This window comes from Petaurus breviceps, unplaced genomic scaffold (assembly GCF_028583685.1).
Source record: "Petaurus breviceps papuanus isolate PSGF00001 unplaced genomic scaffold, PetGlider_PUasm1.0 90822, whole genome shotgun sequence".
Lineage (NCBI taxonomy): Eukaryota > Metazoa > Chordata > Mammalia > Diprotodontia > Petauridae > Petaurus > Petaurus breviceps.
The window spans coordinates 5463521-5587823 of NW_027187351.1; the positions used below are offsets into that span (position 1 = coordinate 5463521).

General features: G+C 38.7%; 1 protein-coding gene across 2 annotated transcripts; it reads right to left on the reverse strand.

Annotated features, from left to right (window-relative positions):
* Positions 1–16487: 16487 nt before the first annotated feature.
* On the reverse strand, positions 16488–107045 carry ELOVL5 (ELOVL fatty acid elongase 5). Of its 2 annotated transcripts, none has more exons than XM_069070625.1 (8): positions 106887–107045; positions 45617–45682; positions 43070–43257; positions 29750–29827; positions 25620–25791; positions 23093–23217; positions 20061–20195; positions 16488–18518 (listed from the first exon to the last, which is right to left on the reverse strand). In XM_069070625.1, exons 2-8 carry the CDS (start codon positions 45672–45674, stop codon positions 18387–18389), a joined length of 888 nt encoding a protein of 295 aa, XP_068926726.1. In that variant the 5' UTR covers positions 45675–45682; positions 106887–107045; the 3' UTR covers positions 16488–18386. The 2 variants fall into 2 exon arrangements, with proteins under 2 accessions (XP_068926726.1, XP_068926727.1); XM_069070626.1 differs by lacking the exon at positions 106887–107045 and adding an exon at positions 105365–105387.
* Between the last annotated feature and the right edge of the window lie 17258 nt (positions 107046–124303).

Genomic DNA, 124303 nt, shown 5'->3' on the forward strand with positions numbered 1-124303 from the left:
CTGGGCCTTGAGTCAAGAAGACTCATCTTTGAGTTCAAATCCGGCCTCAGACATTTACTAGCTATGTGAACCTGGGCAAGTCATTTAACCCTGTTTGCCTCAGTTTCCTCATCTGTAAAATGAACAGGAGAAGGAAATGGAAAGCCACTCCCATATCTTTGCCAAGAAGCCCCCAAATGGGGGTCACAAACAGTTGGACATGACTGAAAAGACAACAACAAATTATAAACTAGGCTTCGTCCTCTGGAGACCTTAAAGGCAGAGTTTACTTCATCCATCAATGATTGGATGGAGGGCAAACTTCATTCCTGAAGTCCTGGGGTTCCCATACATAACCAAAATGTTCATAGATATTCACTTATGGGGTGAATTCACAATTGGAACCTTTGATGTCCTTGTAAATGACAGGCAGAGCTGGGTTGGTGGGAAGAAAGAAGGGTCAGATGTCTTTGGAATTGAGCGGGAAAGAGCTGGAGGGCCAGATGTCTTTGTAGCTGTTGTGAGTGGTGAGATTGGAGGGGGAAAGCAGGAATTAGGGCTTGGATAACTGCATTCTCCCAGAGATGTTGTCAGAGTCTCAGTATGCAATCTGGAGAGACATCTCAAATATTGCAACATTTTAGGATGTGCATGTTCTAGAACATGCAGATAAGAAGAGTTAGCATTGTGTGGTCATCATGAACTGCATTGCGATGCATTGCATTCATTTTGGGGCAACATTTTAGGAAGAGGTTATTAGTAGGTTATTGAATGTCCAGATAAAAGCAGACAGAATGGCCAAGGATGTTCAAATTACACCATATGATTAGTTATCAGTGAAAAGGAATTAAGAATATCTAACCTGGAGAAAATAAGACTTTGAGGGTGGAGCAAAGAATGATAGCTGTCTTCAAGTGTTTGATGGATTGTACTATGGAAGAAGGACCAGATTTATTCTCCTTGGGCCAGAGGGCAGAACTAGGAGCCATGCTTTGCAGAGATAAATTTAGGTTTAATGCAAGGGAAAAAAATTTAACAGTAAGAGATATTCAGAAGTGGAATGGGGTTGCCTTTTGAGGCATTGGGTGCCTCATCACTAGACCTCTTCAAGCAAAGGCTGGATGACAACTAGTCAGGTGTGTGGTAGAAGAGATTCTCATTTAGGTATAGCTTGGATTAGATGCCCTCAGAGGTCTCATTCAAATCTGGTATAATGTATTTCCATCTTCTGATTCCAAATTCAGTCCTCTTTTAATTGTATCACACTATATCTCTCCATCACTACCTACTGAAAATATATCCTTCCTTCAAGGTCAAGGTGAAATGGCATCTTCTCTTTCTTGATAATAATAGCTGTAGCACTTGCCTTTGAAGTCTTTTTTTTAAAATCCATCCATCCATCCATCCATCCATCCATCCATCCATCCATCCATCCATCCATCCATCCAGCCAGCCAGCCAGCCAGCCAGCCAGCTGGCACAATGAATATAGCATTGGTCCTGAAGAGTACCTGAGTTCAAATCTGGCTTCAGACACTTAATAGCTGTGTGACTCTTTTCAAGTCACTTAACCCTGTGTGCCTCAGTTTCTTCATCTATAAAATGAGCTGGAGAAGGACATGGCAAACTACTCCAGTATCTTTGTCAAGAAAACCCCAAGTGGGGTCACAGAGTCAAGAAATAATTGAAATGACCAAACAACAAAATTATGTTATTTCTTTGTCCTCCTTTTCACACTGTTGACTTATACTGAATTTACACTCCAATCAATTCCATAAGCAATTAATAAACATCTACCTCCCAGGGTTGCTGTGGGCATCAAAATGAGGTGATATTTGTAAAGTGCTTAGAATAGGTGTTAGGTTAATGCTCATTGTTGTCCTCACTGACAACCCTGGAAGCAGGTGCCAATAAATCCCCATTTTATAGGTGAAGAAACTGAAGCTGAGATTAAATGACTCACCGAGAGCCACACAGCTAGGAAAGGTCTGAAGCTGGATTTAAACTCAAGTCTTCCTACTTCCACTGTCAGTGCTCTATCTACTTAATCACCTAACTGCCAAAATAAAATATTTTTTTCTGAGGAATTCAGGGTTAAGTGACTTGCCCAGGGTCACACAGCGAGTCAGTGTCTAAAGCCTGCATTTGAACTCAGGTCCTCCTGACTTCAGGGCCAGTGCTCTAGCTATTGCACCACTTAGATGCCCCCCTAATTTTTTAAACTGTGCCATATATCATATTTCTCTCCAAAAGTATCCCCATTTAATAGATGAGAAAAATGGAAGCCCAGAGAGAGGAAATGATTTGTCCAACAACATTGGTTTAGTAAAGGGTAGAACAATGATTTGAATCCAAGTCTTCTGACTACCAGTATGATGCTCTTGCTATTACTTATTCTAATAGATTCACAATAAATATTTGTTAAATGAATGGATGGTTGTCATTAGCCTTCATAATAACAATGATAATAAATAGCACTTTCAAGCTTTGTTTGCAAAGGGTTTTACATCTGTTAGCTCACTTAGAAACTTATTAATAGACTTTCCAATTTCCCGTTTCCAGGACAAACATCACCAGGAAATTCATTCATAGAAATTGCTTCTGTTTTTGTACTCATACCTAATCAGTAGGCTCAGTTGCCTCTGCCTGATTGGATCGGAGAACTGAAGAGTGGAGCACAAAATTTCTCCCACACCCTCTTCTTTAATGAAGGTTCAGAAGCGCAGCCAGCTCTTCATTTCTGAACAGCTTTACTGCCTGGTTTTGACTCCACCTTCATCATGCCCCCAAGCCATGTACTTTCTGTTCTTCTCTCCCCTCCCCTCATTTCAGCTTTCTTTTCTGTGTTTTCTTCCTCCATTACACTGTAAGCTCCTTGTGGCCAAGGACTTTCTTTTTCTTATTTTTATCCCCAGTCTACTTAGCATAGGGCTAGGCACATAGTAAACACTTAGGAAATGTTTATCGTATTCTATTATTTCATTCTCACTTCCTTACAAAGTCATGAAACACCACTGCAGTGTCATTTGATTATCCATTTATGAAATTTTTACTGTTACTCCAATTGAACTGTCCCTTGCAATGCTGTTTCATCAAATATCATGTATTCCTGGCACCAACTAAGGATTTTATGTTCAGAATGAATGCTCTGATATATAACCAGCCAAGCCCCATTCTTCAATGTTTGCTGTCTTACACTAGTTTTTGAATTGCTATTTTCTAGTTTTCTCTAAAATGCTTGAAAAAAAATTAGAAATGAAATTATCAAATTAGGCTTATTTATCTACCATTGTGGGTAAGGACTTTCATTCAGGTATTCAACAATTCAATTCAACACACATTTCTTACATTAAGTATTATGTACAAGACACTGAAGATACAAAGGTAAAAAATGAAAATAAATAAAAAGTTCCTGCCCTCAAAGAGCTTATATTCTAGTGGTTTTGCTAGTTGATGTGCCAGTTTCTCAACTGATAGCTCAACCAACAGTAAAATGTTTATAGTCTCTGACATTGGAAGTGGTGAACCTTTTATGAGCTTGTGGATTTAAAAAAATTTTCAACATTAGAGATCAAGTTAATGTTTCTTGAGTTTACTCCCCACCAAGGACCATTACTCTACTACTCTTAAAAGTTGTCATTTATCATTCCAATACTATACATAAGAGTTTGAGATGCTGGAAGGTGATTAAGTCCCATAAAACCCAATCTGGAAGCCTTCTTGTTACCCTAGGCTTCTAAAAATATTAATTTTCCTAGTACTGTCCTTCACCTTAAATTATTTTAGTCCTCCCTTTGAAGTCAGCGTGTTATGGCATAGCAGCATTGATAAATTAGGCATAGAGGAGGATGGAAAGCTCATTAATTTTTGAACAATGTTTGTTTGGTGTTGACTCTTCACTGTGGTGTGTGTGTGTGTGTGTGTGTGTGTGTGTGTGTGTGTGTGTTCAGCAGAGCTGGGCCTAAGGGTAGGTAGGGCAGGCAGTTGCTAAGGGTAGAGGCAGGTGATGACTAAAATTTTTAACATTACTCTTATTTTTTATTTTTATTTTTAATTAATTAATTTTTAGTTTTCAACATTCATTTTCACAAGATTTTGAGTTCCAAATTTTCTCCCCATCTCTCCTCTCCCCTCCCCCCCCCAGATAGCATACATTCTGATTACCTCTTCCTACAGTTTGCCCTCCCTTCATCCCTTTCTCCCTTACTTTCTTGTAGGGCAAGATAGATTTCTATACCCCATTGCCTGTGTATCTTATTTCCCAGGTACATGTAAAAACAATTTTTAACATTTGCTTTTAAAATTTTGAGTTCCAAATTCTCTCTCTTCTTCCCTTGCCACCTAGCCTCATTGAGAAGACAAGCAATTCAATATAGGTTATACAAGTGTAGTTATGCAAAACACTTCCATAATGGTCATGTTGTGAAAGATTAACTATATTTCCCTCCATTCTATCCCGCCCCTCCTTATTCTATCTTCTCCTTTGACCCTGTCCCTTTTCAAAAGTGTTTGCTTCTGACTACCCCCTCCCCCAATTTGCCCTCCCTGTCATCTCCCCCCTCTTATTCCCTCACCCATTACCTTCCTATAGGGTAAGATACCCAACTGAGTGGGTATGTTATTCCCTCCTTAAGTCAAATCCGATGAGAGTAAGGTTCACTCATTCCCTCTCACCACCCCCCTCTTCTTCTCAGTTATGAAACCTTTTTCTTGCCTCTTTTATATGAGATAATTTACCCCATTCTAGGTCTCCCTTTCTCCTCCCAATATATTCCTCTCTCACCCTTTAATTTTACTTTTAGGTATCATCCCTTCATATTCAACTCACTATGTGACCTCTATCTATCTATCTATCTATCTATCTATCTATCTATCTATCTATCTATCTATCTATCTATCTATCTAATCTATGTATCTCCTCCAACTACCCTAATACTGAGAAAAGTCTCATGATTTACAAATATCATCTTACGTGTAGGAATGTAAACAATTCAACTTTAATAAGTCCCTTATGATTTCTCTTTCCTGTTTACCTTTTCATGCTTCTCTTGATTCTTGTATCCGAAAGTCAAATTTTCTATTCAGCTCTGGTCTTTTCATAAAAAATGCTTGAAAGTCCTCTATTTCATTGAATACCAATTTTCTTCCCCTGAAGTATTATACTCAGTTTTGCTGGGTAGGTGATTCTTGGTTTTAATCCTAGCTCCTCTGACCTCTGGAATATCATATTCCAAGCCCTTTGTATTTTTTATTTTTTTGTTTAAGACTATGACTTCAGCTATGTAACAGGAGATCTGATTTTGGGAACGTATAGTTCCAAAGGCAGCTATGTAGCAGAGCAGATAGAACACTAGGCCTGGAGTCAGGAAGAGATGAGTTCAAATCCAGCTTCAGGCATTTACTAGTTCTGTGACAATGGGCAATTCACTCAACTCATCTGCTTCAATTTCCTCAATTGTAAAATGAGCATAATAGCAGCATCTACTTCACAGAGTAAAGTGAGAATTGAGATATTTGTAAAGAGCAGAAGGAGAGAGTGAGGCTGATGACTTTGTGGGAGCTCTGCCTCAGTTAAATACAATTCACAGGCAAGTCAAGGCATTGCCCTTATGATGTCATTAATCTTCTTAAGAAGAAAAGATGAACAATAACAACAAAAACAACAACAATAGTGCTTAATGAAGGTTTGTTCCCTCCTTCACTGAATTAAAGGATTGTCAGAGATCCTCAGAGCCTAACCCAACGTGTCAAAGGCAGAACTTTTTATGTCTATCCATATTTTAATGTCATAGAATTTTGTGATTCATGGCATGCAGGTATTTGTTAGTCCATGTGGTGTTCTGGATAGAGAACCCTCTCCAGAATTTGTAAGACCTAGGAACAGTAGTCAAGTCTATATTAACATTCCTGGGAAGGACTTGTCAGTCAATCACCCCATGGCTTCAATCACCATCCCCTTGGCTTCCCAGCCCTGAAAATCTCTCCTTGCCAACTACTCTCCTGTCCTCAGGTCTTCTACCTGAGAATGGAAACTCTTTGAGGACAGGAACTGACCCTCTGGCTGGTATTTGTTATCCCAGCATTTAACACAGTACTTCCCTTTGGAGAGGTATTAAGGGCTTAATAAACGTTTGTTTGCTTGTTTTTTCCATTTTCTTCAATTCATTAAAATAATGAGAATTTTGTCTATGTCTCTGGAAATGTCACATTGCTAGAATCCTGGCTCTGCCACTTACTACCTGCATGATCTTGGGGAAATCATTTCCTCTTTGTCAGCTTCTGTTTTGATCTCTACAAAATTAATGAATTGGACCCTTCAGCAAGGTCCTTTAAGGCCCTCTCTAGTTCACAGACTTTGATCCTCTTTCTTCCTGAATTTTCAGCTACTAAAGTTTCACTTTCACCTTTATCTCACACCTTGAACTTCTTTCACTCTTTCCCTACTCCCAGACCCTCAGCAAACACCTCTAAAGGGTCCCAAAAGCTTTTGTGTCTACATGCATGTATATATGTGTGCATGCATGCATGCATGTGCAAGAGATATACGTGTACACAGGGCCACGTGCATACATTTATCATATTTACATGCACACATGGATGCGTATGTGTGTGCATGCGTGTTCTGTGTATACATGTGTATATACACGCGCAGGTATATGTTTACATATATGCATGCATGTGTATATATGAATCGGGTGTCCACATATGTGTGTATAATATATGTAAATACAAAGTTATCCATAAACATTCAGCATTTGCCATATATAAATGTGTGTGTATACATGTATGTATATGTATGTATATGCCAGGCACTATGCTAACTAAGCATTGGGGATACAAAGAAAGGAAAAAGACAGTACCTCATCTCAAGCTGCTCATAGTCTAATGGTGGAGACAACACGCAAACAACTATGGGCAAGCAGTATACAGGCTAGATAAGGAATAACCAACAGAGGGAAGGCAGCTAGAATTAAGAATTAATTACCTCCTGGAGAGAGGAGGATATTAGCGTGGACTTGAAGGAAGCCAGGGAAGCCAAGAGGCAGAGATGAGGAGGGAGGACATTCTAGGCATGGGGCACAGCCAATGCAAAGGCCTGGAGTCTGGAGATGGAGTATTTGGTAGGAGTAACAGTAACAGTCAGCCAGTGGATCACAGTATAAGATTTAAGAAGACTAGGAAGGTACAGAGAAGGCCAGGTTATAAAAGACTTAAAATGACAGGATTTTATTTTTGGTGCTGAAGGTGATACACACAGATATACAAATACATGTGTGTACATAAAATTTTAGTAGCTAGGGGCAGCTAGGTGACACAGTGAGTAGAGCACCGGCCCTGGAGTCAGGGGGACCTGAGTTCAAATCCGGCCTCAGACACTTAACACAAAAACTAGCTATGTGACCTTGGGCAAGTTACTTAACCCCAATTGCCCTCCAAAAAAGCAAAAAAAAAATTTAGTAGCTAAAATTTAATGAAGACTTTAAGGACATAATATACATGTACACAATACATGCAGATATATACATACATGCATGTTCACACATATATATACACATATACATACATACAAATACACATACATGTTCCTGTTGTTGTTGAGTAATTTCAGTCATGCCCAACACTTCATGAGCTCAGTTGGGGTTTCTTGGCAAAAATGATGAAGTGGTTTGCCATTTCCTTCTCCAGCTCATTTTACAGATGAGGAAACTGAGGCAAACAGGGTTAAGTGACTTGTCCAGGGTCACACAGCTAGGAAGTGTCTGAAGCCAGATCTGAACCAAGAAGATGAGTCTTCCTGACTCCAGGCCCAGAGCTCTATCCACTGTACCACCTAGCTGTTCCTATACACAAACATACATACATACATACATATGTACACACAGTTATATATACACATTACACATTACATACTAGTTTTATGTCTGATGCCTAGGGTATGTTAGAGACCTTGAGGTTATTTTTAGTCTTCTGTTCTAATTTAGATCAGGACCATATTTCAACCACTCCAGACCTAATCAATCTATCCTATTTTTAAAAATAAAGTGAAATCGATATGGACTGTGAAAATCAAGAAGTAGACTACTTAAAATCCATCTCCCCACTTCCACCTCCAAAGCAAAGGGCTAATCTTGATCCAGTTTAATTCTATTGTGGCTTAGAAAATATTAATGATTTATAGTAAAAAACAAAAAACAACTCACATTTCTATAGTGCTTTTATGTTTCTGGAGTACTTTACAGCTGATAACCTCAGGAGATGACATTGGTAATTATTATTCCCATTTGACAGATGTGAACATTGAGACTTGGGTTAAAAGATTTGCCCTAGTCACAGAGTAAATAGATGTTAGAATAAGAATTTGAACTCAGGTGTCCTTCATTCAGGTCTAGGGATCTTCCCACAATACTACAGATTCACAGCTTGGTCAGGCTCCCATCTAAACTGCTAGTTTACCTCTTTCCAAGCACTGGTATTAGATACATCCTTATAAAAAAAGTAATTTAATAAAATCAAAATGAACATTTGGGTTTTCCCCCAAGGGTACTATTTGTGTACCAGTCTTTCCAAGACGTTTCTAAAGGAGGTGGTGGTATGGTTGTTATCCTTTGTTTTTGAAGAGTACCAAAATGACATCACCATGTTAGATTCTAGTTTCAGTGTGGCTGACTGTGGCCAATCAGACCAATTTGAGCTCAGAATGCTCTACCAAAGGTAAGGCACAAACAGTCCATGTAAACATGTGGGGTGGGTTCTCTAAATTTGCACATCTCGTGTTTCTTTTGAGCTACCTTCAACGCTACTTTGTTCATGAACACAGCCCCTTCTCTGATACGGACACACCATGCTGAGCGTTCTTGTGCCAGTGTCTCCCATGTCACACAATCAATTCCAAAGTTCTTGAGACAGACTTGAGAGTGTCTTTGTATCACTTCTGATCACCATGTGAAGGCTTGCCCTATGTGAGTTCTCCATAAAATAGTCTTTTAGAGGCAAGCATGCGTTTTGCATTCAAATCACATGGCCAGCCCATCGGAATTGCACTCTCTGCTCAATGCAACCTCTGAAGCTGAGATGCAACAAAGGATGGATCGTTTCTCTTTTGCTTGTGCTAATTTTGGCCTAACAATTAACACCAAGAAAACACAAGTGCTCCATCAGCCAGCGCCACACCATTCATGTGTGGAACCAACAGATACAGCAAATGGAGAGGTTTTGAAAGTGGTGGATAAGATCCTTACCTTGGCGGTGTACTTTCCAGAGATGTACACATTGGCGACAAGGTTAATGCATGAATCGTCAGAGCTAGCTCAGTGTTTGAGAGAGAGTGGGAGAGAAGAGGTATTAGACTGACTACCAAACTGAAGGTCTACAAAGCTGTTGTGCTGACTTCATTGTTGTATGCCCATGCAATCTGGATAATATACCAGCACTATGACAGGAAACTGAATTGTTTCCATTTGCATTGTCTTAGAAAGATTCTGAAAATCACCTGGCAGGATGAGATACCAGACATGGAGGTCTTTGCTAGAACTAAACTGCCAAGCATTCAAACTCTAAAGGAGGGAGTGCTTTCAGATGTACTCTATGATAGGATTCTTGAAATAAATAAGAAAGAGAATAAAAAAAATGAGATGACTCATAGAGGCCTTTTTTTTGTGGTAGTAACAGAATAGAAGAAAAAGTAGTGGAAAAGTAGTCAAAACCAGAAGTTTGAAAAATTTGTTGAAATCCAATGCTTGGCTCACAGTAAACATCTAATAAATGCTTGCTGATGATAAATAAGCATAGTATGTGTATGCTAAAACATGTCAGCATGCAGAGTATTATTATTTAGCTTCGGGAGAACGTCCCTAAAGGGGAATGGCTAAGATTAGCCAATGGAGGCTGTTTCCAGTGCCGAGTGTGATCATGGACTCCAATGGAGGCTGTTTCCAGTGCCGAGTGTAATCATGGACTCCAATGGAGGCTGTTTCCAGTGCCGAGTGTAATCATGGACTCCAATGGAGGCTGTTTCCAGTGCCGAGTGTAATCATGGACTCCAAAAGTTAAAAGAGACCTTGAAAAATAAACCCGAACCTGGAGAGGTTAGGCAAGAAAGAACTATTTATTAATATAAGACTTTGAGATAGGATAACTTTTGTTAGGATTTATTTGTGAACCATCATATAAAAATCCTGGGGTGAGGCTAGTCCTCAGTTGCCAAGTTTAAAAGGTGCATAGATAGATCCCGGCGTGTTTGAGTTACACAAGGAAGGTCTCTATTGCTAACAGTTGGTAAGTATAATAAACCTCAGTTTAAACAAGCGATAACAACTGTCAATACAAGTCTCAACACAACCTAAGATTAATGAATTTGCTAACAGTTATTTCCTGATAACTGACTCCTGCTGGATCTTAGAGGCAATATATAAATATATAAAAGCATATTTATATGCAAAGAAGATATTGTGTGGGTGTGTATCTATGTGGATATATATATATATACTTAGTATGTATACATACACACATACAATATATACATACTCTGTGTATACATACATCTATTATGTATATATTATGTATTATATACATATATATATATATATGGAGAAGTGAAAAAAAGGAAGGAAAGAGAAAGGAAGGCAGGAAGAAACAGAGGAAGAAACAGAGGAAACAAGGTGGGGGAGAGAGCAAGCACATGCACATAAATATATATTCCATGTTAGAAACAATATATAAACATTTTACCTGTTTCATGGCCCATAGTTTCTAAAGGCAAGTATTTCCATGTAATAATAGTAACTAGCATTTAAACATTGCTTTATGGTTTGCAAAGTACTTTACAAATTTGCTATTCAGTTGTTTTTGCCATATCTGACTCTCTGTGACTCCATTTAGGGGGCATTCTTGGCAAACATACTGGGGTGGTCTGCCATTTCCTCCTCCAGTTCATTTTACAGATGAGGAAACTGAGGCAAACAGGATTACATTCAGAACCACACAGCTATTAAGTGTCTCAGGCCAGGTTTGAACTCAAATCAGCACTCTTATCTGCTGACCACCTAGCTGCCCACTTTACAAACACTATCTCATTTGATCCTCACAAAAGCCCTGGAAGGTAGGGGCTATTATTATCCCCATACAGAAAAGGAAACTTAGACATAGATTAAGTGACTCTCCCAGGGTCATCCAGCTAATATCTGAGGCTTAATTTGAACACTGGTCTTCCTGACTCTAGGCCTACTGTTCTTGAGTGATCTAGCTACCTATCTTGGCCCTAAAGTATAAGTATTCTAAATGTATGTAATTGTGAAAATAATATGTAATCATGTTAGCATTTATTTTTGTTGTTGTTTAATCATTTTTCAGTTGTGTCTGACTCTGTGACCCCTTTTGTGGTTTTCTTGGCAAAGATATTGGAGTGGGTTACCATTTCCTTCTCCAGTTCATTTTACAGATGAGGAAACTGAGGCAAATAGGGTCAAGTGACTCACACACTGAGGCCAGATTTGAACTGAGGAAGATGAGACTTCCTGACTCCAGGACCAGTCCTCTAGCCTCTGCACCACCTAGATGTCCTGTTAGCATTTATATAAAGCTTTAAAGTTCACAAAGTGCTTTATGAATATCATCTCATTTTATTTTAACAACCTTGGGAGGTAGGTGATATCATTATCTTTACTTTACAAATGAGGAAACTGAGGCCCAAGTCAGAGTCATATAGCTAGTGTCTGAGGGTGGATTTGAACTCAGGTCTTCTTGACTCCAATGCTCCATCCCCTGTATCACCTAGCTGCCACAGGAATATGAAGACCAATATGCAGGCTTTAGAGATTTATGTGGGGAGCCTTGAACTAATAAAGTACATGCCATTTCAGGTACACGCCATTTCAGTTTCTATCCAGTTCTTCAAGGGAAAGGTGTAATGTGGAGGTTTGCTTAAAGATCACATCCTTGACCTATTCCCTCATGGCAGGAATAAGCTCTGTGCTTGGGGCCCAGCTTCTGGATATTTGCTTTGAATCTGGCAAGGGAAGGGTCTGACTTTTGACCTTGACTTGTTTTGTAGATTTGACCCAAACTTATCGAGCCCCTGGCCTGGTGTGCTGTATAACAAGACCCTGAGTAGCTTGAATTGGGACCTCTGAGCCAAGCAGCATGCACCATCAATGTCTCTTGCCAAGGGTCTGTGATATGTGTCAGAGGTTCTCTGTGTGGACATCTTCACCATCGAGGCTATCAGAAGAATACGGTAGCTGCTTGTGAGCACGGAAGACTTCATTCTTTGCATCTTGTTCTCCCAGTGCCTGGCACCTAGTAAACAATTAATATTTAACTGATAGAAATAGGCACCTATTTCAATAAACTCCAGGGCTCCCTATTACTTCCAAGATTGAATATAAAATCCTGTATGGCTTTGAAAGCCTTTCATAACTTGGTACCTGCATACTTTCCCAGTCTTTTATACCTTATTCACCCCCACATTCTCTGCAATCTAGTAACACTGGCCTCCTTCCTGTTCCTCACATAAGATACTTTATCTCCCACTCTGCCGTTTCACTGGCAGTTCAGTTCACTGGTCTGGAATCCTGTCCTTCCTCATCTCTGCCTCCTGGCTTTCTTTTAGTTCCAGAGGAAATCCTACTTTCTACCGGAAGCCTTTCCTGTCCTCCCTTAACACTAATACCTTCTTAGTGTTGATTACCTCCAATTTATCATATAAATATATGTGTGTGCATAATTTTTAAAATTTTGGGGGGGCAATTGGGGTTAAGTGACTTGCCCAAGGTCACATGGCTAGTTTTTGTGTTAAGTGTCTGAAGCCAGATTTGAACTCGGGTCCTCCTGACTCCAAGGCCGGTGCTCTGTTCACTGTACCACCTACCTGCCCCCATGTGTGTGCATATTATATACATATAAAGTATGTGTTTATGTATATGTGTTTGTATGTATGTATGTATATGTACACTCACATATAGTATGTATATATATACACATATGGAGAGAGACAACAGAGACAAAAACAGAGAGTAGTTTGCATTTTTATCTTTCTTTGTACCCTCAGAATTTAGTACAGTACTTGACACATACTATATAAAGTAGGCATTCTCATTGACCGAGTAGAGGGTTATCAATCTGAAATGGGAAAATCATCTTAGGCAAACGGCACACCTCAAAATTTCAGGGCTCCAGGCCTTTGACAGAATTGGGTGCTTGTCCTTGTGAAGGACTGAATACATTAGCTGCTGCTATTCTTGTATGCAATAATTTGTCAGTTTTAAGACAGCAAATGAAATCAATCTGGACAGTTACATGGTATAATTAAGAATGGTGCAAAACCTTACTATCATTCATAGGTTAATAGAACTTATAAGCTGGAAAGGAGCTTAGAGGCCATCTATCAATCCATGTAAAATCCTGTATTTTTACAAAACACAGGGATTTTCTTAAATCCCTCACTTTGCAGATGAACAAAATGAAGCCCAGGGAGGTTAAAGTGATCTGTCCAATGTCACACAGATGGTAAACATCAGGTGGGATTTAAGCCCAGGTTCTCTAACTTCAGGCAAAGCTAGCATTCTATCCAATGCATTCTCTCTTATTCCAAAGTAAGGCAGGGAGATAGAGTAAGAAAATGAGATAGATAGATAGGAAGAGACAGATATGGATGGATAGGAAGCAACAGGCAGATACAGCTAGATGGATAGACAGTAAGAGATGGACAGATGAATAGATGGATAAGTGATAGAACATTTATTAAGTGCTTACTATATACTAGGCACACAAGTTTACATTCTAACACAAATTTATATTCTTAATATAAAGGGGAGCTGGAAATGGTGAAGGGTATACAGTTATCATGACCAGGAAGGAGTATAAAGACCAGGATCTGGGTAAAACAAGGCAAAATGCCACCTATTGGAAGCCTGTCAATCCAAGCTCCAAAGGGTGCATATGGAGGTGCTGGGCAGGGAGCCTGCAACACAGTGTGCAGATGGCTAGCTATGTCTTTCGGTGAAGGACACTGCCATTTGTGATGCCCCAAACAAAACATCATGTCAGAGGGGAAACTCTGGTCAAAAGACGTGGAGTATCCAGAAAGTTTACATGAAAAATGGAAAAAAATGGAGAATAGAATTTATTCCAGAAGATGCTCTGATAATGGTCTGATAGGTTCCACTGATTTTGGAAATGTTTCACTATCATTATTTATTCCAAGGCTTTTTTTTTTCTTTCCAATGCAAGGGGGGAAGGAGAGAAAATAGATTTTTCTTAAACTGAAAAGAACAAGAAATAAAAAATTACAGGGCTACTTTGATATCAAGCTTGCATTTAGCTTGATTCTCCAGAATGCCACAAAACAACCATATTCCCTTTAAAACTGCAATCCAGCCCAATTAGCCTTCTTTCTGTTTCTCACATGTATTTCGCATCCTGTCTCCCAGGTTTTTTCACTGGCCACTTCCCATGCCTAGAATGTACTCCCTCTTATGCTTATCTGTGCCTCACAGCATCTCTCTTTCCCTTCAAGACAGCTCAATCAGAAGCCTTTCCCAGTCTCCTAAGCTGCTAAGCCTCTCCCTCTCCAATACCCTATATTTAACTACTAAATATGTATTGCTTATTCTGCATAAATTCTTCTATGTGCTTGTTTCTCTCATTAGACTATAAGTTCATTGTGAATAGGGACTACTTTATTATTTATATATACTTGTATCGTCAGAACAAATCCTTCACCTCGTTCCACATTCTTGGCTACAAGTGCAAATCACTTTCCCAAAGGTCTCTAAGGCTTCGTTCAGTTGGCACAGCTCTGTTTTCTCCAGACATTGCACGTGTTATGCTTTTGGGACTGGAACAAGAATAGGGCCACAGGGCTTCAGGGGATGTTGAGTAGCTATTCAATAGTCATGTAATTCTAGATGGTGCAGTAGATGATGAAAAGTACTGGGCCTAGAGTCAAGGACACCTAAGCTCAAATCCAGCCTCACGCACCAAGTTCTGTGACCCTGGGCAAATCACTTACTTAACCTGTTAGACTCAGTTTCCTCATCTGTAGAATGAGGATACTAATAGCACCTACTTCTCAGAGTTGTTGTGAGGGTCAAATGACATAACTGTAGCATGGTATCTGGCCCATATAAGCACTATATAAATGTTAGCAATTATGCTAGATCAAGGGTTGGGAAAGGCGTTGTTATTGCCTGTTCTGTTCCACTTAAACAGGAAGGCCAGGTGTACAGATGTCCACTCTTACCTTAGCATTCGGAAGCAAGCATAGCATTTTCTCTAGTATAGCCCTCTAGTTACCTAAAGAAAACCTCTGGATCGTAGGTCATTTTTCTCCCAAGTCTTGGTTTAAGGATTTTCACTTTCTTACATGAGGGGACCTACCCTCTACCAGCTATTACATAAGATATATGGTTTTCTTTGATTGGGTGGTAGCTGATTTTAGTCAGAACCACAAACTTCAGAATAGATGGGGTCTCTAGAAGTTACCCGACTTGGGTCTTGGCCTGATCAGGAATATTCTTTCTCTCTCTGACAAATGGCCATCCAGCTTCTACCAGAAGACCTCCATGGAATAAGGAACTCACTACCTACTGTGTTATAACTGGTCATTTTGGCTCCTAGGGCATGTGGCCAAAAAAGCTTTCTCTATAGTAAATTTTGCAATTCATGATGTGAAATTAATACAAACTAATTTGAATGGGAAGGGAGAGCCTAGAGCAGCAGACCAACTTGAGGTCACCAAGCAGCACTTTCTGAGGAGGCTGCTTCCTGGGAAAGGACTCACCAGGTTGGAGTCAAGGTACAGCACAACAGGTGCAAAAGGAGGAAGTATCCCCTTTGGAGGCTTCCTATTTTGAATAATTCTTGCTATATGAGGGGCTAAACTCAGTTGTTTCTATGTTGTTGAAAACGTACACATACAGCTAACATATGAATGTAGCCAATTTTAAAATTGTGTAATTTATTAAATTACAAAAAAGCCAATTTTAAAATTGCATAAATTTATTAAATTGCAAAAACAAAACCAACAACTTTTCATACCCTCTAAACTTAGTGCCCTGGGGCCCAGGCTGGGGATTTGTAATTCCTTTGTTTTCCCTGCCTTAGTTATCTCTCTACCCTGAGGCATTCTGTTCTGCCTTTGGACTCTTAATTATGAGGAAGTTTTTTTCTTAGATTGAATCAAAAGCCTGCTTTTTTGTAATTTATACCTACCACAGCTTCACTTATTGTGGATTTCAACACCCCATTAAACCACGTTAGCCTTCCCAGTCCAAAGATCACTCTCCTTGTCAAAGAAAACAGAAGCAAAATAGGAGATACTGAGTAACTATCACTGTAATCGTCCATTGTAATTGACTAACTCTTGTCCTGCTTCCCCCAAAGTGTCTTTTGCATTCCAGGGGTGTCGGCACTTCTTGTGGCCCTGGCACCCACTAACTAGTCCAACTGGTTTGGAAAGATGTGGGACCCCCTCCACCACTCTGAAAGCACACAAACACCAAAGAGCCCAAGCACAGATAATCAAAAATGTTTTAATGATTAACGTTTTGACATTGTTTAACAATGTGGGTATATCCAGATGAGCTAAGGATTTATTTCTAGCACACTTAGCACTATTGAGTATTATAGCTTCTGTACTGAAATATGTAAAGATTTTTGCAAACTGGTACCTAGGAATGAAGACATATACTTACACAAACATACTCTCTAGTTTTGATAAGGTAAATGTAAACAGATGCCATGACTTCTTCAAAACAAGTAAAGAAAACCCACAAGACTAATAAGAGAACTCATTAGTTCTCCTAAGATATGGATGTGCAAAATTAAAGCATGGTAAACTGATATTTACATAAATATCAAACCAACAGTCTATACATTTAGATCAATGATTCTCTAAGATATACTGCATGAGTGGTTAAATGTAATTGCTGCTCAGTGAATAAGGTATTTATTTATAGGCTAAGTTCCAACACTTTAAAGGACATATACAATAGCTCTTGTCTGTTTTTGACACTCAAGAGTGCAAGACAAGATTTTACGGTAAGCAGTATATCATTTTTTTTTAAATAAGCAGTTCTAAACAAATCTTTAGATACCAAGCAGAAAAATTACAGGTGATATATAAGACTTACACGAAACAATCATCTCCAAATTTCCCAGTTCTCTTTTCTACTGTTGCTATCTGATTAAATTTTACCTTTAAAAAAAAAAACAACCCAAAATTTGGGAGTGTTCTCTCTTTTCTTTTCGGTAATCTAGGCACATTAAAAAAAAAAAACAACAACTTTGCATCTGAACAGATAGCAGTACAGAAACCAATCTAAATATGACCCCTGCCAACCAATCATAGATCATCTGTAGGGCTGTGTTACATCAAAAGTACTTAATTGTCTTTTTGGAAAGGGTGTATATCCTACCCGTGACGTGTGGAACAAAACCAGTACTGTTCCCCTGTATAAAAGCCACTTAGCAATTTGGAGTTGAGAAAATAAAAACAGTCGGTCCACCACACATTCTTTTCTAAACCTTAAAGACAAGCTATATATGTATAGACACAGATGTGTGCTATACATATATATATATATGTATAGACACAGACGTGTACTATACATATATATATATATACACACATATATCTATCTCCTGTCATTGTTGCTCTAGCGCACATTTTTTTTCTTACATTAATAGCGGCACGCAAAATAAAAAAATATGATCTGTTAAAAAGTTAAACTGATTGCTCCATTAGAATCTAGGCCTGCTTAAAGAAAGCCAATATTATAAAACCAGAGGTGCCATTGCTGACTTCACTGAAACTTGACAAGCCACTTAAAATTATACTTCAGACATTATTTATCTCATGAATTGCGGTCTTTGATCTTTCTAAATGGAACATATTAGGAAAACCAAATTTGAAAACAAAAAACAAAACTTAAAACTTAACCTTAATTTTAAACTGAAAAGCTTTGGGCCCTGCTTTTTTTTTTTCCTGTTAAACTTTTAAGGCATGTGTGTTTATCTCTACTAAAACAACATACAAATTTACATTTACAATCACATGCATGATCTACATTAAAAAAAATAAGACTGGATTACAGTGTTTGGAAATTGTGAATCACAATTCAGCACCTATCATATTGACTAATAAGGCAACAGCAGTGTCGTTTACTATAATAATACTCCCTTCCACAGTCTAGAGCAGAGTCAGTAAGAGCCCAGAATTGTTAAAAAAGTCTTATGCCTACTTTAATAATCTTTATACAATTTTTCTAGTTTGCACTGGTTAAGTCCTACATAAATCACACTATTGCAGGCAGGAATAGTTACAGTAGCTGTTAGGAGTATCAGTGCACAACTCACATTGTGCTTACAATCAGATGATTTTGTTGTCTGGGGTTTCTAAATGTTTGGTCTTCAATCCTTCCTTTGTTTTCTGGGTTTCACATTGTTTTCCAGAGAAGAAAAGCTGTTTGTGTGCCCGTTCACCGCAGCCATGGACCCATTCTGGTAGTCTTTCCTCCGGGCAGATGCCTTCTTGTTGTAAGTCTGAGGAGTACAAGGGTAAATGGGATTTTAATATGCTGGCCAAAATGACCACAAGGGGGAATAGGAAGGTGGGGAAGGCTACTTCTAGCATAAATCAGATGATGTTAGACACGATATAAAAATCCATTTTTTGAGGGGGGATCCCTAGTTTCTTTTCTTTTTAAATTGTAGTGTGAAATGAACTTTGAGGTCAATAACCAAATTTGAAGTTCTATCTTCCAGCTTTATTCACTTATCCATCTGTTAAGGCTTAATACTGATCTTGATAATAAACCGTGGCGATAATTAGCCAATAAAGAGACCTCTCTTTATGTTCTCCCAAGTGGCAAGATGAGTAATAAAATGAGGCAGGGTGGTGTTGTAGAGAGAGTATGGGGCTTTGGATTACAGAAGACCTGCATTTCAAATTATGTCTCTAATGCCTATAAGATGAGTGACTGGGTAAGTCACCTATCCTCTGAACCTCAGCTTTCCTATTTATAAAATGCTGATGATAATACTATAATTTCTTAGAACAATAAGTAGCTCTCTAAAACTGAGTTACAAAGCAGATGGTGGTTGTTGTTTCAGCCATGACTGACTCTTCGTGATCCCATTTAGTTTCCATGATAAAGATATTGGAGTGGTTTGCCATTTCCTTCTCCAGCACATCTTATAAATGAGGAAACTGAGGCCAACTGGGTGAAGTGACTTGCTAATAAGCATCTGAGGCTGCATTTGAACTCAGGAAGATGAGTCTTCTTGACTTCAGACCAAGTATGCTATCCACTGTGCCACCTAGCTGCCCATATAAAGCAGGGACTGAGCTGCATTGGTCAAAGCTTTTCCTTACTGCAAGTTCCCTGTATCAATGAAATCACAAGTCTGATCCAAAAATACCTGCAGTATCTACATCAAAGGAATCATTTAGTATCAGAGATTTGGTATAAGGAATGGACAATGAGCAAACTCTTCATACCAGGGCTCTACAACTTAAAAGTCTCAGGTGCTGCTGAGGACAGTGAGTGATTTATCCAGCATTCCCACAGCTAGGGTGTCAGAGGCAGGACTTGCACCCACGTTTTCCCGACTATGAGGCTGGCTCTCTATCCTCTGTTCCAGACTGCCTCATTGTCTTTGATTATCTTTAAATGAGAGCACTTCAAAGGCTATATACAGCAAGATTTTGGACTTCATGAGGGTACACATATTAAAGGGTCATTTCCTATTAAATCACTGAGAACATGTGCAAATCTTCCATTAGTAAGCCCTAGAGTGGGAGCACTGAGGATTCTGGGTCATGGGTAGAAATCACTATATATCCTATAAAGGTGAACTTCAGAAAGAAGTGCTCACTTATAAGCCAATCATCACTCAACCTTCACGAAACTGTTTTTTTTAAAGTTTCTAATGTGCATTCTAAGGTGACCTATCTGTAAAGCATCTAGATTCAAATGGCATTGGAGAAATGAGTCTTTAAAATCACCCTGGATATGCTATCAAACCCCAAATTGCACCCAAAAACCCAAATACAAGTTGGTTTGTTTTTTTAAGTGATTTTACCTGAATGTAGAAATTTGTGAAGAGGGTAATCAATGAAATCATGTAGCCAATTTGGAAGTATAACCAGCCCAGAGGGAATGCACAAGGCCACACAACACCACAGCTAGTCTGAACGATTGTCAACACAAACTGGAGCTGTTGGAAAAAGGAAAAAAAATGGGGAGAGGGGAGTGTAGGAAGAGTTAGCATCATAACTCTCCATCATAACAAGATCTAGAACATAACATGAATAGAAACACCTCTACGGGTCTAGATAACCCAATGAAAAGACTTTCTAAGACAGTATATGAGAAATGTATGGAAAATGGAACAAACCCTCTAAGGCTCTGTAACTTGGGAGAGTAAGTAATCTCCTTCAGGGCAGGCAGGGCTATACTTCATTTTGAATCTGTGTATCCCCAGCACCTACTAGTAACAGTAGTAATAAAAGTAATAGTATAGAAATAATAAACTAACATTTATATGGAGGTTTGCAGAGTGGTGTATACATATACCCCTCCACATGTATGTATGATGTGTATATGTGGATACACACAAATGTATAATCATGTTTGATTCTCACAACAACCCTAGGAGGTAGGTACTCTTAGTTTACAGTAGGATAGTAATAAATTCTTGATGAATTAATGAGTACATATTGGTAGGGTTTTGTTTTTTTTTAAGCAATTGGGGTTTAGTAACTTGCTCAAGGTTACATGGCCAGTTATTTTGTGTGGGTGTTAAGTATCTGAGGCTGGAACCAATCCTGGGTCTCCCGACTCCGGGGCCAGCGCTCTTACTGCACCACCTGGCCGCCCCAAGTAGGAAGGAAAGGAGGAAGGGTACAAATGTGATCTGGAAATGGATGATGTATTATAGCAGGAAATGTGAAAAACAGATAACAGAATGTTGCTTATTTCTCACACTTATATATGTCTTTTGGGAAAAGGCACTGTCTGGTTTGAAAATTTTATGGGGAGGAAAGTTAAGCTAAATCTATGTACCACTTCTGATAAATAAGACAAAGGCAAACCACATGAAACAGCTTTCAGAAAAAAGTTAAAATGTTGGAGACAGTGTATTGCTGCTACAGAGAGTTTATATTCTGTCAAATTAATAACAGTGTAGCAGTGTAGTTCACTGCTTGAGACTTGAGAAGAGGATTGTTTTGCTGAAGATTATTTTAAAAAATAATGTACAAGTTAATCTACTAAAAACAGCCCTGAAAATAAAAAAGAGGGAAATTAGGGGCAGGTTGGCTTCCTCCTCTCAAAAATATGGGGTCCTCAAAAACCTGAATTTCCAATAGTCTGTATACTGGAGAGAGCTAGTCCTTCTGATCTTTGTTCTGCTGGATGATGTTGCACAACAAAGTTTATTTTTTCCTCTTCAGGTTATCAAACAACTAAAAAACAGGCATTCATAAAGAACCAACACACTTTATTCCAGGAACAGAGAATACCAAGATAAAAGCAATACAATTCCTGCCCTCAAGTATTCAATCAGAGAAGATAACATGTACATAAGTGTATCTAAAATACAGACAAAATAATCTGGGAGAGGAAGAGGCACTATTGGCTGGGGGCCTTACATCAGAGAAGCTTTCCCCTTAAATATTTTGCATTTACTTAAATACAGATTATTTCCCCCTCAGTCCTTAAGGGCAGGAGCTGTTACCATTTTTTGTCTTTGTATGAGGTGCTATATACTATAGAAAAGAATTGGGGAACTGAGGAGGCCTATGATGAAGGCTTACTCTGAATAAAAATTCTATCTAAGAAGAATCTTTTAATGATGACAAAGATTTATCTGGAAAATCTTTATTAGCTTAGTTTATTTAAAGTACATTGCTATTGTTTTTTTCTTGTTTCACTTCCAGGGCACGTGGGTAATGTTATGAATAGTTATCGATGGTACATATTTTCCTCTTCGGCACTGTTGACTACTTGAGGTCAGGAATACAATTTAAAACAGAACAAAGGAACACGAAGTCTTTCCACCCCACCCTAATAGCTAGAGGGATCAGGAAAGAACTCATGTTAGGAGAGAGGTGGCCCTCAAGTTGAACTCTGAAGGAGGCTGGGGTCCTAATGAAGGAGTACACTCCAGTCATGGGAAAGTGTAGGTAAAGATAAGGAGATACGGAATGTCAGATATGGGAAAGAATGAACAAGTACATCTGGCTGGAATGGAGAGTGCTAGAGGAGTGGAGTCGAGTATGATAAGCCTGAGAAGTCAGATGGGGAACAGGATTGAAGACTATGTGAGAATTCTGACAGGTCACACACCTCTTCTCTTCTGGCTCCTTACATAAAAGCTCAGACACTCAGGTATCTAACCACAACTAACCCCTACTTGGAAGGGATATATCCCCTTGAGAAGGTGATCTTCTCATAAGCCACTGCAATAATATAGTTACAATCAATTTATTAAGGAGTCTAAGGAGACCAGGATAATGGTATCACTAAGAAATTCTTTGGGGAAAGGAAGGGAAGGGAAGGGAAGAGAAGGAAGAAGCAGCAATCAAGCTCAGCCAAGTGTGTGGAGGGTTTTATGATATTATCAACTTTGGCAGCAGGGTCAGCCTTTTGATGAAGGGCTACTATGCCCAACATCACACCCTTGCATATAATGAGGCCCTCCAAAAAAAGTTTGCTGATTGAAGAGCCATTTAGCTCTCCTACTTTTAGGCTGAACAGACAGTTCTCAGCTGTCTGACTCACAAGAAATGTTCTGAAATTTAGGCATTCCTTCATTTTCTGCACAGGCATGGAGCTTAGAGAAGGATCATACATGTAGAGCAAGGAGGGATTTTAAGAGGTCAGAGAGTCCAGATCCCTCACTTTACTGAGGAGGAAGCTGAAGCCCAGAGTCTCCACACCTTGGATTTTGGCATGGAGTGTAAACACACACACACACACACACACACACACACACACACACACACACACAATGGTACAGAAAAGAACAGCAAGACATCTAGCATGACTGCTTCTCAGAGGTAATTAGCTTCCACTTGACAGTCACATCCCAATGAGGCCCGACTCACTCACCAGCTGTCCCTGAGTGATGTACTTCTTCCACCACAAATACGGGCGCATGGATGGAACAGCAGACAGACCATAGTAAGAATACATGAGGACATGGATAAAGCTGTTAAGGGTGGCACCAAAGTAGGCTGTGGAGATTAGAAGGGAGAGAAGAGGAAAGGACATATCATCATGGTTTTTTACAACACAGGTTAAAAAGTTCACAAAGCTTAGAAAACGAACTAAGGTTTTACACATGTGATTGAACTGGTGGAGAGAGCATGAGGCTTTTAGACACCAGGGAACTCGAGCTAAGGTCTAGTCCTACCCACAAACCAACCCTGGGCAGGTCACAAACTCATGCTTCAGTATTCTCATGTGTCCAATGGAAAGAGTCATACATGCCAGACTCTGTACTTCACTGGGTTTCTGAAAGAATCAAATGCAGTAACAGACAGGATTTCTTTGAAAAATCTGCAAGATGGTGCTATTGCTATTAGGAATTTAAAGCAGTTAAATTATGTACAAAAAATCAGCCTTGGTATAGTGGAAACAACAATAAAACTCAAGAATTGAGAGACCTTGATTCTAGTTCCAACCCTGCTACCAACTGGATGGGTGATCTCCAAGCCGTACTATTAAGAGTTAAAGAGTTCTGGGCATGGAGTCAGGTTATAAGTGTGACTATGGGCAAATCATGGTAGCTTCTCAGAGTTTCAGTGTCCTGAACTGAAAAACTCTTCAGTGACCTTCTCCAGGGACTAGCCTTGCCAACCCTGAAATGCTGGAGAAATGTAAGTTGTTATTAATGATCACTGTCTCTCTGAAGTCTCGTAAGCATAGTTAATCAAAGAGTAGCGCTATCGAAGGAACTCTTATGTGGAAAGGAAACAGTGGTATAGTGGGAAAGGCAATTAATTTGGAGTCAGGGGATTCATAGTTCTGGTACTTAGTACCTATGGAACAAATCTTTTAACCTTCTGGGCCTCAGTTTCCTTGTTTGTAAAAAGAGAGGGTGGGTCTGGATGACCTCTAAAGCCCCTTAAAGCTCTAAGGCTAAGGTCCCATGAGAAATGAAGCCTAAAGAAATCAGCCAGGCTGAAGGGCCAGAAAGTACCCATCAAAATTCAGGAGGGTCCATGGGGCAGGAACTTTAATTGAAGTCATTTGTTAAACCTTTTTGCATAATGAGATTCCTATCAAGAAGAATAGCTGTTCTGGGCTAAGAAAACTGGCTGAACTCAAATGTGACATTTTGAATAGTGAAAATTAAAGCCCTCTCAGATAAAGGACAGCAAAAGGCTCCCAAGCCTGCTCCTTTAAAAACAGAGGAGATTCTCCTTAGACATCTCATTTCCAGTTTTCAAGTTTTGTCAGAAACGAAAGCTATACACATGCTAATGGAAAATCAAATGGATTATGCCAATATATGTGAGTAGAATTTTAAAAACTCTATGATAATAATAATAATAATAATAATAAACATCAGCATTCATATATAGTGCTTTAAGGTTTGCACTTAACACATGTTATCTCATTTAATCCCCAAGACAACTCAGCGAGGGAGATCGTATTATTCCATTTTACAGATGAGGAAACAGAGGCTAGTAGAGATTAAGTGACTTGCTTAAGGTTACACTGCATGCTAAGGGCCAGGGACAGGATTTTAACTCATCTTGTCTCCAAGTCCACTGCTCTGCCTTCTATGCTACCAGCTAACCTGTTCTACTCAGGGGTTCACAGATTGAGAGGAAGAAGGGACCTTCGAGGGTATCTAGCCTAACATTCTCATTTGACAGATAGAGAAACTGAGATAGGGAAGTTAGGTGACAAAAGCTCACAGGGGCACAGATTTAGGGAAGAGACCTTAGAGGACATCTAGTACAATTACCTTATTTTACAGATAGAGAAACTGAGGTCCAGTAACTTAAGGCTCATAAGATCTTAGATTTAATGTTAGAAAGTAATAGTTGAGAGAGACAGGATTTGAATCCTAGTGATCAAATCTAGTGATAGAAATTTCCACTGTTTTGCTTGGTCTGCTCCTGTAAGAGTGACCCAAACACAGATTAGGAGAGAAAGAAAATCCATCAAATCACCTTAAAAAAGGTTTGAGGGGCTTAACCAGAAGGGTAAAGAGAAAAAAAATTTGGGAGGAGAGAAGAGGTAAGAAGGTCAGGGGATCCCCAGACAGCAGGTACATAGCTAGTTAGTTGACTTAGGGTAAGACTAGACCTCTCATGAATTCCCACTGTCAATGGTCCCCCAATCTTTTAAAATATCACTGGGGTGCCTTCTCCTATTTATCTCATTAAGTTAATTTGCCAAATTAGCACAGAATAATTATTATGAGAGGGAAAAAAAAAGATTCCAGTATTATTCTCTCTCCCTGGGCTACACAAACCTGCACTACAAATAAGACAACAAAGTCCAAGTTCTTTAGTCACAGCCATTTTAAACAGGCAGAGACAGTAAGCATTCACTCAGGGCCCCAAGATTCAGTCTTTGCACATTTATCTGATAAAGTCATGTCAGTCTGAACAATACTCACAGTGACCACAGGGCACCCAGTTCATGACAAACCACCAGATGTTCAGCATGGAGGCGTGGTGGTACACATGCAGGACAGTGATCTGATGGTTGTTTTTCCGTAAAATAAAGAAGAAGGTGTCCATAAACTCAATGAGTTTAGAGAAGTAGTACCACCAGAGGACCCGGATGATCTAATGGGAATAAAAAAAAAACCAATTATCATAAATAACCTTCATTTACATAGAGCTTTAAGGTTTATAAAGTAAATATTAATTCATTTGATTCTCACAACCACCCTGGAGAAGTAGGTGTTATTATTATCCCCATTTTACAGGTGACGAAACTAAGGCAGGTAGAGATCAAATGACTCACCCATGGTAACACAGCTAGTAACTGTCTAAGGCTGGATTTGAACTCAGGTCTACTTGACACTGATATTCTAGGCAGTGGATAGAGTACTGTACCTCTGGACTCAGGAAGACTCATCTCTCCATCAATTACTAGCTGTGTTACTCTGGGCAAGTCACTTAATCCTGTTCATCTCAGTTTTCTCATCTGTAAAATGGGTTGGAGAAGCAAATGGCAAACAACCCCTGTATCTCTGCCAAGAAAACCCCAATGGGGTCACAAAGTCAAACACAACTGAAAACAACTGAACGCCAACAGAATTTCCTGACTCCAGGTCCAGTGCTCTAATCACTGTATCCCCTAGCTGCTGAAAGGACAGGAAAGGAAGAAAGAGGATTAAAGCCTGTTTATTGGGGTGTCTTTCCAAAGCTGTCTTGTTGTGAACATATAGGTTGTCCCAAAAGTCAAAGTGCAGTTTTAAGCTAGACTTTTGGGATACCCTGAATTTCTTAGTTTTTATTTAGCTAATTTCTTAGCTTAGTTTTAAATAATTTTTTTACTTAAAACCATACTATGACTTTTTTGACATCCTGAATTTCTTTTTAGTCCTCAAAAGAGTCATACAGAATATCTGTTAACATCTAACAAAGACACAAAGGACTCCAATACATTCCACTATAGCCTTAAAGTTCAGGGGAAGGGAACAAGAGAAGAATTACAGGAGCGAGGTGACCAGACTCAATAGATATTCATGTGAAAGGGAGTTAACCATCAACAAAGTGTCATACAGCTGCCAAAACCAAACCAAAACAAAACAAAAACCAAGCAACAAGACCTCCAGTTGGATTATGAGCCCAATGCCCGGAACAAAGAAACTGATGGTTCCAGAGGACAATTCTGCTCTGGGTAAAGATCATAGTCATATACAGAAGGAACCTTAGAGGGCACCCAGACTGACCCCCTCATTCCACAGGAAACTGAAGTGCAGAGAGGAGCAGTGATTGCTTAACCTCACACAGACAATCTACCAATGGCAGATTTAGGATTTGAACCCAGGTCCTCTGATGGCAAATCTGGTGCTCTTTCCATTGCAGCAGTGGTCCTCAAAGGGCAGTCTGCAGATTCCTTGGGGAGGGGTGATAGTGGTTCCTAAGACCCTTTCAGAAAGTCTAGAAGACCAAAATTATTTTCATAATATTAATATTATTTGACTACTAAAATATCCCCCCCCTTTCCAACTATATATCAGTGGGAGGTAAGATTGCCTTCACATACTTGAACCAAAACAATGTTGCAATAGGCCAAATGCAAAAGCTGATGAAAATCCATCTGTTTTCTATTATGCCAGGCATTAAAAACATCTGCAAAAATATGTAAAACAATGCTACTCTTCTCATTACTTTTTCTTTGTCTTAGCAAACAGTTATTTTTCATGTTAAAATGTTGGTTTGTTATTTTAAAATGAATCAATAAATATATTTTAAAATTATGATCCAAATTCTAATATTGCACATATTGATATAACCCATATAAACATAAGCTTTTTGGGATCCTGAATAATTTAAGAGTAGAAAGGCATCCCAAGACTGCATGCAATGTTTGATAACTGCTATCCTCTGCTGGACATAGCAAATCTGAGTATGTCTGGAAGAAAATGAACAAGATATCACAGCAACCCTTGAATCTCCAGGCAGTTAACCTGGAGAAAATTAGACTTAGGGGTTACTAAGATATGAGCACAATCTTCAAATACCTTAGAAAAAAATGCCTATGTAAGAGGTAGTAGAATTAGACTTTCCTTTGTAGCTCTGGAGGACAGGCTGAGGACCGATAGGCAAAAGTTATAAAGAAACAGCTGTGGGCTCAGTAGACAAACAAGAAAAAAAGAAGTTTGAATCATTTGAGCAATCCCCAAAGTACACTATGTTGCTTTATGTAGTAGTGAGTTCCCTGTCTCTCAAAGGGAGGTTGAATAGAATTACTATTCTGCAGGAGAGGAGGGGAATTCCTGCATTGGGTAAGAGGTTGGACCAGATAACCTTCAGGAATTTTAAAGAGGTGAAATCACTCCCTGAGCTTAAGTTCTAGCCACAAAGTAAGTTTTCCAGTGCTTATATCTTTAAGAACACATCAGGAAAATCAAGAAATGACAATGGGGAAGTTATTTAAACGGGGCCATCAACACCCATTAATAATTGAGAGTACAGGCCTTTGGATTCCCTTTGAAAGTACTCATATTAATCAGACAAAAAGAGACTCATTTGATTTCAGTGAATGAAATGATGCTGAGAAAAAAGGAGGCCTGATCTTCTGTTTTAAGAGTTCACAGAATAATAGATATCAAAGAGAGAACAAAGGCACCCACTGACGACTCTGAACTTGGAATGGATTTCTTTTGAGAGGGGAGGGGGTGCACCTCAATGACTACCCAATAAAGTCCAAACTCTGTTGACTAGTGTTTAAAGGCCTCCCACAATTTGATTCCAACTCAACTTTCTAGTAGATTTCTAGTAGTTTTGAATGTCTCCCTCTCCACCTCAAGCTCTGCCAATCTAACTCATCTTTCAATCAATAAGCATTTATTAAATGCCTACTATGTACCAGGGGCTGTGCTAGGCCAAAGAGAGACAAAGAAAGAAATGAAACAGTCCTTGCCCTCTAGGAGCTTATACTCTCTAAAGAGATACAGAATATAAGAAGTAAAATAAAATAAAACCCAAACTCAGTTCAAATGCCATCTCTTCCATAAAGCCTTAGATGACATCTACGGATCATCACATTCTATCTTATATCATAAGGTTATTTCCACGTGTCTTATCCTTACTAAGACTATAAACTCCTTGAGGGCAGGTGATGGATCTTATTCACCTTTATGTCCCTTCCCATAACTCTCTTTGTGCACCTGTGATTTCGCCAGCTAGGGAATTCTTCTCAGGGAAGAAATTTCCTTGGTCAATGCAGATTGGTCCATGACTTAGGTCTTGGAGAGGTGGCCAGGGCACTACAGAGTTTAGGGAATCTCATAGCCTTGGCTCTAAGGTTAGCTCTATCTGCTAGGTAGACAAATGAACATGGAAATCAATCTATCAGCCAGCATTTATTAAACAATCATTCTGTGTCAAACATGGTTCTATGCCTCTGGAGATAAACAGGAGTGAATCAGTCCCTCCATAGCCTCAAGGAGCACAGTACATTCCATTGGAATCTTGGCAGCTTTCACTCACCACATATTAATCACCCCAATTCAATGTCAATCTTGTCCAAAAGCATTTCATAAGTGCTTACAGGCACAGCTGTGGATAGAGTGCCAGGCCTAGAATCGGGAAGATCAGAGTTCAAATTTGACCTCAGACACTTGTGTGACCCTAGGTAAGTCACTTGACCCCTGTTTGCCTCAGTAGCCTCAGCTGTAAAATGAACTGAAGAGGAAATGGCAAATAACTCTAGTATCTTTGAGAAGAAAACCCCAAATGGCGTCATGAGAGAGCTGGAAACGACTTAAAAAAATTCTCAACATCAATAAATGCTTAAGCCCTGGGGGTACAAACAAAGAGAAGAAAACAGCCCCTGAACTAAAAGGTGTTCACATTCTAAAGAGGAGACAATTTTAAAAAATGTATACACAAAATGTTTACAACATAAATGGAGATAATCTCAGAAGGAAGGCACTAGCATAGGAAGAATAGCTGGGAAGGGGAGAGTGGGGCAGATGGGCAAGGACCAGCAAAGGCCTCCTGCTGAAGGAGGGATTTGAATGGAGTTTTGAGGCATCAAAAGGCTAAAAACAAGATGATAAATTACCTTCATATCTGCTTGTCCTCCACTGTGAGTGTCCTGACAGAAGAAATTGTATTCTCCTTCCCATACTCCTGTTACTAACTAAAAAGGGGAAAAAGAACAAGAGATCATCAGTTCATGAATAATAATAATAATAATAATAGCTGATGATTTTATATAAATGCTTTAAGATTTGCTAACACTTTACAAACATGGTCTCAACTGACATCACGACAGATCTTATTATTCCTATTTCATAGATGATGAAACCGAGGCTTGCCAGAGACATTGCACTCCAGAGATCCCAGAAACTAGACACCAACATGAGGGAGTGTACAGGTGCAGGACATGCATCACACAACAGCGCCTGACTCCATCATATTCTGTCTTATGTTATGGTTTTGTTTTTATTTTTTTTGCTGATCTTATTTATTTAGTGACCATTAATTGCGCCAGAAATACAAAGAAGGGCAAAGAATAGTCCTCGCTCTCAAGGAGCTCACAGTCTAAGAGGGAACCATTATGAAAACAACTATGTACAAAAGAAAGATATTTACAGGATAAATTAGAGATAGTCAACAGATGGAAGGCATGGGGTTCTTAGGGAGTTCAGGAAGGGGCAAGATCTTTCTTCCCTCTGTATCTCTGCTTTGGCACAATAGTGCACAGTGATCTATATTTATGATTTCACTAATGTAGGGAGAACTCCCCAGTGAGAAGATTTCCTTTGCTAATGCAGCTTGGTCTGTGACTTAGAGCCTTAGAGTTGCCTAGGGCACTAAGAGGTCAAGGGACTCGCCAAGAGTCACACAGCCAGCAGATGTCAAAGATGGTGTTTGAATGCAAGTTGTCTTAGAAGAACTTAAAATTTTAAGAGACCACCAGGTGACTGATTTTTGCTCTCTGATCTCCTTCTGGCTTGGTATATATACTATAAAGGAATAGCCAGAATAACATGGTTGTATGACCAAAGATTATTATTATATATTTTTTGCTTTTTGGAGGAGCAATTGGGGTTAAGGGACTTGCCCAGGGTCACATGGCTAGTAAGTGTTAAGTGTCTGAGGCTGGATTTGAACTCAGGTCCTCCTGACTCCAGGGCTGGTGCTCTATTCACTGTACCACCTAGCTGCCTTTATTATTTTTTTTAAAGAGGCATTACGGTATACATGGAGGAATACTGAATGGAGAATGAGAAGATAGGAATTCTTGACCCCATTCTGTCCCTAACTAGCCTGGGTCCTTTATTTGGCTTTTCCAGGTCTCAGTTTCCTCCACTATAAAAAGAGTTGGACTAGGTGTCACTGCTAATATTCTAGTAGTGCTGGTGGTAGTGGTAGCAGTAGAAGTGACATTTATACAGTGTTTATGGTTTGCAAGGTGTTTTGTTAATATTATTTCATTTGATCCTCACACAATTTTATAGATAAGTAAAGGCAGAGAGGCAAACAGTTGCTCAGTGACATTGCAAATTAAGTGTCTGAGGCTGAACTGAACTCAGGTCTTCCCAACAGGTTTCACTATTTTTATCCACTGCACTACCTAGATGCCTCTAGGTTCTGTGATAAACCAGAAATGGAGATAAACTGAATACAAAGCTGGGCAACTAGGTGGCAAAGGAGTCAGGAAGACTCATCTTCCTGAGTTCAAATTCATCCTCAGATGCTTACTAGCTATATGACCTTGGGCAAGTCACTTCACCCTGTTTGCCTCAGTTTCCTAAATGGCAAATCACTCCAGTATCTTTGCGAAGAAAACCCCAAATGGGGTCGGGGTCACAAAAAGTGGGACATGACTGAAACAACCCACAACAAAAAGAATACAAACTATATGGAATAGGATTTGGAAGGTTTGCTTGCATTATAAATCAGTTTTTACTAGAAACAAGTTAAAATCCTTAGTGGTACTTCAAAAGGAAAAGAATAGTCATGTTGAAGAGTGGAAGGATGTCTTCTGATAGAGGAAGGTAATAAGGACCACTGTATACTTGAAGGTAAAAACCAAATGTGAATCTCTTCCCAGAGGGGTAGCTGGATGTTCTCAGGATGAAGGTACAGCCACAGGAGCTATCATGTGAGAGATTGTCCAGTAGTGGTTAGAGCAGGAAAATGAGGGCTCTCATCAGGGGTGACTGAAGCCTTTGTTTTCAGACCAGAAAACTACAATAGAGAGGCCTTCTTTTCTTTCTAGGGTGTGTAACCCAAGATGTAAACAGGGAACTTTCCAAGACTTGTCAAAACAGATGACAACTCCCAATTTCTGGTGATACTGCTAGAAAGAGCTTATGAGATCTTGGGTTAGAAACTCAAGATCATGGTATGGGCTGTATCTTCCTCTCTGCTGCTCAATGAAAGCAAAGGATACAGAGCAGAAAATTGCTTTAGGAAGTCAGCAGCTAGCTAAGAAGGTAGGTAGTGTCTGAGAATGTAACTTTTGATCTCTGGACAACAGTTGAAAATTTAGGGAGGACAGGTGGTCTAACAAAGGCTGGTAGGAATAAGCTTGCTTGATGTCTTGCAAACCCAATCAAAAAGAGTTAAAATAAAAATAAAAAAGCTGGGGAATGAGAATAATGCTAATTGCTTTTACATGGTGCTTACTATATGCCAGGCTCTGGGCTAAGAGCTTTACAACTGTAATCTTATTTGATCCTCACAACAACTATGGGAAGTGGATGCTATTATGACCCTCCATTTTATAGATGAAGAATCTGAATCAAACAAAAGTTAAGTGATTTGCTCAGGGTCAGACAGCTAATAAGTATCTGAGTCTGGATCTGAACCCAGGCCTTCCACAGTTCTACCCACTGCTTCAAAAAGAGAAAAACTGCTTATTACCCCCCCACCCCACCCCCAGGAAGCTATATACCATGGAGGATACAATGAAAAAGAACACCATTATGTGAGATACTTATAAGTTCATAAGGGGTAAAATGTGGAAAAAAAGTGGTAATAAAATCTAAAAGCCTCAAAATGTCTATGCTCAGTTTATGCAAGAAGGCCTGAAGACCCTAATGCATGGACATGTATTTTACCTCACAGGTCTCACTGAAAATTGATGGCTCTAGACGGGTATCCACATATTCAGAAGAAACAAGATAGGTTAAAAAAAAAAGACAGGAACACTGTCTGGCCTACTGTGGGTAAGGCACTGAGAAAACAGAGCTGCTCAAGTCTTACTTTTTTTGCTGATGACAAAAACGGCTAACAGGAAGCCCGCTCAACAAGAATTTTATTAAGCACTAATTACTATGTATTATTTAAGATTAAGGGGATAGTAAGAGAATACCTAGCTATCCCTGATGAATTCTAACCATCTGGCCCTGTTGAACTAAAAACACACACATGCATGTATACATGCACACATACTCACATATATACATATATTATAGATATATAAATATATAACAGCCTAGATCATTAGGCAAACCAGTTAAGGAAGTTGCCTCTAAGATATGACTTCTAGCTTCTTCAAGATAGTAGCTGCTTTCTTGTTTGAAAAGTTTATTTTTAACAAGTGTGGAAACCAAGGCCCCCTGAGGAGTTTAAGGGACTTGCCCAAAGTCACATCTCTCTGTGGGTTAGAAGCTTTAGTTTCTCTTTCAGGGAAGGGTAGGGGGACAACCTGTGATAAGAAGGCTTTCCTGATCACTTTGGACTGGCCTTTCTCAGATTACCTAGATTTTACTTTTCTGAGCACTTACCATAGAACGTAAACTACTTAAGGGCAGGCAGGGTTTTGGGAGTTTTGTACCAGGTGTTAGTTGAATGAATGGATTAAGCAAGGGAAGAGGCAGCCGAGGAAGCAGCTAGACTCAGTGGGCTTTGGAGTCAGAAGACCTGAGTTCAAATCCAGACTCAGACAGTTACTAGCTGTGTGACCCTAGCAAGTCACTTAACCTGTTTGCCTTAATCCACAGAAGAAGGAAATGGCAAATCACTCCACTGTCTTTGCCAAAAAGCAAAATAAAAGGAAAAACACCTCAAGGACAATATGGTTCACAGGGTCAGGAAAAGTTGGGCAGGACTCTAACAGCAGCAACAATAGCAGAGTTGAGAGTAAAAGAAATGGCTTTTAGGCACTGTAAGTCTCCATATGCAATAAGGTGGCCAAAATTCATACTGTCTTTTGAGTTTCTTTACAATGAATATAAATACAGCCTTCTGTGCAGGGTGGGTGGTCTGGATTCAGTGGCGTGATTTCTCACCTTCCTCAGAACCCCTCTGACCACACAGAAAATGTGGGAGGATTTTACAGCCTTGGTTTTTCAGGGAATAGGGCTAAAGTATCATCATTGTGCTCCCAAAGCAGGTTGGAACAGCTCCCCCTTATGTCTACATTGTTTCTCAAGGTTGCAGAATTGATTAAAAAAAAAAAACAAATAAATAATTAAATTGTTATTTATTCTGTTCCTTCCAATGAACCAAGATTATCTTCAGCCATATGTCAATAGGTACCAATTTTGTCAGAATAAAGCCTGTTTTAACTGGTACTAGTGGATGTGATGAGCCTATAATGAAACCTGGCACACATCTCTTCTCTTCCAATGTGTCAAGTTAAATCACCAATGACGGTGGATCCTGGTGTTTAGAGGAAAAGTATTGCACCCCTGACAATAGCTGGCCTCTGACCAGTTTGATGAACAGACTCAAACCTTGCCGTTACAAAGTCTGCTATGGTGAGATCTGGGCATTTTAAAGCCAACATTTCATTTCTCCACAAATTAAGTCATTAGGTATTCGGGTATTCATTCTGTCTTAAGACTCTTTGCTTGGCATCTGGACAAATCAAATGGATTTTTCAAGCTTGACAGCTACAGGCACTTAAAAAAAAATACACAGAACTTCTTGGAATGCTACCAGAAACAAAAGTCAAAAAACAAACAAAAAAAATCTTAGGAAGCAAGGTCATTTTCAGAACTCAGAGGGACTGAAAGGGAACAAACACTGTAGGGTAGGACAAAGTCTTTCAGTCCTATCACCACTGCTACCAAGGGCTGAATGAGAAGGCAGGCTTTTGTCTGTGGCCTCTGCATTTCCAGAGACATACACTGTAAGGATGACAAGGCAGGATGTCCTCAAGAGAGCCATGAGTGAGAAGTAGAAATGTGGTGACACGAATACAGCTGACAAACTACTAGGAACTTATCCTTTCCATGACTCCTAGAAGCATGGAGTCAGAAGGGGTCTTAGCTGGTCCATCCCTACTCCCATTTAATAGAGGAGGAAACCAAAAAGTAAAAAGGGGAAGTGATTTGCAAATAAATTAGAAAGGCTATTAATGGCAGGCCAGGAAAGGTAACCCAGGTCAGCTGACTCCCTGGTCTCTAGGTAACCTTGAAATCCGGATCCTCATCACTCTGGCTTGTCCGGACAGCTCTAGAGTTGTCCTCAGCTTTTTCTATGAAACATGCCCTTACAAACATCTTTACCATGCTGCCCAACACCAGTAGGAAGTACCAGTGGCCAATACCTTTAGGAGAAATTTTATTTGGGGCTGCCTATCAGTCCTCTAAAGTAAACTAACTTGAGTGGCATCACTGAAGAATAAGTCCAGGTGGAGTGTGAGGTTTTGAATTACAACTGTAACTTGTGCAAGGTATACAAGGATGCCGATTAATGTCCTTTAGCACCAGTGACCCAAGGGAGTGTTTGTTTCTGTTACCAGGAACCCCTTTGAGCCATAATTGAAAATGATTTCAGCTAAGTCAGGAGACCTAGTTTTGTATCTGAGAAGCCCTTAGAATCAGGCACAGAGAAACAAGAAGTCTTGTAAGCCCAACCTAAATCTGGTATGTGTGGCATTTTGATACCTAACCAGAGTCAGGTTGCAATACTTTGGGTCTTTGAGGGCCTCCTACTTTCCTGAATTTGTTTACCACTAGTGAACAGTTCTCTTTAGAGTTTCCTTGCCTACTGAGGGTGTGAAGTGGTGGTTACTACAGTTACTGTTAAATACATTCCTCTGCAAAAAAACAGAGGGACCCTATCCACCTATTCTTTCTTGTCTTTCAAAGTAACATGGATAAACAAGGGATTGAGAGAGATGCTGCCTACCAATTTTTTCTCATCTTTCAAAGTAAGTGACTGAGTTTGGAGATGCTCCTGAATCTCACAATATATTGATATCAACAAACATTTATTAGATGTCTACTATGTGCCAGGCACTGTGCTAAGCAAATGATACAAAAAGAGGCAAAAGACCGTCAGGGAGCTTGCAGTCTATGGGGGACACAACATGCCAACAAATATATACAAAGTAAGTTATATTCAGGATAAGTAGGAAATGATTAACGGAGAAAAAAAAGGTAAAATTAAGAGGGATTGTAAACGATTTTAGTTAGGACTTAAGAGAAGCCAAAGAAGTCAGTAAGTGAAGCTGAGGAGGGAGCATCTGGGCATGGGGGACAGCCACAGAAAATGCCCAGAGTGGAGAGATGGAGCGACTTGCTTGTGGAACGGCCAGGAGGCCAGGTCACTGGGCTGGAGAATGTTTGATGGAATAAGGTGTAAAAAGATGGGAAAGGTAGTATGGAGAGAGACATTAGATCTCAAATAGTGAAATGTGTATATTTAGTTGCTGACCCCTCTTTCTGATACAAAGTACCTTTTTTCTTTACCCAAACTCACTCAATGCATTTATTTTCCCTTTATCTTTCCTACTTTTCTGCTAAAAATTTCTTAATAAAGAAACTGGGGAAGGGAGAGAACTTTCATTAAACACAATGAGCTATTAAAAAAAAAAAGAAGCTAAGGCAGAATGAACTTGCTGGACTTTCAAGGTAAAGGAAGAGCTAAAGATTAAGGACATGGGTTGGTATTGCAAGGGACAAGAGGAGCCATCTATTTAGAGCTAGGAGGGACCTTAGAGGCCATCTAATCCAACACCTTCATTTTACAAATGAGTAATCTGAGGCCCAAGAGATGTTAAGTGACTGGCCTACGGTCATACATATTGAATGACAGAATTTGAACTCAAGTCCTCTGACTTCAAATCCACTTCTTTTCCCACAGGACTATACCACCTCTGGGGAGACTTTACTAGACATTTATTGACCTTTAAAACCTTTCTGTACCCTTTGTTTCCACGACTGTTAAGTGGGAAATGAGTCAGTCAATATGCATGATAAATACATTTTTCAAAATGCAATTTAAAAAAAAGGAGGTAGCGTAGTGTGGTCAAAGAGTGATGAATCTGGAGTTAGAGGGCCTGAACTGCAATCCCAGCTGTGTCACTATTTCTCTGTGTGACCTTGGGGGAGTCCTTATCCTTCTGTGGGTTTCAGTTCTTTTTCTATGAAAGGATGGGGCTGGACTAGGTAATCTTTAAGGTTCCTTCAATCTCTAAATCTATGTTCCTATGAAATCCAATAATCAAAGAGTTGAGAAAGAGACTTTAGGGGCCACCAGGATCCACCCATTGCTGAACAAGAATCCCTCTACAATACATGCAACTCACAGTCATGCAATCTTTGCAACCAACAAAAATGGGAAAGGCCTGCATATCTGCCTTTCAAGGAGTCAAGAGAACAAAGGGAACTGTGCCAAACCCTGTGTACTTGGTACATACATGTTTCTGCCACGGCAAAGTAGCAATGATATATGCAAGAAATGCATCATATGTCAAATCCTTTAAATACTTAAAAATCTCAATTTCCTAAAATTGCTGCTGCTATTTTAAGAACACCAAAAGGCAAGGCCAGAAAACCAACAAGTCAATTTAGAGAGCAGTGAGCTTCCCAAGCCACTACTGTTCAATTCTATCATGATACCTTTGAAAATGTGCAATAAAAAAGATGGCCTGTCAGCTTGGTCTAAAAGAGCTTTTGTGCAAGTACTAATGGGATGCTATTAATATCCCTGTACGTCCTCAAGAGTTCAGAGAACACAGATAGATTTGACTGGCTAATGAGTCCATTAAATATGTATACCATCAAATGTTCCAATTACTTTCTTGTTTTATAATAAACAAAATCACTTCACAGATCTTAAAAAAAAGCTACAAAAAATGTCCTTTGATACACACACATACAAACATATGCTCAAACCTTTCTATTTAAAATATTAGCATTTGTGATTTTTTTTTTTGACATTCTGAGAGGCAAAACATATTTTTTTTTCTGGAAAAAATACAAATTCCATTTGTTTGGCATTAAAGCCTTCACATCCTCTACTTCCAGCCAAACTGACTTATACTTGCTGTTTCTCATGCAAATGCTTCCATTCCTACTTTTGTGCCTTTGCAAAGGCTGATTCCCTACCTCTACTCATAAACAGTTAAGGGTCTGCTAAAGTCCACTCCCTTAAAGATAGGTTTTCCTAATTCCCCTACTTGATAGTGACCCCTAAAGTAATTTTGTATATATTTTATATTTACCAATCTGAGACACTGCCCCCCTACTCCTCTCCCCTCCACCCCCCCGCCCTGGAAATGTAAGCTCCTTTGTTCCAGGGGCAAATAATTAAGAGAATATATACTTTTTGAGGGCAGGAGCTATCCCAGTTGTATTTGTATCTGCAGGACCTGGCACAAAGAAGGTCATGATGCTATTTAACAATTACTTGACATCTAAGAGTAAAAGAACACACATACTTTGGTGCTTTTAATTCATGAATTCTTTGGAACAACAGTGCCAGATAAGGTAAAAATGGCGTTCAGGTACTAGTGTGTATATCTGTTTTCCACTCCTGGCTACTCCACATACTCCTGATGGAATAATTCAGCTCAGAAACAGTAAGGGGGATGGTTACAGAGGAAATATTCCTAAATACAAACATCTTGCAAACTATACTATATCTTAACCTGAAGTTCCAATTCCCCTTCTTGGTTCAACCAATGACTGACTTCAGGTTAATTTAGTTTAGATTGAATTTTAAGATTTTTTTTTTCTAAATCAGTACAAATGGAAGATTTCATTTTTTTCTCCCAGGAACACACTCTAAAATAACAGTCAATATCCACCTGAAAGCAGTGGCTCTTAAGTTGAGGCAATAGATAACGAAAGAGAAAGAACACCAGATTTTGAATTGACAGGGAGGGCAGGGGGTCCTACCATCTACCATTAACTGTGTGACCAATGCACTAAACCTTCCTTGAGGTTCTTGTTTCCTCATCTATAAAATGGTGGGAATAGATCAGGTGACCTCTAAGGTGCTTTTCTTTTTTTTTTTTTTTAAAGCAATTGGGGTTAAGTAGCTTGCTCAAGGTTACACGGCCAGGTGTTTCTGGGTGGGTGCTAAGTGTTTGAGCCTGGATTCGATCCCAGGTCATCCCAACTCTGGGGCCGGTGCTCTTACTCGCTGTGCTACCTGGCTGCCCCCTCTAAGGTGCTTTTCTAAATTTTAAATTTACTATAACTTCTAAGTTCTTTTCCCTCTTTCTCTTAGTAATAATCGCATTGGCAAAACCACATCTAAATGATGAACCAGATTATAGTCTACATTTTAAAATTTAATTTCATGGTCTTCAAATGTAATTTTAGTATTTTTTCCCATATCTTACCCCCAACTCCTTTCTCTTGGTAACTGAGTCTTAGGTATCCCAAGACCACTTTATCCTTCCTTTCTTTTTCCTTCTATAGCTCTCCCCTATACTGACTGAAAGCTGATTCTTCCAGTTCTTCAAGGCTGGTATGGTTTCTTAACACAGAATTAAGGAAACAAAAATCTTCACAAGCAAGAAGGCAAGACAAGTCTTCCCTGTTCCTTAATGGTCAACAGAAAAATGAAGACCTTAACCCTACAATGCCTAGTACAGCCTGGAAAGTGATTTGGTGACTGCCAAGTCTACCCAGGATCATGTAGAATCAGACATAAATTCACCTGGCACACCAACATCCATTCTAGACGAGGAGTATCAGTCCTTGACACCTCAAATGCACTTATGGAAATCACAGCCTACTGTATTTATTCAAGTATTTTCTCCTTGTTCTGGTCCGTATTGTTTTTTTCCTGAGTGCATCCCTGATCCACCTCCTCCCTCATTCCCTATATAAAACTGAAGAAGACTATAATATAGTGTGGTTTTCTCACTTCAGATAAATACTAACCTTCTACCCTTTCCCCTAATTTTCAAAATGAAGGGTAAGAACAATAAAGGAGGGGTAAATGGTCTTAACTGCCAAAAAGCAAGAAAAATACTTTCAGAAAACTGACAGGAAGAAAATTATGTTGTCCAGGGGACTCTTTTCACCAGTATGGATCAGACTAAAATATGAAGTTCCTCCCAAACTTTTAATCCAAGATACTTAAAAAGTTCTAAGTATTACTTAAGCAGGGCACAGGAGGAAAAATTCACTTCTGATCACATGGGTACTATAATGCCTCAGTTTACCTAGTCAAGCAGCAAGTTTATACACAATTCCCTTTCCTCTTTATAGTAGTAGTATACCTGCTGAAAAGAGGATGAAATAAAAAAAAAACCCAATGACAACAAGGAATATATATAAGCTGTATATTGTCCAGAAGGGCAATCATGATGGTGAACCAGATTCTGATAATACCATATGAGGATCTGTGGAAGGAACTTGAGAGGTCTAGAAGATAAAACTTGAACCAAAGGTTCTTAAGCTTTTTGTATCATGGACCTCCCCTGGGCAATCTGATGAAACTTATGGACCCCTTCTGAGAATAATTTTGTTGACTAGGCTCATAACTGAAGGAAATGTTGAATTTCAGTTAGAGGTGAGTAAAAATACAAATACATATTTTTTCCCCATTCATGGATTCCCTGAAGTTTGTCCACAGACTCCATCTTGGGAGGTCCATGGATAGACAGGAGAGCTGTCTTCAAGTATTTGAAGGCCAGTCAAGTGGAAAAAGGATCAGACTTGTTCTTCTTGCCTTCTGAGGCCAAGAGCTAGTATCAATAGGGGAAAGTTGCAGAAACAAATTTTGGCTGATGTTAAGGAAAAACTTCCTCATATTGACAGGCACCCAAATGCAGAATGGGCTGCTCTGGAAGACAGTGGCTTGACTAACCAAAGCTACAAGCAAAGCTGGATGGATAAACACTTGTTGGGTGTATTACAAAGGGACCCCTTTACAGGTATGGGTTGGACTAGTTGCTCTCTGGAGTCTCTTCCAACTTTGAAATTCTGTAGTAAGAAAAATGCTGGAGAGCTATAAAGTTTTGTCAAATATATTTTTACCTGCCTATCACCTAATATTTATTGTATTAATTTGTTACTGATTTGGAATTAAGATCTGAAGTCTCTTCTAAAATACACTGGCAAAATATAAAAAATGCTCAATTTATAAAAAGGAAGAGAAAAAAAATTTAAATTTTATACTAAGGAAAAAAATAAGTATGCCAAATAACTTCTTGGTTTTTTGTTTCTTAATCTGGAAGTGTATTTTTAAAAGTTGTAGAATGTTGTTGTACAGACAAAGACACTATCTTTTGAATTATATAAACAAAAGTTTCCTTAAGTAGATGGCTCTATCATCTATGAATGTAAATGGGAAAAATAAAGCATTTACTCAAAGGAATCTGACTGTATTGTTGTTAAGTCCCTTGTATACTGATCAATGTTCTGCACACATTGCTGAGGCCAGGAAATCCCTGTGAATAGGCCCTGCCTCCAATCCTCCAACATCCATCACAGAGGCTAATTAAACTTCCTTTGTTCTAGAAGAGGACAAAAAAGGAAAAAAAGGTGAGGGCTTTACATGATATTAACAACTCATGTTAAATTACAATTTAAGGTTATATGGGGTCATAACAAATACCAACAAAATGAGAGTATATAGTAAAATAAAGAAACTTATCTGTCTTTTAATTTAAAATTATCTTTGTCATTTATAATACTTTAATTTAGTAGCTTGTGATTGTAAAGTCAATAACTTTTTTACATTTACTTAGGGTTTGATTAAACTTAGCTGTTTTAGTAAAGAAATCTACTCTACAAAATAATTCTTTTATAAAAAATAAAAGAACATATCTATTCACAATCTAACTACACAGGTTAGACTGGTCTGTAAAAATATCTGTAGAAGAATGTGATTTCTTAATTAAACAGAATCTTTTACAGTGGGGCTTAATAAAAGATCTATTTATATAAGGGAAAGATTTTATCTACCCAACTTGGATGAATTGTAGAAAATTCCATTTTTCCACCAGCATAAATCACATATTAAGCTCTAGCCCTCTCCTTCAAATTCTTCTTTTTTAAATGTTTTGGTCTTTATTAATTTGTTTGTTAAGATTCAGTTCCACAATTCCTTGAGTTTCAAATTTTCTCTCCCTTCCTCCCCTCCCCCCTTCAAATTCTTTACTCTCTCAAGAGTTAATATCATACTTCAATACAAAGAAGATGAAAAAATATAAATGTGAGAAATGGAAGTATTGAATACATTCTCCATTACAAAATGGTGGCTGGAGATCAGTCTTTCCTAAACCTACAGAGGGGAGAGCTCTGCAGCTTTCCTCTAAGAGGGTGGAAGACTATTTTACTCTTGTCCTAGGAGTCACAGAAAGCAAGCTATCTAGCCCCTGGGGCTCAGAGGCAGATAGGTACATTCCAGGGAACAGGAGAAATAAAGTGGGTTTAAGATTGGACTTGTCCTTTTCATTAAGCTATAGCACTTCCTCATAAACAACCTGATCTGATGAGCTCTTGGTGATGTAGGAGAAATAACCAAATCTGAACTGAACTCAGTCTATGTTTCTAGTGAATGCAAAACCTAAAACCAGGCCTTTCTCCAAACTTTAAAAAAGGATATCAATCTTAATATTCAAATCACAAGTTATTTACTTTTATCTGCTCAAGGGAGTGTGCTCACATTTAATCAAACCAAAAAACACCTACTCCCCAGGATCCCTTTACATTCATAAAAAACAAACAACAACAAAAAAAAACCCAACCCCCAAACCCCATCAAAATGAAATCAGAAAGCAACAATAATTTATTTGGTGCTTATTATTGTTAATAATTGTTTAGCTTTCCCCCCCTTTTTCTTAGGTTTGGCCTAAATTTCCCCCGAATGCTTCTGGCGTTGTAAAAACTCTTGGAACAATCCATTGTAAGATTCTAAATGTTAAAAATGTGATATGTTAATCATTAACTAACTAAAAGTCCAAACCCATTTCATTAAAATAATAATAAACAGCAATACTGAAAGCAAAGAACTGCTTTCATATCCTTCTTTCTGTAGGGGATGTTTGTATAATAAAGACACCTTGCGTGTTTGGATAAAACCAGTGAAAATAGGTATTTCATTAGCATGACACCTTCTCTCTGCTTCCTTTTCTTTATCATTTTCAGGTCAGCAACATGTAGTCAGACAAGAAGGGAGTGAAGAGTAACAGTCACAAATAAAAATGAAATCTCAATCCATCTCCTACCTCATAAAACATATATAGAGACAGCAGCGTAAGTCCAAGGTTATAAACCACTAGAATGCCCCTGCAGGAGACTGGCTGTTTATTCTGCATGTATTTTGGTCCTAGCCATACGATTAATAAGTATAAGACAGAGAAGACAAAAGTAGGTATATAATTATCCAGAAGAAACCACCCTTTTACACGGGAATCTGAAATAGAATAAAAAAAAAAGAAAAATATTTAGTGAATGGAAACAAATAGTACAGATATTAAAATAGTGGAAACATGTCAAATATTTCTTCAGAAAGGAATATTTCTCATTTTTTTATACTGGTCCCTTTAGCAGAAGGCCATTTTAATAAAAACACAAACAAAAACACCACCTACAGTATACATTCCCAGGTGAATTTCCAACAAGTTTTATAGACAATAAATTTCCTCAAGGATAGGTTCTGAAACATGTGGGAATGGAGATTTTATTTAAACTTGTTGCTAAGAGAAATAATTCATCCAAAACAAACATTCCTTTCCAAAGAAAATTTTTAAAGTAAATTAAGAGAAGGCCAAATACTACATTTAAACTAGGTCTTTAGAACTGCATGTAGAGAAGGAAGACAAAATCAAAAAGTGGTAGCCTTTGGAATTCGGAAGTTGATCGTGCAGGCCCTGTCTCTGTTTGTGTGGCCAGCAAAGCCAAGCCCAAGAGGAGAACTTCTAAGTTAATGATGTGGTTACCCCTAAGTAGGTGAGGAGCAGCTATTGTGAAAATACTCAGAGAAGAAACTCAAGAGATTTAATAGCAGCAAAATAAGTAGAATATTTTAAATGGGCAGAACTGAATGACTAAAAGCAATAGAAAAAAGGAGAAAATGGATAGAAGAAGAGAGGGCAACAAGGCTCTTCTGATGCCTGAAGACCTGGGTTCTGAGACAGGCTTCCACCCAAGGTGTGGCCTTAACCAAGTCACTTCCCCTTCCGCAGGCCTGTCTTCTTGTCAGCTAAATGAGGATTGCATCATCTCTGTCCCTTCCAACTCTAAAATTCTATAAACCAATGATCTAAACTGGTGAGTTGAACATGTAGATGTAGGAGAGGAGGCAATGGTGCTGTCACAATTCCATTATCAGGAAAACCAATCTTCCTTTCAATTTACCTTAAGATACAAAGTAGTTGCTCTGTTTATTAATGATATCGGAGGTCCTTTCCTGTGTGGAAGCTTGTTTAATCACTTCACAGCTATTCTTTCATTTTCTACAGCTCAAAGAAAGACCTAATTTAAATTTGGGGTGCCAAATTGCAAACTGACAGTTTTTCTCTATTTAACAATGAAATTGTATGGGGCGGCTAGGTGGCGCAGTGAGTAGAGTGCCGGCCCCAGAGTCAGGAGGACCTGAGTTTGGACCCGGCCTCAGACACTTAACACACCCACACACACACAAACCTAGCCATGTGACCTTGGGCAAGTTACTTAACCCCAACTGCCCTCCAAAGAGCAAAAAAAAAAAAAATTGTATTATTTGTCCTCTACTTATTTTGATAAGGTCCTCCAAAAGGTAGGGGAAAGGAGCAAAGTGGATATTCAGTGTGATACAATAGAAGGAATACTAGCTCTGGGGTCAAAACCTGAGTTACAGTTCAGACTCTGACTTCCTCTACTACCTATGTGTTCTTTGGAAAAGTCACTTAATTGCCTTGGCATCCTCCTATGTAAAATGAGGGGGGCTGGATTAGATGATCTTTGAGGTCTTTCCCAGATCTAGAGCTGATGTTATTAAAAATTTCTTTGGAAATTTATTATTAAAAACACTGTCATTCAAAAATCAGGAAAATGCCCCACCAATGGATACTGCTTCTCTTGTTAAAAAAAAAAAGAGGGGGGTGGGGTTGAAATGTAATGTTTATATGAGTAATTGTTGGAAGATATATTTATACACACACATATACATACATGTATATGTATATATACACATCTGAATTCATGTACTCATATATACATACATACATATGGGCAAATAAAACACTAGAGACAGGAAAAGAGTAATAGAAAATGAGAGGTGACATTCTATACATACATTTACCATCTTGCCATGATTTAAAAAAGGAGGGTATTTAAAAAAATAAAATGATGAAAGAAGAAGAAAAATAGGCAAAGGCTTCACTTAAACTCTTGGCCTGCCAGCCTCTGCCTACACAGGACTCCTACCTGGTCAGGGCATTCAGCAATATTAAAAAGAATTCATTGGATTGAACCTGGAACTTACAGTTCCAGTGACAATGGTAAAGTTGTCAAAGTTGTACAGCCACAAGCTTTGGGGGGGCGGGCCCTAACCTTGGTTTTTAGCTAAAGTCAGGAATTGCTGTGGTTTCCTCCCTGCTCTGACAACCATATAACACTATATAACTTGCTAAATTATAGGGATTTCCAAAAGCTCATGACCACAGTTTCATCCAGAATACAGAAATAAACCTGCCTTTTTCAGGCTAGAGCAAGTCCTAGCATCTAAACGGTTCCTTAAACATAGCTATACAAGTGTCTCTAAGAAGGAAAAAAAAATTTTAACACCTTACCTCTTGGTCCAAGCCATGCCTGCATGTAACTATTAAGTGATGCATCAAATGCTTCCATTTTTTACTCTATTAAGAGAAACAAAATAGACATTATTCTTCATTCAAAGTGCCTACCTATTAGGAGAATCATAAAGCATTTATCTGAAAACAAATACATCTCATAGCTTAATTTCTCTTCAATGCATCGAAAAAAATCTACAAAAACAACTTAAATACAGTTCTATCGCAGATGCCAAAAGGATACAATCCTTAATTAAAATGCCAGCTTTCCAAACTTTCTCAGTTCCTCAAGAACTCTTTCCCTGAAGTTGAAATCTCATTGGAGAAAGAGGAATAAGAATAAGTAATCATTCTGAGCCGGAAACATGACTAGCCAAAGAACAGAAAAGAAACAAATGCAAAAAAAAAAAAATGGGACTTTTTTGTAAAGACCAAAACTTTTTTTTAAAAAATGAATTTATTAATGTACTTATCTTTGCAAGGGTTTTATTCACTCCCTCCCACTGCTTCCCCCACTGAACAATTATAAAAATAAAAAAAAAAAAGAATGAAACAAATATGCGTGGTCCAGCAAAACAAATTACCACACTGGCTATGTACAAAAATATATGTCTCATTCTGCATTTTAAGTCAATCACCTCTGTGTCCAGAGGTGGGGGGTGGAGCTGCCTGCTCCCTCTGCAGTGCTCTTAAATTTGTGGCACAGCGTTACATTGATCAGAATTCTAAAGGTTTTCATAGTTGCTTTCTTTTCTCTACAATGTGTTCACAGCATAAATTGTTCTCTTTATTCATTCACTTAACTCTGCATCAGTTCATAAAGGACTTCTCGGTTTTCTTCTCAAACTGTCCATTTTATTTTATTTTTAAAGTAAATCAATCTGGAACACTACAGAGCTGTAAGAAATTATGAGAGATTGGTTTTAGAAAAGACTCGCATGAAATAATGCAGAATGAAACAAGCAGAGTCAAGAGAACATATTTTATATAGTAATAGCAGTACTGTTCAAAGTTACTGTGAATGACAAAGCTACTCTGGGTAATATGATCATTCAGATCAACTATAAAGGACTTACAAAGGAAAATGCTACCCACCTCCAGAGAAACAACTGCTATATGGAAGTACGTTTTGTATGATGTCACACACACACACACACACCCCTTTTTTCATGCAAGGTGGGGTGGGGGAGAGAACCTGGAACTCAAAATGCAACAGAAGAAGTAGGGGAAGGATGGAGGGAGGGAGGGAGAAAGGATAGTAGGAAGGAAGGAATCTTCTCTCCCCCCCACACACACATACACACAACTTCATGATTTTCTAAATATGGTCACACTACCAAAGTTTTTCAGTCTTTCAGGGACTATTGCATTAAACAAAAACTACTGAAAAGGCAGAACTGCCAGAAAGCAAAGATAATAGGGAGACAGCAAGAACAGATAACCCTTCCATAACTAGCTTCAGTACTTGTCATATAACCATCCCACTTGATTAATCTCTTCTTAAAATTTTTAAAAAATATGCTTCACCACTCCGAGAATAAATGAGAATTATTTAATAACTCTGGGGTTCACAATTTATACTAAATCTGACTAGTATATAAGAAAGCGAATAAATTAAGGGTCAGCAACCATGACTCCAGAGAACTAAATGACCCAAAGCATGCTAACTACCTCCCTGATGGAGAGAAGATGCGCTCAAGATACAAAGTGAGATGAATTTGGATACAGACAATGCAGGAGTTTGCCTTATGTTTGATTATGTAACACGTTACAAGGACAGTGGATACTGTTTGTCTTTTGTTTTTCTGATTCATGGGGGGAGATAAGGAGAGTGGGGCTAGGGATAAGGCTGCCCCCTAAAAAAAGGTCAGTGATGCATTTTTAAAAATGCCTTGGGAAAAAAAAAACAACAGAAGAAAGGTCGGAATGAAACAGATAAGCAGGACAACTCTGAAAAGCTACACACACACATACACACAATATATACATACACGTGTATTTTCACACTGCTTGCCTTCTCAAAGAGTGGGGGAGGGGGCAGAAGGGAGCAAGAGAATTTGGAGCTAAAACAATTCTAAATGAATGTTAAAATAAAAAATTAATGGGTTACTATTTAACAAAATAAATTAAAATATATTTAAGAAAAAAAAGAAAACTATATACTATGGGTTTTCCTCACTTGGAGGGTGCTCCTCTCATGGTCTCACCCAGACACTGAGTGGGGGTGTGTGGAATAGGCAGAGGGCTGGTTTATGTGCGAATGTATTTATTATTCCTGCCTTTGTGTCCCCTTTCCTGTTTAAGGAATAAGCCTTATAGGAGGATGTGTGGTTTTACGTACGACCCCTATTTTTCATGTCTTCTCTGTGTATAGAGATGTTGTGTGAGCAGTAATTCATTGCCAGATCAAAGGATGATGCATTCACTGTATTCTCTCAATCTAGTTAAATTCAGCAAGCATCCATTAAAAAACCTATTATGTGCTGTGCACTATTCTTTTGGGTTTACCCCCACCCCCAAATTCAAGACCCTTTAAGGAGCTTATACTTTACTAGGGGATGAACTATTTTTGTTTGCCCTGAATCCTACCTTCTTAATACTACATCTACAATGGATCCCCTTCTTAGCCCTTCCAGCTCCGACTTCTGGTATTCTTGACTTGGGCCTAGCAAACTCTGACTAACCTCTTGAATGTGTTACTTGGCTTCCTGTTTGCTTTGTCTGTTTCTCCTCAGATCCTGATCTGTACTCCCAACTCTCTCTGTTTATAGGATCCTAACTCCAGGTTGCTATGTTTTTCTGGATGACTGATTCTGGATCCACCAAATCATCAAGTTGTATCTGTCTCCCTTGTCCTGAACTTCTGCAGTTGACTTTTTTTTTAAAACTGCTTTGCACTTATTCCAATTATATTACATCTTATGAGTCAGCTTTCTGGTTTAACCTGTCCAATATTTTTAGATTCCAATTCAGTTATCCAGCATGTCAGATGTAGCTCCAATGTTTTATAGCAGCTAAAAATTTGCTGAGTATGCTATTTATGCCTTCAGTCAAGTCAATGGTAAAAATGTTGAACAGAACAAGGTTACAGATGAAGCCTTGGAGTAATCCATTGTGTGACACTGGGCAAGTCACTTAACAATGAAATGCTGCTGTTCTTTCAACTTATAAATTGAGGGCATTTGTCCGGTTAGCTTAAGTTTCCTTTGTGCTCTAAATCTAGGATTTTACTATCTTTTCAAGACATCCCTGCAGGCTGACATCAAGCCCATTTAATATCAATATTTGGTTCTAATCATTTAAAGCCACCAATTCACAACTTATCCACAGAAATGTTGCTAGAGACAACTGAATACAGTGATTTTTTTTTAATCCAGGGATAATGGAAAAATACTGGAAACCAAGGAGATGCCCATCAATTGGAGAATGGCTAAATAAATTATGATGTATGAATTTAATAGAATTCTAATGTTTGCTATAAAAAAATGAAGAAAGTGACTATTTCAGAGAAACCTTGAAAGACCTGTATGAACTGATACAGATTGAAATAAGTAGAACCAGGAAAAAAATTTATACCAAAGCACTCACATAGTAAAAATGAACAATTGTGAAAGGCTTAAGAAATGTGATCAGTGCAATGACAGCCCTAATTCTACAGTACCAATGATGAATGCTCATGACTTGACATAGAGGGGATGGACTAATAAGCAGAATGAATCATGCAGTTTCAGACATGGCCAATATGGGAATTTGCTCCTTTTCTCTCTCTCACTGTGGGGGAAAGGAGCTGTGAAGGAGAAAAAATGATAAAAGCTTGATAACTAAATAAAACAAAATTTTAAAAAAATGCTGTGAAATTAGAACAATCAAATTTGATTCTGAAGAGACATGAGGATACTTCTCCCTCTCTTTGAAGAAGGGGGATTATGGATGTGGAACACTACATATTATTACTGTTGGATGAAGTTGATGTGTTCATTAGTTTTGTTGATTACTTTTCCCCTTTGTTACAAGGGATGGCTATCTAGGTGAGGGAGGGTAGAGAGTACTATTGGAAAATGAAGGTGGTAAAACAAAAATTATCAATTTTCTTTTAAAAAGGAAATTGTTATGCTTGTGCAAGGGAGAGGAAGCCAGGAAGAGTTGGCAGGTCTCTAGTATTCTAACCACCCCATTGCTATCTCTCCTTTAAAAGGGCAATTACTTCTCTTTCAACACTGACATAAAAGCAAGTCATTCTCTTTCTATCTTCTTCAATAATAAGCCCTATACAAAATAGCATCTACCAACCTCTCACACTCATATGGGGTTTCAACAATGATCTTGGTCCATTATGGGGACTGGAAGAGGAGTCAAGTCACACCCCAGTGTTATGGAAATACGGCTCAAACCCTACTGCGCAAAAAGAACACTTGCTCCTTCTTTCAAAGAAGTCTTAGCTCCTCAATAACTGATCCAGTTTTAGAAGACTTACCTACTATATTAGAATACAACTTGAATTTCAAAAATTTAATTTATACAACTTCTCAGAAGCAGACTTATACAATGAAGAAAAAAAAACAGTAGGATTTGGAATCAGATGACCCAAGTTCACATTTCAGCTTGTGTGACTTTGGTGGGCCACTTTAACTGAGACTAGTTTCCTCAGTTGGTAAAAATGAGTAAATTTAACTACATGGCATTTTAGATCCCTAACCTATGATTCTTTAAGATGGGATGCATTTGTATTAGGGAGGCAGTATCCTAGAGTCGAAAAGAGGGATGGGCTTGGTATCAGGAGAATCCTGGGTTAGATATTTGTACTCCCCTCTCATCTAGACCTTTCTAGACAGTAAAGTTCCTGTCAAAGTTTAGCTCAAATTTATTGGGGGAGGAAGGACAGTTGCCAGAGAGAACAATGGTGACTTTTTTTTAATGTGTCATTCAATTCTTTCAGTAACCATTTATAAAACACCTACTAAGTGCCAGGCACTGTGCTACGTGCTGTGTCAATAAAACAGAAAAAATACAAGAGAACAACAGAAGATTCAGAAGGGGATACAAACAAGTAGGGTAGAGATGATATAACCATGTTAAAGTTGACATATACTTTAAAAGATCCAATAAGGTATTCTTGATAGATCATGATTTCATGTATAATTCTTTTTTTTCTGTCCTTTGTACATGAAGATATTAAAAGTAGGTTGACTGCCAAATTCTTATTTTAAAAAATATTAAAACAAAAATTCAGTTCAATTATCTCCTATATGAAACCTTCCCGGATAGTCTTAGCTGCTTGTTTTCACAAAAACCTTGTTGCTATTAGTAGACTCTTTGTGACCCCATTTGGAGTTTTCTTGGCAGGGAGACTGGAGTGGTTTGTCATTTCCTTCTCCAGCTCATTTTACAGATGAGGAAATTGAGGCAAACAGGGTTAAGTGACTTGCCCAGGGTCACACAGTCAGGAAGTGTCTAAGGCTGGGTTTGAACTCAGGAAGATGAGTCTTCCTGACTTCAGGCCTGGCACTCTATCCACTGCACCACCTAGTTGCACACATACCTATACATATGTGTATGTGTGTCTCCCAAGAGGAAATGTAAGATTCCTGAGCTAAGGGACTTTGATTCTCATCCCTCCATTGCCAATACCTAGCAAAGAGTAGGCACTTAATAAATGCTTGAGGAGGTTTGCTAGCTGTGGGACTTGGACAAGTGCCTTACTGTCCCTTCTGTAAAATGGGGAAGCTAATATCTTACTCACCTCAGTAATAATGTCTTACTCACCTCAGGCTTGCTGTGAGGATCAAATAAGATAATGGATATAAAGGGCTTTTCAAATATTCAAATGCTTTATTCTTAGCTTTTAGAATTCAGATAATATTGAGATATTAGTAATATTTTAGATTCTTCAGAAACCACCTTACGCTTCCTCATCAGTCTGAGACTGAAAATGAAAGGAAGATGCAATTATCCTGAAATTACTAGAGCACTTGAGACATGTACGGAAGATTCTGTAAGAGCAAGTGGTAGCCATATTCCATCTAAACAACTTAAGGGAAGAAATTCTGATATTTCCTACTTTGTTCCCACCAAACGAGAACTATACATTCTGTTTTATACCCCTGCTACGACAATAACATGATTGGCTTCTATGTTACAGGCTAATCCTGCTTCAATGGTGCCATGAACCTGGCATGCCAATGGCATAACTAGCATCCATGTTACTGGCTAAAATCATACCCATGAGTTCATGCATGTGGTGGTTACTCTTTTCATAGTGCACTCTTATTCCTGACTTCTCATCCTATGGGATCCTCGCCCATGTCTTTCAAGGCCTCCTGAGGATTTATCCCACATACTGGCATAAGAGATGGATTAGTTCTATCATACTAATTTATATTTTATGTAGTTGTTTTTTTTATATAGACACAGGCCAATGAACATCAATTCGATTCAACAAGCATTTATCAAGCACCTGCTAAGAGCAAGGTAGTGTTATTTCCCCAAGGTCACACAGCTAGTGTTTGAGGTAGGTCAAACCCAGTACCCTATCTACTACACCATACTGCCTCTGCCTCTCAACAGTGGACTCTGTGCGACTCCAGCTGTTTTACCACACTTGGAGTAACTATCCCTTCCTCTCCTCTCCTCCTTTTTCTGGATAAATTCCATCAGAACGCCCAGGAAAACTGGGTTAGAGAATAGTCTCGGCAACATTGGTTTTACTCTCGGGAGCTTTTGTGTCCTCTGCAGAACAGCCTATCCTTTCACTCTGGCACACCCACAAAGAAGAGAGAAAGGCTGGCTCCCAAGGTGTCATCACGTAGGTCCTGCTAACCTTCCAAAAGATCTGATAATTGCCAAACTACTCCACATTCACTGTGTCTAAGACCTTGGGGAGCCTGTAACATCACCTAATACTTAAGGTTTCCCCAGGCATGCATACAACACAGGGGGACTTCAATGCACAGGGAAAGCCTCCTAAAAATAACCTCCCCCCCCATCAAAATAATTCTCTACAAAGAGATTTTACCTGGGGTTCACTCCCACCTTTCAAGAGGATCAGCTGTACAACTTTGGCCCAGATGCTGTTTCTTCCTTCTTTATGGGGGAATCCCAGTATGGCAAAGAGGCTGGTATCCTCCTGAGGGCTACTCGCAACAGATAAAGCTTTCTTGTCTCCACCCTCAGATACTTTAGTTTCTTCTGTCCTCCCACCCCCACCCCATATACCAAACAACTGTGAAAAGACAACTAATAGGGCTTAAGTACTAGCTTGGTTCCTTATCATCATCATTAATTCAAACCATGCTTTGGGGGCTTGCAGTTCATGGGTTTTGCTATATTACCACAGTATTATTTTCGTAGAGCACAGAACCATTTTAGCCAGGGAAACACTGCATGTACAGTGGAAAAAGTACCTGGATCTGGGGTCAGGAAGCCTGCATTCAACTGCTTACCTTACCTCTGGTGTGTCACTCAATCTCTCTGGGCCTCCTGTTTCCTCATCTGTTAAATGAGAGGGCTGTGCTGGGTGACCTCTAGGTCCCTTTTGGCTCTAATGTCTACGATCCTACAAGCTGAATTTATATTGTTATGTTCTGTTATAATAAATGGATTCAACAATAGACCAATAGGTCATACATCAAATGTTACTATAAGTTTAAAGGAAAAAACAGAAAGACTTTAACCATGTCACCATAAAATGCAGAATCATGGGTAATGCCAAGAGAACACAAAATGGCAAAAAAAGGCAGTTCTTCAAAGACAAAGACTGATGTGAGAAAATCCATCCATGTTCAGTATCTCCTGGCATAATGTTGCCAGGTGAGTCATCTCTGTCAAAGATACAAGTGCTTTCACTCTGATCCAACATCAGATAGACCCCTTGTGACATGCCTGAGGAGAGGTAACACAACAAGCCTCTTGTTACTGATATGAGCTCACCTCCTTCCTTCCTTCCATCCAAAATGCCCAATAAGCACAAAAGCCCCTTCCCTCCCCCCCGCAAAAAAACTTAGGAAAACAGGTTAAGAAAGGAGCCAGAAGAAGGCCTCGATTTCATTAAATGATTCTGACACTATTCCCTACATTATAATGACCCTAGCTTAGCCCCAAGAAGTTGAGAAAATGCAACTCTCTCCCTTTATCACTGGAGAGGTAAGAAGGATGAAGAATATTGCATATACTGTTAGACCTGGTTGATAGCATGTCCTGTTTTGCTGGACTGGGTTGTTGGTTTTTTTTTTTTTGCCTCCATTTTTATTTTCTAAAATCATTTTTTCAGGGGCGGCCAGGTAGCACAGTGAGTAAGAGCACCAGTCCCAGAGTTGGGATGACCTGGGATCGAATCTGGGCTCAGACACTTAGCACCCACCCAGAAACACCTGGCCATGTAACCTTGAGCAAGTTACTTAACCCCAACTACTTAAAAAAAAAAAATCTTTTTTTCAAAGGAAGTCTCACTGGAGAGAGGAAAGCCATATTTGAGAATAAAAATGCTATAAAATCAAAAGATTTTATAAGATTTGTTTTTAAATGAGCAAGAAAAAAGGCATAAAAAAGAGTCAGAGTCAGCACATGAAAGGAGACTGCTCTTAAGTCAGTCAACAATCACTCACTAACCATTTTTTTCTGTCACAGACAGACTTTGGCAGTTTGGTAAAGTCCAAGGATCTCTTCTTATAATGCTTTCAAGTGTATAAAACAAAACATATAGAATAACAAAGGAAACCAATTGTGCTAAAATAGTTATCAAAATATTAAAGGCAAAATTTTATGAAGAAACCCTGCAATAGAGTCATTTTTGTGATAGGCGAATAGTTCAAGGAGGAGGATATCTGTTGCTAATTTTACTTCATGTGGTCCTACTTTGCAAACATTAAAGTACTATAGAAATGCTAGTAATTATTATTATTGTTGATAGAGGAGGAAGAGGAGGAACAAACCAGTTAAAGAAATTTTCTGGAGTAATTCTGTTCTTCCTGACAAGACTTTCTTAATAAGTTGTCCTAAGAAGAAACCTCCCCTTCCCAAGAGGCAGGCAGAATCTCATTTGTATTGCTTTAAAAACAGACCAGAAAAGTCCACACTGCCTTCCTTATCATAACCTGCTTTGTTACTTTTGCATCTCACACAGTTAAGTTAAAAATGAGAGACAGAATTGATCCTACAACTAGAGGGGAAGGTGGTATGGGGGAGGAGGGAGAGGTAGGGATGAAATTTCCCTCTGGTTTTCTCTCTTCTCATTCAAATTCATTCCCTTTAAAAACAGTCTGCTTTTGTCTCAAGTAGGCATGGGAACATTCTTTAACTCTGCTGCCAATGATGCCACAAAAATTAAACACTGCGTCGACTCTGTAGTCCCAACACAGGTTCCTGAATTTAAAACAGAGGGTTGTAAGCTGGAAACAGCAGATACTGGGGCAAGATTTGTGTGGGGAAATTAACCACATGTACTCTGATCTCCAAAAATAAAAGGTATCATTTATTTCCAGGGATAGTTAAATGACAGCAGCACAATTCAGTTCAACAAATATTTCTTTACTCCCTACTGTATGCAAGGTACTTGTGCCAAGTACAAGAAGGGATACAAAAAAAGAATCAGGCCTGATACTTAGTCCCCGAGGTTAGGCACCTTGGTCATGGAACTCCAGAGTCTAGGGAAGGAGATGAGACATGTGTGTGTGCATGTGCACACGTAACAATGGCCTAAATAATCTGGAACAAAAGTAGCGTAATGAGATGATCTCTCTAGAAATGGTGACATTCAAAGACATGCGACAATAATGTGGCTACTAGAAAAAAGTCATGGAAAGGTTTCTCCCTTTCACATGGTTTGATAACTCTGATGCACTGTTATAATCCTGCTTTAAACGTCCATAATTTTAACTTCTAGCCCTTAATCCCAGAGGCCAGTTTAGGTCCTCTGTTAGTCTCCAAAAAATAATTAAATATTCTATTGCATGTCTTGTGGACTGCAGAAACTTTAAATTCCAATCAAATATTAAAGACCTTGGGTGAGTATCTGGAAAAAGGGTTGTATTATTATGGCTACATTATGAACCCCTCCCCCTACCTTAGGCTAGAGAATGGTGCAAATAAAGTCAGGGTTAGGTTTGATCATTCTGTGTGCCATTACTATATTCCCAGGCCACAAGCTATACCCGAAGGAGCCATCTTGAAAACATACATATGCTACTGAGCTTGAGAAACAATGAGTGAATGAGCCAGGACAGGTCTGTGCAAGCCCATCTCTGTTACTAGGAAAATAATAATAATTCAGAGTACAACTGCCACTCCTGGTTCTAGGTAAAACTATGAAGTAGGTGAAATATGTTTTCATTTTTCCAGCTTCACAGTTGTCAACTAAGCAACCCAGAAATTTGCTATTTTTTCATTTTTTTTTGGGGGGGGTAAGGAAAGGAGGGAAAGGGGGAGGCTGTGAAACTCATTCACCCTGAAGAGTAAATGGCTAACAGTTAACAAGTACAACCTCTCCTGTTTGAGATTTACATTTTAAACAGGGACTAAACTAAATCCTTAAGGGTGTAATTATGTGGCCAGTGGATAGAATGTTGGACTTGAGGGGTCAAGAAGACTTGAGTTTAAATGTGGTCTCAGATACTTCTTTCGCTGTGAGACCCTGAGCAAGTCACTTCACCTTGTTTGCCTCAATTTCCTCATCTGTAAAATGAGCTGGAGAAGGAAATGGCAAACCCCTCCAGTATCTCTGCCAAAAAAACTCCAAAAGGAGTCACGAAGAGTCAGACACACTTGAAACGACTGAACAAATCTTTACGATAAGGTTTCTGATACCATCGACTTGATCAAGCGAGAAAGATTTGGAGATTGGGAGGTTGGAAAGACTTACTTAAAAAAAAATCAGGCCACTTGGGCCTATTCATAGTCTAATAACAACTCACTTGGGGTCATTTTTATGAATCTATTATCAATTTGTTGTTATTATAGTTAAACAGACCACAGGACAGTTAAATTCTATTAGAAGAACATTTAAAACACCCTTCTACAAAGCAGTACTAAGGCCATGTACTTATAACATCTAAAACGTGGGGGTAGATGATAAGGATGATAAAAGCAGTTCTTGAATTACTACTAAAGATTTATGTTAATTTGCCAGAGTGCATTTTCTCATAAAAACCATGCCCCGTGCTATGTGCTGCTCTCAAACAGGGGTTCTTAACTTGGGGTCAGAACCTTGGATTGAGAAGAGAACAAAAGTGATAGATGGGGGCAGAAACTCTCCAGGAGAAGAGACTCAGGAAGAAGCTGGTGAACTTGTAAAAAAAAGCACCGAGGTAAGTATGGTAAATTGTACTTTTCTTGGTCTAGCACCATATCTTGTGGTGACCCTGATACTGAACCATTTCTCCTTTCCTAAACTTTGAGAATTTCACCTCTGACTATTCTGCTTTGAGTACAGGTTAATTAGAAAGTGTCAGAACCCTGACCCTGGGTCTTTCTCATTTCAAATAGGATCCATCTGGACTAAAGAGAGATAAGAGTGTTCTTATGGTTAAATGAACATTTTGGGCTGGAAAGTGAAGAGGAAGAATGAGAGAGAAAGCTATAAATGTGCACTGCAGCTCAGGGCCTCAGTATAGTTCTTAATCTACTCTAGTTTAGCTCACTTCCATCCATCTCCTTTCCTCCTTTCCCCTCTTCCTCCCCCCCTCCCCCCCAGTCCCAGGCAAATCAATTAACAATTAACTTAGTGTCCCAGGTACCTCTCTGGGCCTAGAATCTGCAAACTTTCTCTGTAGAAATGAAGCTCCCTAAACCATGGAGTGGAAAATGTTTACCAAACTAAACAAAACTACGAGCTAATGTTAATATGTGGTTTTTCAAGTCAATATGTGGCCTATAGGGACCTATTTCTAATTGAATTTGACAAGTGTCTTACACCAATGAAATGACTGATGTGTAATCACGACCCCCCCACCCCCCCGCCTTTTTTGGCTCCATGATTATATCTATGTAGAGCTCTATCTGCTGGGGACCATTTCCTACCAACGGTTGCCTGAGCACTAACGACTTGCCAAGGGTCACGAAGTTTGTTACGTATGGGAGGTGTGGTTGAGCCCAGGCTGTCCAGGTTCTGAGACTGGCTCTCTGAGATACTACTCTACCCAAAACATACCACCAGATATTAAGTGTCTGAATGAATCAAACATATAAGCAAACAAACCAGAAAAGCAGCTCATGATTTTTGTAAGAAAAATCTGTTCTGAGGAAACAAAATAAAGAACTCCATTCATCATAACTGGGACCCCTGTTCCCTCCTTTTGAATAAGTTTAGTTTCATGAATTAAAAAAAAAAGCTCTGCCCCTCTCCCCTGATTAAAACATCAACATGTTTACTTTGCTGTAAAGATTAAAATATAAAGTACAGAACTCCCTGACTGTTGGTTGTTTAAAATAAACAAAACACTTGTTTCCTAAACCCAATTTGGAGCCAAGAGGATATAATCCCAACTCTGTGACTTACTACCTATGTGCCCTCAACTAATCTCTTTCTCTGAAACTCAGTTTCCTCCTCTGTAAAATAAAGGAACTGGATTGGTGGCCTACACATCCCTTCCTGCTCTAAACGTCCTTCCTGCTACTGGATCTCCAGCAGGTGCCCAGTATACCTTCTGCTCCAAATTGGTCTCACTGCTCCTGCTTTTCATCTCACCATCTCCATCTCCATCTCCCCCTTCCCTTTCCCCACTTTCATCAAGAAAGCTTGCCCCAAACCTTAGAGGCTCCTTGTTACACTAATGGTCTGTATCACTTAGGGACTCACTCCTAAAACTTCTTGGATCACAACAGTGTTCTTTATATAGCAGGTCACCCAACACATGTCTGCTGGACAAAGATGAAATAAAAAGTCAAGATGAAAGAACTAAGTAAGCACTGAGGTAAAAATAATTCTAATGCAAAGTGTGAAATCTAACGTGTTCAAGAGGGTCATTAATTTCTCTAGGCAGATTCAGAGGAGGCGATATTTTGATCACAAGGATGATGTTAAAAAAAAAAAACTATTGAGGGAAATAATGGAGAAACATCGAGATTATTACATTCTGAACATACAGAGAACTTCATTTCTCCAGAAGAGATTGTGAAGTGAGAAAGAAGTCATCAACATAACGTTTTAAAAAAGGGGGAAAAAAGTGAAGTGACTTGTCCAATACAACGCAATCAGTAAGCAGAGCCAAGATTTAAGTTCATTTCTTTTGACTTCAAGTTCAATTACCTCTCTGGAGGAAGTTCTCTTCTCTTGGAGGAGGGACCAGCTTCCCATTAGAACATTAACATTACAGAAAAGGAAAATCACTAATGTTAGAGGGGATGTGTTTCCAGGAAACTGGAACACTAATGCATTGTTGGCAGAGTTGTGAACTAGTCCATTCTGAAGAACTGATTAGAAACTACACCCAAAGGGCTATAAAACCTTGCATACCTTTTGACCCAGTAATACCACTACTAAGTCTATATCCCCAAGAGATCAAATAAAAGGGAAAAGGACCCATTTGTGCAAAAATACTTATAACAGCTCTTTTTATGGTAGTAAAGAATTGGAAATAGAGGGAATGCCATCAGTTGTGGAATGGCTAAACAAGATGTGGTACGTGATTGTGATGGAATGCTATTGCATTGAAGGAAATGACAAGCAGGATGGTTTCAGAAAAACCTGGGGGGGGGCGGAGCCAAGATGGCGGAGTAGAAGCACGACCCTCCCGCAGCTCCAGCTTCCACCCTCCCCAATCCATGTAAAAAGGGGACTCTAAACAAACTTTGGAGCTGCAGAACCCACAAAATGACACAGAGAAGCTAACCTCCCACTGAGAACAGCCCGGCAGGCCGGCAGGAATCGGCCAGCACAGCGCTCTGGGAGCCGAGCCCAGCCCCACGCCAAGGCTTTAGCCCCAGGGCGGGCCTGACCAGCGGCCAGCCAGAGGGACTCCAGATCAGCAGCAGCGGTGGCCGTTTCCAGATTTATCAACACATAGATGCGAAGGACAAGGTGATAGGCCAGTGCAGTCTGGACTTTGGGACCCAGTAAGTGGGAGTGCGTGGCTTTTACCCCCGGGGCGAGAAACCGCTGAGACGCTGGCACAGCCTGCCAGCGCCACGTGGCAGCTTCAGCTCCTGGCCTGCAGACTGTAGGGGGACCAAGCACCAGTCTGAGGGGTCATCGCTCTTGCTTTAACCTGCTTGGATCTGGATTGCAGTCTAGGGTGGAGGTCCTGGGGTGTGTGTCCAGCTTGCCAGAGCGTGTGGAGACCTCAGAGAGGGCACCCATCTAATACCTCTGGCAGCTGAGAAAACCCCAGCGTTTGGGACGAAAACTCCCCTGTCTGGTGGCAGAGTCCTACTGTGGCAAAAAGCCCAAAAGTCAAATCATTGAGTGGCAAAATGAGCAGGCAAAGGAAACAAAGCAGACAGAAGATTCCAACATTGCACTCCTATTCTGGGGATAAGAAGGAGCAAGGCATGGAACAGGAGGAAATCAGTGAAGTCAGAACTCCTGCACCAAAAGCTTCAAAGGAAAATACAAGCTGGTTACAGGCCATAGAGGACCTTAAGAAGCAGATAAGAGAAGTGGAGGAAAAATTGGGAAGAGAAATGAGAACAATGCAAGAAAATTATGAAATGAGAGTCAACAGCCTGACTGAAGAAAATAATACCTTAAAAAACAGACTGACTCAAATGGCAAAGGAGGCTCAGAAAGGCAATGAGGAGAAGAATGCCTTAAAAAGTCGAATTTGCCAGATGGAAAAAGAATCTCAAAAGCTCACTGAGGAGAATCATTGCTTCAGAATTAGATTGGAGCAAATGGAAGCTAATGACTTTATGAGAAATCAAGATGCTGTTAAACAGATCCAAACAAATGAAAGAATAGAAGGCAATGTGAAATATCTCATGGGAAAAACCACTGACCTGGAAAATAGATCCAGGAGAGATAATTTAAAAATTATTGGACTGCCTGAGAGCCATGACCAAAGTAAGAGCCTGGAAAGCATCCTCCAGGAAGTTCTCAAAGAAAACTGCCCTGGTGTTTTAGAACGAGAGGGCAAAATAGAGGTTGAAAGAATCCACTGATCACCTCCTGAAAAAGATCCCAAAAAGAAAACTCCTAGGAGTATTATAGCCAGGTTCCAGAATTCCCAGATTAAGGAGAGAATATTACCAGCAGCCAGGAAGAAACAATTTGAATATTGTGGAAACACAATCAGGATAACCCAGGATCTGGCAGCTTCTACACTGAGGGATCGAAGGGCCTGGAATGTGATATTCCGGAGGTCAAGGGAGCTGGGATTAAAACCAAGAGTCACCTACCCAGCAAAACTGAGTATCCTGTTTCAGGGGAAAATATGGTCATTCAGTGGAATACAGGACTTTCAAGCATTCTTGCTGAAAAAACCAGAGCTGAATAGAAAATTTGACATTCAGATACAAGAAGCAAGAGAAGCATGAGAAGGTAAACAGGGAAAAGAAATCATAAGGAACTTATCAAAGTTGAACTATTTTTTTTTAAGCAATTGGGGTTGAGTGGCTTGCTCGGGGTTGTACGGCCGGTTGTTGTTTCTGGGTGTGGTGCTGGGTGTCTGGGCCCGGATTTGATCCGGGTCGTCCCAGCACTGGGCCGGTGCTCTTGCTTGCTGAGCCACTTGGCCAAAGTTGAACTATTAACATTCCTACATGGAAAAACAATAATTGTAACTTATGAAACTTTTCTCAGTAGTTGAAGGGATTAGAAATATATATATTATATATATATATATGTCTTTATATGAGGGTATGCAGGCATATGAATACATATGTGAATGTGTGTATATATATTTACAGGTATACATAGATAGAGGGCACGGGACCAATTTAACAGGAAGGGATGATACTTAAAAGGTGAAATTAAGAGGTGAGAGGGATATAATGAGAGGAGATGGGGAGAGACAGAGTGGGGCAACTATCTCATACAGAAGAGGCAAGGGAAAATGGTTACAATGGAGGGGAAGAATAGGAAGGCAAAAGGGAATGGGTCAACCTTATTCCTATTGAATCTGGCTTGAGGAGGGAGGGAAATACACACTAAATAGGGGATCTCACCCTCCAGGAGAATAGGGGGGGAGAGGATGTGAGGGGGGATGATGGAAGGGAGGGCAGGCTGGGGGGGAGGGAAGTTGGAAGCACCCACTTTTGAAAAGGGACAGGATCAAAGTAGAGAATAGAACAAGTGGGATGTGGGATAGCAGGGAGGGAAATATAGTCAGTCTTTTACAATATATCTGCTATGTTATTGTTTTGCATTAGCCACACATGTACAACCTATACTGAACTGCTTATCTTCCCAGTAAGGGTGGGTGATAAGGGAGGAAGGGAATGAATCTGGAATTCAAAGTTTTAAAATCAAATGTTTAAATATATATATACTATTATCAATATTGTTTTACATGTAATTGGGAAATATAGAGATCCACCATGCCCTACTGGAAAAGTTGAAACGGGTATGGGAGAAAATATGGGAGAGAGCAGATCAGAGGGTGGGGATATCCTGTGGGACTGCTGTTTTGGGGGGATGGGTGGGGTAAAAACGGGGAGAAAATTTGTAACTCAAAATCTGGCGGAAACGAACGATGTAAATCAGAAGTTAATAAAGCATTTAAAAAAAAAAAAGAAAAACCTGGGAAGACTGCCACGTGAAGTAAACAGAACCAGGAGAACAGTGCACACAGTAACAATATTGTAAGGATAATCAATTGTGAAAGATTTAGCTATACTGATCAAGACAATGAACCATGATAATTCCAAAGGACCTGTGATGAAAAATGCTATCCACCTCCAAAAAGAGAACTGATGAACTCTGAGTGCAAACAGAAGCATATTTTAAAAAAATGTTTTTGGGGCAGCCAGGTAGCACAGCGACTAAGAGCACCGGCTCCAGTGTTGGGACGACCTGGAAATCGAATCCCGGGCTCAGACACTTAGCACCCACCCAGAAACATCTGGCCGTGTAACCTTGAGCAAGTTACTTAACCCCAATTGCTTAGGGGCGGCCAGGTGGCTCAGCGATTAAGAGCACTGGCCCCAGTGTCGGGATGACCTGGAGATCGAATCCTGGGCTCTGATACTCAGCACCACACCCAGAAATAACTGGCCATGTAACCTTGAGCAAGTTACTTAACCCTGACTGCTTAAAAAAAAAAATTGCTTAGATACATATTGGCAAAGAGAATCATTGTGGGTTGTTAGCTAAAACAGGATTTTAAAAATCCAGAAATTTTTCACCATATACTCTGAGTGAAAAAGTTTATTAACATGTATTTCCACTATATGAATATTTATAAATTATATACATATATTTCTGTGCTGATACAGTATGTATATTATAAAACACATAAAAATATAAACAGAAGAGTGAGCTAAAGATATAGTAAGCAATATATAAATAGTAGTTCAATTTTAACAGTTAAAAATACTTTTTTCCCTCATGAAAAATATTATTAAAAATATTTTTATTGTAGGCATTGTGACTGAATATGCCACTGGAAAGTATGATCTGAAGTTTCATTTATTTTAATACTTGGTTTTCATGGTTGTCTCAGCTGAAAAGGATCCCTCACAAAGATGCTGGAAGAAGTGTACCACTGGTTGCACTTACTAAAAACTGACACCCCTTTTTCAATCCTATCCAACGGCTTTTGTTGAAATTCAGCTAGTACATTTCCATCTTCCCTAATGTCAATCAATTGCTCTTGCAAACTAATCAGAAGGTGGTGCATTTAAATGTATTTTAACAAACAGATTCAAAGTCCTCTGAAAATTTTTCATTTGGAAGATTTTTAAACAGGTTACAAAATTTGGTTTTCAGCTTAGTTTGTTTTAAAGCTTATTTATTATTTAAAGCACTGCATAAAAGAGTTGGCCTCAAAGATCCAAAGCCTTGGATTCAAGTCCCACCTCAGACACAAACTGTCTTGTGAAGTCCTAGGCAAGTTACTTAACCTCAAATTGCTCTAGGTAACTATAAAGTTGTAAAGAGAAGGTGCCCCAGGTGCCCCACACCTGGGATAATAATAGAGGGAACTTCCTCACAGGGTAATTTCCTATACCAATGAAATCATAAGCCCAGTCAGTCCCTTTTTTTTAGTATGCAGATATGAATCTTTAGGGGTGATATACATCATTTTCAACAAATTTTTAAATGTCTTGCTAGTTTCACTCACAAACCTCAACTTCTGTCCTACTACACATGTGGAAATGCTCCTTTTATCTGATTTGTCAAATTCAGAAAAACAAATAGGTCAGGCCAATTGTAATGACTTCATACTATCTCTCCTATGCACTTAGGATGGGGTTCAGAATCAATGACAGTGGATTTAAATGCATTTCAAATAACCTTGAAAATTTAAACTTTTTAAAAAACTTGCTATTGCCTTGCCAAACTATTTCTACAGCGCGAATCATGGCTGGCAGAGACCTTGAATTTGGAGTAGGAGTGCTGTTTGGACATTTTCTTATTATTCGCTTATGACTGCACTATTAGTCTTGTCTCCAAGATTCATACTCTTTGCAGCAATCTTTTTAAGCCACTGGTCCATTTTGTGAGGGTTAGTTTAGTTAAAACTAGTAAACATAACCTGTTAAATCATTAAACCAGGGAACTTAACATGGTGAAAACAAATGAACAAGTGAGGAGAGCATGTGTCAATTCCACTCTGCTGTGAAACTTACACCTCATGACACACATGTGTCCGAGTAAGGGTCTCATTCTCAAACTGATTAAATAATAATGAAGTTATTTTTTTAAAATAAAAATCAGAATCGAATTTGAAGTTCTAATACTTTCTCACACCCCCAAAGGATCTCTTGTACTCCCTCATGGTGGAGCATAGATATTTCATTTGGAGAACACAGAATGAGAATATGTAAACAGCGTCCTTATACAGGCCTTGATGCTATCATCATAGAAGTTAAAATAGTTTTCTACTTGGTACCACATGTTCCACCCATTTGCCCGTCAAGGATGAATAAGCATAAAAGTTATGGATGTTTTGGGGCTTTCAGATTTTGGAAGACCACATGCTGCTTTGATTAGTGGCAAGTCTGGCTATGTCTACTTTATACTGTATTGTATACAAAGTGTCCTTTGACTAGCATCCTGTGGAGACCATGCTGTCCAATTCTCAAATGGTTCTCTGCCTTCTCCAAATTCAAGGTTAGAAAATACTTCTAAGGGTTCTCTTTCTCGCATGCCATTTCTCAAGTTTTTGATATTTAAAGTGTCAATTTTTTTTTAATGAACTGAGGCAGGGCGAAGGGAAAAACAACTTCTACAATAACAGAACAGTGTGAAGACAAACACCTTTGAAAGACTTAAGAACTATGATCGATGCAAGAGCCAACCAAGATGGCAGAGGCCTGATGATGCAGAATGACACGTTTTTGGACATGGTCAATGTGGGACTGTTTTGCTTTACTATGCAAATCTAAGAGTTTTATTTTTTCCCCAATGGAGGAGAGTTAGAAGGAGGGAAAATAAATGCTTATTCATTAACAAAATAATTTTTTTTTTACTTACCAGTGTTTTCAAGACAGTACTCTACAGATACACCAGACACACATTCTCTTTTTGCTACTGCTGCTGCCTAAAGTTGTGACAGATGTCTTTGTTATACAAGGGTATGCAAAGTGTGGTCCAAAGACAACTGAGAGTCATCAAGGTCAAAACTATTTTTACATAATACTCAGACATTACCTATTAAAATATCCCCTCCTCCCTTTTCTAACTACGTATCTGTGTGAGGCTGAATTATCTTCACATACTTAGACCAAAACAATATATCACAACAAACTTAATGTATAAGCAAATAGAATCCAGTTGTCTTCTGTTAAGCTAGATATTAAAGGGATTTGCAAAAATATGTAAAATGATGCTACTTTTCTTACTAAATTTTTTTGTTTGAGAAAAGTTTTTTATTAAAACATTATATTAATATGAGTTTTATCAGTTTTCATTTTATCAGTTTTCCGATAAAAATATTTTAAATTTTATCAGTTTTCATTTCTAATATGATAAATACTAATATAAACCACATAAATAAGAGATCTTTGGACTCTTCAATAACTTTTAAAGAGTATAAAGAGGTCCTGAGATCAAAAAGCCTGACAGAAAGATCCCTGACACTCTAGGATTTTGGCTTTGGAAGGAAGAAGGTGCAGGTGATTGGAGGCTGGAGGATGTCAAAGACATCAAAGATATCCCTTAAGCTATGAATTCTATTCTCCATCATTTCTTTCAGTCACAGCATATTATATCATAAAGGGACCAAATACAGATACCTTTACACTATAATTTAAAAAGAAACATTTTTAAACTTTGATCTTTTTTGTTACATTATGTTAAAAGATACTAGCCACAAGGTTATATCCTTGATCCTCTGGCTTTTTACTCTATACTCCCCTCCCTTGGTGATCTCATCCACTTCTATGGCATCAATTATCACTTGTAATGATACTTGTAATGATTTTGGATGACTCCCAAATCTTTCATCTCCACACCCATCTCTACCTATCATAGCTCCAGGAATCTATTACAGCCTATTATATTTTTCCTTTCTCAATGTCCTCCACATATCCAAAACTGAACTTATCTGCTCCCTAAAAACCTGTACCTTTCCTCCCTTAATAATATTTCCTTTTCTTAAAATAAAAACTGTAAAGAGATCACCAAGACATTATTGCTTTGGGTCACTCTGGCTGGGGCTTAAACACACTGAATGAATTTGTTACAGCACATGTCATTGTGATGGGGGTAGGGATTTGTAATGAATTTTACAGTATCCCTTTAAAAAGAGAAAAGAAAGGCAGCTTTGGCAGAGTAGATAGACAGCTGACCTCAAGTCAAGAAGGCCTGGGTTCAAAGTTCCTCTTCACAACACATACTGTGTAACTGGGCAAATCACTTAACCTTTCAGCAGCTCAAAGAATAGAAGCTACAAAATGGGTCAAATCTATCTCAGTGGAGGGAGTTTTTGCATGGGGAGCTTTCTACACAGATGAAATAACAGATTTGGTTCCAAAAAAGCCTAACAAAACAACAACAACAAAACAAACAACAAACACTGCAACAAAAAAATAGTAAGGGAATAGTCAGTCATCTTTTTCATTTTTATGACTACTATGAACAAAAAAAAACCTCATCTGGCTATGGATAATTTTTATAATGTCTGAAAACAGTCAACGTTTTATATATTATATGTGTGTGTGTATATATATACACACACATGCATGTGTATATGTATATCTCCACGTGTGTATATACATACTAATACACACTAACACACACGTACATCACACATACACACACACACGGCTAGCTGGCACAGCGCATAGAGTCCTGGGCTTAGAGTCAGGAAGACCCAAGTTTAAATCTGGCCTCAGACTAGTTATGTGACCCTGAGCAAGTCATATATTCTGTCTGCCTCAATTTCCTTGACTACAACATGGGGAAAATGACAGCACCTCCCTCCTTCCCAGGGTTATCATGAAAATCAAATGAGACAGAAAAATAAAAACATTCCCTGACTTCAAGGAAATCCACACAGTTTAATAGTAGACGTCCTTGACTAGTAAACTTATAAGATAAATACAGAAGACAGGGAAGGTAACCTTGGAGAATGCACCCTGGGATGAAAAATTCAACAAGCTGTATTTTAAAATAGCAATAATGTCAGAAGAGAACAGAGGCAGTCCTCATGTGGCCAGATGTGCTCTAACATAGTCCCTTGAAAAGGACAACTGGATGATAAGAAAAAAAAAACTATCCTACTTGGGGGTGGGGAGCCAGGAAGCATGTACAGTTGCCTACAGTGACACTACCTTGGATCATGACCCCAAAACATCAAAATTTTATTTCCAATTGAAGCCATTGGAAACTCTGAAAGCCCTTATGTTTCATGAGTTTCCCAAGTTGGGATGAGGAATGGCCTATTAACTGTTTCTGAATTTTATCATGGTCTCAGCAGCACAAAAATGCTTCAAATATTGAAGGGACATTCAAGCAGCTCTCACCTCTTGCTGTCTGTTGCAATTACTTTGATGACTGATGATCAGGTCTATAAGGAATGAAAGCCTTGGGTTAAAACTCCAAAACACTAGCTTTTCCCACTAAATATATATTCTTTTCTTTCCTTCATGTCCTTGCCTCTAAATTCTATTCTTACAAAATAATCTGCATGGTTATCTATCTATATAAATATATGTGTATACTATTCGTAAAGCATTAGTTATTTTCAGACAAAATAAAAAGTTTAAAATATCCATAAAATAAAAGATTTTTAATTCAGGGAGGTCAGGAATTAGTAAATTTTTATAAGGTACTACCACCTCTTTAAGGTGCTGCAGGTACATATGGGACAATTTAGAGCTGAAAGAAATACTCACCTAGATGCTGAGTGAGAAGAGTAGAACCAGGAGAAATTTGTACACAATTACAGACACAACATATGTGTGATGACCAACTTTGATAGACTGGACTCTTCTCAGCAATGTAGTGATATAAGTCAATCCCAAAAGACGCATGATGGAGAGAAAAATGTGCATCCAGAGAAAGAACTAGAAAGAACTAAGTTTATATCCAGGTGGAAGCAAAATACCTGATCTTTTTCGTTCTCTTATTTGGTTTTATGTCCTCTTTACCATTTTTCATTCCAGCTGGTACAATCCGTCCTTATAACCTGACCAATGTATAATGTGAAAGTATTTACAGATCCTATACTTGACTATAAGCTGCCATGGGGGGGGAGGGGAAGGAGGGGGACAAAATGTGAAATTCAAGGAATTGTGGAATTGAATCCTGTAAACTAAAAGGAAACAAATTAATAAATAAAAAAAATAAAAAGAAATATTCACCTAAAGGATAACTTGGGACAGCCCTATGTTGCTGTTCCTAGTAAGACTATAGTGACTACTGATAGGCAGAGAGACTTCAGGGACAGAAGCAGAGGATGGAGATGAGGCAAGAGGAAGTAAAGGGGGAAGACTTTAAATGGTGAACAGGTAACATGTGGAACGGTAGAAATGTGGGGAAAAGACAGCAGCTCAACATGACTCCCAGTGTCTATATTCTCAGCAACTACCTAAGAGTAGACTTAATGGGTGAGATCATTCTCTTCCCAAATGAGCTGAGATTTCTTCTTGTTCCCATTTTTGCAGAGTCCCCTAAAACTCTTGTGTATACTACTGATGAAACTGACCTGTATGGCTTCCTAGAATTCCACTTTTACTTATCTGCTTTGATATTCTATGTTTGCTCGCTGGCCTTTTGTGTAATAAGTATATAGTGGAAAGGGTAGCTAAACCAGTCAGTTACCCTGTGATTCTTGGGTAGAATTACTACTCCTCCACCTGGTTAAACAACAAAGCAAAACTGCTAAAATATGTACATAAGGAAACACTTTTCAGGTGGAGTTTGAGCACTTTCACTAAACCAAAGTTCTTTTCTTACTCCTTTCAGACATCAAAATATTCATCTATGACAGAGGAAATAGTTAACATCCCTAGCCAACAGATTTCAATTATTTTATTTACATAAAAGTACTGTGAACTAACAGCACCCTAAAGGAACAATGCAGTCATTAACACTCTTGTCAGCTGAACATTGCCACAGATACCACACACAAATCACCAATCATCAGAGAAATGGAAAAGGATAAAATAGAAAACATTGACACCACATTGCACCTAATGTAGTCTTCATCTGAGGGATCAAGAAGTGGCACTGTAGGGTAGCACAGACCTTCGGAGTAATTCTAACACTTGCTGTATACCCCTGGGCAAGTTATTTGATTCTGAGCCTAGCACAGTGTAATGATGTTTGCATTGTCTACCCTTATAGATATGTGTTGTAAGGAAAGCACATGGTACCCCTCAAAGCCCAAGAGCAGGTTCCATGACCTTTCTGCATGTGCCATGGAACCCCTTTGGCAGTCTGGGAATAAATGTTAAGAGAAATGTGTGTCATGATGGATATCACCAAGTGTCAATTCGACTTATGTACAGAAGAATGTGGTGAGACTAGACTGTCCCATCTTATGACATGCTCTGAAAGTGGCCTGCTTAATTAAATTTTCCATAAAAGTTAACTGACTTGTTACTGTTCTCTCTTATAAAACTAGAATGGTATGATGGAGTCAGGTTGGCCTTGTAGTCAGACTAGGTTTCAAGACCTGATCACTTAACTGCTCTAGTGGAAGTTTAAGATAATTATAATACTCTAAGATTAAAAATGAATTGCTGGGGCAGCCAGGTAGCTCAGCGAGTAAGAGCACCGGCTCCAGTGTCAGAACGACCTGGAGATCGAATCCCGGGCTCAGACACTTAGCACCCACCCAGAAACACCTGGCCATGTAACCTTGAGCAAGTTACTTAACCCCAATTGCTTAGAGGCGGCCAGGTAGCTCTGCGAGTAAGAGCACCGGCTCCAGTGTCGGGATGACCTGGATCAAATCCGGCCTCAGATACTCAGCACCACACCCAGAAATAACTGGCCATGTAACCTTGAGCAAGTTACTTAACCCCAATTGCTTTAAAAAAAAAAAATGAATTGCTCACCCTAGGTACTTCCCAGAATAACAAAATCACAGTTCCAGATAAAAATTAGATAAAATGAAAATAGAACATAGTGGGGTAAACCCCTGGTAATCAGATAAAATGACAGAACATTCAATAGAACTGGGGAGGGGGAAAAGATGAAAACCCTGGAAATTAGATAAAATGAAAGTAGAACTCTGTGTGTGTGTGTGCGTGTGTGCGTGTGTGCGTGTGTGTGTGTGTGTGTGTGTGTGTAGAAGAAACACTAGTAATTAGACAAAATGAAAGTGGATACTAGTGGGGTGGGGAGAAAGCCTGGTACTTTTAATTTTCTGGTTGTTTGGATTCCAAATAAAAAGGAGTTTGTTTTTTGAACAACAAAAATGAAAAATGCTACTTTTCTATGGCAGTACTCTTAACATTTCACCTTATTTCACTGAGGATGGAAAGAGATTAAAACATTGTTCTAGCCAAATCACCACTGGACTGTGTGATAGTTTTACTTAGTTAAAGATGTAGAGAGCAGTTCACAGTGTTTTCTTCGTATTAATAGTGGATAGATCTACCACATTTAAAGCTCATCTCATTTATGCTGATGCTAGACTTCAAAGTACACCTAAAGCCATTCCAAAAGACTAAGATACTTGTGACTCCATCTGGAATGGGATTCTGTATCAGTAGCTCAGTGACAAATTCCAGGCAAGGTTCTGACCATGAGAGATTAGAGGTGTCTACCCCACACAAGACTAAAATCACTTTCTCTTCCTTTTTCTGAAAGTAGCTAGAATGCTTAAGAGTATTGAAATTTGTTGTCCTTTTTGTAAACTCTTTCAACAAGTATTATGACTCCACAGCCCTCTTGTTGGTATGTGCGTGGTAGGGGGCAGAGGTGATGATATTTTATGGAGGTTGGACTCTCTCAACTGCTAAAACTGCAAAATAAACATTCTGGTTGGCTTTGACTACCCTGGGCAAGTCATCGAACATATTCCTTGGTTTCAGAATGATGGCCTCCAACATCCCTTCAGACACAGTTTACTCATGTGTAAAATGAGGGGGTTGGATTTGATGGCCTTTAAAATCTCTCTCAGTTCTAAATCTCTGATCCTGTGTCAGATTTTCCCCTTTATCAAAACTGCCCCTGAATCCCAATAACCAACTTCTAACATGCCATGTGGAGGAAACAAAGGGGTAGTAAATAAAAGTCAGGATTTGGCATCATGAAAGGGTTTATGAATCCTGCCCCTGACAAACAGGAGCTATGTAACTGAACAAGTAAGTCACTCAACCTCTGAGGTAACTCAAAATGTAATCTAGGATATAAGACATCAATTTGTTTAGGGATGTTTTTTGCCCTCCATTATAATAAGCCTAAGCAAGCATTAAGCCAGATGGGCTCAGTATGAAGTACAGACTTTAGGGAGCCTTATTACTTTACAAATTACAAATTACAGTGTCTCTACACTAAATAGGTCACTAATCATCAAAAGAATGTGGCTGCTCTTGTCCTAAATTCACTGAGTGAGACAGAGATGATATGGTGATTATGCTTTTCACAGAAATAGGGAAATTTGGAGGAGCAGGTTCATTATCTTTCTATGCAGACAACTTCCAAATTTACGTATCTATCACTAGACTCACCCAAGCCTCTAGTCCTAAGATGCCAGCTGTCTTCTGGACATCCCCTTCTAGATGTTCCATTAACATTTCAAACTCAGTATGTCCACAGAAAAGCAAACTGTGCATTAAAAAGGTCTGCAGTTTCATGTACGAGTTCATCTGTTATGTATATTATATACATATAGGGATATATAATATACACACACAGACAGTTCTCACTTTAAGTTAAGTGGACCCTAAGTAAATTTTAACATAATGTAAATTTGCCATCATGGGAAAGAGAGGCAGGGAATGTAAGGAGGGGGCCAACACACAATTCAAGGACATGTGGGGGCTGTGTACAGAAAAGCAAGAGTGAACATGGATACAGACAGGAAAAGACTGATGACACAGGGCAGTGGGACAGACTAACTGAAGACAGAGATAGAAGGAGGCAGGGGGAGGGAAGGAACAGCAAAGATCTCTCCCAGGGAGGTCTTGAGCTAAGTCCCTGATCAGGGATCTCTGTGTATCTGTTCTTCTGCCTTCTCTTGGAGGGTTTTTTAGGGTTATTTTTTTGGTTGGGGGGTGGCATATATAGAGGCCACTGAGCTTGGAGCTGAGGGGTAAGAGAGGACAGAGAGCACAGTACTGTACAGCAAAGTTTATATAGGTGCTGTTTTCGGAATGTGGATTTCTTTCAAAATTCTTTATATATATAGTCAAATTTGCATAATGTGAATTATGTAAAGTAAGAACTCTATGTATAGTTTTTGCTTTACAGAATAAAAATAAATTTTTTAAAAAATTAAAATGGCACGTCTAAAGCACAATTCCATCTTTCCCCCTATATCAGTACCTCCTCCAAGCTTCCCTATTTCTGTCAAAGGCATTAGCAGCATTGTCACCATAAAATCCTAGGCACCTAGGTTTTCAACCTCTGAATCATTCTTGCCTCTTCCCTCTCCCTCACCCCATCATATTCAGTTGCCAAGTCTCTCTCTATAAAATGTTTTGTACCTATGTCTTTTTCTCTGCTTAAACAGCCATCCCTTATACCTCTGGACTCGATGAGTAAAGTGTAATAGTTGGATCTCCTAGGTTCTAGTGTCTCCACTCTCCAATCCATCATCTTCACACAACTGACAAAATAATTTTTCTAAGATATAGAGCTGAACATATCATTCCCCTGTCCAAACCATTCAGTGTCTCCTTGTTACATCCAGGATAAAAATATAAATTCAGGCTGTCATTTAAGGCTTTCCAATAACAAGGCTCCCACCAACTTTCCCGGGCTGACAGCATACTGTTCACACTCTTTGTTCCAGCCAAACTGGACAACTAGATGTTGAATGAATGCCTTGAACCTGGTATTGCATCTTATGCCTGTGCACATGCACAAGCCACCCTCAGAGTCTACAATGTATTCTCCCTTTCTCTGCATCTCAGAATCCTCCTTCCAGGCTCAGCTCAACTGTCACCTTCTCTGTGAAGGCATTCTGTATCCCCTTGTTATCTTCATATGTTGAATGTGGAAGAATATAAGCTCTTGGACAACAGAGTCTTGTGTGTCTTTGTACACCCAGTGCCTACTATAGTGCAAGGCACACAGTAAGTGTTTAATAAAATATCAGTTGATCTGAATCTGAATTCCTAGTACATTCTATTTCATATGCATGGGATCACAGGATCACAGTTGTAGATATGAAAGGGACCTCTGGTTATCTAAACATACTAAATTTGACTGATGCATTAACTGAATATTTTATTTTCTAGAAAATAAAAAACAAAAACACTACATTTATATTCACAGACGCACATTAGCTGTGCAGGTAATGTGTGTGTTTGTATATACACTTACACATAGACAATTTATTATAATCCATATCCAATGAATGTCTATAGCAAAGAAGATCAGCAAAGCTATCGTTTAATTATACTTCTAGTCTCAAGATAGCAATTTGTTGGTCAATGGTCATATTTTTATTAGGTAAGCAGGTTATCCCTTCATCAGGTTAGTGGAAATGTGTCTGTATTTCACCTATAGAGATACACTCAGATAGCAGGCTTAGAAGGCGAACATTTCTAATCATCTAATTATAGGGTTATAGCTTTTGAGCTGGAAGGAACCTCAGAGCCCATATAATTCAACCCCTTCATTTTATGGATGAGGAAAAACTCAGAGGTCAAGTGACATGCCTAAGGTCACATAGAGAATAGAAACAGGATTTGAACTTAGGTCCTAAACCATTAGTTAAACAAAGAATTATCCCTGAGAACAATTAGAAGCAGAAGCATATTTTATAATTTTGCTATTTGTCCCTTCCTTTTGCCTAAATAGCTGATCTATTTCCAAATAAACACAAATAGCAAATACAGGAATCAAATAAGCCAAGTGGAACACCACTGAATTCAGTTACAGGAGTATATTAAATTGTTTTATTTTTTACACAAGAATTTTATTTTATATTTGAGATATGCCCACTTCAAATAAGATGATCCATACTTCAACTTAGTAATAATAGGGATATTGACTTGTGCACTCTATTTTCTAGAAACTAGAAGATTCTATTAATGTATTAGTCAGACAAATTCAAGTTCAACTGTTAATAGCCTCATGTAAGCAGCAGAAAACAATCCAATTTTTCTAATCCCAAGAGGGGACCACTGAGTGACCAGTTAGAAAAATAGTTTGACTTGGTTATAAAGATAGTCTCTACGGCTGTCACAGGGAATAAACACAGAATCCTTTTTCTAAGCCACTTTGTATGATCACTACACTGACATTAAACAAAAGATAACTTCAATTGAGAATCAGAAAGCACCTATTTAAATCACAATCACCAAAGGTAATAATGACAGAGTAGGCAAGCGGGCCAACAAAATCATGCTAACAACACTGGCAAGAATATCATTAAAATGCTGGGCAAGTCTGAGATAGGCACTGAATCTATGATTTCATTAGAACAGGGAACTCCCAGATGAGGAAGTCCCCTCTATCAATACAAATTTAGCATCTTCTCAAGCACTAAGAGGTTAAATGACTTGCCCAGGGTCTCACAGCTACACATATGTAAAGTGAGATGTGAACAGTGGTCTCCTCTGCTCTTAGGCCAGCCTTCTACTTTCCATCATTCATGCTGGCCCTCAAACAGATCTTAGATCATTACTGATCAACAAGATTTTATTTATTAAGCACCTACTAGGTTTTAGGACCTGTGCAAGGTACTGGGGATACAAAGAGAAAAAAAAATCAATCTCTGCTTTTGAGTTTACATTCTATCACTAACCTTGTTAACCCTTCATCATTTATGATATTTGAAAGAATTTTACTTGCAAGATCATAATACTGTATTTTAGAGAGGCTGTGAGTGAATTCTGAGGCAACTAAGAGGCACAGTGGTTACAGTCCTGGACCTGGAGTCAGGAAGACCTGAGTTCAAATCCAGTTTCAAACACTAACCAGCTGTGTGACCCTGGCCATTTAACCTCAGTTTGTCTGTTTATTCAACTGTAAAATTGGAACAATAATAGCATCTACCTCACAGGATTGTTACGAGGATTAAATAAGATAATATTTGTAGGGGGCTCACTTTGAGAAATGTTGTGTGATTTGATCATATGAGACTCTGGGAAGCCACTGAGAGCCCCCTGGCTTTGAAAAACCCAGATGTTGATGGTAACTGTGATTTGGTATGGATGTAATGGTTGGACAGTTTGGAAACCTGTCTGCTTAATCTGTTTCTCTGTCTTGATAATTCTGTCTATATACTCTGAAGTTCGGGGTGCTGACCTTTTTCCCCCTGAACTAGGTAAATGATATATGTTTGATTGATTAAAGTAAGCTTGCTAACCCAAAAAAAAAAAGATAATATTTGTCAAAGCACTTAGCACAGTTCCTGGCACATAGTAGGTACTATATAAATGCTTATTCTCTTCTCCCTCTTTCTCTTTCCTCTCTGGACTGAATGGAAAAGTACTGAACTATTCATAAAGGTAATTGTAATATCTACCTCCAAAACCAGAAAAAGGCAATCCAATACTACCCAAATATCTATGAAAGAGAAACCAGATACCGGGTATATGACATAAAAATAAACAATTCAAAAATGCAAAGTCATCCAACCAAGGAATTACTCTGAACATCTTCAGAAGTCTAGAACTGATTTTTCCCTCTCAGGGGACAAAAACTCTCTCCACAGACAAATGAACTGTTTTTGTTTTAGTTTTTCTTAGCCTGGAGAATAGTGAGAGGTAAAGAGACCTGACACATCTTCAGCTAATACCTGTCACACACAGGACTCAAAGCCAAATCTTCCTGACTCCAGAGCCTCAATCCACTATACACTATGTTATGCTGTCTACTAGCATATGTATAACACAAAAGAATGGTTTGACTTATTTATTTTCCCCTCACTGAATGGACTTATTTGTTAAGTTTTTGGTGTGCTTATACAATGTAAGCCAGGACAATTTAATGAGAGTGGTCAAGTCCAATTCCTTCATTTAGAGATGAGGAAACTGAGGTAAAGATAGATAGCATGACTTGTCCAAAATCACAAGGGCAGTATTATGTGTGGCAGAGCTGGGCATTAAACTCAGGTTCTCTTGAAATCCAAAGCTGTTAGTCCTTTATCATTAGGGGAAAAAGGCAGCTTTTCTGTGAATATACCTGTACTTCAGCAAGGCTTACTTTTCCTGTGAAAATAACATGTAGGAAGGCTAGCAGTAGGTTAACCATAGGTTAGCTATAGGGGAAAAAAAACTCAGGGCTCACCTAATTTCACCCAGTCTTTTGAAGATAAGAAGTATTCTTAATGCAGAGGTGAAGGGACTTGACCAAGGCTATACTTGTAAGATCAAACTCCTAAGGGGCAGAGCTAGGATTGATTCAAACCCAAACTGAAAATCAGTGGTCTTGCCTCCATCCCATGTTGTTTATTATGATCTATAAGAGAGGAATCATGGTGGTAGGGAAATGAATGCTGAACTTAGCAGTTAGGAAGACCCACATTCAAATCCCACCTGTATCTAGAATATATGAAGTAATAATAACTCCCACTTCTATAGAGATTTACACATATCATCTCATCTGATCTTCAGAATAAGGTGCCATCAGTATCTCCATTTAACAGAAGGGCTCTAAGAAGTTAAGGCATTTACCCAAGTTCAAAATGCTGCTCCAATCAGTAAAGTGACAATGATAATTACATGCAGCATTTCACTTGAGCCTTTCGTTATGAGGCAAAACATGTAAAGTGCTATATAAATGTCAGTTTTCGTTATCTAAACCTTATTATTATTAGGTGGATTGATTTGGTTGGAGTGTTCTGTGCAAAAGTATGTGACAAGAACATGGTCATTTTAAATATTCCACACATCAGCAGGTTTGTCAAACTTGGTGTCATTTGCACATTTATTCAGCATGATATTGGTTCCATTTTCTACATCACTCATCTAGCTATCAAATAAATATAAGCAATGATCTCTGAAATATCAATCAAAAATATACACAGATTGTCAATGAGCTGCTGATTACCACGCTATAATCCTAACTAACCAAATAAACTTAATCCTTTGATTTTTCAACAGTGAAGTCCAATAATATACAAATTATTTAAGTGGTACAGAGAGAAAAAAAAATTAAGTCCTCTAAAATAAATGAAGTGGGAAAAGGTAAAGCTAAAAAGACTTAGAAAAGGACAGAAGGCACCAAGTTGAAACAGTCAGTAATGTTGCCAAAAAAAGGAATGTGACCCCTGGGGTATATTATTAGGAGGAAGATACAGACATCAGAAAGCAATGCTTCCCCTGTGCTCAGCATATATTACTCTGTAACTCATGAGGAGATAATGGCAAACCATCCTAGTATCTTTGCTGCAAAAATCCCATGGAAAAGTTAGACACAAATGAACAAACAACAACTTCTTATAAATTCTGTGACTAGTTTGGAATTTCTCTCTGTCTCTTTTCAGATGTGGCTACTGAGACAGTCTGAGGTGGTCTGTTGCTTCTTTAAAAATTAATTACAAAACTTTAGAGTAGATGTCAAAGGAGAAGTTGGCCCCAGACTCCTACAGGTCACTCCATTCATTTCAACATCATTTATTAATTATAAAGAACCAGTCTTGTGCACAGCACAGTTCTAGGTGTGGAGGAAGATATCAAGTTTAAGTAAGACAGTTTCTTCCCTCTAACAACTTAAACCTAGGGATAGATTCTGCAGCTAGCAATGGCCAGCCAAATTCAAAGAAAATGTAATCAGAATTGCAAAGTCATTAATTCTAAGGCTGAACAAAATAAATTCAGATAGGAGAGAGATAAGGAAGGTAGGCTAACTGTCCCAAAGCTAGCTGGCGAATGGACCAGGACAAAACATAAGGACTTTTGTTCTTGTAAACCTGTGGCCTCAAACCAAACATCTTGAGTTAGTGGTTGTTCAGTCATCTCTGACTCTTCCTGACCCCATTTGAGGTTTTCTTGGCACAGATACTGGAGTGGTTTGCCATTTCCTTCTCCAGCTCATTTTACAGATGAGGAAACTGAGGCAAACAGTGTAAAATGGCTTACTCAGGGTCACCCAAATAGTAAGTATCTGAGGCCACATTTGAACTCAGGAAGGAGTCTTTCTGACTCCAGGCCCAGCACTTTATCCACTGTACCACCTACCTCCCCTCTTGAGTTTATACTGATTCAATTCAAACTTGGAGCTGGTCTGGAATGTCTGGGCTTTTCTCTGGGGTCTTATGCTTCCTATGGTAGCAATAGTCAGGCTAAGCGAGAGCTTTGCATCCCAATGGCAGGCATGAGTCTAGATGTAAGCACCAGGGCCACTCGATGGAAGGCCATGTTAGCCTTCACTAGGAAAGGCTGACTGTTTTCCTGGACCATGACTCCCTGACACACATAATCAGAGCTATAAGAATGAACCTTAAAAGATCCTCTAGTCCAAATCCCTCATTTTACATTTGAGTATCCTGAGGCCAATAAGGTTATATAACTTGTCCAAGATCACAGTTGAGTGGTAGTGCCAGGACTCAAATGCCAATCTCTGACTCCAAATCAATTATTTACACTGCACTGTATTCCCCAAAAAGAAAAACAGGATTACAGGATGAAGGTGGTTTGTAAGCCTTAGATAACTCTAGTGCATGAGGTATATATGCTCACCTATATGCCAGACTATATCCAAACATCCTGTCCTATTAAGACTATCAGTCAGAGCCAGAAAGGACTTCAGAGGTCACTGAATCCAAACCAGTCATTTCAAAGCTGTGGAAGCCAAAGCTCCAGAAAGGTGAAGTGACTTACCTGAGACCACACAGGAAATGGTCTCCCACAACAATGTCATGTGTTTAACATTTCCTATGACCAACTTAGTGACATGATCAAAAGAGTTAGGCACAACCAGGAGATGTGGAACCGTAAATGAGCAACGGGCCTTTTGTTACCCAAAAGGCAGATTTTAAAGAAGAACTTGTACTCAGACGGCTATTTTGGAAAGATGAAAATTCATCAGGTGAAGAAATGGTTCCTGTTTTATCCGCCAGCTGAGTCGCATTCAGCGGCAATGACATTCATCACTTTTCTTTTAAAAATGCTGAGTGCTACACTGTCACTACAATTATAGCATTATTCTGGTTACCGACTTTAGCAAGTGAAAAACTTGCTAAAGTATGGAAAAAGAGCAAGCTTTGATTTCCTTCGATTAGAGAAGACAAGTCAACAAGCATTTATTGAGTGTTTACTGTGTGCCAAGCACTTGGAATACAACTATGAGTAAAAAGAAAAACAGTCCAGATCTTCGAAGATCTTACATTCTAACATGGGAAGAGAGAACATAAATGGAACCTGAAAAGTGGGGAGGGTGATCTCTAAGGGAAGGGAGAAGTTACCCATAACAAAGAAAAGTAGGGCAAGGGAGGAGGACAAAGAAAGGGCACATTTTGAGATATTCCATCAAGTACACACAGAAACAAGAGGCAGCTTTAGAGCCAGGAAAGACCTAGATTAAGTTAAATACCAGACACGAGACTGGTCATAACAACTTTGGCAAGTCATAAAATAAATTGCAGAGCAGCTGCTGACCCACACTTGGAAGACTGAGTTTCTGGAAGTCCCCTACAGAGAAAATCAAGAGTGTGCTGCTGCCTCCTCCCTCAAAGCACAGAAGCAAAGGTTCTAAAAGCATGAGCAGTCCTATATGGAATTTCTGATAGTCCATAGTCCCAGGGTTCTTTACTTCTAGTCACATGAATGGGAATGTACTTTACATTCTATCACATGAATGTTTTCTAATTAAGAATTTTTAATTCTTGCCCTTACTTTTAGATTAGATTTGGAACTTTATTGAGAGTTTGGGGTTTTTATCTTCTAGATTCTATGGGTCTTGAAAGAGAAAATATACCTCTAGGAGACAGATGGTCAACAAGTTTTGGCTGGTTGGTAAAGCAATAGTTTGTTTTTTTTCACTGCCTCCTTCTACCCCACTTTCATTATGAAAATGTAAAACATTTGAAAAGCAAAACCTGGCTCCATGATTAATATTAAAAATTCAGAATCAGGATGAGTAAAACTGAAAAAAACATTGAAGGTCCTAGATACCAGAACATGGATCTCTCCTCCCTCCTGGCTGAGTACTGACAGAAAGTATATGGTACTTAGGAAGGTCACTATGTATTGGACCTTTTTAAATTCTTTTTTTTTTTTTTGCTTAAGGGAGAGAGCTTAATGTGGGGAAGGGGTAGGAGCTGTTGGAATGAAAATGATTATGATGTAATGACAAAAGTCACTAAAATGTATTTTTTAAAACCAATTCTTTAAAAAAAAAAGCCAGCAACATCAGCAGATTTTTAAGAGAATACATTATGTCAGTGGATAAGGTATATTAAAAGAGAATTGAAGCTACCTTGGCCTTCAGTGAAAATTTATCATAACCACTAATATAAACCTAAGACAGCTGTTCTGTATTACACTGTTTAGGGATATTTATATGACCACTCAGAAACAAAAGAATGAGGTGGCCTAATAAATTTGATCCATACCATGCTGAATTTGCTGCTTTTGAGAAAGGACTCACTACCTACCAACTTCTACCTATTGTTTTATCCCTTGAAGGCCAAGTAGAATAAGTTTAATTATTTTTCCACAAGATAACCCTTCAAAGACTTAAAGAGTATTAGCATGTTTCCTCTAAGTTTTCTCCAGATTAAACACTCCATTTTCTTTTTTCTTTTACCTCAGTATATCATGGCTCTCTTTGTACAGCTACATGGTACAAGAGATGGAATACCTGGAGAAGTCAGGACCTGAGTTCAAATCCAGCCTCAGACACTTAACTAGCTGTAGAACCCTGGGGCAAGTCACTTAACCTCTGTCTGCTACAGATTTCTCATCTGTAAAGTGGGGATAATAATACCCTCCCAAGGTTGAAAATAAATGAGATATTTGTAAAGTGATATGCAAACTCAATGAGCTATAAAAATGCTAGCTACTGTTGGTTATTGTTGTATGTGCAGAGCACTTTTTCATTCAGTCAATAAACAAGCATTCATTAACCACCTACTAAATGCTAAGCCTTGGGGATATAAAGGTAAAAGCCAGTCCTTCTTTCAAGGAACTTAAGAGTCCAATAAAGGAGGTGACAAGTAAAAACAACTATGTAAAACAAGATACAGACAGGATAAATTGGAGATGATCATTTCAGAAGAGAAGGCAGTAGTATTTTTTAAACTTTTTTTTGGAGGGGGAAAGGCGAGGCATTTGGGGTTAAGTGACTTGCCCAAGGTCACACAGCTAGCTAAGTGTTAAGTGTCTAGTGAATAGAGCACTGGCCCTGGAGTCAGGAGGACCTGAGTTCAAATCCAGCCTTAGACATTTAACACAAAAACTAGCCATGTGACCTTGGGCAAGTTACTTAACCCCAATTGCCCTCCAAAAAGCAAAAAAAAAGAAAGTGTTAAGTGTCTGAGGCTGTATTTGAACTCAGGTCCTCCTGACTCCAGGGCTAGTGCTCTATTCACTGAGCCACCTAGCTGCCCCAAGAAGGCATTAATATTAAAGGATATCAGTAAAGGCGAGGAAGGAAGCCAGCATAGCAACAAAGATGATGAGGAAGAGAATTCCAGGCCTGGGAGGGAGCTAGTAAAAACGCAGTCAGAAAATGGAGTGTTATGCTTGATGAACAGCAAAGAAGTCCAATGTCATTGGACTGTAGAGTATGGATGTAAGAAGGCTGGAAAGATAGAAGAGGACCAGAGAGCTGGTTACTAAGGGCTCTGGATGCCAGAGGACTTGATATTTGATCCTGGACAGGATGATTAGGGGAGTGATGTGGTCAGACTTCCACTTTAGGAAAATCAATTTGATGACAAAGTGCAGGATGGGCTGGAGAAGGGAGAGGCCTGAGAAAGGGAGAACTATCAGTGGGCACTGCCATAGTCAGGTGTGAAGAGATGCTGATCTGAACCAGGCTGGAGGCAGTATCAGAGGAGATGTAATGAAGTAAACAAGGCATGTTATGAAAGTAGAATTGATTTGATTTTGCAATGGCCTGGATATGGGGGTGAAAAGTCTAGGGTAATACATAGGTGTCAAGTCTGGGGGACTGGGAAGATGGTGGTAGCTTCAACAATAACAGGAAAACACCCCCACTAAAGTTCTTAAGTCCGAAGTTCCCTGGGGCTAATCTCTTTTAGGTAAAATATCTAAGGAGACTCAGTTTGTGTATCTTCAACAATCAACTCTTATTTATCTGAACTAATTATTCAACTTAATGCATATATCTGTATCCAGCCTTGAAATTCTCCTTGAGTCATCTTATACAACTTGGGGAAGAGTAAAGGAGAGGTAGATATGGTCTCAGGGCTCTCCTCTCACTCCTACCCTATTTAGAAGGCCCTGGACTCTGTAACATTGCTTATTAAAGGTCAAACCTACAATCACAGAATTACCAGTTGGAAGGTACCTATTAGGCCATTTAGTCTAGCCTCTACCTGAATAAGAATTCTCTTGAATTTCCAAGTCTCTTGTTAGAATATCTCAGTAAAGGGCAAGCCCACAGGCCATTTAACTCCCACTGCCACAATGTTTTCTTATATCCACCAAATCTAAATCTGCCCCCTTTGCAACTTCTGCCTATTGTTTTATCCCTCAAAGGCTAAGTAGAATAAGTTTAATCATTTTTCCAAGAGATAACCCTTCAAAGACTAAAGAGTGTTAGCATGTTTCCTCTAAGTTTTCTCCAGGTTAAACACTCCATTTTCTTCAACTGATCTTCACAAGGCAAGATTTTGACGTCATTCACCATCCTGGGACCCTATTCTAGACATGTTTCAGTTTAACCAATTACTTTCCCCAAAGACATCAGAATCGAGATTAAATTCCACTTCCAATGATAAAACACACCTTTCTCCTCTTAGGAGAGAGGTGGTATACTATGGGTAGCGAATGTTGTATAAACTCTCAAATGCAGTTACTCTTATGGTTTGTTTTGCTTAACTTTTTTTTATTACAAGGGAATACTGGGAAGGAAGAAAGGACCTGGGAAGTGACAGTGGCATAAAAAAGGCAAAAAGCAAAACATTTTAGTGTACTGAAATAAACAGGTACTACTGAAGGAGACTTAAGAGAGTGATTAAAAGTTATGATGACCAATGTGTTGAAATTAATTTTAACTGAAAAAATGTTTCAAAGCAAGTCTAAAATCAGTTGCATTGATATTTAATGCTGTTTATAATAAATGAGTAAAATAAAATATGATTAAGGAGTGCAAGTTGATCACTAGGGATTTATCCTAACTTTTCAGAGTTCTATTATATTAGCATCATAGAATCTCAAAGTCTTAAGGTCACTATAGCCCGTTCCTTTCAAAACAAGCATTCTAAAGTACAAAAAAAAAAATCACACTAGAAATGACCTACATTATCTTTAATATTGTTATCTGACACAGATTCCATAGACCCTTAGGTTACATAAAGAATCATGGATCTAGAGCTACAAGAGATTTCAACCGAACCTACCGTGTTTCCCCAATAATAAGACACTGTCTTATTAAATTTTTTGGACAGAAAAACACCAGAGGGCTTATTTTCGGGGGAGGGCTTATTTTAGAGGAATCTTACACAGTAAGGGGAGGGCTTATTTTCGGGATAGGTCTTATTATCGGGGAAACACCGTATGGGCTCAGGGAGATTAACTGATTTGCCCAAAGTCACAAGGGTAGTAAATGTCACATCTTGAAAATGCTACTGAGTGTAAGGTAAAATGAAGATATGCAAATAGACATATGTAGTGAAATATAAACACATAAATGGAATTCAATAGAACAAAAACTAGGTGACTATAGATGACATGTGTCAGGAGGGCTTAAAACCCAGGCCTTTCTCTACTCCAAGGCCAAACCTTTATCCACTGACCAAGATGTCTTCTCAACAAGTAAACAGCATACTGCAATAATGAACCAAATGAGAAAATGCAACTTAAAATGTTTCAAAAGTCAACCAGGCTGGGGAGAAAGAAAAAAAAGTGATGTAGTAGATTGTATAAAAAGGTGGTAAATTGAGAGATGTAAAGAAGGACCTAGGATCCACTAGGAATAAAAGAGATCAAGGAAGATAGTCATCATAGTTAGATTATTTTATAGGAAGATTAGTTAGCTACATAGTGGATAAAAATTTATGCTTAAGAAAAGCTCTTTAGTAAAGAGCAAGACAAAAAGCACTGTAGTCTGATAGAGGGGGCCAAACCTTTCCAGCTTAGCTAAAATACCAGGAGTAAAACAATATTCAGCAGCCTAAATTAAGGATACCACAAAAAATAGTCACAGACACACAATACACACATCCCAAAGTGTCAGTGTCCTTTAGAAAAGGAATTCTTAATCTGGAGTCTATGAACTTGTCTTTTTAAAGAAAAAAAAAATTTTGATAACTATATTTCAAAATAATATTTCCTTTGTAACCTTAAGTATTTTACTTTAGGCATTTAAAAACATTCTTCTGAGAAGGGGTCCATAGTTTTCATCAGACTGCCAAAGTGACCCATGATACAAACAAGGTTAAGAACCTGGATCTACAGGAACTTACTGTGATTAATCAAAGAAGAATGTGTTGAACTTCACAGTATTCTGCTGACTCAAGAATTCAGTCCAAACGTCTCTTAGTCTCTAACCACGATACTTCATGCATCTGCATGCATTCTCTCTGTCTCTCTTCTCTCTCCTTTCCTTCTTCCATATGCCCCTCCCTCCTTCCCTCTCTCTCTCCTTCACCCTCTCCCCACTCCCAAGGGGAATGACAAATACATTATTTTTCAGACATTATCATCACAGTTCAGCCAGTCTTTAAAAACAAGCACAGAAAAGAATGAATGCTTCCTGCAACACAGTCACAAGAACATCCACCAAAATTCTCTCAAACCAAACATTGCAACTATTTAGAAATGCAGAGTTGAACAAGTCTGACTTAAGTTCATTTTTTCCTAACTGCAACTTAGCATAACAAAATGTCACCTTTATATTCTCCATCACCCTCCTTCCATCTTGGTATCACATTTTTACCAAGTATGAGTTTTCATGATTATTTCACAATATCAGAGTGTAAGGCATCTTTCAAAATTCCTTTTAAATGGTTCTGTATTAAACAATTAACAAATTCAATATCCAATTATAAGTGATATTTAGTCACCATTCAATTACAAAGTAAAACTCAATAATGAATAATACTTGATATTTACATGACTTAGGATTTACAAAGTCAGTCAATAAGTACTTATTATTAAAGGCCAGGCAATATGCTAAATGCTGGGCATACAAAGAAAGGAAAAGATAGTCCTTGATCTCAAGGAGCACAGTCTAATGGGGGGAGATGATGACAACAATGACAGTCACAAAATATGTGCCATGGCACAATGTGTCAGGCACCATGTTAAGCACTTTCACAATTTTGTCATTTGATCCTCACAACAACCAAATGAGGACATTGAGGCAAAAAGAGGTGATCTGTCCAGGGTTTACACAGCTAGTAAGTGTCTGAGGTCAAATTTGAATTCAGGTCTTCCTGACCCCAGGTTTGATGCTCTATCCAACTGAACCATCCACCTGCCCCAACATGAAAACAATTATATACAAATAAGTTACATACAGAATAAATTAGAGATAATGAATAGGGTTGATAATCAATAGAGGGCACCAAAACTAAGGGGAATCAGGAAAAGCACTTTATATACATTATTTTATTTGATCCCATCATATGCAGTCTTTTAAAAAAAAAAAAATTCAACATTTTCCACCAGAGGATTATAATCACAACTTAGACAAAGTCATCTCTTCTTGCAGAATTACTGATGGGTACTTGGTGCTCAGGCCTTCCATTCAACTTCCCTCTAAGATTAGCATCAATCGTAGGAGGATTCCTAACACAGTACAGACAAGTGCCCAACTGAATCTAGTCATGCTCACTGATGTTAGGTCAGTTTAAAGAGAGAAACAATGTAATGACAACAACAAAGTATAAGTGAATGTGAAATCAGAGGCTACTGTAGCAAAGGAATCCATGCTTCTCTTCCGTTGGCAAGTCAAAGCTTGGTCATCTGATGTCCCCCTCCCCCTCCTTTTGATTTTCCCCTGCATTAAACAGCCTCTCTCACACATGTGAACCAGGGTTCCTTTACCATAGCAACTTGGCCGATGGCTTTTTTCTCTATGGGAGAAAAAATTGAACATAAATACAACCAAATTTACTTTGCAAACTATTTGTATTAAATAAATGAAATTCGCCCTATAAAGAACTACTTTTTTATATTCATTCCTTCTAAGTGCCCAAGTTAACAAGCATTTATTAAGTGACAGGCATAGTTCTAAACACTAGGGTTGGGATTTTTTCCCCCTTCTTCTTTGCCTTTATCCCTTCCATCCCCCCAAAAACCCCATGTGGTCCTCTCTTTGGATGTTATTACTACTAGGCAGTAAATTAAAATATGTAGATATTTCTAAAAAGGAGCAAAAATTTTAAAAAGTTACAGAATCAGGGGTGGCTAGGTGGCACAGTGAATAGAGCACTGGCCCTGGAGTCAGGAGGACCTGAGTTCAAATCCGGCCTCAGACACTTAACACTAGCTGTGTGATCATGGGCAAGTCGCTTAACTCCAATTGCCCTCCAAAAAGCCAAAAAAAAAAAAAAGTTACAAAATTCTTAACAGTTAATGTGGATCTTGTATAGAACTACATAAATTAACTATATACTAGTTTAATCCTGGTCTTCTAAGAGAATTATACTATTAATTTCTTCCTCCCTTACCTTATACCATTTCTCCCCAACCTGGGTCTGGAGTCCACTGTGCAAACTGTCAGTACCAGATATTGGACAAAATTAAGGTCTCACTCAAGTACATTTGGTAAGGTTGTTAGTTGCATCAGGCCCCAGGGTGAGCTTCCTTCCCTGTGTCCACATCCCAGGGTATGGAACTAACCTCTTAAACTCAGAAGGACAGATATTATTACATTACCATCCCCCCCACCCCTATATAACAAGTCTTTTTCTTAAACATCAGGTTATATGCAATCTTAAAATACTTTTCTAAAATCTGCCTCTCCCTGCCTCCCTAGAAGACCCCTGACAATGTAGTCTCCAAAGATTCCTCCCTACCCACAGCAACATTTTAGCCTTTGTTGTTCATGACCCCATTTGGCGTTTTCTCGGCAAAGATACTAGAGTAGTTTACCATTTCTTTCTCCAGTTCGTTTTACAGATGAGGAACTGAGGCAGAGTTAAGTGACTTGTCCAAGGTCACTCAGCTAGTAAGAGTCTGAGGCCAGATTTTAATTCAGGAAGGTAAGTCTTCCTAACTCCAGGTCTGGCCCTCTATCTACTGCACCATCTAGCTACCCAATATTCAGTAGTCATCGAGATGTTGGGAGGATGAATGAATATAGCCCCTGGAAGCTCTCTCTCTAGCTCCTGACACACTCAGTTACAGTTGATTTAGCTGCTACAGATCCCTGTTACCTTTAAGAGTTGGTTCTACCTTTTTTGATAAAGTTATTCTTTTTGTTAGAAAGCAGCTTAGAAGGAGACAATGACAAAAACAGAAAAGTTTTATTAAATTTATTTTTAAAAATACAGACTATATAAAAACTCAGTTTTTATATGTATAATTCTTTTCCTATTCTTTACAAGTTGAAATATTCACTTTTTAAAGTATCTATCAAGTTCACGATAAAATAAAAAATTATTTAAATAAAAATATAAAATTTCTTTACCCCATTACTCTAGGCTGAAACCTGGGCTTCTTTCTTATTTTCTGAGCTTCTATGAACAGTCACTGTACCTCTGGCCTCACTTTGTCCACATAAAATTCCAGATCTCATTCTGGAAAGCAAAACAAGTCTCTTTTCAAATTGAATTCTTTCTGTAAGATCTTTGCCATCTCTCTCACAAAATGTTTACTTGAGACTCTCAGAGTTAAGCTGAGTGGTAGAAATGTGGTAATAGACATACTATGAGGCCAATGAAAAACACCGAGGCTGCTTCTTACTGAACAAAAGAAAGGACTGAAAGACACTGGACCTATGATGAATTTATAGACCAATCCTGATTTCAGAAAGTGGGTAAAACATGACTTCCCTCCTCTCAGCAGAATACACTGCTGGAAGTATCTATTTCTTTTAACTGTACTTCCTAGGTACAAAAGAGGGATCTGCCCCAGGGATAGGGGAGGTGAGGGAATGGGATGTGTCTGATAGGTTTGGTTCAAGGGGATCATTGGAAAGTGACAAAAACTGTGAACAAAAAAAGTGCATCAGTAAAACACACACACTCTTAATTTATTAGACTCACTTTCCCTTTCCTTACCTCTTAAACAACTAACTTATTCTCAGTTAACTTATTCTCATTTCCCACTCCCCACACCTCAGGTGGGGTAGGAGGGCATAATGGTTTTCCAGACTACAGGTTTCAATGTAAAAAGCACCTTAAACATAAGAACAATTACATCCCACTAACAGAGGTCATGCCATGGTATAAGAATGGCTAGAGGACAAACACCAATTCACAAAAAGAGAGACATTTCACCTTTCTAGGAGTGTTTTCCATCACCTAGGAAGGTAGGCTTTACTTTAAAACATTAATAACTTCTTTTGAGTTTCATACATGTTGTAAAGTAATGAAAAACCAAATAACACAGTATCAGACTACTGGTACCAAGCAAACACCTGTATTTTTCCTTTCTGAGAAATGTTCTCATTTGACTTTTTAGTGCTAAAAATTATTACAGAGAAACAGCCTATCTCACTAGGGAAACCTTTTGATAGCAAGAACAAACTCATTAACATTCTAAATTCTAGGTCAGCACACAGTTCAAGGAAATGCAGTAGAAGTTGGGCCAAGTTAAAAGACATTCATCTTTTATGGATATCATAGGCTTTTTAGGCTTTTACCCATTTTCAAATCAATGTACATTTTAATCCACTTTAAAACATGGTCTGCCTATCTATAATCAATACAATCAAAAGGCAGAAAAAGAGGGAGAAGACAGAGCTTAGTTGGATAAGAAAGGAAAGAAAAGTAGAGGCTACTTATTTTCTTTACTTTATTGTACCAGATGATTATTAAAATGTTTCCAAGGACAGACTCCAGAAACCACAGACTAGTCTCACTGTGCTGTCTTTTTTAATACTCATTTTTCTCATTTCTGACTTTTTTTCCTTTGAAATGTTCTCCATTAGTTTTTCCTTCTTAAAAAAAAATAAAGCTCTGTAGAATAGTAAAAAGAATAGCACAGCAGAAAGACCAACCTACTAGGAATCAGGAGACCTGTGTTCTAATCAGCACTTCTTAAATCATGGGTCAAAAGAGGAAAGAGTTTAAGAATGAAGCTTAATGAAAGAAACTCTGTTATCGGATGACATGACTGAGTTTGGCAGCTTCATTCTCTATACAAGGAGGAGTGGACTAGGTCCCTGCTTCCAACTTTAAAAAGATAAGGCTCTTAAATTATATGTGGCAGATACCACTGAGTACGGAGGAAAGTACTGGAATACCATCCATATAAGCCCATCAGTGGTAGGAGTAAGTAGCAGAATAGTGATTAGTGATTAGATGGTGGAAGGGGGAAGGAAGGGGGGAGTATGATTAATATCAAAGATTACTATCTATGAAAATGCATTGTTTTAAAAAATTTTTTTAAAAAGAAAATGCATTGTTTTATATATTATGAATAGAATACCTACTGAGTCATAAGAAATGATGAAAGTTTCACCAAAACCTGATATAGAATGAAGTGAGAACTAAGAGATACTGTCATTATGCAATAAAAACAATATTATAAAAACAAAACTTTGAAAGACAAAAAAAATATCCACCAATGCAATAACCAATCACCATGATTCCAGAGGACTAATGCTGACACAAAAAGGTCAATGTCTCAATATGCAGAATATAACATACTGTTTTTGGATAGAGCAAATATAAGAGGATTTGTTTCATTTAACTGCATGTTACAAAGGTTTAGTCTCTTTTTAAAAAACAGTGTGGGGGGATAAGGGAAAGGAGGAGAAAAAAAATAAATGCTTATTAATTTTTTAAAAATGTAATCAAAACACAAAAAAGGAATTGTTGTTTTAATTTGTTACAAATACAATTCATACTGAAGGTTACAGGAAGCTGATTAAATAGTTCTTTTATTCACAACATAGTTATTAAAAGGAAGATCAGATTATAACAAATGAAACACATCAATAGGATGTTTTTTTTTTAATAACAAATGTGAGAACAGGCAAAGGCTCTTTTAAATGATATAATTCCTCTGCCCTTTCTCAGGATTTAGAGCTGAAAGGGTATACAGAAATCATTTACTCCAAATCCCTCATTTTACAAATGAGGAAACTGAAGTCCAGAGGGTATTTTCTTGGGATTTACCAATATCGCTCAGTTATTAACATCATCAAGATTTAAACGTAGGTGGCACAGTGGACAGAGTGCCAAGCCTGTAGCCAGGAAGACTCACCCATCTTCCCGAGTTCACATCTGGACTTAACCCTGTTTGCCTCAGTTTCCTCATCTATAAAATGAGCCTGAGAAGGAAACCACTCCAGTATCTTTGCCAAGAAAACCTTAAATGGGGTCACAGAGAGTTGGACACAACTGAACAACACAAAAACAAAAACTGCTAATTCCAGTCCAATGAACTTTTTACCACAAATATTCTTACTACATGTTAATGGTCATAGATGAAAAGTCTGTAATACTAAGTTGCAATTATTAATTTTTTTTAAACCAGGAAGGTCACATTAATATGTTTGGTTGGGTTTTTTTTTGCTTTTTGGGGGGAGGAAGCAGGACAATTGGGGTTAAGTGACTTGCCCAAGGTCACAAGGCTACTCAGTGTTGTTAAGTATCTGAGGCTGCATTTGAACTCAGGTCCTCCTGACTTCAGGGCTGGTGCTCTATTCACAGCACCACCTAGACGCCCCAGATCACATTAATATTACGTGACCTTTATGAATCCTATACTCTAATCAAACCAGACTGTTCCCCAAACCTTAAACAGTGGCATTAAAATTCCTAAAAACACTTCCTTTGTTCAAGTCATTCCCCACTATCTCCCATGCAAACCTCATCTTTCAAGGTATAGGAAGTTGGGAGTAAACCTAAGGGCTGAACTTGTATACAGAACAGCAACAAGGCCAGTTTGGTTGGAGTGTAAAATGTGTAAAGAGGAAAAATACATAATAAGCCTGGAAAAGTAGTCTGGAACCAAATCATGAAAGGCTTGAAGGCCAAATAGAAAGTTTATATTTGACCCTGTATGTAATAAGGACACACAGTGTAGTAAGTTACTGGAGTGATGAGGTTTAGGAAAATCAACTTGGGAACCACAATAACATTATAAAAATGAACAACTCTGAAAAATTTGAGAACTCTAATCAACACAATGACCAACCAAGATACCAGAGATATGATGATAAAGGACCCTACCCATCTCCTGTGACAGGGAGGTGATGGACAAAATATGAAGGAAGGGACATGCATTTTTTTGGATACAGCCATAGTGCAGATTTGTTTTGTTGTTGATTTTTGTTTGTTTTTTTGCTTTTTGGAGGGCAATTGGGGTTAAGTGACTTGCCCAAAGTCACAAGGCTAGTGTGTCAAGTGTCTGAGGACGGATTTTATCTCAGGTCCTCCTGACTACAGGGTTGGTGCTCTATTGACTGTGCCACCTGGCCGCCCCATTTTGTTTAACTGTAGATTTGTTACAAGAGTTTTTGTTTTTCTTTTTTTCCAATGGAGAGGAGGGGAAAGTAGGAGGGAAAGAAAATAAGTGCTTGTTAATTGAAAAAAAAAATTAAAACAAAACAAGAAAACCAAATATTTTGTGTGGAGGATGGATTGGAAATGGGCCATATTTAAGGTAGGGAAATTAACTGGGAGGTCATTACATGAAATAACAAATTTCTTCTAGCAGCTGTTGTCGTTGAGTCATTTCAGTCATGTTTGACTCTTCGTGACCGCATTTGAGGTTTTCTTGGCAAAGATACTGGAGTGGTTTGCCATTTCCTTCTCCAGTTCATTTTATAGATGAGGAAACTGAGGCAAACAAGTTTAAGTGACTTGGCCAGGGTCACACAGATAAGTGTCTGAGGCAGGATTTGAACTCAGGAAGATGAAACTTCTTGACTCCAGCTCAGGAATTCTATCCACTGAAGCTCCTAGCTGTCCCTTTGGGGCAACTGAGCCTATATACCAAACTAATCTCTAGGGAGGCAAAAAGAAAATGACCAAGTTGAAGGTAAAGTTCTATGTAAATGGAATTGAGTGTCCCTAGAATTTCTTGGCCTTTAGTATCTCAAAATGCTATGTAGAGGTCCTGAGATTAGGAATCTAGTCTGGCAGTCTAGATGCATCTTCAAGGCTAAAACATATAACAGTAAAAAGTAAATTCTTGTCTACGGTGAAATCTGCCATTTTAAAAAATGGTTTCCTTTTTTAAGGAAGATATTTCCAGATTAGAGAAAACTAGGACCTTTCTTAAAAAAAAAAAGTCATTTAGAATTTTTTAAATGAACAAACTATAGATAATAACTGGGAGAGGCAGATATTCCAAAGGCTTTTAATCAACATTTTATGCTGTGCCTAAATCGCTTATAAGTCTCAGCTGATTACAGCCTGATGAGATTACTTGAATATGCAATTAAATTAGTCATGTTCCTCTAAGCTCAAGAGTGAAAAATAGCAACCTAAAAAACTCTAAACAAATGCAACTCCAAAGAAAGAAAAATCACAAATATAAGTTACACTAAACTTTCCCTAAGAGAAATATTAGATTATTTCATTTCATACTTTGAGGGGGACAGGGAGTGGGGAAGGGTGGGGGGAGAGTTAATTGTATTAAGCTGAAGATACCAAATCACTTTCTCCTTCAAACTTAATCTCGATTCCTAAATGCTATTCAAATATATGTGCTGGTCTTCCTTTTGCAGAGCAAGTTTAAACATTCTATAGACCTGCATGATTCTTAAAAGAAGGTCAAATGCTGATATAATCCTCTGCCTTATCATTTTAACAAGAGCTGTTTTAACATCTAGTCAGATATCAAATTCGAAGAAAACCTGCCTAGCAAATTATGCGATCATTTTTTTGAGTAAATAGAATCTGGCCGTTTTAACAATACTGTTAGCTTCTTCAGGTGTTAGGAACTCTTTGAAGTGGCAAAGACCTGGAAACAGGGTATATGTATCAACTAAATAATAGCTGGAAAAATTATGGTACATTCATAAGATATAATAGAATGCTAATGTGCTGGAAGGAAAATAATGAAAAGGATGGTTTCAGAGACATCTGGGAAGCTTTGTATGAAATGAGCTAACCAGGAAAACAATTTATATGACATCAACACTATAAAATGATTTTGAAACACTTAAAAAAAAAACTGACCAAGTAATTATCAACCATGATTCCAGAGGACAGATGAATGCTGCCCACTTTCTGGCAGAGAGGCAACTGATTAATACACAGAATGGGACATATATTTTTGGACATAACTGTGGGAAATTCTTTTATTTAATTATACATATTTGTTACAAAGGTTTTGTTAAAGTGCTTAGTATAGTGTGAAGCACATAATAGCAGATGTTATATGAAGGGAAAAGAGGAAAAAAATGCTTGATAATTGGATAAAATAAATTTTAATAAAAAAATTTAAATATGTAGTAAATTATGCAATTAATTTTCAGTGAATACAGTCTATACATCACAATACGTCAGCCTCTTCAGTGTGGGGGTGGGTGGGGGTGGAGGGGGTGATATAGATATGTCTACATCTCTCTCTGGGCAGGTAGGTGATGCTGTGAATGCTGGGCCTGGAGTCAGGAAGATTCATCTTCCAGAGTTTAAATTTGGCCTCAGACACTGTGTGACTCTGGGCAAGTCACCTAGCCCTGTTTGCTTCTGTTTCCTCATCTTTAAAATGAGCTGGAGAAGTAAATTAGCAAACCACTCCAGTATCTTGGTCAAGAACTACCCCTCCTCCCCCACAGGAGTCATGAAGAATTGGACTGAATAACACCATGTGTGTGTGACAGGTTTAGTGCCTAGAATACAGACTTTTCAGCCATAGAGCTTTCCCACAAAATTGTCACTGCCAATTTGGCCAGGGATTCCCTTATTTCTTTGCTTTGCTTTTTTGGAGGTGGGAAGGCATGGCAATTTGGGGTTAAGTGACTTGCCCAAGGTCACACAGCTAGTAAGTGTTAAGTGTCTGAGGCTGAATTTGAACTCAGGTCCTCCTGACTCCAGGGCTGGTGATCTATTCACTGCACCACCTAGCTGCCCCTGTTCCCCCTATTTCCATGATCAAAAAGAAACAATCAGGGCTCTGGAAAAATTTGAAAGGTACAAAAAACATCAAGCACTATCAAAGGACAATTGAAAGTCCTTATTTATTATGCAGATTCAACAGGGAAAGAGAGGAAAGGATGAGAAAGAATATAAATGCAAAAATCAAAAAGCAGAGACTTTATTATAAAGTTCTACAGTGAAAAATTTTACAAGTAGAACACTTACAAATCAAACCACCGCCTTTTTCAGGTTTGGGTATACGAGTTAGGGAAGAAGCCAGAAAAGACTTTAAATTTGCATGTCTGTACCTAAACACTTCCATGGATATGTGTGGTCTTCAATCTGAAGACACCTTCCCACAAACAGCACAAGTCTCACCCCAGCCAGGCCACCTCATCCCGGGCCACTCTTCCTCATTACCCAGGAATTCCTCCAGAAAGGAGCCACGCAACGACTTCCTCTAAATGTCCACAATGCTCCAGTACAGGCAAGTCTCCATATCTCTTGCTCAGTCAACATGACTGGCCCCACTTGCAGCCTAGGACCAAAGAGTCACTCTAAGGCAAACTGGGTACAAAGTTTTCAAGGTAGAATTCAGCTGGACTTCTTAAAAAAAGTTACTTAAAAGGAATATTATTGGGGCGGCCAGGTGTAGCACAGCGAGTAAGAGCACCGGCTCCAGGGTTGAGAAGACCTGGAGATCGAATCCCGGGCTCAGACACTTAGCACCCACCCAGAAACACCTGGCCGTGTAACCTTGAGCAAGTTACTTAACCCCAATTGCTTAGGGGCGACCAGGTGGCTCAGCGAGTAAGAGCACTGGCTCCAGTGTCGGGATGACCTGGATCAAAATCCGGGCTCAGATACTCAGCACCACACCCAGAAATAACTGGCCGTGTAACCTTGAGCAAGTTACTTAACCCTGATTGCTTTAAAAAAAAAAAATAAAAAAGGAATATTATTATCACCATCAACACTTAGTACTTTGCATTTGTAATACACTTATATACTTGATCAGGAAAGCTCTACGGCTGAAAAGTCTGCATTCTAGATCCTTAAGAACCCTACCAAAACAAATTACCCTCATTTTACAGAGAAGAGAAACTGAGGCTCAGAAAAGTCAAATGGTAAAAGCTCACACAAGCTGGTAGAGTTGGGACTTGAACTGAGGCTTTCCAACTCTTTTCTAACACTAGACCATGTTGCTACTCAAATTTTCAGTCTAAATAAAGACTATCACTCACTTAAAATATGTGGAGTAAAGCTGAGAAGCCATTTGTATTAAATTCAGATTTACCAAAAGATGATATCAATTAAAATAAAGAGAAGGCAGTTACCTACAAATTTTCCTTCTAAAATTAAAGTAAGTTCTTCTCTAGTAGAGCAGTGTAAAGAGTGCCAAAGACAGGAGCAGAGGTGCCTGGAACACTACCCGTAGGGATACATGAACCAGACAGCTATTACACCCTAGGGTAGCAAATGAATAATTACTGAATTTGGCATCCTGAGAACTATTCCTTGGGGAAGGAGAATTTCATAACAATCACTTCAGAGGAATAATTCCTGGCATTGTAGAGTGGAAGGAACACCAGATCTAAAGTTGGAAGAACTGGTTTTGAACACCAGCTCTGTTACTCAAAAGCTGTGTGTTCTTGAACAAATCATTTTTACCATTCTGAACCTCAGTTTCCCCATCTGTTACATGAGGGCACTGCACTAAATGAAATGATCAATGAGGTCCCTAACTAATCTATGGTCCTATGATAACAGAAGATAAGGATCCTTTTTTTTTTTTAAAGATGGTATTGCTGAGGGTTAAGACAAGGGAGGAAAGTGCAAATTTATGAAGTTAGGGAGAAAGTGATTGATACTATGCTAGATCCGGTGGATGGAGTTTAATTCCATAGATATACCCATAACTACAGCTCGGTTTAGAGAAAGCTGCTATTCTCCCCTTTAAGGTCTATGCATCACTCTAAAAGGAGATGCTTTTCATTCCCCTTAATCTGTGTAACCCAAGGCAAAGTCACTTAACCCTGTCTGCCTCAGTTTCCTCATTGGTAAAAAGAGCTGGAATAGGAAATGGCAAACCACTCCAGTATCTTTACCAAGAAAACCCCGAAAAGGGGTCATGCAGAGTCAAAACGACTGAAAAATGATTAAATATATCCCCTAAATCTCAGTCACTTAGGACTCTGCCAAAACACAAGAGCAAAGGTCTCTACTGTGCTTAATTATATTCCTCTCCAGCATTACTGGCTCTTCTTTTTAAAAGCACCCAGCTGAAGCCCAACCAGAGGAGGCATGGAATTTGGTTGGCTATTTAATGTTTCTAAAAATGTACCAGTCAGATACTTTCTGATACAAGGCCCATGTAATTTTAAAAACAAACAGACACAAATCAACTAAAAATGTTCCCACAGTGGGAACATGCCATAGTTCAGTAGGAGTTGAACAGCTTGGGAATGATAACATTTAGAGACTAGTCAGGTGGTGTGTTCTACTATGGAATGGAAACTTCGAATTAGGTCAGATCTTTTTCATTTTCATGTACAATGTACTTTATTGGGACAGAAAATTTCCTCTTAAAAAAGCCTGTTAGTAGCACCCTATTACTGTTACTACTATTTCTGACAATAAGTTTCTTCTTTTTGTTAATTTTTTAAAATTAATTTTGCTTTTAACTTTTAACCTAGATGACTAGTATAAACAAATTAAAAAAATACAAGTAAGTATATTCTCTGAAAATTATTCAACAATACAAATAACTATTTACAACTAACAATCCATTGAATTTGAAATTTACCCTTTGTTAACAGAAAGGCTGTGTCCTACCTATGTCTTATTTACTAATCTAATCTAGAACCCTCAGGTCAGCCTCTTTTATAGTTTTTATATTTTATACAGCCCTGAGGCAGAAACAATGTACTGCTTTGGAAAAGGATGGCACCACAGAATGGTAACACCAGATGCCATGGCAGTTTTCAGACATCCTCCATAACAACTGTGTTTTTTCCATTAAATGTCAAAGACTGAAACAACCAAGATACTAGTAGGCAATTTACAGTCAAAAATTAAATGACCCAGGGTGGGGAGGGGGGAGCTGGAACCAGAGCTCAAAGTATTGGTAACATCCTCTACTTTTCGGCATTCCACAAGGAGAGCTACTGGATCTGCTTCTGGAAATGAGAATCAATGAGAGAGCCTTAAGCTCTTTCCCTGCAGCAAGTACAAATCTTAATGTGGTGATACAAAGCCTTTTAATTGTCTGCTGAGCCAGAAACGAGTATACATAAAAAAGGCTCTAAAGAACGTTACCCAGTAGTGAACAAGGCAAGAACTGTTGTGGGCATCTGGGTTAAGGATGGAGCTTGGCCTCTTTCTCAGTCTGTCACCATGTGGCTATGAATACATGGCTCAGAAGTGTCTTACCTCTTGCACTTATTCTTTCTTGATTTTAGCTACAAAGAATTAGCCAGGTTAAACCTGGTGAGTTGCAACAGATCATAAGAGCCACCAGAGGTCCAGCAATTGGTATGCATGGTAGAATCTCTAAGTAGCCATAGAACCTGAGCTCAGTGAGATAGTGGCATGGAGCTTGACCTATCCCAGAAGTGAACTGACCCAGCAGCCAAGATACCTTGTCTGTACTCAGAAGTGAACTTGGTGGTCATGTTTGTCAGTCATCACTTTAAGTGTGAGTCCACACTGGCAGGGACCAAGTTGGTGTATAAAGGAGGGTGTGCCTTGGTTTGCGGAGATATTTCTGTACCCCTGTCCTTGCTTATTCTTTCTAAGCAAACATCACTTTGTAAAAGCTAATTAATATTAACTGATTGATACTGAGGAGTGATCAACTGGCCAAAATGTTATTGGCAGGATAATTGGTCAAATAATTATTCCAAGGGAACTGAATGGGGGCTTCTGTGTGATAGCATTAGAAAACTACCTCAGCCTCTCAGGGTCACCCCAAGAACTCTGAAAGAAAAAATAGCAAGCCATGTGTATTCTGTGGATTCAACCTAGTAGTCAGAGTGTGACTTGGGAGCTTGAGCCCAGACCCTATGCTCTATACATGTTATATAAAATACTATTTTGAAACATAAATTTTTATGATTATTTTATTACTTTAGGCTTTGGACTAGAAGGAAGTTAAGATACTCGTGCCTTAAATTCAATTTAACATTTATTCAGTGATACTGGGTAGAAAGAAAGCACTGGATGCTAAGTATTGGGGATACAAAGATAAAACTGAAATTAGCCTGAAGGGTCTTACATTTTAATGGATGTTTAACTTCTCTATTTACTGGGGGAGGTGGGGGGTGTGTTTAGAATGAGTGATTTTAAAGGTGCTTTTCAATTCTAACATTCTACTGATTTTCTATGGGTGAATCAAATTACAGAGTTGTTTGGACAAGCAATTTTTTTCCATTTAATTTCAAAAAAATTTTCCCTTGGCAACAGGGTCCAGGGCAGAGGATCTGTCAAAAAGGGCTCTAAGGGTAGAAGAAAACAAAGCCAAAAACTAAGGCTTTGTGGGATTCTTCCAACTCAAACGTTATGGATCCACAGAAAAAATTAACTATGATCTTAAAGATGATAATGACGGAAAAGAAAAATACAAGCCACAGAATGAAGACAATAGAGACATGATAAAGAGGACTACTGGGGAGAAAAGAAGAAAAAATTTGATAGTCCATACCCATCTTTTGAATTTTAAACTTATATTTCCAACATGCTGGCCACCATTTATATCTGGATGCCCATCCAGCAACTCATATTCACCAAATCAACACTATAACAATCTCCACATACTTCTAACCTCTCATAAGTCCAACCAAAGTTCTCTGACTTCTGTATGTCTGTTAATGGCACCATCCTCCACTTAATTAGGCTCAAAATCTGGATATTCTTTGTTTGTCATTGTGCCCCCCTCCCCCTCCTTTTACTCTTACATCCAATCAGCTGCCAAATCCTGTGGATTATTTTCTCATAACATCCTTGGCATCACTCTGTAACATTCCATTCTCTGTGTTCCAACCCCGGTTCAAGGCTTTCTTTGTTACAGCCTGGAATATTGCAATAGATAGATCATCATCCATAACATGCCACCTAGCTATGGGTATACCCCAAGGCTTGTCCTGGGCCCTTTTTTTCTCTTCTCTTTCTTGGTAATCTCATCAGTTCACACGGATTTAATTATTTTCTCCATGCTAAGGATTCTTAGACCTGTTATTTCTGGCCCTAGTCGCAACAACTGCCTACTGAACATTCTGAACCTGATATCCCATCAACATTTGTGTAATAAAAACTAGCATTTATATAGCACTTTGAGATTTACAAAGAACTTCACATCTACTTGATCCTCACAACCTTTTGAGATAAGTACTATTATTATCCTCCATCTTATAGCTGAAGAAAACTGATGCTGACAGAAGATAAGTGAATTGCTCAGGGTCACACAGCTAAATAAGTGTCTGAGGCAGAATATGATTAAGTCTTCCTTACACCAAGACCACCTTCTATCAAATTCAACTTTTCCAAAATAACTCATTATCTTTCTCACTAAATCCAGTGCTCCTTCTTAACTTCTCTATTTCTGTTAAGGGCACTATCATCTTTCTGGGGCAACTAGGTGGCACAGTGGATGGATCACTAGGCTTGGCATCAGGAAGACTCATTCATTCATCTTCATGAATTCAAATATGGCCTAAGACACTTACTAGCTGTGTGGGCAAGTCACTTAACCCTGTTTGCCTCAATTCCTCATCTATAAAATGAGCTGGAGATCTCTTGAACAATATAAATGGCAAACCACTTCAGAATCTTTGCCAAGACATAATGAGTTAGACATGACTGAAATGACTCAACAACAAAAATCATCCTTCTAATCACTTGGGTTCATAATCTCAGTGCCATGCTCAAATCCTGACTCTCTCTCTCACCCCACATATCCATTTGATGGCCAAATCTTGTCATTTCTACTTCCATCTCTTGTATCTGTCCCCTTTTTTCTACTCATATATACCACTGTAGTACAGGGCCTCATCACCTTTTACCTATCCCACTGCAATAAACTCCTAATTGGTCTCCTTATCTCATCTCTCCCCTATACAATCCATCCTTCAGACAAGATGTACTTCCATATCCCACCACCATTCAATTTGATAATATTCAGTATTTATCAAGCCTGTCCTCAAGGAGCTAAAAATTTAATGGGAGAAGACAACATGCCAAAAAGGCTAGAAAGAGGGGAGGAGGGGATGAAGATGTGTAAACTGAAACACAGAGTTTAGGTAACTTGAACCCAGGGGTCTTCCTGACTCTTGGCCCACTGATCTCTCTACTACACCATGCTGCTGCTGCTTTCCTAGTGGCTGGCACATACAGAAACGCTTAATAAATGCCTGTTAACTGATATTTCTCAATCTCTCCATCCCCCTATCCCTAATTTATTTCATATCTCACCGTATAATAATTATACTTCCCAAAAGGACATGCAATGGTTGTCAACCTCCTGCTCAAAAACTCTCAATGGCTTTTAAATAAAGGTCCAATGTCTTAGTTTAGAATTCAAGTGGCACCTGCTTTATGTCACTTCTACCTTTCACTTAACCTAAACTCAACCAAACCAGACTAAAACCTTCCTGAACATACTCTATGTTTGCCTTCCTCCATGCAATGGTTATATAGTTCTCCCTCAGTCTAAGAAGCCTCCTTTTTCCTCATTCCTAGTTAAAATGCTACCTAGTTAATGCCACCTTTTCAATTTAGTATTATTATTAAAAATAATTATGATAATATTCACTTAAAAGTTCTTCAAAGCCGTTTCCTGATCTCCCTGGCTAAAAAGAAATCTTTCCATTGATATCCCAGTCCCTGGTTTTAAACTCTCCTCCTAAAATGTGTATTTTCTACCTTTGTGTTATTTATAAAAAAAAATAACCATAACCAGCTCTTTGAGGGAAAGATTTGTGATATATTTATCTGGAGGTCCCTTAACACTTAGTTCAATATCTTATACACATGGGAAGAAAATTTTTACTGAATGAATCTGTGTATGACATACTGTATAACAAGATATAAAACAAGTCATACACCCAAAGGTTCCATGCCTGCAAAGATCAAATCTAACTGAGTGATCAAAATGTTCATATAAAAATGATAAATTAAGCATATGTAGGATAGACATGGAATAACATAGACCATAAACCAAATTTAGAATGTATACAAGACAGATATAGAGAAATGTGACCTAAATCAGCTGACAAAGTGATAAATTTACTATGATGAGTTGGAAATTAAGGACTTGATGCTGGAAGGGATACCTTACCCTGGGTGTCAAAATCAGGATCCAAAAAGATTTTGACAGGCTAGAATGGCAGGCTGAATATAAGATGAAATTTAATGACACAAATATAAAGTCTTATACCTGGGGCTCTTAAAAAAATCAACTTCACAAGTACAAAGTGCCTATGGAGAAGTTATGGTTTTAGAAGACTGCAAAGTCAACTATCCAACACTGTGACACTCTTTCACTTTTTATATACAGAATCATCAATGCCTGGCATGTTGTGGGGGCATAATGCTCACTGATTGGCTGAAGCTGAAAAAACTAAAGCCAACTTTAAGTTACATTAAGAGAAGTATAGTATTGAGCTCATGGAAGGTGACAGGCCACTGCACTGTGTCCTGGTCAGACCATCTCTTAAATTTTGTGTTCAATTCTGGACAACCGTTTAGATCGGATGCTGACAAGCTGAAGAATATTTAGTTGAGAACAAGCAGGAGCATGCAGAACATGAAAACCCTGACAGGAAGATGAGTTGAAGGAAATGAGGAGGAAAGATTCAGGGAGAACATGGTAAGTTGTTATTTAGTCATTTTTCAGTCATGCCCAATTCTCCATGACCCCATCTGGGGTTTTCTTGGCAAAGATACTGGAGTAGTTTGCCATTCCCTTATCCTGGTTATTATAGACATGAGAAAACTGAGGCAAACAGGGTTAAATGACTTGCCCAGGGTCACACAACCAAGTAAATGTCTGAGGCTAGATTTGAACTCAGGTCTTCCTGACTTCAGGGCCACTGTTCTATCCACTTTACTACCTAGCTTCTCCCATGAAAATGGTACTGAGGCTCTTAAAGAGTTGTTACCATAGAAAGGGGCTTAAACATAGTAGGCCTGGCACTAGATTAAAGAACAAGGTGCACTGGATGGAAGCTTCAAGAAGGCTTATTTAGGTTTGATTTAATAAAGAATAATGGACAACTCACATTTATATAACATTTTAAGGTCTGAAAAAGGGATTTCCTTACATAACCCCATGAGGTAATGTGATGAACATATTAATTACTCCCATTTTATAGTAAAGCAAAGTGAGGCTGAGGGGTTAAGTAGCTTTCCCATGGTCACAAAATAATGTGTGGGAAACAGAACTTGAACCCAAGTTTCCTACCTACAAATCAAAACTTCTTAACAATAGAACCATCCAAAAGTACTATGGGCTCCCTCTAGAGGTAGTCAATTCACTCAAGTACTCTCTTTTAAGTGAAAGCTGGATGCTGGGGTTTCTGTTTCTGATACCAGTGGTAGTGTGAGATCCTGTGATCTCCCTCAGTGAGACGATATGTTTTCAGTAGCAAAGACTAGGTAGCAGGAGAAGGAATAGGTATTCCTAGATAATTTGATGGGAGCTTTAGATAAAAGATGAAAAAAAATGGCAACACAACCAAGATGTACAAGGCCAAAATTGCAGGCAAGAAAATAATAACGTAGGGGAGGCTAGGTGGCGCAGTGAGTAAAGCGCTGGCCCAAGAGTCAGGAGGTCCTGAGTTCGGTTCTGGCCTACAGACACTTAACACCCACACAAAAAAACTAGGCGTGTTACCTTGGACAAGTTCCTTAACCCCAATTGCCCTCCAAAATGCCAAAAAAATTTTTTTTTTTAAAAAAGAAAATAATAATGTTGTTAGAAGCATTGGAGACAAAAAAAGATTTAGTCACCGACAGCATTTAGCTAAAGGAAAATGAAGACATTTAAACTGCCCAAAGGGAAGACAACTTCATTTGGAGTGGATATTAAAACACCAAGGATAAAGAACCATAGACAACCACAAAGTTTCATGTTTTGAGGTTGATTGGTGAAATTTTATCTACTCTCAGTACCACACAAGTTGCAATGCAGAGAAAGAAATAAACACTTCTACTTTGAGCTATGTAATTCAGGTTAGTAGGCAAAAGGGTGGATGAGGAGGGAGCAAAAGTCCCTCAACAAACAACAGATAGAGAGACCAGAGAACAAAAAAGGATGAAAAAGATGAAAAAGGTCAGCCTTGCAATTAAAGGGACTTTAAGAGATAAGAGGTCCAACCTCTTCATTTTACATATGAAGAAAATGACCCAGCACAGTGAAGTGACAAGCCTCAGGGTACAGTGAATGGGATAGTTGGAATTAGGAACTGAAATGTCTTCCTAGTCCAACGTTCTTAATACCAGAGAAGCTGAGTGACTAGTTTTATGTACCAACACCAACAGGCAAATAAATATAAAGATAGGTCTTTTTAATCTTATCTGTCAAAGTAGATTCAGAGGTGAGGAAATCCAACTTAACCTAGCTCCTTTACTCTCTGAATCATGAATCTCCAAAGGTAGTTTTGAAAAAATAAGTCCATCTAATTTCCCTCCTCCAACCCCTACTACCCAAATCAAGTGTCTTGGGGTTTTATCTTTATGAAAATGGGGAAGGAGGGAGAAAAAGTTTGTGAAGCATTTTGCAAGAGTATCAGTAATCTTAGCATCTCTTTTTGGTGTTCACCTTCAGGCAAAAGATAAAATTTTCTTCAATTATTTATCAATAACTGTCAACCAGAGTTTTCTTTTAAATTGAAGACCAAACAAACAAAAACCACACACAGGAGAGGAAGAGGCAAACACCTAAGGAACAGAAAAGAAGCTAGATCACATCCATAAGTAGGGATTCTCATGGTGGTGGCTTCTCTGGAGAATCACAGATAGTGTTTGATAATTCGATTTTTTTTAAGGTTCATTTGGGGTCAGACAGAATGAGCCTCATTGCTTTTTTATAATGCTGCCTCACAAAGTGACTCACTTAACTATCATGTCCCCTCAAAGTCTTTTCTCTAAGTTCGAGTTCCTTCAACTGATCTCCCTATAGTCACGGTTCCATTTATTTTCCTCATCCTGCTAGCTAGCTCTCCCTTGAATATGATCCTGCCTGCTAGTGTCCTACCTAAACTGTGGTGCCCAGAATTGAACACAAAAATCCAGATGTGGTCTGATGAGTGCTGAGTACAATTGGACTTTTACCTTCCATGAGGTGAGCATCATATCCTCTAAGGTATTTTTTGTGTTTGTTTTTTAGCTTCTATGTCACAGTGTTGATTCAATGAACTAAACCCCCAGATCTTTTAAAATGTGCTCCATTTAAGAGGTAAAAAGAAAATTAATTCGTACCTTTTCTCTACAACAGGTCAGTGAAAATGAGTTAAATGTTAACTTTTTGGTTAAAAGAAGAAAGCATGCACAGAAAACGACATCGAGAAACAAGACATCTGCAAAGTTGGTGGGACCAGGTTGCAATGTTGCAGCTCTTCCGTCTTCTTTTAACACTAATACAGCCCTTCCTCTAACTGATCCAGTTCTCTCCCCGCCACTACCAGTCCCGGGTTCCCAGCAACTCCGCCTTTTATGCCTTCCCACCTAGCTAATAACTACTCACCGAATTTCTCAATTGTACGAGTTGCTGTGACCCGATTTGGACAATACACACTATACTCCAGATCGGCCACCTGGAACTAAGTGGGAGGGGAAGTTAAGTCACAACCGAAAAGGAAAATTCTCACCCTTAACTTGCAATCGCACTCAACATGTACAAGACAGAGACTAAAAGCTCTAGCACGCAGGGTTTGTTTGTTTGGGGGGGGGGGGGGGAAGGAAAGAAAATGGGGCTGTATGAAAATGCTAAATAAGCTGTTTTCCTTACAAAGTTAAAAAAAAAAGATATACCCCTTCTCCCAGCTTCTCTCCCTCCCTAGCCCCCTCACCATCCAGTACTCAAGTTTCCGAGCAACCCTTCCTTCCCACCCCTTCCTCTCTCCCTAGAGGTAGTCGGCTCTAGGCTCAAACACACAGCCAACCAGCTCCCGCCGCTCTCATGGGCTGATGTTGGGGGGTAGACCGGGTCTGCATAGAGGCTCTTCGCTTCCTACCTCCCTAAAACGGCTGCCTTTGTCGTTTCCTCGGAGCCACCCTGCCTCTTTAGCCAGTCTCATCTTTCTCACCACTCATCATCACAAGGTTTTAAAGCCATTCCTATCTGGTTTTAATAAAACCAAAGCAGTCCCATGAAAGCAATCTTTCCACCCGGTCCTGGAGGAAGGGCGGCATACACAGGCACGCGCACACACAGTCACACACACACTGACAAACAGACCCCCCACCCTCCTAACGCCCCGCTTGATTTGCTTGGGAGGTTAAGTCATGGGGGGAACGGAGATGAAAAACTAACATTCGCCTCATCTCACCGCCCTGAGAGTAGAAATGGACTCAAGCAGCTGATTTCTTCTTTTTTTGTCCCAAGCTTCTGACAACAGCAGGGGAAACCCTACTCTAAAGCGTCCCCCTCCTTCTTCAACATTTGTAAATCCACCCAAACGGAAGCCGCAGCAGCTAACAGCTCCCCCGACCTCCCGTCTACGAATCCATCCAAAGCCGGTCAGCGGACAACCATAGAGAGACCTACCACAGAGTACCCTATCCCGCCCCGCATCTAGGTCTCTTTGCAGAGTCTGCATCCACATAGAATCTGTTAGGTGGAGAAAACCAGTGTAGTCCTTTCCACTAGCCTAACAGGTGCGAAAGGCATCCGTAGGGAAAATAAACTCTTAAGCTTCATGTTCCAAATAAGACTGGAGGAAAATGCAGTAGGGGGTGGGGGCGGGGGGTCAGAAGAGGAAGAAACCTCTATCTACCCCTTGCTCATCCACCTTCCAAAAAGGCATACTTTTCTATGCCCGAGAAGGCGGCGGAAAAAAAAATATAGCTCTTCCAACCCACAGTGGTAAAGCGGGAACAGCTGAATTCATAAGATAAACTACTCTCAGACTCGATCCAGCCTTGGGAGACGAGGGAGAGAAAATGTAATGGTAGAAGGCAAGCCCCTCTGCTTCCTTCATTTTTTTCCACATCTGCCATGGCAGAACAGAGCTCCAGGACGAAGTTTCCTAAAGCTAATAGCTTACCTCCTTAGACCGAGTGGCAGCAGCTTTGCGAAAACAGCAACAGCTACGGCAGCGGTAAAAGCTGAAGTGGACAGCCGCTTTCAGGCTGTCACGCTAGAGCCGAAGAGGATGTGGGAGGGAGGGCCGAATCGGGGAGGAACCAAGAAGATGAGGAGAGGAGGGAGTTGGGTACCTACAATAAAACGTGGGCTGATTGTGACGTCACAATGGCGCGATGGGCGAATAGGAAGCCGAATTATGAATCGAGTTCTATGATGTCATGTGTCACTAAGGGCCAATCCTGAGACAATAGAACTTTCGTGATTGTAAATTTGAGAATCCTAAGCAGCAGGGCTAGGGGGAGGAGGGGGTGGTCCGCTCTAGTTCACGTGTCTACAGTCAGTTTTAGCTGCTTTCTTCCCAATAAGCCTGCGTGAAAAGAAGAGTCTGCGCAGTGGCAGTAATGAAGTTTCCATTGCCCTAAACTCTTTTAGATAGCTAATCTCAAAAGAATGCCAGATTGCGTTAACTGTTCTAGTAAGAAGCTTATCCTTGTACTGAGCATGCGCGGCAGGAGGATTTGTTTCCTGCGCCCGGACAGCATACTGCTACTTTGAGCTTTTAAGAGAAAAATTTGAATGAACTAGGAAGCCAGCGCGAGAGAATGGCTTTTAAATCACAAAGGGGCAAGGACGTCAGGGGAAGATGGGAAACCCTTCAGAATACCTTGTCTGGTGTTGCCTTGATAGTATTGTAAACCAAATAGGTTGTGTTTGGTTTTAGGTTTGTTTGTTTGTTTTTTTGAGAGAGACGTTTCTATAAAGGATGTTATTCTTTGGGTGGGGGAAGAGGGACACCGACAGGATGGCTGGGATGGTGGAAGGGTAGAGGTCTTGGCTAGTTGGCAAATGTGGGCACTTCTAAGGCAGAATTGGGCCCAGGGTCGTTTTCTGCCGTCATTTGAGTAAAATTTCAGCTTCCATCACTCAGGGAATCAGGTTTCTCCTTCAAGATTCCTTGTTCTCCATCTTTACCTTTCCTTACAGATTATTGAAGCATTTATAGTTATTTCTGGGTTTTCTTTTTAATTGGAAAGACATTTCGATTTGGAGTCAGAAAACCTGGGTTTTTATCCTGGTTCTACCACGTAGTAATCTGCATCATCTTGGACAAGTAACTTCACTTTTTCAGGGTATTAGTAGTGTCTTCATTCGTAAAATGATAGTGTTGGACAAGGTGATTTCTAAAGTCACCTCTAGCATAGGACGCTTATCATCCCTGTTCTAGTTCGGCTCTAGTTAACCTTAGCTAACAACTAGGTTATCTAGTTAACAAAGCAACTAAAATAGGTCAGGTCATAGACTTCAGATTTGTTACTTGCATAACCCAATTGTGGTATATTTGCGTGTGTGTCATTTGACATATATCTGGACGTCTTCATTATCTGTCACCCCCACTGCCAAGCATAGAGCTTTGCCATATAGTAGATGCTTAATGAATAGTTGCTGAGTGAATATTGTTCCTCTCCCCTAAACGGCTTGAAATGCCCAATGTGTAGCTTTCCTGGATTTGTCAGACCTAGGGTCTTCTTTAAATTGGCACACAGCCACTGCCCTGAGCTCCTTAATGCCCTTGTTCCGCTGTATGTTTCTTCACCCCTTTTGATTTTAAAATTTCTCTAAAAGTCTATTTCTTCACAACTTCTTCCCTAAAGAAATCACTCATCATACCAGATCTTATATTCTTTCCTACTTTTGTTCCCAAACCTGTCTCAGAGAGTTATCTCTCTGGACTATGATCTCTTTTGCAATAAACATTAGCCATTTCTGCAATGTAATTGCATTTTGCTTACTCTGGCTCCAGCCAGACAGAGGGTTCACTGTATGATTGGAGAAGGAAGGTTTTTGCTTTTGTTGTAGTTATTGAATGTGTGTGCCATGACTTACATTATGTCATGGTGGAAAGAATACCCAAGGCATCCTTAGTAGATGGATGGGAGTCCTCTTTAAAATGTTATTTTATTGATAACTTTCATTATTATATGATCTTCATTTCCAAGTATATCCCTTTCTCTGTCCCACCCAAGGACCTGGCTCTTATAATAATAAAAAAAAGAAAAGTCAGAAATACTAATAAATACATCATCCAAATCTGACAGTATTTCATTCCCATTTTCCTGAAGGATTGGTTCTTATTGACATAGTAACAAGCTTAAACATGAATTCAATTTTAAGAAATTTATTAAAGCACCTTACTCTGTGCTAAGGACTATGTCCTGGAGATACAAAGACAAAAATGAACCAGTCCCTACCCGCCAAAAATTTTTATTCTTGAGAGAGAGGGAGTTACAAAGCATATAGAGATAAGGGTAAGTAAATATAAAGTTGATAAAATCCACAGAGTAATTTCAAGAGGATGGAGGGACAGGAATGAACTCCTGTAGAATATGGCATCAGAACTGTGCTTTGAAGAAAGAGATTCTAAGAGGTAGAAGTGATAGGAGAGTATATTGCAGAACTAAGGGACGACTTGTATAAAGTCATAGGAGATGAAATGTGCATATAAGTTGTAGCTAGCTGACCAATTTGACTAAAGAGTACATGAAGAGGGGAAGGGGTTAGTATGAAGTAAGACTTGAAAGGTACATACATTCTGAACTGTGGGGCTCTTTAATAAATGCCAACTAAAATTCTTTATATTATCCTTGAGAAAAACTGTTGAAGCTCTTTGAGTTAAGGGATGGGGATTAAAATGCTCAGAAATGTCTTAGGATTTTGCCAAGATGTGAAGGATTGGAGAGATAGGAACTAGAGTCAGGGAGAATATTTAAGAAGCCATTGAAATAATCTAAGTGCAGTGAATAGAACACTGGCCCTGGAGTCAGGATGACCTGAGTTCAAATCTGGCCTCAGACACTTGACACACTTAGCTGTCTGACTTTGGGCAAGTCACTTAACCCCAATTGCCCTCCAAAAAGCAAAAAAAGAAATAATCTAAGTGAAAGGTGATATGAACTTAACTAGGGTAGAGGATTATAAAAACAAATATAAGAAATGTGACTATGAGATTAACAAATTGTAGCAATTCATTATCTTAGAAGACTGAAGGTTCCAGAGATGTAAGGCAGGATGGTGGTCCCATTAATACAAAATAGGTAAGTTTGAAGGAGGGATGAATTTTAAAGAAAATATTAGTCTATTTTAGACATATTGAATTTGACATACCTCAAACATCAAGAAACATCAAGGGAAAATCCAGAAGACAATGATGTTCCATTAGAGTTAATTAGAAAGGTTAAGGCTTTGCCTATTGGCATCTTAAGTCTCAGTGGCTGGGTCTAAATCAGCAAGTTATCAGTTGCCATTTTAACAAGGCCCCAAAGGGCATATCTATATTCTGTAGGTAGAAGTGCTTTCAGACAAAGACTCAGTGTCTTATAAACTTATCAAAATGATTGGAGGAATAAGACTTACAGCTGGATATGATGATTTTGGAGTCCCTGCAGAAAGAATATCATTGAACCCATGGAAGCAAAGGAAGTAACCAAAGGAAGAGGCAGAACTGAAAGCTTCCCTTTATCTAGTTTTCAGATTCACACAGGTGGGCACATAAGACATAATATAAGGATGATCAAAAGACAGAATCCTGAGTTTATCAATTAGTCCTAAAACCATTATGTGGCTGTCTCAGAAATTCTCATGTGTTATGGTAAACAATGCATCAGGGGCGGCCAGGTAGCACAGCGAGTAAGAGCACCAGCTCCAGTGTCCGGATTGACCTGGGGACCAAATCCTGGGCTCAGACACTTAGCACCCACCCAGAAACACCTGGCCGTGTAACCTTGAGCAAATTACTTAACCCCAATTGCTTTAAAAAAAAATGCATCCAAGACTGTTGAGATGACTACTGTCCATGTATTTTGCCTGTGTCTCTTACCTCATCACTTGTCCCTTGTAATTCCCTTCTTCCCAAATTTGAATTTAGAAAAGCATAACTAATCTGAGGCTTCCCTTTGCACAACCATTACCCATCATGGCTCATTTTCCTTCATTATGAAAAATGAAGTTGATTAAGTGCATAAATGCTTGTTGACTTTAGTTTAATTGAATTATATAAACTATATAATTAAAGTATATAGTTTTCAATGGTCTGGTCCAACCCCTTCCTGTTCCTTTGCCTCCAAGCATGAACCCTTTCCCCCCAGTGTCAGTTTTCACACATAGTCCTGACCCTTAATACCACCTAATTCAAATGTTTTTCAGGATTCAGAATTATTCTTACTTGGGAGGATAAAAAAGATCTAACACACTGAGAAATTTGTTATGTTGTTGGAGCTGACTCAAGGAAAACAACTAAAAGTCTAATTACAGTATTGTTCTAATTAGTGAGAATTATTTGGCTTAATTATACGTTATACAGTGTCTAAGGTACATGTGAGAGACACACTGAAGTCTACTCTCTGAGAACAGATTAACTAGATTGCTTGCCTCTGAATAATTTAAAGTTTACTACTAAATTGGATTACACAGTAATTTAGGATTAGGAGTAAAAATAGGATTATTATGTAATCCTATGTAGTAGTATTACACTGTAGTGTAGTACTATTATTGTAGTAACACTATGTAGTAGTAATAGTGAAGTGTGCTGAAGTTGGCCTCAGAAAGTCCTGGTTGGAACCTACTCTGAAACTTTTTTTAGCTTTGTGATTCTGAGCAAGTAACTTAATCACTTGCTTGCCTCAAACAATTCCCTATAATATACCAGTTATGTTGTAGAAAAGTTGAGATCTGTGCTGATGAAGGGAAAGTCCCTATAGACCAAAGGTAGGTCTCACTTGCTATATACATTTCCTTTCTTTCTCCTGTTCATTAAATTTCCATCTTGAGTGTCATGCCTATATAAGTATTGCATGGTCTTGCACGAAAGAATAAAAACCCCAATAACTAGTTCTCTTTAACCTTCAGATATCAGGATTTCCTCTTCCTTTGCCACTTTGACTCGACTTTCTCCCTACTGTTCCTGTCATTTCCAAGAATCAGCTAAGTCTACGTTCAGCTTTTTGTTATATATCAGTTGATTAATAATTTGTTGACTCTCTAGGGTCTTTTCTTCCCCCATTTAATTCACGGTCATCAGAAGCTATATTACCATGGTGCAGAGGGAGGGAGAATAGATGAAATTCAATTCAACAGTTTACTAAGCACTTACTAAGAGTGACCTAGATACTTATATTTAGATTTGTACAAATGTACAAAGAGAACGTTGAAGTGACTGGTAAAAAAAGAGTTTTGCTATTGTCTATGCATTTTTAAACATAGCCAGTTTGGGAATTTGCTTTGCTGGACTATATATGTTTATTGCGATAACTTTGCTTTTTGTTTTGTTTTGCTTTTTAACTTCAATTTTTAGTGAGAGTAGGGAGAGGTAATAGAGATAATATATGCTTGTAACTATAAATTGAAAAAAACACTATTGTCTATATTTGAAATATTCCCTTTTAAAATGAAATTGAATGTGTTTTATCATGACTACTAGTACCTTCTCTGAAGTGTTAAAATCTGAAAAATGTTAATTTTCTTTCTAAAGTGTGTTCTATTTTGAAGGTATAGGTGAGGAAGGAAGTTAGTGAATACAGATAGGAAGAAAAAGGGAAATTGGGCTATTGTTTAAAATTATATAAATTTTTTTCTTCTGCTTTTCCAAGAAATCAATTTTCTCATATAGTAAGCATTTTTTTCTAGAACCTACCATGACAAATCTAAAACTGAATTCAACTAAACAGTACAATTATTTTAAAATAGGCTTTATCTCTAAATAACATTTTTAATTTTTCAAGTTATAATTTTACATTTTAAAATAAGAAGTAAAAGAGGTATATTCTTATTCCCTTTTTACAGATTAGGAAACAGAGTGACCTTAGACAAATCATTAATCTTTCTGAGTTTTAATTTTTTCATCTGTAAAAATAAGGTTTGACTAGGCCCTGGGGTGTCATGTACCTTTTGTATAGTTTGATGGAGCCTAGGATCTCTCATCAGAAAGCTTTTAAATACATAAAATAAAATACATAGGGTTAAAAAGGAAATCAATTATACTGAAATACAGTTATCAAAATATTTTAAAACAAATTCACAAATCCTCTCAAATCTGTCCAAAGACTCAGGAGGTGTGCTGGAGCCAGCTCTCACTGGCTAGCTGATTATTAAATTTACAGTGTTCACATGTATATATCAGATAATGGCAAGTTACAAGTCATGATTTATAGTTTTAACTATTGGGACTTAAGTGATGGAGAAAATATCAGTAATGTAGATTAAACTTAAAAGTGTGTCATGGATATTTCCTGCCCAGAAGTAGTTATTATTTATCAGAATGCAACCCCTTGGGGGTTCATGGACCATAGGTTAAAAACCCAAACCAGGGGGGCGGCTAGGTGGAGCAGTGAATAGAGCACTGGCCCTGGAGTCAGCAGGACCTGAATTCAAGTCCAGCCTCAGACACTTAACACAAAAACTAGCCATGTGACCTTGGGCAAGTCACTTAACCCCAACTGCCCTCTAAAAACAAACAAACAAAAAAACCCCAAACCAAATTATCTAAAATTTCCTTTCCTCCTCCAAATTTTATGATCCTATGATTCCCCCATATTCCATAGCTATTGGCAGGGTCAAGGCTAGAAGCCTCCAACTTCTTATCATACTAATTTTTTTTTTTGCCAGCTAAACTATATGTAAACATACTCACACATATGTCTCCCACAACCATTAATTTAGAGTCTACGTTTTCCCTTTTTTGCTGACTTATAAGATTTTAGCTTTGACATATAACCAGCTTATCATTCTGGGGTATTAAGCTAGAAAAACAATATAAAAATATTTTTGCTTTTTAAAAAAAGTACATATTCTTTGCAACATTTTTATTTTTGAAAAATAATAGTCTTTTTAAAAAGTAAGATGTGTTCTGTTTACCTGGAAATGCTTTTATTTATATTATTTCTGTAGCTAGTACAGTATCATATGCTAGTGTCTCAGTTCTATCATTTATAAAATGAACCCTCTGAAACTAAGGATCAAGTGATTAGTCATTCTATGTTAGGTGATACCTTGCATATATACATCAATTCTTAATTTCAAATTTTAAAAGGCTTCTGTTTTTTTTTCTTTTTGGAGGGGAGAAGGCAGGGCAGTTGGGGTTAAGTGACTTGCCCAAGGTCACATGGCTAGTAAGTGTTAAATGTCTGAGGCCAAATTTGAACTCAGGACCTCCTGACTCCAGGGCTGGTGCTCTATTCACTGCACCACCTAGCCACCCCAAAGCTTCTCTTTTGTCCACCAAAAATTCTATACATGCTGCCAAGTGTCAGAAACTGCTAGCATGTATTTATCTCCACTGTAATGGCAAGCACAGAAGTAGTTCACACCTTGTTTCAGCTACTGAATTAGCACCTTGTTTCAGTTCAAGTTTCTTTTGAGCTTTGTATCAAGTTTGTTAAGAAACAGAACATGTGAACCCCACAAATTGTGAACCCTAGAACTCATGAACTCCTGCAACAGAAAGGGGAGGAGCTAATGACCATATATATAAGGAGAGGCCAAGGGCTTGAGACAGCAGAACTGAGAAGAGGACTCTTGTGGTGGCAGAGTCAAGAAGAAGAAAACTTGTGGTATCCTGACACTCTTTCTGTTCTGTCTGTGTTGATGTTTGTTTGTGATACTTTGTACAGAAGCCCTAGAACCTTCCTGGAAGCCCTGAAAGAGGATTTTCTGGTTGTATATTTACAGAAGTCCTAAAGGAGGGTTTTGGAGGCCCTAGGACTTTACTGATGATTTGTGCTGACCTCTTGGACCTGTGGGTCTGTGTTGATTTCTATGTTGATGATTTGTGTTAAGTTCTCAGACCTTGTTGGTGGGTCTAAATTGATTTCACAGGCAAATAGTGAATTGATGATAGTGCCGGCAATGTGTATGAATATTATTGTGGCTCTGTCAAGCTTTATCCTCCCAGAAACAGGAACTGTGAAGGACTTGAGGTAGACTGGGCACTGTGAACTTCAATATGTAACAGGAACTGGACAAGGAGCTGGCCAAGGAACTGGGAGCTGCCTGCCTTTGAACCCAGGTGACAATTGGAGCTGGGACCATGGAAGAGGAACCATGGAAGCTGAGAGTTAGCCTCAAGTCAAGCTGAAAGAAGACTTTACTTGGATATTGTGTACTGACTGAGAAGATTATGATTGACTGTGACCTAGAGGTGGAGAACTTTGACTTTTGTACTTTGTGATTGAATTAAGGATTTTGTGATTGACTAAATGAATGTACTTTGTTGAAAACTATATGACCACTTTTGTGAAAACTGTGTGGCCATTTTAGTGATGTTATTGAGTTGTGACATGGTGGATGCTGTATTTTGATTTTCTGTGATAAGCTGTAACATTGTAAATGCTGTATTTGATTTTCTATGAATGTTTTGCTCTGATTTGTTATTGAATAAATAGAGAGCTCATTATACTATGTAATCAGAACCTTGAAAGCTGTTCACAACAGCAATCCTCTGGAAAGCTGCTCGTGTGTGGCTGTACAACAATCTTTAATTCTTGCTTTAGACTAAGCAGTCTAAATTAATTTTGGAATGATGTTCAAAAAGAACAGACATATAAATCATAAGTCATAAAATGTTGCAACTAGAAAAGAAAATAGAGATCATCTTATCCAACCCCCTCATTTTACTGATGTTGAAATTGAGTTCCAAGGAAGTTAAGCTAGAATAGGTAATTGAAGAGTAGGAATGGTCAGATGCAATTTTTAAAAATGGAGATGCAATATAGAAGATATTGCAACAAAAGGGCATTTATATCTGCAGCACAATTCTGTTCCAAGTAGACACACATTTGAACCTGATAAATAAGCTGGCCTTTTGGTTTGATAGTATAATATTGCCTACTATCTCTTGTTATTTAACCTATTTAAAATAATGCTGCCTTCTCTATCAGCTTTGAAATTAAATTTATGAAAGGATATTCTAACTACTGTCATACCATATATATCAAGTAACTCCCAGTAACATCACTCTTGGTAGTTTTCAAGAGATATGGATTTGTAGTTTGAGGTCCTGTGTTCAATTCCAAACTCTGATTTCTTACTGCCAGTGTGATGTGTCTCTGGTCTCAATTTTCTCTTTTTTGTAAAATGAGGGAGTAAAAGTAGATATTTTTACAGTTTCTTCCAGCTTTAAATTCTGTCATTTATGTCCTACTTTTTTTCAGAGTATCCTGATAAGGCAGATAATGAAAAATATTTTTATTCCCATTTTATGGATGAGAAACCTGAGGTTGAGAAAGATTAGATGAGTTGCCCAATGCTATTTGACTAGTAAGTAGCAAAACTGGAACTTGAACCTATGTTTTCTCTTAATTCAGTACCCTTTCTGCTGTTTCTAATTTTATTTTTAATAGTTAAAATATTTTTTGAACCAAAAAGCAATTTCTGTCACTTTTATGGTGAGTAAAATATGATTTCTTATAATATTTAATTAAATCACATTGTTGATTAATCAAATCTACATCATCCATCTACACACAATATTTTCCTCATGTGTCTCACTTTCTGGTGTTCCTTAATGTACCTTAGGAAGATAACATGTCATTTTTGGTAGTTTGAGATAAAAAATGTCTCTGCCACTACCATATAACCTTAGGCCAGTCTTTTAACCATCTGAATCTGTTTATCATCTTTAAAATTCATTCAAACATTCAGCAATAATTTATAAAACTCCTTGGCCTACTAAGTGCAAGGAAATCAAGAGTTAAGGGCGAAAATACAAAGACAAAAATAAGTAATCCAGGACCTGATCTCAAAGTGTTTTATACCTACTCTACCTATTTCAAAGGGTGACTATATGAGAATGAAATCAGATCATAGCATTTAGAGCTGAGGAGACCTTAGGAATTATCTAGTATGCCGTTCTATCTGTTTTACAGAGGTAAAAGACCCAGAGAAATTAAGAAAATTAAGAGGAATTAAGAAATTAAGTGACTTCCTGGAATGAAGATCCTCTGATTTCAAATCTAGTGTTGAGTTCCAGTACATCATGTTGCCTCTCTGATAATATATGTGAATGCACTTTTTAAAACTCTCAAGTGCTATATAAATATAAGTTATTATTTTTTGTATATTCATTCACCACTAAGTCAGTATATGAAGTCAAGGAGCCTGTCTCTGTTTTATTATAAAATATAGATTAATATAGAGACTAATTTGATAAAATGATAAAAGATAGATTAATATAATTTTATCTGCATACTCTACTGAGATAGTATCAATACTTGTAAGCCACTAAGATTGCATCACAGGTGCAAGTAGTGAAATAAAGTTAGTTTATGCTCCCACAGGAAACAATGTAAGATCTACATAGCTTTTGATAACTATATGTGATAGTAATGGCAATTAAAGATTCCCCTGTATTGGCTTAGTTTTCAAATTGATTGTGTTAAAACTCAGAGCTTGTTAATCCCACCTGTGGGATGGACTTGTTGATGTGAAAAGAAAGTCCTGAACTGGGAGGAGCTGGTGACATAGATTTGGAGAGATAAGAGAGGGGCGGAAGATCTTTTTGGAAGCAGCACCTCGTGGAGAGAGAGAGAGACTAAGAGAATTGGTGGTGGCCGCTTTGAATTGCCCTGGACTTTTGAGACCTGCCCCCTGAGCTGCCAAGGACTGAGGAGACATGGCTGTTTTGCTGGTACTTTGTCTGTCTGTTTTGATGTTATTTTGACAGATTTGTCCACTGGTGAAAGACAGTCCTTTTGTTGAAGAAGTCCTGGAACCTGGCTGTTCACTAAGAAGCCCTGAGACTGTCCTGCAGACAGAGAGTGAATACTGTCCACTGGTGAAGGACAGTGCTGTTGTTGCAGGGGTCTGGAGACTGTCCTGCAGACAGAATGAATACTGTCCACTGGTGAAGGACAGTGCTGTTTTTGCAGGGGTCTGGAGACTGTCCTGCAGACAGAGTGAATACTGTCCACTGGTGAAGGACAGTGCTGTTGTTGCAGGGGTCTGGGAGCCTTTCTGTTGGTTCAGAAGCCCTGAAGAAGGATTTTCTTGTTGTATGTTTACAGAAATCCTGGGAGAGGGCTTTGCTAATGTGTTCAGGGGTTCTAGGACTGTTCTACAGACAGAGGATGAATTCATGAAGGGACTGGCAATGTATTTTATGGCCTTGCTAAGCCTTGTCTCCCCAGGAACTAAGATTGCTGAGAACTTGCCTAGTGTCAAGATGAAAAAAAGACCTCCATTTGGGTATTAAGTGCTGTGTTTAAACTTGATGTAACTCTGGGGTAGATTCAATTGTGATCCAGGGGTGGGGAACTTTTGACCTTATTGTGCTCTGTGATTGACAAATGAAGGTACTTTACCTATGTTTGGAAACTAATCTCCATTTGAGAAGAGGGGCTTTGTGGTGGACCAAATGAAGGTATAGCCTAGGGGTGGAGAAGTATTTAGAACTGGGACTTTGTAATTGATTGAATGATTGGAAGGTCCTGGGGTGGGGTACTCCTTGGAGATTATTTAATCACATTTAGTAAATGCTGTATTTGGAATGATGTCATGTTTTGATCTTCTCTGTTCTTGGTTGGTCACTGAATAAAATGGAGAGCACCTATGCTGGTATTCTGAACCTTGGGAAGTTGCCTTTCCTTGGCATTACATTACATTATATCAACATTACAGCTTCTAAACCTTGTATTCTCTTCGTATTAATTTCCCTAAGAAGTACAAAACCACATCCCCATATCCATGAAAGTACTCTCAAATACATAAATGGGTCTGTTATTTATGTTACCTTTAAAGATGAACCATCCATACCAGCCCATCCAATATGTCTGCTGTCCATATCATCCCATCAGTTCATCACATATATCATCCTAGGGGAAGAGTTCATAACTAAACAACGGATAGATTCAGAGAAGATAAAACAGATCATTTTGACTGTATAAAATATACAAGTTTTTGCACAAAAAACCTAATGCATAAAAAATAAGAAGTAGGAAATTAGGGGGGAAATCTTTGTGGCAAATTTTCTTAGATAAAAGTCTCATTTCTAAGATATATAGAGAACTGATTCAAATTTATATGAGTAAGAGCTGTTCCCCAATTGACAAATGGTCAAAGGATATGAATAGACAGTTTTTAGAGGATGAAGTGTTCAAAATCACTGATAATTGGAGACATGCATATTAAAGCAACTATGAGATACTACTTCATACCTGTCAGACTGGCAAAGTTGATGGAAAAAGAAAATTACATGCTACAGGAGCTGTGGGAAAACAGGTGCATTAATATACTGTTGTAGCACTGTGAAGTGGTCTAAATCATCCTGGATAGCAATTTGGAGCTATGCCCAAAAAGCTATTGAACTGTGCATATCCTTTAATCTAGTCATACCACTACTAGGTCTATAATGCAAAGAGATCAAAGAAAGAAGTAGAAGACCCATACGTAAAAGAATATTTATAGAAGTTCTTTTTGTGCTGGCAAAGAATCGGACTCTTTTGGTGCCCAACAATAAGAGAATGGGATGAACAAGTTATGGTATATGAATATGGTGGAATTCTATCATGCTATAAGAAATTATGAAGGGGATGGTTTCAGAAAACCTAGGAAGACTTACATGAATTTATGTAAAGTAAAATGAGCAAAACCAGAACAATTTATATAATAACAACACTCTAAAGACAAACAATTATGAAGACTTGGGAACTCTGATCAACACAAAAGAACCAATCACAGTTTTCTTGGGCACTCATGATAAAACATGCTATCCATCTCCATATAGAGAGGTGATAAACTCAGTGTGCTGATTGAAGTGTGTGTGTGGGGGGGGGAAGCTAACATGGGAATTTATTTTGACTATAATATTTTAACCCATTTTTTCTTGCTTTCTCAATGAATGAGAGAAGGGGGGGAAGGAGGTAAGGAATTTGGAACTAAAAATAAGATTGAATTAAAATGTTTTTTGTAATTCTTCATTGGCTTTATGTTGCAGCCTCCTCACACCCACCATGCACCAATCCATTCACTGTCTTTGGTATAATATCCATTTTCAGTTCTTTCAGAAATTGTTGTGAAATGTTTCAAAGCCATAGAGCAAACTAGTGGAAGTATCTTTGCCAAATTTTAAAACGGGAGCAAGGGCTGATTGTACTTGTAAGAAGAGTAGGCTGCTTTCTGAGACAGAATTTGAGGGGTTCAGACAAGTCCCTGTCCAGAAAGAACTCCTCCTTATTCATACAAATAAATAGCTTTTCTTTTTGTTCCAAATTTCTACATTAGTTAGTCTTTTGTATTAAGGCACTAGGGACCTGTTAAAATGCAAATATACCACCTGGAAACTGTAAAGTTTTTCATCAATTAGTACTTTATTTACCACAAATTAATTTCATTAAACTACTACAAGGCAGGATATAGAACACAGTCTTATTGGGGGTAAGAGATTAAGGATAAGTCCTAAGCAAAAAGTAGAGGCTACACCTAGGGAAAATACCTTAGTGAATCTCAATTCAAGATAATCATGAAGGTACAGGCAAAGGGAAAAGGAAAACTGTCCAAAGGTGGTTAGTGGATTCAGTGCTGAACCTGGAATCAGAAAGATCTGAGTTCAAATCAAGCCTCAGACATTTACTAACCATGTGACCCTGGGCAAGTCATTTGACTTTTTCCTTCCTTTCCTCATTTGTAAAATGGGAAGAATAAATATTACCTGTCTCCCAGGATTGTTGTGAGGATAAAATGAGATATTTGTAATGAGCCTTACAGATCTTAAAGCCAATATAAATTATTAGAATTCTCTTTTAGAATAGTTCCTAGAGCAGGTGCCAAAAACTAACTTTAGCTAAATCACAATTTGCCAAGGGCTGGGCCTAATTTGACTTTCTTGGTATGGTGAAAGAGCTGTTGGGTGTCCAAAGGCCTGCCTGGAGCCTTGTGGCCTTCAGCAAATTGTGATATCCCTTGGGTTTCAGTTGACTTATATGAAAAACAAATTATTTATTTCTGACCCACCTAAAAATTTTTTCACATCACAACAGTACAAGGAAAGTATTTCAGAATGCTAACGAAATATAAAGATTTATCATAACTGGTCCTAAATTAAAGAAAAATCTAAACATAACACAGATTCACTGTTCCTTTATAACTCCCTGTAAATTACATGGTCCCTAAGCAAAAGGAGAACAGACTGAAAACTAAAAGGTTCACAAATAATAAAACTGTAGATTTAGAATGAGAAGAAACCTTAAAAGTAATCTAGTACAACTCTCTCATTTTAGAGATGAGGAAACTGAGGCTCAAAGAGATTTCATCTTAAACCTCTTCTTTTCACTTTCCTTTCATCTTTTGCACTCGTTGAGATCTGGCTTCCCCCTGCTGACATTGCTTCTTTTGTCATCCTTTCCAGAACTGGTTTTACTTTCACTCCTCCTCCCCTTTCCCTTCCATTGGTCATTGTGGTACAGTCAGAATAGTCTTTGATCTCTATTATCACTATCCCATTCTATAGTAACTTCTCTTTGAAGTTCGTTAAATCCAGATTTATCATTCAATTGAGATTCTTGTAGTTGTTACCTACTGATTCCTAGAAAATTCTCCTTCCTTTCTCAGTGAATTCAAAGGCTGGATAAAAACCTCACTCTGTACCACAAGTCTTTCCTTCATTTGAGGAGCCTTCAACATATATGTTAATGCTCCCTCAAAAACTCTAACTTCCAAGTTACTCAATCTATTCAACTCCCATGTCCTACTCCTCCACTTTACCTCAGCTATACACAGGGATGAATGGTTCTACCTTTTATCTTGTTATTATCCACAAGTATTGTGCTTCCAGAATATTTGAGAACTCTGGATTTCCTTCTATATCTGATCTTAATCTTTTATCTCTTTCTATGTCTCACTTCTCCTGAATCTACTCTTCATCTTTACCATGATCTTTGATCTCTCTATCCCTCAGGACGGTCACCACTATCACCACTGCTTTGGCTATTCTGTTCTTTCTTCCCAATCTTAACCCCTTAATAAACCAATTTAACTCTACACTGTCCTCTGCTCTTTAATCTTATGCTTCCTTGTCCTTATATCAATCACACCTTGCCAAACCCAGCCAGTTTTGTTCCCACCTCTTCCTTTGATCCTATTCACCTGCTGCAGAATGGAACTGGATCAGACTACTGTGTTTCAATAAAAATCTATGATAACTAATCTCAACTGGGCCCTCACAAGGCAATCTTACTATTCTACTACTCACAACAGCTGTCTCAAACATCTTCTCAAGCTTCCCATAACACTTGCTCACTCAACTCTCTGCTAAGGACTTGGACTCATTCTTCAACAACAACACATTTAAACCATTTGCCCTTTACTCTTCATCTTCCATCCCTATGACATTATCCCACATCTTCCTTCACTCTAAGTCTCTAATGAAGTGACTCTGCTGCTTGCCAAAACAATCCCTTCTCATGTACCCCTGATCCCATCTCCTGTTATCTCTACTAGATTGCCCCCACTATCATCCCCATTGTTTTAATAATCCTGAGTCTTTATCTACTGGTTTTCCCCCCAGCTGCCTATAGGCCCTATAATAAGCCCTATCTTCCTCATCTTAAAAAAAAACAAACCTTTGGGAGACGGAGCCAAGATGGCAGAGTAAAGGCAGGGAGTCCCTGACCTCTCTCCTAAACCCCTCTAAATACCTTTTTAAAAAGACTCTAAACAAATTCTAGAGCAGCAGAATCCACAAAAAGATGCTGTGAAACAAATTTCCAGCCCAAAGCAACTTGGAAGGTCAGCAGGAAAGGTCTGTTGCACCAGGGTAAGAGAGGAACACAGTCCAGTGCAGGCTTTCAACAAATTAGGAGCAAGCCTAGGGGTGACTCAATCACTGGTAGCAGTGATTATTTCCAGACATTTCAGCCCACAGATGCCAAAGAAACTTATAAGGTCAGCAGAAAAGGTCTGTTACACCTGGGTGAGAGTGGAGCACAGTCCAGTGCAGGTCACACCAGCACAGCCTCGGCCCCAGCAAACCAGGAGTAGGCCTTGGGAGTGACTGAATCAACAGTACCAGTAGCAATGGCTGCTTCTGGAGCTCTCAGCCCACAGATGATTAAGGCGGTTGAACAACTGGTCAGAAGGAGATTACAGGGATCTCTTTACTTACATGGAGGCAGGACTCTGTTGCTTTGCTTAAACTTGGATCCGAGTCACAGTCCTGAGTGGCAGTCCCAGGGCAAGGAATAACACTAGCATAGTTGAGCTTTCAGCCACTGAGGAAGGAGTTCCCTCCTCACAGTTTCAGGGCAGAAAAGAATGCTTATAGTTGCTCACAGACCAGAGCACAGGCCAGAAGAGGAATAAACACCTCTCCTTAGGTGACATTGTTGTAGTCTAGGGGTGCTAGGAACCCCAAAGTGCAAGTGTACAGAGCATGGGTCTGCCTTGAAAGAATTCTACCACTCAAGCCTTCTAGTGAGTTTATTTGTGATGCCAATACAAGTGGGTTAGACTCCTTGTGAGTCTGCACATTTGATAGGGACAAGACTGATATTTTTATAGGAAAAAGATTGTGGGAAGATTTGGGATTAAGAAGTGTTAAGTAAGCTAACTAAAATCAAGGTGGACTGAGGTGGGCCAGATGCCTTGGGTGGAGGCACAGGTGACTGACCGTGTATGGGAAAATTCAGAGGTCAAAGAGAATGAAGGGCTTCGATGGGTCGCAGGCCACACTGAAAGGACAACTGAAAGAATTATACTGGGATGAATCTGTTGCCTCAGACAAACACTGGGGATCTGGGTTTAGGGGCAGGGTTCCTGAAATTCATGGGAAAGTTCAAGATGGGGTTCCAGATCCCATACCCCATCAATACCACCATGGAAGAACTGAAAATTTACAGGTCCCTAGAAATATCTCTAATACAGCTGCACAAAACTCCTGAAGCTTGGGACAGTGTGCCCTCTACCCTGGAAGCAAAACTCCGTTTTTACAAAGAGTTAAAAGTCAAGTAATAGGCTAGGAAAATGAGCAAAGAATGGGGGAAAAAAACCCTCTGACTATAGAAAGACAGTATGGTGACAAAGAAGATCAAAATACATACTCAGAAGAAGACAACAAAGTCAAAGCTCTTACATCCAAAGCTTTCAAGAAAAATATGAATTGGCCTCAAGCCATGGAAAAGTACAAAAAAGTATTTTTGCAAATTAAGTAAGGGAGGTAGAGGAAAACTGGGAAGAGAAATGAGAGCAAGAAAATGCAAGAAAATCATGAAAATGAGTCAACAGCTTGGTAAAGGAAACACAAAAAATACTGAGAAAAATAACATCTTAAAAAACAGACTAGGCCAAATGGCAAAAGAGATCCAAAAAGCCAATGAGAAGAAGAATGTCTTAAAAAGT

Excerpts from the sequence above, each read along its gene's own strand:
- ELOVL5 (XM_069070625.1), bottom strand. The coding sequence starts at position 45,674 with ATGGAAGCATTTGATGCATCACTTAATAGTTACATGCAGGCATGGCTT. Across the intron at positions 29,828-43,069 it reads CTCTATATATGTTTTATGAG|TTAGTAACAGGAGTATGGGA; the intron begins GTAGGAGATGGA and ends TCCCCTTTTTAG. Across the intron at positions 20,196-23,092 it reads ACATCACTCAGGGACAGCTG|CTCCAGTTTGTGTTGACAAT; the intron begins GTGAGTGAGTCG and ends TTTTTCCAACAG.